This window comes from Leptonotus elevatus, chromosome 17 (genome assembly GCF_054856555.1).
Source record: "Leptonotus elevatus isolate MCC_2025b chromosome 17, RoL_Lele_1.0, whole genome shotgun sequence".
Classification (NCBI taxonomy): domain Eukaryota; kingdom Metazoa; phylum Chordata; class Actinopteri; order Syngnathiformes; family Syngnathidae; genus Leptonotus; species Leptonotus elevatus.
In genome coordinates this window covers 18,016,154-18,148,653 of record NC_141255.1, presented here as the reverse complement: position 1 = coordinate 18,148,653, position 132,500 = coordinate 18,016,154, and the positions used below count along the sequence as shown (strand labels likewise).

Sequence of the window (132,500 nt, the reverse complement as noted above, 5' to 3'; positions counted from 1 at the left end):
AGTAAACACAAATCCCTGGCAAACTCATGTTTTAATCATCATTGAAGGTGTTTAAGGGGGCAACTCTTTGGATTGTTTATTTGTATGCAGGACGAATTGAGTGGAAATAGGAAGAACATTTTTCTATAAAAAAAAAAGAAAAAGAAAGTCCTATGTGCATTTCTCAGCCCATTTCAAACCGTTTTGCATTTCCCAGTCCTCAGTGTTGAACTCTAACCCCTTGCAGCCGGAGGACTGCCAACAATCTGTCAAAGGCTTCAGGCTATACGGCCATGCGTATACCGCCCGCTACATGTTGGAGGCCTTCGGTCACTGGGACAAGCTATTTGGGATTTGCCTCTCGGCCTGTTCACACCAAAACAAGCTTTCCCTTACAACATTTCGCTCCCTCGTTCATTCTCCTTCATCCACCACACGTCCTTTACGATACATTCAATATGGTCACGGAGGGAGAATCTTGTCAATAAGAGCTCCCAGCCTTCAATGACTTTAATGCTTAAGATATCATTCACTGTCATTTGGAAGCTGTGAATCTTCAACATAACTGACCTACATACTACACTGGCAGTGCCCCGTAACCCAGGCTCCCCACAGTCGAGAGAAAGTGCGGGCCATCCCAGAGGCCTATTGGCTGAAAAAAGCTGGAATGCGTTGCAAAAGATTGCTAAATGTGTCGTCACTCGGGGCCATGGCGCTAATTCACGAGGCGCTCGGTTTTGCTCGTGTTCACATGTAAACATGGAGCTCAGGGCAGAGGCCCGGAATTTCTTTCTCTCTTGTGCCCACGCCCGCTATGTATTGTAAACTCCACTGCTATTTATTTATTTATTTAAGGAGAATACTTTTGGTGGAGAAGTTTGTGTACAATTCAAGTTCAATAAAGCTCACAGTCATCAACAATTGGCAGTATTTCCTTCACAAAGGAGATGTGGGGGAAAAAAATCGGACAAAATATCTGACGGAGAGTCTTATCCTATGTAGCCTGTCTACTTTAGGGCCACAGTATATTCATTCAATTTAGGACGGAAATTGAATATTTGTAGATTTTATTATTCTGCCAATATCCCATCGACTGATCGGACAAAAATTGGCTTTGCTTTAATAAAACAACGCATGTGAGGTACATTCCAACCAACAGACCGAACAATCATCCATCTATCCATTTAATTACAAAAAAAAAACTTTATGCAGCTCCTTTACCAAAACTGAATGGGGCATTTCCTGCCCTGCCTGATTAAATGATCAAGCCAAACAATAATGAAATATTTAAAAAATTGGGAGTTGCTTCTCCAGCCCTGTAGGTGGCGGTAACACGCCTCAAACTACTGATAAACACATTCAAGGAGAGGAAGGCATGTCTGCAAGTTTCATCCAACCAACCAAAAATTGAAAAGGCTCTTCCATCCCTTACATGTTTATGTAAAAATCTACTCTCTAAAAAAAAAGTTGGATCAAAAATAACACAAATATGGGTAAAACATGGACCGATCCTCTACTTGGGTCAATATGACTCAATTTTGAGTCAAGAAATGGGGCTTTTAGTGTAAAACAACCCATAAGTATTGGTCAGATCCTTTACTTGGGTCAAAAAATTGGGTAATTTTGTATAAACCAACCCAGAAAGTTGGGTGAAATTCACCTATAAAGTGGATCGGTCCAATTTGTATCCATAATTGGGTTACTTTTCACTCAACTGTTTTTAGAGTGTAGGCCTACAATTATCACATAATCCAGTTCTTACTTTACACAGTAATTTTTCATAGCATTCTTGGATTCGATGCTGATCATTGGGGCATTACAGTGACGTTCAGTAGTTCTGTGAATTACACCAAGCAGTGAAAGCATTTCCAGAGAAAGTCCAAAGTATCTGCTGCTCGTATTATTCAAAGTGCAGTGCAAACACAGGGACAGATACTTGGCGGGGTATTTTGCGTCTTGTCTGAAGAGAGACGTCGGGGCAAAAGAAGAAAAAAGAAGGGCTTGGTGTTGGTGTTGATGTCGGCGATGCTCTTTGAGACTTTGCTTCGGTGCTGTGTAGCGCTTTTGTGCGCCATTCGTTGCCTTTCAGGATGGAGCGGCGTTTCCCCAGAGACCCCTGACACTTGACTGGAATTCCCAGGAGGAAAATTCAGTCCTGAGGCAGAGAGCGATAGATGTTCACCGTGCCTTCCAGTACTAAACACTAGGGTTGGGCGGTAAAACGGTAATAAGGTATCCCGAGGTGTCCAAATATAGCAACGGTGTCACTGTCAATACAGTCATTAAGAAATAAAATAAAATGCAGCCTGCAGCGTATAATGACCTATTGTGATATCAAACTAAATTATTTGATAACACGACATTTGTAATTGTTTTCAAAATTACTAATACTATAACAACTAATATTACTATAACAGTTTAAAACTAGAAAAATTTCCGCGGAAATTTTGAATGGGCCTGCTGACTCGCGTGGAAACACGCAATACTTGGAGCAATAAAAATACAATTTAAACCATTGAAATCGGTCAAGAAATGTGGAAGTTAACCATAATCAACTAAAAGTATTACTGCCCCTTTAAGAAACATGCACATTCACGCACATACATTTGATTTTAACTAACATTGAAATGAGATGAACAGTTAAAAATTTAAACCATTGAAATCGGTCAAGAAATGTGGAAGTTAACCATAATCAACATCAACTAAAAGTATCTTACTGTCCCTTTAAGAAACATGCACATTCACGCACACACATTTGATTTTAACCAACATTGAAATGAGCTGAACAGTTTAAAATTTAAACCATTGAAATCGGTCAAGAAATGTGGAAGTTAACCATAATCAACTAAAAGTATTACTGCCCCTTTAAGAAACATGCACTTTCACGCACCAACAGACGTCACGCACCAACATTTCATTGATTTTGTATAGGATACGCACACTGCAAACAAAAGCCTCTCACGACTTAACGGTTGAAGATGCAGATTCCAGAAATGGCTCGTTAGAACGGCAAGGGTTTGGGGAACGCGAGCATGTTCTCAGTTTTTTAATCGGATGAAAAATGACCAAATGAGAGCAGGTTGAAAACTTATGATTGATCGAAAATGAAGAGGGGAAAAACGCCGAAATTAAGATGGAAAAAGAGGTGAAATAGTCAGACTTCTCCTCGCTCAAAGTGAAAATAAAGGTACTAAATGACACCTTAGCCAAATAAAAATAGGTTTGTCAGAAACTAGACACTTGTGGCTACAAAATGTGCGAATTTGATGTCTAGTGAGCAAAGATTGTGGCCATGGTGACGAGTTGAAGTGAAACTTGAAATAAATTTTTTCCCTGTCTACACTCTGATTCTTAATTGGTCCGCTCAAGCCCATGCAATACAAACCAATGTGATAAAGGCTATTTCACTCACTGTCTTTGAACCCGCACAGGGGGGAGAGCTTTCATTCCTTAAAAAATTTTTTGACACTGAACTAAAGATGGGAAAAATTCCAACAAAATGAGCTCAAATTCATATCGGTCGGTTAACGTATGCGCGTGCAGCGTGTCTTGGAAAAGGGTGCTTGATTGGAGTTGATCTCTTTCGGTTTCCCATTCATTCCTATGGGACTTTTTTTTGGGAGTTTTTTGGGAATAGCGTCGCCATGGTAACTGGGAATTCTTATAAAAATAATAGCGCAGCGAGTCAGATCGAGCCGCATCGTTTGATACCTCATTTGTGCCGGTGCGATCTACGGTACGGGCCGCATTTTTGCGGAAAATAATAAACCCTTTTTCCCTTTTTCTAGGATAGTAATATGTGCCTTCTGCTTTGCAGCAGGCCCATAATTAATAGTAAGCTCAGACGGAGCGAGGCAAAATGGCCAGTCATTACAGCTCGGTTAAGCGGTCCCTTAAAAAGAAAAAAGAAATGCAACTGCTACAATTTGGCAGCAAATGTCGATGTGGCCTGTATGCAAAATCTGCGTGAGGACTGTAACGGTACGAGATGGACTATACTCATCTGAGGAACGATATCCCCCGCTCACTGCTGCAAAGACGTAAGTTTGTCGCCGCGCCACAAAGCGATTTTATTTATAGAAAAGATCAGTAAGTGATTTTGTTTTTGTCCTTGGACACACATGAACCCGAGACCGCGGCACACAGGTGAGTGTATCTGTGCTTGCTCTTGGGGCCCAATAGGTGGTGGAGGCTGCGTGCTTATGTTTGTGTGTCGCGTAGATGTCGAATGTACACCCACAGCGGGGTCTATTAAAAGAGTCTAGTAAACCGGGAAACAGTTTCTAAGTGTGGAGGACCGTAGAAGTTTGTGCGCATCCGCAGGGTACAATGTATTCTACGTAATGCTATCTGAGCTTGGCTCTGCGGCGTAAAAGGAGCGCGTGCACATCAGCTACACATTTCAGCTAAAGATGTGCTGTCATGGAGTGACAGACATTCAAATGCGCTTCATCACACTAAAGATTATTACAAATGCAACCGGAGCACACAGTGAACAGATCTGTGACCATTAACTTCTAGACAGATTGGCTGTTAGCGCAAGATAAGTCTTTAAAAAAAAAAAAAAAGTCTAAAATTAGCAACGGTATTACCGTATATGGGGACGATAAAACAGTGTCAACATTTAAATACCGCCCAACCCTACTAAACACAGCTCAGAAACACAAAAGGAATCTGATTTGAGGGCATCATCACACCTATATTGCAGATACATCCCATTTGGGTATATTGGCATGAGTCGAGCACTTTCATTTTGATCCATGGGGCTGCTTCCTTCAAGACAGTTCCTCCATAGACAATGAGATGACTTCAGTTTCGCCAAAGCAGATTTTACATCGTTCTTAAAGTGTGACAGTAAAAACGAACATCATCACGACACGGAAGCGTTACCAAAGCAGCAGGCAAATATCGGCCCGCTCTCTTTTTTATGACTAGAGGATGTCACAAGCTTGAAGCATCCAGCTGCAACTGTCTACCAGACACTTATTACATTTTATATTAAAACTACTTCAGAGTATTGGAAAGTACTACTTATTTGTCTAGTATTTGGGTAGTGTGGGTTTCACTAAGGGTCCTGCATTGAAACTGTAAAACCCTCAAGTCAAAATTGTATTTTCTTACTTTGAATCTAGTCAAGACATTGATGCAATGAAAAGTTATGGGGGATTATGTACACTATACAAAACAAAGTTGCTATACTATACTACCATCTGTTGGCCAAAAATGTTCACTACAACACAAATACCAATCATTTTTAGATGAACAACAGTGCCACTAAGTGGTCATGTTGAGGCTCAGCGAGCCCTTGATTTGTATCCATTTTCTCTAGTGTGTTCACCAGCCAATCAGAGGACACTATTGGACAACGCACACTCACAGCTATGGACAATTTAGAGCAGGGGTGCTCAAGTTTGGTCCTCAAGAGCCCCTAACCAGCCTGTTTTCCATGTTTCCCTCTTGCAGCACAGCCAAATCTAATGATCAGCTAATCAGCAAGTTTTGCAGAAGCCTGATAAGGATCCTGATCATGACTCAGGTGTGTTAGTGGAGAGAAACATGGAAAACAGGCTGGATAGGGGCTCTCGAGGACCGAACTTGAGCACCCCTGATTTAGAGTCGTCAATGAACCACTATAAAGAAAAACCTCAATCGATTTATTAGTGGTAACTCTTCATCAACATTTTCTATAATTTAGTCCTCTCAGCTATTAAAACGTGAATATTAATGAGCTATGGATATTACAAAATATGACAAATGTGGTTACAGAACTGAATGTTGTCCTTTTGAGGTGAGTGTCTCTCCGAAGAAAGGCTGACGCACTAACATGCTCCAAGGATGGCGATGATCTTCTGTGAAGTGATTTCAGAAACAGCGAGGTGTGAAGAGGCCCACAGAGCCCGGCGGGGATATCAAACTAGGCGGCTGAGAGAAAAGAAGATGCTCTTCCTTGCAGGGAAGAACGGTAAGCAATCCTGCAATGTTCATCATATGGCTGTCAGCGGGATGGATTCCTTTAGTGATCATTTTTAAACCTAGGCTTCATCCCCGCAGAGCCTTTAGCGATGCTGTGTAATGATCCCTGATGATGATAATTTCAAAGGGCTGGAAATAGCGAGTTACACATCAGCAGAGGTTGAGGCTCCCTGTTGATGTCAAGCTATAAAATCAAAATTCAGGAAAAGGAAGAGCCGTTCATTGATTTGGTAGTTGTCAGGCTTCTGTGATCAACCAACTGCTGCACATTTTGAGAGGAGATATCAAAAGTATCTATTCCATTAAAGCCTCTTTATGATAGTTGGGATTTAGATTTAGAGTAAAAAAAAACTTGTTACCCTGGTTTTTGTTCAAATGAAATTACATTAAATAATAATTTGAAAAGCTGTCATAAAGTGTCAACTTCCTATATTTCTATCAAACTATTACACTACCATACATTTAGAAATTTATAAATGCAAGACAGAGAAGCACGATTAAGAAGAAAAGGCCTGCTTGACCCATTTTTTTTAGCCTGAGTACAAAATGGTGGTATAACACCTCCCCATCCAATTGTCAGCCTCCATTTAACAGCTTATTAAAAGGAAAAAGTGGCAGAGTAGGCCTTGCATGGCAACCAATGTTATTGTTGAGTTTAAAACTTTAGAGCAACAGACAGGCAGACAGACAGATGGATATATAGCTATATAGCATTGAGACGGGATTTAAATTAATTTCAATCTAATCTGAACAACAAAAAAAGAATAGCGTTGCTTGATGGTATGTGGTATATCAGGGCATACAGTCAACACCCAGTCGCCCACCCAGAAAAATGTATAATTGACCTTTCGCAAACCAACGGCCAAGCTCCTCCCCGCTCCATTGAAATCCATTGTAAAATCCATCCACAAAACCTCTGTGAGCAGCCATAAAACCCTACCCCAAAAAAATCTAACAATCTGTGGACCTCCAACAAGGAAAATGGTGAAGTGATGTGCACATGGATTGTGGAAATCGGACATGGGTATCCCAAGAGTACAGTTCTTTCCATTCCCTAAACCAAAATTACAGCTGGAGCGATGTCTTCAATGGATTAAGCAGTGTGGACGGCCTCATTCCCAGCTAAATGTCTCCAAAATCAACAAGTATTCCTACGTTTGCTCCAAGGTAAATTGGGATAGGCTAAAACCATAGCGCTAAACTAGCAACTGAATGAGCTAAACTTGTTGTCAAATACACAGAGGCAAGATCATCCACAAAACTGGAATCAAAATTATATTTAGGATTATTTTATATGATATATTATCAGGATATCATTATCAAGCCATTCTTCATCAAATTCGGCGAATGCTTCCCCGTTTTTGGCCTTGTAAAAATACAGTTTATCTTGATGATTGTTATTAATGTTAGCTGGGTAAAAGTTGACGTCCTAGTCGGTAGTTTTCGCTGACTCTCATACTGTAAGATCTGTGATGTTTCAACACTAAGTGAACATAGCATCCTAAAAGGCACTTCCAACTTAATTTGTTTTCATCTTTCAAGTAGCATTTTGTGTTAGAGTAAACAACTGTTCTGCTCCATACAAAGGGGAAAAACAATCAGTTTACTGGTATAATTATTAAAAATGGGAGTTATTTTGCAGGATTACAATTTCCACGCTGAGAGACGCTGTTGTTTTTCTACTGGATTTATCTTGAAAACTGTATGATTTAGTCTCGATAGTTGTGACGACTGCTTTTCTGCATATTTGAATATCATGAATATATCCTTCCACTTTGCCTCCATCTGGAATATATCGCACTTGTATTGCTCCAAAAACACTCAGTGACATGCTATGATATGTTTATTGCAATTGTACATAAGGCTGTCACACCCGGAAGCGTCAACTGAAGGGGGGGCGGGGCTTTTACGAAAGGTCAATTTCCTATAAAAGATGATGGCAAACAATTGTTTTCCCTATTAGACATAGCTAAGGCCTGAGTAAATGAAGCCTCCCCTCAATTCAATATTGTTTCTTGGCACCAAGATGCCAGCAGATGATGCCAAAGCAATATTTGTCTTTAGTTTTAATATTATTTAAAATTTAGTTTAATGTGTCTAGTTATCGTGAAAGATTGTTGAATTATACTGACTGTTGTTTCAATTGATGTGTATATTATGTTGGTTACCTTTGGGTACATGACGGGGGCAAAATAGCAGCCCGATTTTAATACGAGGTACTCACCAGTCAGTGTGTTGATCATCAACAATTAACAAAATCTTGGGTTTGCGGATAACAGGCTTAGGAGGCTGACTGCTTCCCGTTGGTGCTATCTCAGAAATCGCCGCTGCCGTCACCGCTGCAGCTGTTGTCTTGGCATGTGCAGCGGCAGCGACATTCTGCGCCATCTGGGCGCTCTTCACCACGCTGGAGAAAGAGCTGAGGAAGCCGCCCGTGCCGGCGGCCTGGCTCGGGGCTAAGCCCTGAGTCGGGGCCGGGATGCTCGGAGGCTGTCGCCGCTCCGTGGCCGGGGAGGCCGGGGAGGAGGTGGAGGATCCCGGCGGGGTCGGCCTCTGCAGATCCATCATGTAGCCGTTGGGGAGGTTGGCAACGAAGCTGCTGTCTGACAGGCGCCGGCGAAGGTAATTCATGGTCACTGCGGCTGGTACGGTGCTCAGGCCAAAGGAGGTGTGCTGGCAAAAAGTCCTACAAAACAGAGACTGACATTTAATTATACTGCATACTTGCATAGGCAATTAATCATCTTGTTAGACTGGTTTCTCAGCAATAAGCAATAATCTCGGGTCAATTTGACCCAAATGTTTAATGATGAAAACACATCTCAATAAACATTAACTGCATTAACTGCTTTTTTGCAAATATTTGAAATTACAATTAGTAACTATTTGTAATGGAAAATATGTCATGTCTTAAATGGGTCAATTTGACCCAGAATGTTTAATATTCAAAAACCAACCCAATAAACATAATAAACCAATTTTTCAAAAACATCTTGTTTTCATTGCAAATATGTCGAAACAAACCGTTTTTTGAAATTATTGTTTGTTGGTCTGTTGGTGACAAGTTTGATATTGAAAAGCTAACATTTGTTGTTTAACTTGAAAGTTGGGTCATTTTGACCCACAACAGACCAGGAGGGTTAATACGCACAGCCCAATTCATTGCCTTCACCTGTGCTAATGTCACATTTTACTTGACATTATGTGACAATTTTGTTTAATGATGTGCAATTTGAGCATTTATAAATAAAAGTTTGAAACTGCTGATTAACAAGATTATATATTGTAATTCTAAGGGCCACAGTATTGAAATCCCCTCTCAGAGCAGTTGTACGCCACTGCCCTTTACATTGCAAACAACAGGCAAAATAAGTACATTTTGAATATTGGTACACCTTTTGTATTGAATCACATTAGATGCTGATAAGCGCATGAATCTGTTCAAAATCACGCTCAAATTGGAAAGCAATAACATTGGCATTTAAAATGACATTTCAAAAATTGACTTTATTCACACTATTCTGTTCTGAGTCACGCAAATATCATTCAGGCCCGTGACCGTAATTCTTCATATATAAGAGCCTTACACCTAATAAATGACGAAAACGCGCCACAGTGGTGAGAATGAACGCCATTGGCCATTATGACTTTCTTGTTTTGCATGGGCTACCCTGTGTATGATGGGAGACAACTCTGCGCTAATGATGTGAAGTTGGGAGTGCAGATGTGCATATTTTTTGTTTGTGGAGCAGACAGAAGCCCGTGAGGGAGGAACTGTTGGGGATGAAAACAGTTACATAACATGTGCAAGCCAACGTAGCGGAGAGCAGCGAGAAAGCAGACGAGCCCCCAAAACCTGATTCCAAAGTAGCCCGATTCCACAGGAAATGACACTTGGATGAGAGGGAAGCACTAGGATTACTGCAAATGTTGACATTTCGCCAGACGAAAGGAACCCGGCGGCGCGCCAGTCGGGAGGGCGTCCCAGACGCCAGACAAAGGGAGCCCGGTGGCGCCGGTCAGGAGGGCGTCCCAGACGCCAGACGAGGGGAGCCCGGCGGCACCGGTCAGGAGGGCATCCTGGACGCCAGACGAGGGGAGCCCGGCGGCGCCGGTCAGGAGGGCGCCCTGGACGCCACATTGGAGCAGAAGGCGGCCGTGGCAGGAACCGCGCCGCCCAGGCACGGAAACCAAAAGGCGGCCGCAGGAGGTGCGCCGCCGGAAGCGGAGCAGAAGGCAGCTGCAGGACGTGCGCCGCCGGAAGGGGAGCAGAGGACGGCCGCAGGGCGTGCGCCGCCGGACAAGAAGCAGAGGACGGCCGCAGGGCGTGCGCTGCCGGACGAGGAGCAGAGGACGGCCGCAGGGCTTGCGCCGCCTGACAAGGAGCAGAGGACGGCAGCAGGAAGTGCGCCGCCTGGCCACAATCATGGACTTGAGGCCACCATGGAAGAGGCGAAGAGACTTCACACGGCAGAGGCGAGGACGCCCGGGGCTGCAGCGGCAGAGGCGAGGAGGCCCGGGGCTGCAGCGGCAGAGGCGAGGAGGCCCGGGGATGCAGCGGCAGAGGCGAGGAGGCCCGGGGCTGCAGCGGCAGAGGCGAGGAGGCCCGGGGCTGCAGCGGCAGAGGCGAGGAGGCCCGGGGCTGCAGCGGCAGAGGCGAGGAGGCCCGGGGCTGCAGCGGCAGAGGCGAGAAGGCCCGGGGCGGCAACGGCAGAGGCAAAAAGGCTCGAGACTGAGGCTGCTGTGGAGCCGGGACTGGGACTTGAGGCTGCCGTGGAGCCGGGACTGGGACCACATCAGCCTGCCGCCATTGGGGTTGGTGAACACAGGAGACACGAGGGACTGAGGATACAGGAACTAGAGACTCAAGACTTGAAGAAACCTGACGTGGTGAGGAAAATGGTGGGGAATGAAGTGGTGTAGGGACAGGTTTGAGACAATTACTTTTTTACAGACTTATTATGTGCTGAAAGAGATACGGGTTTTTGTGGCTTGGAAGACGTGGGGTGACGTGACTTGAAAAAGGGGGCTGACGTTTGTGAAGAGGATTTGTAACCTTTACTTGGACGCGCCCGCCGGCCACCACGCGGAGGTCCCGGATAGATGGCCAAACGGGTGCCCAAGTGAAGGTCACGTTGAACCGATGGTGTGGGGATGGGTTCCTCAAAAGAAAAATGGGTCAAGAAGTGAGAAGGACTAGAAAAAACAGGGAATTCAAAATCTGAATCAAAATCATCGGAGTCAGAGAGAAGATTAACCAAAACCGGGGCATCTTCGTATCAGAAAGGTCAGAATCGGTATCTAAAACGATAAGGCGGTAACTCATGTGACACACAAGGAGGACTATAGGACACGAGTGAGGGGGGCATAGACGAACGAGAGAGAAAATAGAACCTACAAGAAGAGGGAGGTGGTGGTCGGCAGGCTGAGGGCTAGCTGGGTGTCACCATGTGCTTCCCGCCGGGTCCTTTCTTGGTCGATTCATTCTGTCAGGATGTGGGAGCTTGAGGACCCAAATGCGGGAAGACAGAGCGAGGAGGCAGAGGTTCAGTCAAAAGAGGGATTTAATTCAACCAAAAACAAGGAGGTAAACGATGTACTGTCCAGAAACAAAAACAACAAACTCCAAGAAGGCAAACAATGCAAAACATGGGGGGGGATGGGGTACAACAAGGCAAAAAACTGGCAGCATAACGGGAGGAAAAAACAATGAATCGACGCAGACAGAGGTGAGACAGGAGTCTAAATACACACACACACACACGCACACACACACACACACACACACACACACACACACACACACACACACACACACACACACACACACACACACACACTAACGACACAACAAGACACACCTGGGGCAAGACACAAATGGCTGAGGGCACTGATTGGTTGACACGAGGAAGGGCAGGATTACACTTAACAAGACCAAGGGAGACACACAAGGAAAAACAGAACCCAAATATGACAGTAGCAACATACACAAGGTAGGCACTTGCTGGGACACACTAAAAATAAGGACGGAAAAAAGTCTCTTATCGCTTACACGCAAGCAAGTTTACATCTGAGCAATCAACTCCAACCAGTGCGAGAGAGAAGCTGGACCAAAAGAAAGCTTGTCTTGTCCATTTTAACTACCGCATCATTATAACCCGAGCAGCATGCATCCGTAATAACAGGTTTGTTCACTAATGACACGCAAGAGCAGAGCGTCGTGTCACCCCAAACTGTTGGATCCCTGCTGATGAACAGTGTGTGTATGCCTCATTCCTTATTTAAGAATCTTACCACAGATACAAAAACGAGACCCACTCCAGTCAATTTGCCGTTTGCATAATCAAAACAGCTGAGCTGTGTGACACTAATTACCAGAAGATAGGCGGCCATGTAAATTCATGTTCACTTGCAATATCAAAACTGATTTCAATCTTTAACCTCAACTTGCACAGCCTGAATATAAATGACCATCGTGCATATTTACTTTCACATGATTGGTGGCATTTTGTGACCTTTTCAATGGCAATTATTCAAGTTTAGATTTTTACAGCACACGAAAAGACAGCATAAAATGTGATAAAGCACCAGTAAGAGCTTTTATTGGGTGGTTTATGTTAATATACCAGCTCACTTCATTAATGGATTCCACTAATAATTGTGTCAGGCGGTGGAGTTTGGTGGAGGACCCAAACGCAAGGAAGCAGGGCAAGGAGGCAGAGGTGATGGACAAAAAAAAGGAATTTAATTATTCAAAACAAAAGCAAACTCCAAATGGCAGCAAAACAAAACGTAGGGAGGACAAAAAGGCAAAAAACTGGCAGCATAACGGGAGGAAAAAACAATGAATTGACGCAGACAGAGGGGAGACAGGAGACTAAATACACACACACACACTAATGACACAAGAAGACACACCTGGGGCAAGACACAAGTGGCTGAGGGCACTGATTGGTTGACACGAGGAAGGGCAGGATTACACTTAAGACCAAGGGAGACACACAAGGAAAAACAGAACCCAAACTTGACAAATTGAAGAAGAATTGATATATCTCAATCACTGAAGGACGGATTTCCCATTTGACTATCAGATTTTCTATGGTTTGGTTGAATATTTTGTTGTTTAAATAATTCTCTTTAATATGTCAGTTTTACAGTAAACTTCAACGGGGAATGAATAACAGTTTGAGCATGAACACTGCCACTTTTTTGGATCACTGCATGAGTGAGAACAGGTGCTCGGGAAAGCAGATTTTTCACCTATTGCGCGTAGCTCTGCAACGTGTCCCCTGCGATAATGGCGAGATAATGATTGTCTAGCCTTTCCTTTTAGCACCACCACTTGTTTTTTAAATGAATGCGTAATATTACTGAGGATACACTTCATTTTATATCAGCTTGTATTTAATTGGGTCAGGTTAGATGAAGAAATCACAATTATCTCATGTATTTTTTTATATGCAACGGTTTTAACAGTCCCACAGTCTTCAGTTATACATGTTTTGGTCTACTCTAGACTACCGTACACTAGCATGCTACAATGCTAAACTAACAAGCTAAACACTGTTACCATTCAAATGTTTCCTGAAATGTAACGGCTGAGTGGGAAACAAATACAGGTCCCTCCCTCAAATTGATAAGTATATTGTCTTAACAGAGCTTAACTTAATTTTTCCTCCTGTTTTGGAAATGCTAGTCTTCATTCAAGTCCGACTCCCAGCTGATTTTGAGCATGAGGTGGGCTCCAGCCAATCATCGATTAGCTAACTGGACAGTTTCCCCGCCAAAAGTCAGTGAGGCAAATATTCACTGAATATTATCTCCAGGCCCTTGCTGCAAATGGTCCTGAACATGGACGCCGTAATTCCACATTCAGTGGTAGGCAATAAATAACACGCTTAGAGGAATGAGCGTGTCTCCCCAGCGAGAGCAGGAGCAGCCCAACATGGCTTTTATTATTCATAATAGTCTGAGCTGGGCATTCAGGAGTAGAAGCAGCGGGCACAGAGGGGTGGCTGGATTCAAGAGAGGAAAAGCAAAGAGGAAAGACCACAAGGGTAGTGTCTGACCCACTTTGGGCACTTCAGCTAATTCCACAAACAACAACGGACTAGCCACTTGAAAACAGATGCTAAAGAATTATCTTGGATTTCTTCATCATCCACGTAGGCGGGAATCAAGACAACACTGGCCGACCGGGACCTCGAATGCCACTAACTAAACCACGGCGCGATTGCTTTTGTTATGTGCATCATTTTGAGAAACACATCCACCTGTGTCGACCTTGCACTAAAATATACTCTTGAAGAAGGGATTTCAAAATGGTCTGATTGATCCCCCAGCAGTGAAAATATGATTTTTTTGTCTAACATTAGGACAATGGATAATGTAACTGGCTGCTGTTAAATGAATCTGACCAAATCAGATTTCCATTAGTTCTTGCAAAGTTATTACTTGCCATGAGTACATTTTCACCATGGTGCTACGCTTCCGACCAAATGCAAACAGGTTAAGTAAGCCAAAATCCGATACAGAGGATGAGCATCAACTTCCTGCTGGTTTTATCGACCATAAAGCGTTCGCTTTGCCACCCGTGCGGCTCATAAAAGTGCTGGTTGCAAATGAGTCGTTAGGTGATAGTAGTCCGATGCGGTCGCTGGGCAACCTTGCCCCTCGTGTCATTTACAATCTTACACGCGACAGAAGCCGGCCTAAGTGACAACATTTGAGAGAACCGGGATGTCAACACATTGTGTATTTAACACCTTCTTGATGTGACTGAATGGATCAAAGTGTAGTATGTAACAAAACAGCATTTAGAGGTTTATTCGTTTTGAATCTACAGTTAGGTTTTCATTTTTTTTCTTTTTTTTTTCTAAAGAGCTCAGTATTGTTCATTCGGTAATGTCATCATCATTGCTCTTTTATTTATTTTTATTTTTATTTATTTTTTGTTGTATGTGTATGTGCGTGCGTGCGTGCGTGCGTGCGTGTGTGTATTTGTTAGCTCACCAAAAACCTATTAGAAAAAATCCCATACCGTTCACCTAAACCGAACACCGCCGTCAGGAGACCCGAGGAAACAAAGGAAAGTGAAATCCAGCACCGACCAGACACCACCCACTGGGCCACCCACCAGAATTCTTCCCCAACCCCAGAAACATCTAAATTCCAACAAATCCAAAAAAAATCAGGGAGACCTCAAGAGACCGAAGGAGAGACTGAGGAAAGGAAGGAAGGACAGACGAAGCCGAGTGAGATCCACAGACACCAGCCTCCACCGATTCAATGACCTGAGGAGGAAGCAAATTGTGTCTGAGTTTCGATAGATGCTGGTGTGGCGGATCTGGCATGCATGAAAATCTCCACCAAAGAGGGGAGCCGTCGACCCCTGCCAGGACAGAGCAAGCGCAACACCTCAGGGCCCCCCAGGCCGCGGCAGCGCCAAAGGACGACCCCCGGGCCCCACCAGGGCCACCGGCCGGAGAGCAAACCCAGGAGCAGGAGCGCCCCCTACCCCAACACGGCCCGCACCCCCGACCCAACGCAGCAGGACGGGGCACTGCAGGCCCGCCAGGCACCCCACTGGTCCACAACCCACGCACCCCCCACGACCCCCACCCACCCCCGCCATCCACCCCAACCCAGCCCCAACCGCCCCCAGGCCACCAAGCCCCCAGACACCCCCCCACCCCCAGCACCCACGCTCCGATCCACCCGCCTCCCAGGCATTTCACTGAGTGTATGTGGTGCATTAAAAAAATAAAATAAAATAGGGGGGGGGCGGCGGGGACACGGACAGGGGACCGCAGCACTGCTCTATAACGCGGTCCCCAACTGATGGTACCCCCACAAGCCCCCCCCCCCCAGTTGTGTGGTGCATTAAAATTGGAGGGGAGTTGTAGGGTGAAGACGGTATTTCCAACCTACCCCACACCCCCAAAGTGTGTTATGTGCCCTATATGTCTATAAAAGTGTATTGTGCAAACCTAGTGTAGTGAGTTAAGAGGAGCGACCAGCGGGCCGACCCCCCCCCCCCCCCCCCAGGCGGGGGCAGGAGGCGCACCCGCCCACCAAGCCCCCACCCACCCCACTGGGACCCCGGCGGGCATATTGGACCAGCCCGGCGGGGCGATAGGGCTCACCCCCCGGATACTGGGGCCCGCCCGAGGCGCCAGGACGCCCACCGGAGCGGGGCGGGCACAACACCAAACCCCAGCCACCCCCGCCGGCCCCCGGAGCACCGAGGCCCGGGCCATGGATGGAGCCCCCGGCCCAGGGGAGGGGAAGGAAGGCGTACCGGGGAGGGGGAAGGGAGGGGGGAAGGAGACGACAAGAAGGGCAGGGGGGAGCGGCAGGGCCGCAGAGAGAGGGGGAGAGGAAGAGGAAGGGTGACGATGGAGAAGGGACAGGGAGGCGGAGGACGGAGAGAGGCAGCAAGGGGGGGGAAGGGGGAGGGGAGAGGGAACCACGGGGCACCCCGGCGGCGCCGCCCTGGACACCAGGGAGAGCCCTGCAACGCAGCACCCCCCAAGAGACCCAGGGAACGGCCAGTTAGGTTTTCTCATGCATTATTAATAGGGGTGTTTAAAAAAATTATTCGGCAATATATCGCGATCTTACAGTGTGCACCTCTCGAATCGATTCGATATGTGGCCAAATCGATGTTAAAACATGAATTTTTTATGGACATGTTCAACAAAACGTCTTACTTAGGGTTAGGGTTCACACGATAAGCATGGAAGAATATATATATTAATGGACCATTAAGCCTTAATATTTTATTTCAATGCTGTTCAAACATTAAACAGATTGCAACAGATTAAGTGGCTCTCAGTTATAAGCCTGAAGTTTCAGATAAATAAATACATTTTCATACAAATCTTACAGTGTACATGTACAAATTTACTGATGAGTATTTTCTAAATTTTAGTTTAAAAAAAATCTCAGTAATCAATTTATAGATCTGTATTAGGATTAATCGGTATCGAATCGAATCGTGACCTATGAATCGTGATACGGATCGAATCAGCAGGTACTGGCAATTCACACCCCTAATTATTTATACCAATACTAAAAAACTGACAGAATTACAATGCCAAATCCTATATTTCTCTACAAGCAGCCATCTTTTTTCTAATATGACTGAGCATGTAAAAACTCACGTCGTCAACTTCTCGCCGTCGCTATTGTAGTTTTCATCCCGCAAGTTCTGAAGCAAAAAGTATCTTTTGGGAGATATTCTCGAAGCAATTTGGCTGCCGGAGGTCTCGTCTCAGAACTGAGAACTCTGACAACTGTGGTGACAGAACACTGGAGGCGCCGGAACACTGGCGAGCTGGTAAGACACAGCCGAGTCATCGGTCTGGGTGACCTCAGCGTGCTTCTCGCTGCAGTCGCCACAATAAGATGCGAGAAAAGCACTCTGGGACCGCAGCCGAGACGAAGACAGGTCTAATGACAACAAGCCTCGGTTAATTCAAAGGACAAGACGTTTACTGCACACTTGTCAAAACTGGAATCTGAAAAGATGGATCAGTGCTAGCCATTCTTTCATAAAATATGAAAAGTTCAAGTGATAAAACATTTGTTTGTATTACGGTTGTAATTTAATTTACTGACTTATGTCTATGACCCACTTGTTTGATAGAATTTTGGAGAGCTGTCATGGTGAACATTAAAAGACTGCATGTCAAAATGTTTAGTAAGTGAACAACTCTTACTGAAGTAGACAACTACTTTCTTAGTAGATCATGGTTCAACTATCTATCAACTGTTTCTGTCTCTGTTAGAAATGTTCCAAATATTAATAGTCATCATTATTATATTTGTATATTTTCCATATTCCACGTTAAGAATAGAGTGACGTCATTGTATTTACTTCTGTGATTCGTGCATTGCATTCTGGGTCCATTACTTGTTGTGCAGCGGTTACTGTGCAGTTGGACGCCGCCATGACAGAATGTGTTGCGGGCTGTGGTGATCGTGTGCGTCTTTGACCAAAAAAACACACATTGAACCATACATACATTCACACACACATAGATGATCAGACCATGCATACACAGGACTTCAGGATTACGAGCATCCATAGTTAGCCACAGTGCCTGCATCATAGCAGCCCATGCTTGTATGCCTGTATGCCTGTACACTAAAGTGCAACTACTGTAACCGCCTCTTGCTGATGTTCCTGGATTAAAGCTGCCAATCCACATCTTCGCTCCACTGTTCCTTTGTGTTCTGACCGACACCCCGAGGGCGAAAAGAGATACTATATTTGAATCAAACCTATACAGTCCAAACCTAGCCTCTCCAACAGTCTCCTTTATGTTATTTTATGGTCCTTTGAGTCTGAAATAAAGATTTTATTCTTATTATTATTATTATTATTATTATTATTATTATTATTATTATTATTATTATTATTATTATCATATAAGACACAAAAAAATGTCTGTATAATAATTTTTATATTGTTAGACTTTTGGCTTAGTGCCTGTAATATAGATGTATTTATTGATTGTGCTTAAAAAATAATTGAAAATTGAATCTCAATATTGAGGGCAATTAGATTTTTTTTAAATCATTAAGCCTTAAGACTCAACATTACCTATACTATACTAAATCATCAATTTATTCCACACAATTTCCTAAAAATCCATTAATCGACTATTAAAAACATCCTTCTCAGCAAAGGTAGCCCAACTCAGATTCATTTCTGTACAATGACTATCATGTTATTGATGAATCCCCCCCACATAAAGACACTTAGCGCATCGATCCAGAGCTCCATTTCAAGCTTAAGTCGTGTGCACATTTGTTGCGCAGCTTAACCAGAACAAAAAAAAGGTCAGCGTCTTAATGAAATGATCATTACAATGAAAAAGCAGTGTTGTTAGTGGCCTTCAGGCTGAGGAGGCAGACAAAGTAATTGAATGATAAACATTTGGATCAATAATTCAAGTCATTTAGTCAGCTGTGCCAGTGTCGCTATAATCAATATTCAGGGCTTTGTGCTTTTCACCTGATATGATTGACAGCTAATGACCCCCTCGGAGCAGATGTTTAGTTTATTTGGATTTTTTTGGTTTGACTGGTGGCGATGGAAAGAAATGTATGCAATTCGTAAGGGAAAGTGTTCAATTTCTCAAAGCCCTTTTACGAGGCTGCATCAAGCAAAAATGTGAAGGAGGACAAGTATACTATATTGGATCAATACACTGATACCAAATATTGATCGGTTATGACAGGAATAGCAACACTGACACTTGAAATATTGCTATAATGCGTCTACTTGATTTTTATTTTAAGCCTCTCCTCCTTTCTAGCGATTACCTGTGCTAAAGTTGGCGATTAAAGATAAAAGGGTTAAAGTACCACTGACACTAAATAGGAAATAGATGATCATCCATTAATCAATTGATTGCGTATTAATGAATTGTGCCTGGAAGCCAGTAAGGCAAAATGGAGTGCACTAATTGCGCTGTTGATTCCTGCTCGTTTGTTGCCTCTAGAAGTACAAAATGATGTCAAGCAATGAGAAGTCAACTTTTAGCACAGATTAGCATGCAAATGATGAACGCAGACACACATTTAATTGCCATGTGGGCATACTGTATCAAGCAAAAATCAAAGTACAATGGAGTTAAGTTCATCTTAAAGAAAAAGACGGCCTTTGAGTAAGCACTCATCTGATTGGCCGAAGTTTGCTGGCTGGCGCTTGTAAGGACATTTTCATTTATGTTCATGACACTTTATTGCGCAAAGTCAATTTTGTTGCTTATTGTGCTATATACTTCAAGTATATGACACATTAGCAATCATTTGTGCTACTTTAGCACGTAACATTGTCAAACGCAACCTTACGATGGCAACTTAGCTGAACATTGTAATAAGAAGTGAATGCTTAGCAAAACACTGCAGCTCTGCTTATATCTGGCTTTCATATGAAGCTTCAAAGTGGTCCTTGAGCTCTGGAACTTTGACAGTGGCTGAGAAACTCATGTGGGAGTAGTCATTTTGTGAATTCAACCTGGCTTGGTTAACCACAAATGTTCATAAATACACAGATACGTAACTAAATATTTACGAGGTTGTTTAATTTCACATTTGATGATAAAACAGGCACTCTATGACCATTTGTTTATTTTGATAGGGGAAGTGCTTCTCGACCCTGTTTGTGCATCATCAGTTTACCTCTACAGTATGATGCATTTCACAAGTATAAATTGTGATATAAATTACAAACTTACTCAGTGTTATGACTTGGAAATAAGATTACTTTGCCACATTTAATACGAGCATGACACATCAAACTTTACTGCACACGCTGCATCACTTGCTAAGTTTTTACTTTAAGTAAATGACATAACGGACTCCCCTTTGTAATTTGAGCAGCAGCCTGGAGGTTGTGCAGTTTGTCTTTCTTCCGCCTTAAAATGTGAAAAAGTGGGAGTCCAGGTCGCCATCACACACTAATTAATAGCTGCCAGCCCCCCGCCCTCCGCCCCTGGCGTGGCACCAGCACAGAGCGATGACTGCACGGGCTAAAGGCTGCTGAGGGAATCCCTGCGGAAAGCTGTCGTCCATCACCCCCAGCACGCCACGGCTGCCCCCGAAAACTAGCTTGACGCAGAATATAGCCCCTGCAACCTCCTGAATTTGGCTGTGGCTGCTGGGGAAACATGACAACGGTCCAGAAGGGAATGGTGTGTTTTATTGCTCCATTGTGTGAGAGGATGGGGCAGCTCGCGACAGGAACCTCCCTCGGTGCATTTGAATGGGAAAAAAAATAAAATAAAAATTACCTGAGAGGTTGACAGTGACGAAAGAGACCCTTCCTTCCGCTTCTTTTCCCCCCCTTCTATTTTAGGGACGCTGCTGCCTCTTTGCTATCCTCTCAGAAATTCCAAGTAACCTGGCCAAGTCCCCCACCTTCTCTCTCGCTCTCTCCTCCCTCGCAATGCACTCTGGGAAAGAGAAAAGGGATGCGTACATTACCGCAGTATCTCCTCAACGTTGATTGGACAGGAGGCAAATTGAGGGCGTGGTTAGTGAAACACAATCTGTTTGTTTTTTTAATAACATTAGACTTGTATGGGATTTGCTTGATTATAGTCAAATCGTTTATGAAATAGGATTTATTTTGTGTTTAGATTTTTATAACGCTTTTGACTCAGTGGAAAATCCCTTTATTATAAAAACTTTAGGTTATTTTGGTTTTGGGAAGAAATTTATAGACATTATTGGAATGCTTTATCAAGGGATTAATAGTTCAGTAGCCTTAGGTCATGGCACTTCCCCTAGGTTTGACATTAAGAGAGGAATCCGACAGGGTTGTGGGAGCTCACCATTACTGTTTATAATGGTTGCTGAAATGTTGTCTATTTTGATAAAAATCAGCAGAGTGAGAGGGCTAAAGGTAATGGAGAAGAAAATTGTGATAAGTTAATTAGCAGACGATGCGACTTTATTTTTGGAGAATGTGGATCAAGTTCCACTGGCTCTACAAATTACTGATGTTTTCTCAAAGGCTTCTGGTTTACAACTCAAAAAATGTGAGATTTTGCCATTACATGATTGCCAATTACAATATGTGTGTGATATGCAGGTAAAAAAAAGAAAGTCAAATATTTGGGGATTGTTATCTCTCAGGACAAAATGATGACAGAAAAAAATGAATATGTGAAACTGTGGACAAATGTAAATCTGTTTTAAACAGATGGCTTCAAAGAGATGTTTCCATTTTTGGAAGGGTTTTATTAACAAGATAGAGAGCCTATCAAGAGTCATCTATCCTGCATTTTCTTTACCAATTTTGACTAAAATGATTAAGATGATAAACACACACATACACGTTTTTGATTCATATGGAGAAACAGATGCCAGTACATAAGGAAAAATGACATGATTAAAGGGTATGAAGAAGGCGGTATAAATGCCATTGATTTTGATGTTATGAATGGAGTCTTGAAGTTAAAATGGCTGAAATCTTTTGTTACAAATCAGGAATCATTTTGGTTTATTGTTCCTAATGTAATTATTATTTTTTTAAGTGGGTGGTATCGAATATCTGTTGCGATGTGACTTTGAGTGTAGATTACTACCGGTTAAACTGTCTGATTTTCATCAACAAGTCCTTCTCTATTGGAAATGACAGTACTGCCATAATTTTACTCCTCACAATACCCCAATCTGGAATAATCGATACATAATGCTCAACAGGAAATCCATTTTTAAGGCAGAGTGGAATTCAAAAGGAATATGGGCTGTAGCGCACTTGTTAGACAAAAATGGGAAGCTGTTGTTACATGAAGACTTTCGTCAAAAATACCATATACAATGTAGTTTAACGGAATACACAAAGATAACGAATGCAATTCCAATCTTTTTAAGGGCGATGGTGAAAGAAGATATTCGATATTCTGAAGTTAATCAAAGTTTGAGACAATTGTGCATTGAGGGACTGGATGTTTGTGGTATAAGTGTAATAACAAGGTTATCAGGAAAATGCTCTTAGATGAATATTATCCTAATTCAATTAAGAAGTTGTTTATTTTTAAACAATTCCAATTCAAATTGGCTTTTGTGCCCTATGATTGTCTAGCAACCAGCTCAGGGTGTACGCCGTCACCACTTCTCGCTAAAAGTTGCCCTGATATGCCCCAACTCGCCCATGATCAAAATGAAGACAAGCACGATTGAAAATGCAAGGATGGATGCATTCAGTACCATAAAAAAGAATGACATGTAATTAATTCATCAACACAGCACATGTTCATAGAAAACTACAATAGAGCACATCGGACACTCCATTAGGTACACCTGCATTGTCTTTGTGCTGTCAAAACGAGACAAGTGCCACACTTGAAGATGCTTAATCCTTGCAGACATCTCAGTGGGTGTATTGCCGCTTCCCACCAGTCGCCACAGGCGGACATCAGACAGGAAGTAGCTGCTTAGGCTATTTAATGTCACTGCAGCTTATTGACTGTCACTGGGTGGGATGCCCACTGCATCCTGCAGGCTATATTTCCCACAGGACACTTCTGTCTTAACAGGCAGCCAAGACAAAACAAAGAAAAGACAGTGACATTTCATTTTCGTTTTGTAATCAATCTTTACTTTCTTAATAAAACCCTCACAATTAACCTACTTGCGTACGTACATGTGCTAGTTGCAGAGAAGCATAAGCGTTCATTTCAACTTGCGGGGTTGTTTTTCAGCCATATATCACCGTTCTTTTGGCTTTGGCTTGGACTCCACACTTGTCAAGCTGCCACTTGCTTGTGGTTATTTTTAAGAACGCGTGGGCAGTGGACTACAGAACACCCCAAAGTCCTGGAACGTTTTTTTTTTTTTAACAGTTTAAAACAAAAACTACAAGAGAGCAACAACATTTAGCACTTACTGAAACATGGCCGTCTTGCTAACAAATGGAAGCTCTATTAGTGGATCTTCTTGTAGGTGTTGATTCGAACATGGATTGATGAGAGAGCGCGATACAAAATCAATATTTTAGAGTAGTAACACTCTTGGTTATATTTATTCTTTATCACCACTAGAAGGAGCCCAGGTATTTTTTCAGTCCTGTTTTAAGTATGGTTTCATGCTTTTGTCAAAGTCAAGGGTCACATCCGTCTCGCAACATCATTTCATGGGACCCACGAAAGCAAATAATGTAGATCTATTTCATTTTCATTTCAATTTGTGTATTTTTTTTCTTTAATTTGCAAAAAATATAAACCAAAATTCTAAAATGTCTTCAATTTATAACCATGTATTTTCACCAAATACTTTTAAAGGTGCATTAAAAAGGTAATATTAAAGCTTTTTCTACATCATGCATGTTCCACCAATGCCCAGATGAGTATGAAGAGCCCTGACTGTTTTACTCTGACTGCATCTATCGGCTTGTATCTTCCCTTTAAAGTAGAGTGTGCGGACCCTCACACTCCACAGTTTCTTTAGAGAGAAGAGGGGCAGAGTTTTTCTTACCTCATTTGAAGTCATGTCTTCGTTTGTCAACTGTAGCTGTCACTTTAAGATCGTGCACGTACTCACACGTGCACCATGAATAAGCCTGACCCAGATGTTGCAGTTACGCTTTGGGCCAGAGGTGGCAGTCGCGAGTAAAAAAGTGACAAACGGCAAAACGATCCTTTAATTATTGAATGATGTAAATGCAATTGTACTCATTTGCTCCCAAAAACCTATACATACTTTCTATTTTAAATGTTTTAAGTGTCCCAAAGATGTATTTATACGTTTTTTAAATGTTTTTTCTTTATTCAGAGCAATAAAGATTATAAAGAAGGCTTTGATGCAGACTCTCAACTGCAAAGAATGGTTGAAGAAATGGTAGTTATTACACAAACGACCAGCAGGTGGCAGCAGACCAAAATAGATCAACCAGGGCCATGTTGAAAAAATTTACTCATTTACTCACATTTCTTAATAGATTTGTGAACAATTATGAAACTTTGCTATATTCTAGTGTTAATTGCTGCAAAACAGAAACAGATAGTAGTATCCTTTTTTTTCCTGATGAAAGAAGAGACTCTAATCTTTCCATGTTTTTATAGCAATATAACACAATATTCTGTGGGCCTTCCAAAATCAGTAAAAATCCAGTAAAACAGCCGGGAGTGGAGGGGATTGCTTCTGTGAAAATGGCTGCAAATTAATATTATGACACTGTGATTCAACATTTACTGTGTATGGTTTTATCATCAGATAGAAACCCGCGAATGCGTTTCATACCCAAGCTTAGTGGGTTGAAAATTTTAAACAAGGCCCATTTCCAGCTAATCCTTTCACACGTACATGTGCTAAATGTGTTGCAAACCACTTCAAAACATGAGCATGACAAATTGAAATGCAATCTGACAACAATCTACGTTGCTATGAATCCCCCTCCTCTGAGATGCAGCCGGTGAACACGACTCAGTGAATGTGTGTGTGTGTCTGTTTGGTGTATTGGGAGAACAGACAGCACGGTCACTACACGGTAGGTTGAACACATGCTCAAGAGTTCAGCCGAGGTTTAGTGCTTGTAGGATTGAGTGCTTTTATTTATGGTTTCTATCGATCAAGTGTTGCATTCCCATGAATAATGTCACATAATTACGGTACCTCTTCAGCCTCAGTTCTTCTTATCAATGGAGGAGTTGGAGCACACATGGGAGATGCCTTCAGGGGTTGTGATGTGCCTGCAAAATGCCAGAGACAGTTGAAGTGGCCATTTTTAGACCAAATCAGCTGCTTTGTCTGCGCTTGCAAAGGCATGTTGTCAGCATGCATAGCGTCTCTAAAATGTTTGTGTTGCACTGTTCTCTAGCTCAGGTTATCTGGTCAGGTTTTTTTTTTAAATAGTTCAATCAGGGACTCATTAAACTTTGGAGATAACTTTATCAGGTAGCCCAATGTGCTATTTCCCTGATAAATGGGATTTTTTTGTTTGGCTGTTAGATGTATGTATAATTGACTGCATTTTCCTACTTGTACATACACAGTATAAAGTATAAACTAAAATAATTGTTCCCCAAATAAAATAAATAAATAAATTAATTAATTAATTAATCAATAAATAAATAAATTGACAAATAATCAGGCGCTATTAACTTGCAATTATGTGTAATTTGGGGCTTCATGAGTGGTCCCATAGGTTAAAGAAATAAACTTGCTCATCGTAAATATGATTTTTCAGGATTACTGCAGCAAAACTTCACTGGATGAGTCTCACTTGTCTGCAGAGTCCAATATTGGCCACATGGGGGCATCAGTGTGCTGTGAGACTTTTTCCTGTTAAAACAACAAAAAGAAGATTAGTTGTTGATCGCTGTTACTATATTATTTGTGGATGGGGGGGGTGTATATATATATATATATATATATATATATATATATATATATATATATATATGTTTGTGGGTGGGTGTATACTGTACTTGCTTCTGGCTTGCTTTTTATTTTGCACACTTCCTTCCTTGGCTTAAAGCTGCTTTTCTCCCTTCCTTTGGTATCTGTCCAATACTGCTTGAAAATTATTATTTTTGACTCAAATTGACATATTCACCAAGCCACATATTTAAATGTGAACCTATAATCGGTTATTTGCTGAAAAGTGCCCAAAGTTTAATTTAAAAATATTGCTTTGGCGCCATCTGGAGGCATCCTGATGTCATGAAACTATGTTGCTGAGGGGAGGGGCTTCATCGAGTCAGACCCTATTCTTGTATAATAGAAAAAAATGCTTAGCTAACATCTTGTAGGCAATATGACCGTTTTAGGGTGGGTGTCAATTATTTGCCTATCCCATGTGAATAGAAGGTCTTTGCTGCACTTCTTTCCTATTTAGACAGGGCTTTGACACCATCTTATGGAATCTTAGGGCATTTCAGAGAGAGCAAAAACGTTTTTGATTTGTTTTTTGGGGTGGGTAAATGTGTAAACAGTGTAGTGGGAATATGCAGAGATGACTGTATATAGCTTTTGACCTAAATAAAATACATTAGGAAACAAATAATTGTGTTTTTCTAGCTACATTCATGTATACAAATGTTTCCTCCACTTAGGTAAGTGAATAATGTAGTGTATGGTATAGCATATAAGGAAGAGTAATGTGTGGAGCTATTTCAGCTCCAAACACCCAGATGTTGTTTGTGGGTAAATGCAGGTAAGGAGTTATGACAAAGCAACAAACCTTGTATAACACAACAGGCTAAACAAGGCATTTATGAGGAGGCAGAGTCACGGACAGAAGAGGAGAGCATAGATTTGATGCTTCGGTGCTGCAGGGAGAAAATAGAAACACTGTTGCTGATGGAGATGTTCAATTTTATAAATATGATTATGCAATAAGTAACAAAAACAAAAATATATATGGCTTTAACTTCAGCTACACTACTCTATGACTATTAAAGTATCCATGACTATTAAAAGGATACTTGATTATTTTAGGCATTTCAGCAGAAGGAAGTTAATATTTTGTCTCCAATTACTTTCATAACTTCATTATTTTTTAGGTACAAAACACATTTTCCACTTGCTGTCGACTGAAAATGACATCACAGGTGCTCGGGTAACAACCAATCATGTCTCAGTTTGTGAACGTCACATGACGAACCCAGAAAACAGGTGAGTTACCCGAGCTTTGACTCTGAGCACCATGTGATGTCATTTTCAGTCTACTTCTGTTTTTAAAGATATTAATTGGAGCCTAAAGTTAAAATTAATTCTAGACAAGATATAAATGGCTAAATGAGTCAAGTATCCCTTTAAAGTTTCTATGTATAACATTTTCTATTACTGCACTGCAAATGTTCATCCTGGTGTACAAATGTGCGCTTGTTGTTTCCCTTTAAAAGGGGGCAAGGCTCATTGCTGGGAATCTACGTCATTTCGCCGTTTTACACACGTCCGGATCAATGAGAGCGAGCGATCGTGCGTGCGTGCGCGCGCGTGCGTCGCTCTTCCAGGAAGGGATTATTTACGTGCGCGCCGCCGACACGTGAAAGGGAAACGCACGACAAGACAAAAGAAGTTTGTCTATTTTCCGGGCGGAGGAATGGAGCGTTGAGGCAGCAGCAGAAGAAGCAAAAGAGGCGGCGGCAGTTTTGCAACGGCGGGGCTTGCTTGACCACAACGTGTCCACGCCACCCACGACATATAGAAAGGATAAACACTTTTTGCAACAAGACAAAAAACAAAACGAGGGAGAAGTTCAAGAGGAGAAGTTCACGAAACGGGAGATCATGTCTGAATCCCCCACGGCTGCACCCAAGGTAACGACGCGCACCATCGTGAGAGTCCGTTGAGGGTCTCGCGTTTGTTGGGTTTGTTTTTGTTTTGGCCGCGCTCAACTGTTGCTCGCACACGCGTCGACTTCGCTTCATTGCATCTGCGCGTAAAGTCGTGACTGGCAACGATACGGCGAGCTGTGCACTCGCTTCACATCACAACCACCTTTTGACTTCTTTCCCAAAACAGAACATGAAATAAAAACTCAAAAAATGGATGGAATCCACGTGTTGCCCACGTTAAAAGCTGGACTCTATCAACGGTCCACGCGTGTTGCCCACGGCATCGTGACAGAGTAGGAAAAAACAACATAGGGCAGTTTTGTTTACTGTCATTTTATAATATCGAACCCGTCCGTGTATGGTCAAGGTTAACACGGGCGCTAATCCATTTTTGTCTGACTTCAGCCAACGTTGAAGCTTAAATGTCACTCAAAACCATTACAATATTTTTTGTCACTTACATAGGAAGCACTGCAAATATCGGTCTTTATCCATTTTAGGTCATTTATAGCTCAGTGTCCTCCTCAATAGTCTTCAAGAATCCGCACTGAAGTTCTACAAATTGTTTATAAATAATGCAAATACAGAAAGTGACCCTTTCTGAGGTGGGCAAGCCGGTGTAACGCGTGATTGGTTTGGGCCGAGTACAGCTATGGATAGGTGCTACATGGATAGCCAAGCAGGTAGCAAAAATGGGCTGAATGTCCACATGTACTTACTTTATTAAAAGACAAAAAAAAAAAAGTTCTCGGTGCTATCGCGCGTCACAATAAAGCGTAATTCTGCACACTACCACTCAGGTCCATGGCAAAAATACTCTGAAAGGCAAAACGTGACCCATTGGCATGGCAAAACAAAGGGGCAACACAATGTGGCGCGGTGCCATACTACGGATTGTTACACCGGTCTAGGCCTTTCCAACATGTCCATTAATACTATAACCTAAATGATAATGCACGTAAAGACAGCTTCCCGCCCCATTAAGTGTTTCTGTATGTGAGTAATGACAAGTCATTAGGGAGTATGATGTCATTGTGAGGAATAATTGTCTGACAGCCCACAGCCCAGTTCTGTCACAAGCTCGGTGACCCCAAAAGTCCCAGCTGCCTGAAAATGAAGACTTCCCCTTTTTTCATCCCCTTTTCGATAGAAAAGTTATGAATTGTCTGTAAAGGTCTGTTTGAATGTCTAGCATGAAAGAGGAAATGGAAGACTGAAAGATTGCTTCTTGGCTTCCACAGGAAATTCCTGCTACATTCAGTTGGTACGCACACAGACAAAAATAAATAAATTAATAAATAACGTGAGTGGGTGCTGACAGCAGGCGGAGGAAAGAAGCAACAAATGAGCTTCATTTCCTCTAAAAACATTGGCTTCTTGTTCTGCTCTCACTCCGAAACGGAAGCACACGCTGGATCAGCTTAAGTTTGAGCCAATGCGATGTTGCTTGATAGCCACATCTTTCCTACGTTGTGCAACAAAACAGTCAAAAGAGAAATATACACAATTTGTGACGTGTCTTCTTCACGGTGGTCTTGGTTGTCTTATCTACATGGGAAAATAACTGCAAGAAGAAGCGCTGATGACTTGTAAACATTTTGCTGAGAGCGTCCAGTTGAAGCGTTTGGAACAAAGCCTTTTCTATGACAAGACTTGGAGCGGCCCTGTCGTGTCATGACGACAACCTGAAGCAGTTCAAGACGAAGATGGAGAAGATGCCTGCTGTCACAATAGCAAGTGATGATAATGATAATGATGATGATGATGATGAAGGCTAATCATCCATGAATCCACTAAACATCCACAGCAATCTGTTGAATTTGACAAAAAAATTAGCGTTGTTTATCTTCATTGTGCCACAACATTAGGTACATTAGGAATGAGATCCAAAACAGCAGCTACTGCTTTTCCAATGATATTCCTCAGTTATGACATTACTATAGAGTTGTTATTGCAGTGTGGTCAATTCTAGTATTGTATTAGACGCCGACAGCCTGACATATGATTTCCGGGCAGGTGGCGTATAGGAGCCATGTCAGCCGTGTGGAGATACTTTAAGGTAAACACCAAACTTCACCAGCTGACCGACTGCTAATTATGCTCTGCAAATTGAATGGCCATTTTAGAACTTGAGGTCTTGGATTTCTTTGTACCCACTTGACAGTATTTGTACATTTTTGGACCCGCAGTGCATTACTTTTAGCGTAAAAGCATGTGTAGCATAACAAGCCCATCTATCAGTCATTGCCTTACTGACTGCTATGGTGGCTTCATGACATCAGGCAAGGCGAAGCAATCCTGTGTGTGTGGAAAGGGGTGGGTGGGTGCTGTTTGGGTTGAGGTCCGGTGGTGGGCTTGGCACGTTTCACGAGCTGTCATGTCTCTGTCTATTCATAGCAGGAGAGGCGTTCTTTCAGTCCTTCCTCGAACCCGCTGCCAAACTCCACTTCCTCCCCTGTCCATGCTCCCACCCCTGTCCATGCTGTCCATGCCCCCGCCGCCGCCAGGCCAGCCAGCCGAATGGAGGACAAGCCTGCCAGGCTGCCCGCGCACCTGCGTGAGTATCACACACACACACACACACACACACACACACCCCACACACACACACACCGGGAGGTGTCAAAGCAGATGTTAGCTGCAGACATGCTCGAAATGTCACCGGGTCAGAACTGATAGCGCTGGCTGACCCACAACAGTCTCGCACAGTTAATTTGTCACACGAAAACAACAACACAAAAAAAAGATTAGGAACTTGGAAAAAAAGGTGCATTCAGTTGTGGATTAAACCGCTGTTTCTCTAACTTTTACATGAAAATGGTGTAGTGGTGATGAAAGTGGTGACGATCTCCCCTGCTTGGCCATTATTGGCTGCAGGTGATCACGCTACATTGCTTGGCCTATCTGTGCTGAAAGGAATTTCACGGGCTCAGTAGTTGGCTTGTGACTGTTGCAATGGTACGTCATGTGATTGCTTTTTTTATTGTAATCCCTTTAGACTCTGCCGAGCCAAAAAAGAAAGTGATTGGACAATTATGTGCAATACTGAATGGACATGTATGATGTTCCACAGGGTTCATTTGTAGGGCCTCTGCTGTTTTCATTGAATCTGCTCCCCCTGGGATCGATTTTAGGAAAGCAGAGGTGTTTTTTTTAAGTGCTAAAACTAGGTTATGTAATTTGAAAAATGCAATTTTATGGACAGGGTATTGTCATCGCCATGAGTGACTGAGGTAGACAAACCTAAAAAGAATTGTCAATACGATGAACGAATTAAAAAATGACCAGCAGTATAACTCCCCCTTGTTAAATGCAGTTTAGATATTATCAGCATGTTTAATGCCCCATAGCTGAAGACTACATAAATGAATATAGTGATGATAGGAATTATGATTTCAATCCTGACATTAATTTATAGCATATGACAAGTCCATACGACCTTCAAGATGTTGATTTTATTAGCTTGTTAATGCTAACAGTGTATACTGTATAAATTTGTTCAAATGAATGGCTGGGACCAAGCGCTTCATTGTGGCTAATGCTTTTTTTTTTTTTTGCCATTGGAGATATTCAAGTTCCGTATTTATTGATAAGTGAACTGCAGGTAAACAATAGGAAAGCAGGTGCGCTTGGTGGGCTGCCAACAGAGAGTAAGCCCAACGCTCAATGAGTAACAAAATGTCCAAAACTGCCGTTAATGTTTAACTTCTTTTTTTTTTTTGAGCTGAGGACATTTGTCAGGGTGTTGACTGACATTGACAGGAAACTCTTCAGACATTGTTTTAGAAAAAAGGAAGAAGTGCTTTTGCTTCTCTTTCCTGTCACGTGAAAGAGATGGGTCACTTCCGCATGCTTTGGCGGAAGTTTGCCGTTGTCACATTTGAAACACGCTTCGTCACGTGGACTGTGCAGGAAATTAGCACTTCCGCTCATCCTTCCTATGCAAACATCCGTGTGGTGGGAAACCAGGCGACCGCGAGAGTGAAGGAAGAGAGGAGGGCTTAAAAAAACGACAGAGAGAGCAAGAATGAGGGAGGAAATTGCAGTGCGGGCAGAAATCCGCCTTTTCCATTTCCTGGAGAGGAAGTGGATTAGATGGGAGAGGGGGGAGGGGGTGTTAGTCACCAACTGTTCCCCACACTAAAGAATGCTAGTATAGCATTATGAACTCTGAAAAAAAAAATATTTCAAAATTCCCATCTAATGATGGGAAGTGACGTCCATGGCAACAAGACTGCCTGTTGCCTTAGTATGTGTGTGTACTCAATACATGCGTGTCTTTTTGTGTAAAGCGTGTGTAGGTGTAAGCTGTGAGTAACCGCATTACAGTACATGATTAAATGAATGCCCCTTTGCTATCTTTTTGTGTTGTAGATCACACGTTGGAGCTAATAAGTGTGTGTTTGTGCGTGTGTTTGTGAGGGGAAATTTCCTGCCCCTGGAAGCAGCTCTTGTCCTCAGGAATTTCCTGAGTGGGCAGACAGAGCTTCCTGAATAAATGTTGTTGTTGTTGTGTGTGTGTTTTAACTCGCTCGCTCGTCTCCTGTGAAAGGGAAACTGTTCTCACATGCCAGAGCGCGAGCTGAATGCAGTCCCCTTCTCTTCCTGCTCGCGACACACTCCGCATGGGAGGGGTGGGGGCCGGGTTCGGGGGGCCGAGTTCGTGGGGTGTGAGGGTTGACGCTGAATTTTCCATTGAACACCCTCGCACCACAATGTGATCTAGCCGATCTTTGCAACAAACAACAACAACAACAACAACAACAAAACACACACACACAAAAATAGCTTTTTGAATGAAAAGTGCACCGTGGCCTGTCCCATCCTTACCGGATAGCTGAAGAGATTTTTGTATTGCTGGTAAAGGGTGACAGTAAATAAGCAGACTGCGGTCACTTGTCATATTGCATGTGGTAAACATCAAGTGAACAGGATTTGCAGGAAGTTTCCTGACACTGGCAAGAAACTGCACCAAAGAAAAAATTGTAGAGTGCCACTCAAATGATCGAGTGTTTTGCTTGATTTATTTTCCATGACCTGAAAAAGGCTTTTTTTAAATAAGCAATAGACTTAATTAATAGGCAAATTGCATTTTTTTTTTTATGAGCTGGGGTAAATTAACAATCGTAACCATCCACTTTAAAAAAAAACCCACACAAAACACACTGGCATCTTTTTCTTCCTTCCCTACCTCAGTTATTTATTTATTTATTTATTCTTGCATCCTTCCTCAGCTTTTGCCATATTTCCTTTTTTCCTACCTTCCCTCTTTATGGACTTTCCTGCCATTCTTCCCCTCCCTCCCCTTTGCTTATCAGCTTTTCTTTTTGACCTCCTTCCTCTCTTTCTTTCCTCTTTCCTGCATCCTTACATCTTTCCTTCCTTTGCTGAAAGCTACTTTTCTGTTTTCTTTCCTTCCGTGCCAACCTAATACGGCTTTAGTATTGGCCTCTTGACATTATTGACTGTATTCACACATGCGGTACCTGTATGGAAGAATGCTAGTCAGTCAATTGAAGTGCTGCATATGAAATTGGAGGCTGGTGTAATTCATTCTTAATTCCGGCATCCCTAACAACTGCGTCAATCTTACACAAGTTGCGCCAAGCTAATAGTCTCACTAAAGTGTAGTTGGAATGACATCAAATAGGGCTGCACGATATTGTAAAAACATGTGATATGCGATATAGCTGCTGAATAGTGATATCGATATTATTGCAATATTTAACATGGAGGCCTACCTAAATAAATGACATTTTTATTATCTAATGAAATAATTAAATTTGTTCATGTTGCAAAATAAGCATACTCAATGTATTCTTAGTTAATTAATTGTAATTACCTCTCGATAATGTTCAACTATTGGATGGCGGTGCACATTGTAGTCAAATTTAGATAAAAGCATTAAATTCCATATGAAACTTATGGCATGTCTTTGCAATATGCATATTGTATTGGCCAATATGGCAATATTGATATTTTTTCCATATATTGTGCAGCCCTAACATCAAATGCGAAATTAAGTGCGTGAAAGATTTTGAGGAATAGCCGCACATTTGGACCTTCTTGCTGTTGTCGATGTTTGCGTTTCATGTGATTGTAGAAAATACTGACTGAGCTTTAACTGTGTGTAAAAGGGAGGCGAAAAAAGACAAAAGTAAGCCTATCAAGCATTGAAAAAAAGAAAAGTGAATAAGAGGAAGAGTTGCAAGAAGCCAACAAGAGCTGGCTTGCTCTTGTTTCTTGACAACAAACGATCAGGAACAGGTCGTGCTACTTCCTGGCCATAAAAGCTGCACGTGATTGATGATGTGTTTTATGTTTGTTTGGACTGGATGCAGTCCAGCTCTGCTGGATGGGGACATGCACATGCCTGCTGGCTTAGGAAGCAGAGGATGACGCTGTAAAAATGACAAGAGTGGCTGAGGGAAGAAGGGGGAAAGTAAAAGTGTGCGTCTGTCATTGGGACGGAACGAGTAGAGGGGATGTACGCCGGCCGGTGAGGAAATGAGCACATGTTCCTGAGTCAGGGTGTCGGAGGGTCACAGCTAGACCTCCTTATTTCGTCCTTCCGCCTTCTCGGTTCAGAAAGAAAAAGTCTCTCGTCTCCTGAGATAGCGACGCTAACGTCCGCCTACTTGTGGCAAACATTTACCAGTTTGAAGCAAAGTCCCAGCAGCTTGATTGATAGAGGCGTGTTTGTTTGTCTTTATTCAGCTGAAGCCGGTTGACTGTGTGACGGCCAAGGCACATACTGCACATGAAGTATAAGCGCGCGTATTTATGCAATGCTCCACTGACTAAAGCCAACGGGAGATACTTCCCATTCGGAAATGACAGCAAATTTGTGTCGGAATTTGAAATGTTTCAGAACAATCAAAGAAATGGGCAGTGATTATTTCACATACGAGTTGCACACTTTGATAATTTTATTATTCTACTTACTCTAATTACTCTGTGTCAGATGAGAGAACAACGGATGAAAAGCAACACGCTATTTTTCAGGCGAAAATTTGAAGGGATACTTGACTCATTGAACCATTTTTAGCAGTAAAAAGTTAATATTTATAATAGGAAGTAGGTAGTGACCAATTACGGCTCACCATGGGTTTGGTCAGCAAACTGAGCCATGATTGGTCATTACCTACTTCCTCAGCACAGGTGATGTCATCTTCAGTCAACAGCAAGTGGAATTTTTTTTTTTAAATGTATGAATTGTACATGAAAAATAATGAAGTTATCAAATAAATTCTGGGCAAAATATTACCTTTTTACTGCTGAAAATGGCTCAATGAGTCAAGTATCCCTTTCAGCTTCTCGGTAAGATGAACCTCATTAACCCGTCTGGCTGCCAGCGGAAAGTGGAGGGCTTCCGTACGCCGACAACGAAATGAGATAGCGGTGATCTCATCACGCCCGTTCATCCCCCGAGCGCTGAGGCGTTGCCTCGGCAACAAGCGCGCTTCTGCATCCGTATGCGTCGTCAGCGCGGGGGCCTGAGACACCACTGAGAGAAACTTGCGTGTGTCATCGCAAGGGGATGGGGAGCCCACGCTTTAGTCGAGGGTTTCACGTCCTGCTGCCATCGCACTTTGGTGAGTCAGTCAGTGGAAACATTATACGTGCATGTTCTTTAGTAGGGCTCGACCCCTTAATTGGTTAAAAATCAGGAAAAAAAGTCAGACCCTACTCCTGCGTATTGTTAACTTACTTGTAAAAAAATACTGGTGACAAGGCACCAGAAGTGGAAAATCAGAATACAACCTGTGGCGTAAGTCTCAATTCTTACATTTGCATGGATTTGCATGCATTCTGTGCAAGAAGTATTTTGTCCGTTAAAGCATCAACTGTCATCAAATTAAATTCAAATGACTTTGCATTCACTCATTCAGACCCTCTTCTGCATGCCCACCATTTTTCTATGGGTTAGGTCCCAGAATAGATACGACGATGCCCCCACTCTGGACTCCATCGCACGCTCCAGCCTCGTATTGGTTTCCTTTTCTGTTTGTCTTTCTCTTACCATTGGACGTCTTTTTTCCCCCTTCTTTTCCCTTTCATCAATCCACATCCATCTTTCTGACTTCACAAGCCTTCTACTGTTGCTCTTGAACCTTTGTGTGGTGAAACCAAGCTCGAGCTGGATTACTTCCTGCAAGCGTGTTGCGACGCATTATTTTGTGACTGCCCCATTTTTCCTCTTCTGCCCTCGCCTGTGCTCTCCTCGTACTTCCTCCTTTGGGCTCTGCGCAGATGGCCGAGACCGACATACCGGATCTAAGAGGGCTTTTTTGGCAGAGCCAACAGCGCCGCTAGCTCTTTGGCCTGCTGCGGCCTGACCTTGTGACCCGCTGCCGCCTACCGGGCTTTGCTGCTCAAGCAAGTTGCCATGAGAGACTCACATGCAGCTCACTTGGCAGTGGTCTTGAAAAATAAGCTCATTGAAACATTTTTTTCCCCCTCAATATTGTGATTTAATATGTGATTATTTTTCTCCAAGGTCTTCTTTTGATTTTTTTTTTAACAAACAAAAGCAATGAATTCATCTGTATTACAATTAACAATATTATATATAAAAGTTTTGGTCGATTATCATAATAATTATTTTTGTTTAGATATCTTTTTAAAATGTGTCCAAATCCTCAGAATTTCAGCTTGCCAAGAGTATATATTCTCTGATTGATGTTGTTCTCCATGAAAGCGGACTGATTATCTTTGTTTTGAACCAAAATAATACAATAGTTTTTATTTTGCAAAACAGTGATTTCTGCCCATGTTCCTCCCGTTACAGAGCAAACCAGTAACTGAATTTTTGTTAAATTACTAGAATAAGCTCCAGCATAATAGCGAATGTGTTTAGTGTCATTCATCAAAATGTTAGTTTCACATCTTGGGGTTGTTCAGCAAAAACGTTCAGAATTCAGTCGCAATCTAGATGTGCTTTCATGTCATATTGAAGACTCGCTGTGAAAACTGCGTTTGTGGTGGCTGGTCTGAGTGTTCCATTTACTGACGTGGACAACAGCTGTCTGACGCCCAGAAAGAGAGGGAGGGAGAAGTGCGAGATGACGAGATGAGAAGGTCAGCCTGAGTCACAATGCCAATCATTGAATTACACACAGGTCGAAAAAATGATGAGATGGCAGGAAAGGGTCTGGAATAAATGAGGGTGAAAAGAAGAAGAAAAAATTGTATCTTGCCTTGCAGACAATGTGAAGTGAGTACAAGACGGCAGAGGCTTACATGGTTTTGATATCCCCTCACCCTCACCTGCACCACCCCCACCGTGTGACTTTTTCCATGAGCTGGTCTCCTTTTTTTTCGAGCTTCTCCTCTTGGAATCTTTTCTTCCAACATCTTCTGTCTGTCTGAGTGACTTTTCTTCATCATTCCTGTAATCACTCCCTCCTTTTATCTCCACTTCCTCAATTTCCTCTTTACTGCCTTAGCCTCCTTCCTTCCTGCCCACCCCCTCCCCCCTGCCCCCGTCCCACTCACCCCTCCCCTTTATCCGGCCTTTCCACCTTCCTTCCTTCCTTCCTTCCTTCCGTTCACCCCCTCTTCCCCGCTGCGCTGACTTCACTCAGCCTTTTTTTTCTTTTTGTCAGCTTTGCTGCTTGTTCCCCTTTTTCCTAACTTGTGTGTTCCCCCCCACGCAGGTTTGCAGCCGGTCTTCTGGAGCAGAGAGGACGTGGCCCAGTGGCTGCGATGGGCCGAGAAGGAGTTTGCACTGCGGCCAATCACCAGCGGCTCCTTCCAGATGAACGGAAAAGCTCTGCTGCTGCTCACCAAGGAGGACTTCCGCTACCGCTTGCCTCACTCTGGTACCATTCCCCCCCACCCTACTCTCCTTTCTCGCTCTTTACAAATATAAATGGAGCACATATTTTCAAGTCATGGCTGGAAGATTAATCTAAATTTAAGCAGGATTTTGATTTTGGCTTCTCTTGATCTTTACAACAATTTGATGAATGGATGAGAAATAATTCATGTACAAAGTTCCCTACGTTGTGAAAGTACCCTGAATGCAACATGTTGCTCCATGCACTGCAAGCATGGAGCGTATGCCATTCTGCCATCCCTAAGCATCCTTTAATTCATGATATCCCTGGTGGAGTTTACTGTCATGACACTATGCTAATGCTAAAGTCAATGAAGGATCCCATTCAAATGCTAACAGGAAATTAGCATAGACTTCAGGAGTGATGTTCCTTCAAACAACGAAAATTCACACAAACGCATACACACAGGGAAGATAACACTACTCACAGGCACAAACTGAAAAATGAATAGAGCTGAAATGGAACTTTCTTCTATCTCTTTGTGAGTGTGTTTTCCATGCACACACGATCCCACACTGCCCCTAAAACGGCAACATGTGCAGGAACAGCCATTATTTCAGTATATTCTTACAAATTTAATTTCCCATTGTCCTATGAAATTATATTTCCAGTTCAGTTTTTAAGGATTCAAGGAATTTTCCTTTCTGCAAAAGTCAAGGATGCAAATATCTGTTTTTGTCATGCCAACACACATTTGCACATAATATGGCACAAAATACAATCCTTGAGGTCTCAGGTTCGCAGACTAAGTCTTGAGAGATTTGTGAAAAACATAAATATGATAAAGAGATAAGGGCCATGTAATGCTTAAGAATGAAAATTGCAAGAGGCTTGCATTTCATATGATATTTATGCTACAAGGTAATTTTGTACTTGACAAGTAATACAATAAAATGTTCAACCTGCAAGGATAAATGAGCATGAGACTATAGGTGGGTTTCCATCCACCTATTTTTATTTGAATTTTCAAGAATTGCGAAAAAGAAACTGAATGGAAATGCCAGAAGAAGAAAAAAAGGCCCAAAATTCGCATAAAGGTTTTTACGCTTGGAGGGGGTGGTTTTTGAAGCGTATTGAAAAAAGGAAAATGTGCATTTTGGCGATGGAAACAACAAGACCGGATATACGTCGCACGTTTTGACTGATACTACGTCACACGCATGTTTGTAGTCACAATAAATGGAGGATGATAAAGTAAGATATGTTTGGGGAGACGAAAAAACACGATTATTTTTTTATAATAAATTAAAGAAAAAAATAACATTAATGCAATTTTAGATGGCTTTATTAACATCAGCTGTCAATGTAACGACACACTTCACTTACATACGGGAGGGAAGCCAACAAGACAAACTACTTCCCTTCAGTCCGTCAAAACCAACATTCCCACCTGGAACTTCCCATTGTCCCAAAGTTCCGTCACTACAACGTCATCTCGCGGCGCATATTCGCAAAAGAAGAGCAGATGGGGGCTACAGGTGGCGAAGTGGTACCGTCACTTGCCTACGACGCAGATTGGCGTGGGTTTGCTTCCCCGCCTTGTAGACCGTGTTTGTATTTTGAAACATTTGGATGGAAACCTGACTTCTGATGATAGTTTTTATTGTTGAATAAACTCTTAAGTTTTAAAATGAATAACAAATTATTTTTTCAGCATGATTTCAATCTCAATCAAAAATAATCATGATGATGATTTTTTCCCATCATCGTCCAGCCCTAATTATCATACAATACGCCACTTTTAATACATTGGACTATTATGTCAAGAAACACATGTAAAGGTCAAATGAATATGGTGAAAATCAGGCCCAATAAAATTGTCAATACACGAACTTGTAAGATCAACAAACAATAAAGTCAGAGAGCAAGGCTGCAAAAGGGGGCTTGGAGGAAGTAGCGGACTGTTGATCAGGAAGTACCAACCTTAACTGTTGCCCCCGGCAACATTGGCAGCCGGGCGGGTTCAAGCAGAGAGCTGTTGGTTTGTTGTCCCCCCAAGCAGACTGCTGGATTTATTTTCAATATGAAAGCGGAATTGAGAATACAGTAGATGACGCGTGTTTGGTCACGTCAAAATTTTGATGCATACAGATAAAAGCTTCCACATTGAAATAAATGTTTTGCTTCATTTGATAAACATAAATTACACTTCCACTTCTTTTGGGTAATTTATGATTCCACTCTTTTTTTATGGAGTGAGATTCTGCCATGAAAATGTGATTTATTTATTTTCACAGCTTTTATCAATCATTTCCTGTTCCTTTGCTTCATATACTCTGCCACTGCCTTTTCAATGTTTCCCTAAACTAAAATATGAGGTTGTCTACAGATAAACCGATGAATGATTAGTGCTTTATTTTCCTTCAGCAGCAGGGCAGCTGCCATATTTGACTACAACACATGAGTTTTATTTGTTTAATGTTGCATTTCCCAAATGGCAAATTGACATTTGAAGGGATCCAAATCATCCTCAATCAGGAAGAAGCAATTTTACGGGCACTGCGCTTAAAAGTGAGAACTGAAAGTACTGCGTGTGTGTGTGTGCGTGCGTGCGCGCGTGTCCACCATAACTTCCTTTACAAGACTCATTTCCTTATGATGGTAAATGTATTTTTTTTCTTTTCTTTTTTTCCAGAGTTGTCAAACATTATGTGTATGTTCCTTCTTCTTTATGTGAAGTTATTTGTTAAGCTTGTTTGGATCCCATTTGTCCGCCGTCATAAGTAAACACAACACTGTTAATCATTGAGGGAACTTCTTGTTCCAGCTTTGTCCCGTACTGTATGGCCAATCAAAGGAAAGTGTCAGGCTTGTATGTCTCATTTAGTTTTGTCAACATCAATTGAATGCATGCGACTTGTGCCAGCTCAATTTGTCCCAATAAATCCTCAACTGCACCAACATAGGCTACTGTAGAAAAACTAAAAGCCGCTTTTCCCCCTTCAAGAGGGAGTAAGTTGTGATTTTTCCATTATTACTCAAGCTTGGCACTGCCTGGAAATGATAGACAAGTTGTCGTCTTCCTGAGAAATCTGCAATATTGACTTCCCCTTTTGTAGAATTCCATCTTGTACAGCGAGTGATTGTTATTTATTTATTTTTACTCCAGGTGACGTCTTATATGAGCTGCTTCAGCACACCCTGAAGCAGAGGAAGAGCCACGTTTTCTACCCCTCGGCCTACTTTGCGGGAAACTCCTTCCACCTGCCGCCCGAGAGCCCCGCGCAGCACCTGAAGCTCGAAGGTCAGTTGACATTCTGGCGCTCGCCCAAGATCCAATTTGAAACTCATCTGTCACTGATGCTGATTACTGATGCTGTTTTCCGTCACTGATGTGAAGCCAACAAAGTTAGCAATAAAAACTGACTTGGTCATTGTAAAACCTGTTCTACAAGGAAATGTTGCCGTATTTAAACATGCTACAGTCAAGTGTAAAGTCTTAATTTTAGCTGAGGTTTGCGTCTGGCTATTGTCGGAGAATACCTGCCAGGTTACTCATTTAAAGATGATGATTTATTGTAATGCATGGTGTGCACAAATAGAACAAATCAAATGTAACCTTGGCACTACAGAGGTATTTACAGTAAATGCAGCAAACGACATAAAACAATAATAGTGACACCTAGTGGTCAGTTGTCATCACACGACACACTCAGTAGACTCTGCAAGGCCATGTTTGACATTATTGTTGTTTGTGTATTGTGATTTTCCCCCCTCCCCCATCTTCTAAATTATTCAACTTCCATTCAGATCTGGACCTAATTGCAAATGTAATCCCATTTAACTCAGGTTTAACAATTCATCAAATTCAGATCTCAAAGTAACAGAAAACAATTGTCAAATAGTTTTGGGGAAAAAACAAACCAAACCAAACCTGTGCTTCATCTTGGTCTTTAGTTTTTGGAGAGTGGGGTAAGTAGTGCCATTTTTTACTTAGTGTCTTTTACGCAAGGGGATTACAGGAATGCCTCCAACTAAACATGTTCCTCTAGTTTAGGATGTTGTGCATCCCTGGGAGCAATCATTTTGAATCTTCAATAAACTGTTTAAGAAATATAGATAAGCTTTAGGAAAAAAAAGTAGTTTTGTGGCACAACTTGCCCCCAGTGCTGGGTAGGTTGTGCCATTAGTCAGAATTCAGTGGAGTAAATTATGCCATTGATAACGGAAGTAAAAAAGATTATTTGAATCTCACAAATGATAATGCTATATAAAATGAAGACAAATTCAATACAAAACTTTGCAGGTTTCAGAGGCCTTTTCATCTTTCATTCTTTTGCTTTTCCAATTCAGCCTTTTTATATTCTCTTTCTCCATCTTCTCACAATTTAGTCACAATTCTTGCTTTCTTTTTTTTTTTCTTCTTCTTCTTTTTTTTTTTACAATTCTGTTCTTTCTTTCTGTGTATTTTGGCAAGGGAAAAATAACTTGTGAAAACACATAACCCAAGTGAGCAGAACAACCAGATTTGTCACTTGGTGAGTGCTCGGGAGGGTAAGCCTGAGCCTATTTTTTTTCTTATCCCTATATTATTTTTATGGCCATCATGCAGATTTTTATCTCCTTTCCAACCTGATTTATGGTCTTCCCCTCCTTCCAATCCTGCTTTCCTTTTGTTTGTTGACAGGATGAATTTTGGTGCTTACTTCTCAAGTCACGTACCTCCCTTTTTTTTTTTTACCAGATGTGCAAAATGAATGTCCCTTCAAAAATATGTGGTCACATGACCGACTTCTTGTATGGGTTTCTAAATAACAGGGGTGGAACTACTTGCCCCTTGGCACAAATTACCTCTCTCTCCCCTATATGTCATTTATTCATCTATATATAGTCTTGACCAGTAGTTCTGGGTCCAATGCGAACCCCAGGCTTTCAGTGAGTCAGTCGCAGGGGTTCAGCAGAGGTCCAGACGCACATCTGTACACACACATGTACAATATGACTTGACCTGTCTAACGGAACATATGGTGTTCCACAGGGTTCAATTCTGGGGCCTCTGCTGTTTTCATTCTGTCTGTTGCCCCTGATTATATCTTAAGAAAACAGTGGGGGTTGTTTGAAAGTGCTCTATTGTTGAGTTGAGTGATTAGAGTCAGTGTCCTAACTGTATGATTTGCAATGCCAAGTTGAGCAATTCGAGTCCAGCACATCAAGCATAACATGGAAATGTAGAATACAAGAATACAAGACTTTCTGAATTCAAGGTGAAGAGAGCCAGATTGGATGAACAGCCGACTCTCCCTCTTAGTTTTGTCCACCAGCAAACCCGATACCTGTGTCTTGAATTCGGGGGGAAAAAACAAAATGTTTCAATAAATAATTGTTGGGTGAATGCACATGTCTGAAGCTGGTGTGGTTGCGTACTTCCAACAAGATTCAGAAGATGATGATTGGGATGATGTTGATAACAAAATAAGCAAAAACAAAAGCAGCACTCACTGCAATGTTGTGCACTTGTACACCACTGACCAAGCCAGTTTTTTTTGGCACATTTGATGCCTGGTGAAAAGAGAAACGAGTTTCCAGGCATAAACCTGTGATTACCCTCAGCCTAATGAAGGAACTCACGCAGACATGAATCATAATGTTGAGCAGTCGTAGTAATTATTTCGCATTGTTGTGACAATAAAGTTAAGAGTTGTGTGACAAATTGCACACCGCATCGACCTCAATGTCAGCGTTTACCCTGTTGTTGTCTTCCGTCACCACAGAAACGGTACGACGGGCGCCATGCGCCACAGAGCCCATCCCCCAGCACCCGCCGACCATTGAGCTGCGACACCGCTCCCGCTCGCCCCACCACCCGGCGCCGCCGCAACATTCTCCCCCCGCGCCAAACCACCAACGGGTCGCTGCCGAGGACCGCATCCAGCCCTTCACCCAGCTGCCAGACAGCAACCACCACTTGCCCGAGGACACGTACCCTCTACCCGTTTCCCCGGGCACCCCCAACGGACGCTGCGCGGCTGCCAAGGAGACGGCGTGCCTGGGCAGCCCAGGAGGCCAGGAGGTGGGCCCGCCGCGAGTCATCCAGCTCATGCCCGGCACCGTCATGAACCCTCTGTTCCCGAACACGAGCAGGAGTGGCGGCGGGACCAACTTGGACTTGGGGCATAGCCGCGCCGGGCATGCCGAGAATGGCCGCATGGTCAAAGTAGACAAGATGACGGCGGCCTACCAGCCCATGCAACATTATCTTCAGGAGGAGGCGCTCTACAGGAGTTACCTCATGCCCGTGTCTCCACCGGAGGACCACCAAATGCCCATGGGGCGGATAGCAGGTAATGGAATGTAAATGGGCGGACGCCGTCTGATTCATTTCTTAAAACCTTCCAGGAACTTCTAGTGAGGAAGTATTTTATAAATATTCCATGTTGGACACTTGCCATGGAATTGAACGAGGAAACATTTGTAAACTACACTTTATTTTGGGCTATTCCAGTAAACGATTATGAAAACTTATTGAAACCACCCCACCCCCCCCCCAAAAAAACCCACTTTAGTTCACATTTTAATGAACATACACAATTTTACAGTTTGTTTATCAATGTAAAATAGATGAGCATTCCCTCCAATGATATTCATATTGTATTTGATTAAAAATGTAATTTACAATTGAATGCTATTACAAGAGCACAGTCAAAAAATAATAATCGGTATCAGCCTGAAAGATCCATATCTGCCGGCCCAATTTTTTTTTCTATGTTCTTTTATCAAACACAAGCAATTAAATGTATCTATATTTAAGCATAGGCTACACAATGGCTTCAAAATTGTGACAATTCAAGGTCTCGCTCCTCTCAAAACACACCAAGTTTAAATATTTTTTAAAAACATAAAATAAAAAATTGCCATGTCACAGTCAGATTTAATTGGTTTGGATTATAAGGGGTCCTTGTAAAAATCCCAAAGGAACATGCAGATCATATTTTTTCTGATGTCATATTAAAATGTCCAAATTTGTGGGACAGAATTGTTTATTATTTTTTTGTGTGGTATTGTCCTGGCAGACTGCAGGCTGCTGTGGGACTACGTCTACCAGCTCCTGTCAGACAGCCGCTACGAGAACTACATCCGCTGGGAGGACCCGGAGAACAAAATCTTTCGCATCATGGACCCCAATGGCCTGGCCAGGCTGTGGGGCAACCACAAGGTAAAAGTGATGAGGAATTGGACTGTATGTGTCTGTTTTCTAACACTTTGCATTTCCATGACCTTACAGAACAGGACCAACATGACATATGAGAAGATGTCGCGAGCACTGAGACACTACTACAAACTCAACATAATCAGAAAAGAGCCCGGACAAAGACTTTTGTTCAGGTAAGGAGGATCCGCGCGCGCGTTCTGCACGCCTTTCTGGCAACCGTGACAACCACATAACAACAGATGCTTTCTTTGTTGGGCAGGTTCATGAAGACTCCAGATGAGATTGTGAACGGCCAGACGGACCGCCTGGAGCACCTGGAGTCCGACACATATGAACAAATTTACATCAAAGAGGAGTGCTGAGGAACTCTGGGAACTTTTACTACTGCAAAAGCCACCAATGCCTTTTACAAGCAGCTCGAACAATCAGCATCGAACCTCAAACGTCTCGGGCGATTGCTATTGGCAGTCACCAAGACAGAGATACGAAATATTTCCAAAAATGCCTTTGGTTCATTTACTGTAGTTTTAATTTGACTCATGGACAGCGCTGAATATATTTTTTGTCAACTGCAAAAGCAAGCCAATCACTTTGTGCTTCTTTTTTTTGTTGAGATCTTCATATGCATTGTGTGTGCGTGCGTGCGTGTATGTGTGTGTGTGTGCGCGTGTGTGTGCGTGCGCGTGTGTGTAGGATGATTTGACAATGGAATAAACATTTTGGATCAAACTGTTTTCTTTCCTTTTAGTGAGGTAGACTTGAAACGTTGAGTGGTGTAATTTACAGGATGCCCACTTGAGGACGCTAGTGTACAATTTAATGTGAAGCTGTTTTTAATACAGAACATAAACGCATACATGTTTGGGATAAAGTAAGAAAAATGCATTCAATTGTTGAAAAGTGCTAAACGATTGACGTTGAAATGCATGTTCCCCCCTTAACTGATTCTCACAACTGTTTAAGGTTGTTTCAAATATAACCATATCTAATGTCTTTATTAAAGCAATTATTTGCACAAGATTGACACCGGACCGTGACGTTGAGATCGGGGCGGGGAGACGCTTACGCGCGCTCATAAAAGTTAGTGCGCGCACAGTGGAGCTGTCAGACGCGGCAGAACCAACAAGAGGATTCCTTTGTGACGCACCAGAACCGAGGGGACCACGCACGCATCCAAAACCACTCGGGAAGTGTTCCAAAGACGCATGAGGATTTCTCCTACGCTAGTGGGATCTTTTCATCTGAGGAGAATCGAATGTTGGCGTTGGATGAGATGCCATCAGTGATGCGTTAAAGGACCAACAATCGGAGCTGATAATTGAAGCCGTTCCGAGCTTTTACGCACGTCTCCAGATTTGCAGCCCACCTGATGGTATAAAAGCGTGTCTTAATGCGTGGGAAGGGAGTGGGACACTTCCAGGTAAGAAACGTTCGTTCATCCATCAACATCGAATCAATACTGAAACAATTAGCAGCAAAATGAGCGTTTAACTGTCAAGCCACAGCGAGAAAACTCAATTATTCACTCATACCTGCAATTCATTAGTTGTGGGCAATGGACTTTCCCCCCCCCTCCCCCCCCCCCCCCCCGACAGATGAAGCAAACACCAGATTATTTATTTATGGCAAATCTCGCTCTCAAGTGTAGTTTGATTTGCATTGCAAGTGACAAGCTTACACTTTACTTGCTTCTACTCACAATGTAAAATAATTAATGCATAGCAAATGCAGCAGGTCTCGTATGGAAGAGCAGAAATTAAACAGCCTGCTCCACTGTGGACAAATGTCACCCTAAATAAAAGCGTATTCATAGTTGGGTTGAATAATCTTTCCTTGGGCTATTTATTTGTTAGGTGTTTCAGACTGATGGTGGCTGTAAATGTCACGACGTGGAAGTCCATTCAGTCCAATTGTGATTTACTGATCTCACCTCCAGTCCAGTGTTTGCTCGCCTGTAGCAAATAGGAATTCTCTGATGATGAAATGTAGTGGCGGAGGCGCGCCAGACTGCTGCAGCTGCTATACTTGGTGTCTGCCACACACATAATAGCCATGATAAATAACGAGAGAGAGAGAGAGAGAGAGAGAGAGAGAGAGAGAGAGAGAGAGAGAGAGAGAGAGAGAGAGAGAGAGAGAGAGAGAGAGAGAGAGAGAGAGAGAGAGAGAGAGAGAGAGAGAGAGAGAGAGAGAGAGAGAGAGAGGAAATAGGGACATGCATCCTATATAACTATAAAAGTGTATTAGTGAAGGTGCTTTAATTCTTTGCATCCAATCCAATTTTATTCTGTTGGCTATTAGTGAAGCTACTCTGAATGAAGAGCACATGAAAACCACTGTACTATTAATACTATTAATAATATAACTTTCACTTGATTGTTGATTGCTCTGACTTCATGCAGACCAATCTTTTGACTATACCCTGTGAAGAGAAAGCTTTTTTCTTAGCAATGAAATGTAGGCTACATGTAGTACTTCTCCCAGACTTCCTGCTGCAACTATATATTGTAGATGGTGGGAGAAAATAACGTGAAAACGTCACGGAGAAATCATTGTAGTTAAGTTAAGCAGCCTTAGTAAATGGCAACGTAAGGTGGCAGCCACGGGCTTAACTTCTCCCAACGGCGAGTAAGAGTCATGGGGTAGATGCCACAGACTTTCACACATCAGCGTCGTTTCCGGCCACTAATGGCCGCGTTCCAACACTTTTTTTGCTGATAAACTGTATGAACTGGTGTCTACAAATACGTGTCCTAGTCATGATTTTTACATTTTAGTACATGTTTGTTTAAAGCTTGATTTGGGGGCAAAAACTGTGTGCTTGGTGCCATCTTAAGTTTAAACAATGAGATAAACACAATTTGGCTGTTTGTTCTCTCATTACACAAAACGATACATACTACGTCACTTGTCCGCATGACGAAGTCGCCCCCACCACCCACCGGCTCATTCTCGTACACGCCTTCTTAAACGGGAAGACCGTTGCGTTTCCAAATGGGCAGAGGGTTGGGCGCGGTCTGTCTGTAATTGATAGCAGCAACCACAAAGAAGCTGTTTAAGGAGGCGCGTACGAGAATGAGCTGGTGGGTGACAGGGGCGACTACGTCATGCGGAACAACTGACGTAGTATGTATTGTCTCGTGTAATGAGGGGACAAATAGCCAAATTGAGTTTATCCCAATGTGATCCCTAAAGATGGCGCCAAACACACGGTTTTTGCCCCATATTTAAGCTTTCATGTAGACAGGATTTGACACCAGTTTATATAGTTTATCAGCAAAAAAAAGAAGTTTATTTAGTGTTGAGTTATCATTTAAGTACACAAGGTGTCATTCTATTTGTTTGATATGTTTAGTTTAACAGTAAACTTCAACTGGGAGTGGCAATAAACAGCTTGAAAACTCTTGGTGAAAAAAAAAAGTTTCTATCCAATGGCTGCTTGGTGTGAAGTGAGTCGAGTAGGTCAAACGACGGCTCATCTTGAAAATGACATCCTTTTTTTTTTTATGGCATTTTGGTTTGATAGGTTTGGAAACTACCCCTTACATCCATACAGAATGTGTGGGTAATTCCTAACTACAAATTTGAGGCAGTGTTCCAATCTTTTTATCCCATTTGGTGTCCGATTCTCAGAGAACTGGCAGTCCTGGCGAGCTCCAATTAGCTGGAAGCGCGGCATTAGTAACAGCTCCTTGACTTTGAATGATGACGGCTTGAGCGGCGCCGGCGGCTCAGTGCCTTGGGCGGGTCACGCTGGTCCTCCTCCAGCTGGACAACACCAGCCAATGTCACCTTTTTTGGCATGCCTTGCCAACCGCTCGTCATGTTTGCTTCGCCATCAATACAGGTGACGCCGGCGCGTTGTGGTCGGACACTCCAAGCCAACCGGACTGGAAAACGAAGCCTGGGAACAGCTGTGGCATGCAGCGCTCTTTACAATTTGTCCATTATGACCTCTGAAGGGCTGGAAAAAGTCTGCCATCTGGATGTTTACATTTGTGTTCATCCTACGGATAGTTATGTGTGGAAAAGACGAGGAAATTAGCAGTTGCTGCAATTCTGCGGCACTTTCAAAAGTCAATTCAATCATCTTTCTTAGTTTACACTCGCTTTGCAACCATTTTTCTGAATCAAGACCAGTCTAAACTGCTCATTTACAGTCTCAAATAAACCATCCAACATTTTACTTAAGATCAAATTTGCAGTAAGAGTATGAATGCCAGCTGTAAATTGCATGATGAAAACATGCACGCACGCGCGCGCACACACACACAAAGTTGACAGAGAAATGAGCCGTCGTTCAGCTGATTTTTCAACAGTGAACTTCATTCGCTTCACAACAAGCAGCAGCTTGGCAGATAGTGAACCATTCTTGAAAAATTAGTCTGTAAGCTGTTCATTGTCACTCCCAGTTGAAGTTGACAGTCAAACTAAATATGAAACATGAGTGTTACACCTTGTTTATTTAAAAAAAACAAATAGATTTGTGTTAGGAACCATCTTTGTTTATCTTAATGCTAACGAACAATGTCAAATGTAATAGACAGGCTAAAGAATAGCAACAGATATTTGAATACACACAGTAGAACACCACATATGTTCATAACATAAACGCTCACAGGCATATATTCTTGATCTTCTGCGAAAAATGAGTGTCTGACAGAGGAGTTTTAAATTTGCGCACACCAGCAGGAGCAGCACAATGTCCACTCATTTAGAGCAAAATGTGTTTTTGTCTTTTTCCCATTGCTTGAAATGAAGTGTACATGATTTGCAGCCAGTATAATAAATGATGTGTAGTAAACGAGCCTATTTATTCTGCCAGGACACACGCACGCACACTTTGATAGCGGTTGTTCAGCATCATCTCTAAGAACAAGAGTTGAATTTCGGTTTGCGATTGTCGCCCGCTGTGCATGTGTTTGATGCAAGAAGGGAAGCAAGGTCTCGGTCGCCCCCAACAATCCGCTCTCATCCACATTCCGTTTGATCTGGAGCGCGCTTCCATCTCCCTCGGTTTCATTCCGAGGAAAACTGAATTCACCAGCAGCTAAATAAACTTCAGCACAAAGTCCAACGACACTCTTGCGATCTTAAAAAAAAAGACAACATGACACGTGAGGGGAGGCAGGTTGACCTTGTATGTGAGCAGTGGAATGAGTTTTGGACGAGTGCTGAGAGCATATAAACAGGATTTTGAATCCCAGATGTTTTTTGGGGACTGGAAGGCTCACGGCTTCGCCCAAACTGCCACAGCCAGCAATGATTTGAAGAATTTATTTATTTTTTTTTAAGAAATGGGAATGCGTGTGAAGAGGAATGATGTGGCAGTGGAGTTTTCCTGCGTGACAGCTCCTCATTTATAAGACGCCTCGTGCATAAGAGATGGCCGATGTGAGGTGTAGAAGTCATCTTCTTCTTCTTTCTTCCTCCTTTTGCATTCAAATGAATCACTTGCAACTGCAGGAGTGACATCAGCGCAAGCAGTGTAGGATTATGGGATGGATACACAAAGAAGTTGGTTCATTCTGTAAACCTCCGTACGTGCAGTACATATATTTATTTAAAATGTATTTTAGGGCTGTCAAATGACTACATTTTTAAATCAGATTAATCACATTTTAGAATTTTGATTAATTATGATTAAATGTGGAATTAAATTGGCTTTTTTTATAAACATTTTTTGAGTGCCAAATTTAAAGAGCACCTGTTGTGTGTTAATTCTTTCGACATTTAATGTTATGAGGAAGTTTTTAACATTTTTTGATCCACTGCACCCGCTCATCCTCCTCTTTTTCTTATTTCTTATTGCATAATTTAAAATGGGGAAAAAATGACCCCAATAGTTTGACATGAACAAATATTCTGAATGTCATACACAAACATTTATTGAATGCTTTACTTTACTCAAATGTGTAAAAGACATGTCTGTGACATGCATTCGTTTTCCTAAATCAGCCAAAAAAACGCTCTGTTCAAAACAGCCTATTTTTGGGGTGTATCACTTTTATGTAAATAGCTACACCAGGCCACGCCTAGGCCATACCCTTCTCTCTAGAAGGGGCAGTGATTTCGGTCACGGTAGCCATGTGCTAATGTTGTGAATGGAAACAACTGGCCATGGGAGCAGAAGGAAAGAAAAATTCAGACCTGTCTTTTACACATTTGAGAACTATTTTAATATGTGGAAATGTGGCATAACGTTTTACCATAAGAAAAAGTAGCATAATGTTACTACAGAGACTATGTTGTAGCGTTAGTTTGTTATTGTTTAGGCAATGGTTATTTTGCAAATCTCCCGCAAACGTTATTTTGCCGTGATTGTCTCCGATTTACCGTGAATGCTTGTAGACATTTATAAGCGGTTATGAATAACACTAATGTGCACATTTAGGCCACTGCGTGGTCGCAACGTGCAAGCCGTCTCGTCGAGACCACTTAGCGGCCGGTAAGCATCACAAAGTCATGTCAACTTGGTGGCGATTTGCCAGTCACGGCAAATTAACCACCGCAGATTGTATCTTGACAAAACAATACGCAACCGCTTCATATTATCCAACCACCCTCTTGTAACGAATATTGCCCGTCACCCTCAATTTTTTCATTTTATTTGCCTTTTTAAACATTTCCCCCTGGGGAATGTGTGTGCATGTCTTAACTCTGTGTTTTCAGTTCAAAAGGGACTCTTTGAGTTTCCCTCCAGCAGGGTCTGGATTTCGTTTTATAACCCCCAGGAAACGCATATCACAGCTCCGACAGACCTGAAAGCCTGTCTGATAAGCAGTCCCTAGACCATCTTTTATGGTCTGGTCTTTCCACAGGAATTAGCCAAGTGTTTTTTTTTTAAACAAAACCCCTTGGAAGTTTTATGGTACATTGGTATATCGGTTATCCTCAAGAATCCTGTCGCTCCTAATTAATCTGAAGTCTACATAATTCGGGACATACACTGACTCTATGTACTGGACTGACATCAAGTGACTCCTGATGTTTATCTTTGTACACAACCTGTATGTCTATCTCAAATGAATGAGGTGTGTAATTTCTGTAGCCACCTAAGTTTAGCTAATTAGTAAGCTTAGCGGATTCAATAACTTTATGATCGCGGTAATGTTTGAAATGTGTTCAGAATGATAAGTAAAGCATCTGGCTTGTCAATTCTGAAGCTTGGTCTCAGTCGACTAAGCCTGCTTCATGCGCACGGAAGGGGCGGGACCACACTGCCGGCCCCCGTGGGACACAGTTTTAAAGCCAGCGCGCGAAGGAATCTTGTTCTCTTCTCCTGCTCTCTTCCCCTCTCCTTTGCCCTATGAACTGCTCAAGGACTCTCACTCTTTCCTGCAACTCTTCCGCCCTCTCTCCACCTCACGTCTGGCCCCATGAGCTCTTTTCCTGCAGCTCTTCTACCCTCTCTCCACCTTACGTCTGGCCCCATGAACTTTTCCTGATCATCACTAGAAACGTGGTCGCTGAGGGTGACCACGCGGCTTCTTCCTTTGAGCCCCGGACTTGAGCCACCACGCGCGCCCAAAGCACTCATTAGGCAAGTACTCGCAACCACCCTGCGCATCCCCAAGGCGCGCGTGTCTGTCCAGCCGTGAGCCCGAGGCGCCCCGCAGCGCCCACACCAACTGACTGCGGCATCTCAACTGCTCAAGCACATCACCAACAACCGGGAAGTGCGCCAGCCAAGGACCTGCCGCGACCTCCACGCCGCGCGTGCATCACCGACCAGCAGCCAGAGACTCCCGGGCAGCATTCCAGCTGGACGTGCGCCAGCCAAGGACCTGCCGCGGTCTCCACGCCGCGCGTGAACCTCGCCACCAGCCGGAGACCTGGTGCAGCATTCTAGCATTCAACCGAGGATCAACGCTTGAGTCTCTCTCTCTCTCTTCCGTGCGACTGAACCAGTCCGTGAGTGCGCTGTCATTGCAATCTGACCATATACTACTGGTGCAACGCTTTTATTCATACATAACATAAAATAATTGACAGGTCAAACGCTTCCATCTTTATCCCCTATCTACCTTTTTCATTCCCTTTTTATCTTAGTTACTTCGGTTGCATGTTTTCTTTTTATCTTTAATTCGCATTTTTATTCATTAATAATTTCATTAATATGTTAGGCTGTGACTGATATATATGTGTGTTTACTAAATAAATTTGTTGTTTAGAAATAACATTTTTGCAGAATCATTTGTGTTTACTGAGTGGATTAGTAATTCTCTTATGAAAGCAAATAACTCCATGATTAACTAAAGTAGCCACTTCAGATTATGAATACTTGATAATAGGATTTTTATCGTTTATTTTGCTCCTACAAACAAGCAAAGTCAACGTGGTGCCCCAGAGGTTGCTGAGGAAATTACAACTCCCCTCAGTACCGTCTAAATTTCTAATAAGCCATTACGGCAACCCAAATAATCGCTACACTCTGCTTTATCGTATCTGACCTCTTGTAACCAAAGACGGACATACGGGGCTGGCCCCGTAAATTTACCCCAAAGTTCCTGCGGTGGAAACGCAGCTATTGTTTTCCCTCTCCACGGAGCATTTGCGAGCAGGGAGAGAAAAAGAAAGAAGCAGCCAGCTTCTCGAATTTTAGTGGGCGTGACAAACCTTTACCAGAGGTGGTGCCGCAACCCGAGGGGGTTAGGTCGAATGCACTTCAGTGTCTTTTTGACGTCACAAAGTCACGGAAGTTTAATTTGCCCGTTTGAAGCACACATTTTAGAAAGTCGGAGAAAGCTTTTTTCATACCTGGTTGGATTGTAGACAGGCCGGGGATACATATTATTGATAGAAAACCCCACTAAAGTACATTTTCATACTATGGGACCTTTAATGCATGTAGTTACGTTTATTGCTCAAAAAGAACCTGTGCTACCTTTAACGTAACCATCCGCTGTCAGATAAACGATCATCTTCACTCAAAATTAGTGCGATTAATCTGCGTTAATAGTATACATGATTAATGCAGTATTTTTTAAACTTAATTAATTAGTTCATGTTTTAACCTTGACAGCACTATATGCTGCTTCTGACTGAATGCATTTTATTTTCTATTATGCATGTATTGTTTGTCATGTGTTTCTATTAAAAAAAAAAGATAAATGATATATTTCAATTAAATTTATAAGAACAACCTCTTTCATCAAAAACGGAACTTGCTGAAACGCACACAATCAGAATTGAACAACTACTGCCTTACATATATATATATATATATATATATATATATATATATATATGTATATATATATATATAGATATGACCCTTTAAGGCCACCTTGAAGTTCAAAAGGTGAAGTAACTTTTCGATAAGACAACGTCAAGTTTGCTCTACTGCAATACTGCATATATGCATGGTTTATATTTGATTTGATGTAATTATGTAACCAACCTTTATCTATGCGTCAGGTATTTATTTGCAATGCCGCAAAAAAAAAAGTTCAAAATAGCCGATATATTAAATTGGATAACTGTGATTGAATTACTACAATTCCATTACAAAGTTGTGTGAGTGACTTTTAATTTTTTACATTTGCATTTACAGGTTTCAGAATCCCTAAATGGAATTTGATGAGGTGTGTGCGTTACACCTGTCTGTGTGTACCCAGCTGGAAAAGCACTTTGATGTGAGCACCCCTGCAAAGAAGTCCTCGCTCATTAGAAGTTAACGAGGAATATTTGCTTTATTCTTCCCACTCGGAAGGAAATATATTTTTGAGGGCCTAGCTTGACAATCTTTATGTTTAAATATTAATCGGAGTGTGTTTGTGATGTGGAAAACATACAGCTTATGTATGTTTGCCCCTCTGGCGGGATTCTAAGCGTGTGTGATCCCGCTGAGCTGTGCAACTTGCTGGCTGTGCTCAGCCACCCCCCCCCCCCCGCAGGCCATTGGGGCGAGGGCGGTGGGGTCGCTAACCTAAAGACTTGATAGTGGCCGCCCGTGGCTTCCAGTATGACCACTCTCCCGCTCTTATCTGGAAAAGAAGCCATTTGAATTGTTTACACACGGAGCCCTTTCTGGCCATGTCGTGAGCGCAGCAATAAGGCGTATACCCAATCGGGCATTAGTAACAGGATGAGAGGACTGCAGAAAAAGAGAGCCGCAGGGGCCCCAGAGGAGCAGGAGTCAGGAAATATCCATAGCTGTCCTTTTCATTTCCAACCCGAGCTGCCATCTAGTTTACCGGCAGTTTTCCGTCCCCCTAAATTCAGCTACTTTTAATGACATCTTCACAAGGTGATGTGCCAACTCGAAGCGAACAAACTGGAACATTATGTAGGTTATTGAGCTGAAAATGACCCATCGAGAAAAATGTGTTCGCTATTAATCCTGAATCCTAATTAATCCCGCCACAGGGAAGGTGCCATGCTGACACTGAGGCAGAAATAAAACCGCAAGGACACACAACACATTTTCACACCGGATGACAATAAATGAGTCATTGTGTTATAGCAACGCTTGTGTAAAGTCAGTTAGCAGTTAGCAGGAGAACACAAATTGTGGAACTGTTCATCACACAATGGTGATGAATGTATTTTAACTAATTTGCTCCCAAAAACGTATAAATACATTCAATTTTAAATATTATAGTGCTCCCAAAAACGTATTTATATGTTTCTTTTTGTTTTGTTTTTATGTTAGGGCTTACAGAAGGCTTTGATGCAGCCTCTGAACTGAAGAGAAAGCTTAAAGCAATTGGTAGCTATTACAAAAATGGCCAGCAGGCGGCAGCAGAGTATAAGAGATCAACCAGGGCCATGTTGCAACAAAGCTCATTTAGCCACAGTTTTAAAACATCCATCCATCCATCCATCCATCCATCCATCCATCCATCCATCCATCCATCCATCATCTACCGCTTATCTGGGGTCAGGTCGCGGGGGCAGCAGCTTTAGCAGGGAAGCCCAGAAGCCCGCTCGCCTTCAAGCCCCACCTCCAGGCCTGGCTCCAGAGAGGGGCCCCGGTGACCCGCGTCCGGGCAAGGGAAACCACTAGGAAATCATTGGGGTCTTTTGAGCCATGCTTTGTCTGGTCCCTCACCTAGGACCTGTTTGCCATGGGTGACCCTACCAGGGGCATGCAGCCCCAGACAACATAGCTACCTAGGCTCATTGGCACACGCAAACCCCTCCATCACGATAAGGTGATGACTCACAGAGGAGAGTTTTAAAACAGATTTGTGAATAATGATGAAACTTAGCTATATTCTACTGCTAATTGCTGCAAAACGGAAACAGATAGAAATATGCTTTTTCTGATGAAAGAAGAGACTCTAATCTTCCTTTTGGTAGGTTCCATGTTTTTATATCAATAGAACACAATATTCTGTGGGCTTTGCAAAATCAGTCAAAATTCAGTAAAACAGACAACAACAGAAGGGGGTTGCTTTAGTGAAAATTAGTTAATGGCAAAAACACTTTTTTGGGCATCTATAAAGCTACACAATTCAGCGCAGAGCCAACTTAGTGTTGTCCAGTTTTGCTGGAGTGCCTGTAAAAGCCGCACGCTGGCATTTTAACATGATTTGAAGTCAACACGCGAGTCCCTGCAAAGATTTAGGGGACAGCTCACTGTGTATTGTTTTGACCCGTGCGGCTCGCATGAATAGCTAGTGAGCACAGTGGCTGAGTAAATGTCAGCTCCACTCAGCTTCTAATGAGACCAGAGACTAAGAAGAGCGCTGACACCATCATAGGCTCGGTGCTGAGAGGCTCATTTACATTCTGCCAGCCGACAGCCCGAGTTATGAAGGCGAGGTAGAGATGGGCTGCGAAAACACATTTGCTTCTGGCCTGCGGACGTTTTAGGTTTGCCTTTGTTAGACCTGCAGTGGTCAAAGCGGCGGCTTTGCGTATGGTTAAAGGGACGCTCATTGATATTCTTATATTGGCAACAGACACAAAAAAATATAAATAAGCTAACTTTGTTGGCTGTCATATTAGTGCCTTTCAACTGACTGTTTAACTACTACATGATAAGTGGTTGTTAAAAAAAAAAGTATACTCACCCCTGTTCAAATGCTGTTTTTTGTGACATAAAAAAGGGAACCAAGAAAAATCCATTCAAAACATTTGCTATCATTAACCTTCCCCTCCAACAAAAATATTTAAAAGGGGAAATATAAATAAATGACTGAAATGATATCTGGGATGTGGCTCTCTTCACAGTGAATGTTCTTCAAATGCTCTAGTAGGCTTTTCCCTTCATTTATTTTTTTTGCTTTCTAGCAGAACATTGACTGATATTTCAAACTGTTCATAGTTCCCTACTTTCTGAAGGTCCAACTGAATAAAAACAGCTCCAAAGCATGACACATCTTGCCTCACTGTAGATATGCAGATCTTTTGGTGAGCAGGGTTGTGTTTACAACAAAGAAACCTTTTGGAATGATGGTCAAAAGCGTCACCCTATACTTGTTCAGCTAGAATTATAGGGCCTTAGTCAAGAGGGAAAACATTTTGAACAGATCCAGCATTTAGCACAACAAAAAAAGTGTCAGTCTTCTGCTACAAAGCAAAAAAAAAAAAAAAAAGAAGAATAAAAATGAGGGGGAAAAAAGAAAGGGGAAACACATTAGAACACCCGAACTTTATTTGAGATTAATCAGAGGCACACTAACTACTGGCAGGTAAGTTTGAACCTCATTGGTTAAGTCTGAATGCAGCCACATCCTCAGTATAGGGTGTGCACACTTGTGCAACCACATTTCAGTTGATTATTTTTACTTCCCCTTTAAGAAAGATTAAAAAAAAAAAAATCGAATTCAGTCCTACATTAATGGTGGACATTTTGAAATTCTATACCACAGAGGGGTGTGTAGACTTTTCCTCATATACAATCCACTGTAGGCTCCACAAACATATGTTGGATTCCTGTCATTAGATCATTAGCTGACGGATGTGACTGCACGGACGGGCCATGCTATCTTTTATAGCACTTCGGCAGAGGACTTGCGAATATTTCATTTTCACTCTCTGTCAAGGGCGCTTGGCAAATCAGGTTCTGCGATCATCAACTTGAACGAGTTAAAGGCCGAGTCAGCAATTACGCTGCCAAGCTCAAGGTGCAGGCAGCTAATTACCAAAACCTCGAGTGAAGAAACGCTGGCATTGGGCAGAGCATCTCCTCCATCCATCGCAGTCGTCCGTGTGACTGTTAACGCCACAATTAAAAGATGCTTCTCAATGTGTGCCGCACTTGGTTCGACTTTTTAATATTGTTAGATTATTTCTATCTTTAGGTAGGGCTTCTTAGCTATCGAACAATTGCTCCGTACCAAAACAAAAGGGCACATCAATTGAGCCTTATTAGAGAACACTGGCCACATTATGTCCAAATATTCCTTTCAGGGAGGTAACAGCGCAAGTCTTCTCAAAGTGCACACTGCACAGTAATAAGGCATCATTCTGGAACACAATCATTTGTGGCCAAGCGGTTTGCATATAACATACTTCTAATTGTACTGTTCAACTTGTCGGTTTTTTCGGGGAGGGAAAGGGGCAGAATCAAGCATACTTCAAATTTTTTGTCTAAAGTTCAACTTTCTTGAGTTTTAAATTTTGGTTTGAAAATTAGCTAAAAAGTTTACCATTATCTGAACTTGAGGAGAACATTTTAAAGTGGTGGGAGAAAAGTTGATTATTGAAACCTGCTAGTTAGTTTGTAGGGTGACGTGGTATATACAAACGTCTTCTAATCTTAAGTAGGGGTGGGAATCGCAGTGTAACTCATATTTTGGTAGGGATAGTAACACAAGAAATCAATTGATAAGATAATCAATTAAAAATGGCATTAATGGGTTAACAAATAATATTAGTGTCAAGGTGTAAGGAATAGAAACCTCAACGAAAACACATGTAATATGCACAATTTCTTTATCCTCTACAAAATATTACTGAGCAGTTGTGACTGGTTCCTTTGTGTATTTGTCAGTGTGAATGATATTGCCCCTGGTGGCCAACGTGCACAAACCCCGAAAGGAGCAGCACAATGTCTGTTGAGCCGAACCAAAACTTTCTTTACATTCTATGCAATTATGAGATAAGTGTACAAAGTATAATATTATAGTGTTATCTTTCAACTTTAACTCAGTAAAACACAAGTCAGATTCCAGCAATAATGCAAACTAGTCTGTGGTTTTACCACTTAAACTTTTCATGTAACAATTAAAACGCAGACCAACCGAATTGAAGCAGTTTTTTTTTTTTCTGTATTAAAACAAAGTAAAAACAAGTGGTTGTTGTTGCGGCTGTCAAAATGAGGTTTGTCAAAGAAGTAAATGGAGAAAAGACCTGAAATCTCCACTCAGCAACTATTCAGCTCCGGAAGGCGTTTTGAAGGACGGCCATTTGACACTTGTTGATGTATTGTTGGCTTATGGAAGCTGATCCTGTTATCTACTTTGTGCAATGAGGCAGCAAAACCCTGCGCACACTGGCTTATACACACTTCCATCCATTTTGACTATAAAGGCAAGCGCAAGCAAGGTCTAAGGGTCACAGGGAAATGGAGCAGCTTTCCATGACCAGAGGAGAGGCCCTTTCTGGCTGGCACTTTTCAAACGCAGGAGCGCTGTTTCTTCCAGCTGAAGTGCTACCCGCTTCCACAATGCCACCTATTCCGCTCTTTGTGTAACCTCAAATTTACGACAATTATTTAACAGGCCGCTAAACCTTGGGGGATACAGGACCTTTATTGTCAACATTTCAAGGGACTGGGCGCTTGCAGTTTTAGCAAATACGAAGAGTCATATTTGCTGCAGAGCTTTTTAAGGGGAAACTCTGAGTGATAGTAATGAGCTCCAGGAGACAAGAGCGCAGTGGTTGGAGTCGGCATGCTGCCCAATTATCCGCCGGCACCTGTCGAAATGGCTGCCCGCGCGTGCCGTTCCAGCTCACCCTCGGTTCTCAACTGCACGTCCTCTGCCTTACTACAATGAGGGGGTGTCACTCTCTTCGTCCTGTTCCCATGAATGTATGTAGATTTTAGCTAAAGGAATCCTTAAGGAACACAAAGCAATATGCTGCTTTTTTTTTTTTTTTCAAAACTGCCTAAGGTGTGCTAACTTTCGTTTCCGTGCTTATTATGGAGCCTGTTGGACTGCACTGCATTATCCCGAGCGCCATTTTTCATTACCGTTGCCACCCCATTTGAGGTTTGAGTAATATTCCAGTATAAAATATTCCACACTCCATTTTATGAGCTCAATAACAAAGCCACAGCGCCGATTAACACTGAAAGGCTGTTGAACGAGAAGCTGCAATTGGATAACGTAAATGTCGACTTTTCAGAAAATGTCCATGGATGATGGCAGCAGTTTATATATTGTTCCACTGCAAGAGTTGCAAGGTCAAATACTACACCAAATTGCGATTCCTCAGGAAATAGTATAAAAGTTGTATCTCAGAAACAAAATTGCATCCATCTTCATTGGATATGGGCAAATTATGTTGGTTAAGTATACACTCATGAATACTTTATGTATGCACCAACAGGAGAGCCCATATCACGCCGATCTTGAAGTCACTGCATTGGCTCCCTGTTGCTTTTAGAATACATTTTAAAATCCTGGTCTTGACTTTCAGAGCTTTGCATGGACAGGCTCCATGCTACATTACTGGCCTAATCCAGCCATACACATGTGCACGGAGCCTGAGGTCTGCAATCCAGAACCTGCTCATGGTCCCTCGGACACGTTAAAAAATTCGAGGGGACAAATCTTTTAAAGCAGTAGCTCCATGTCTCTGCAATGAACTCCCTCTCCCTCTGCGTTTCCTTTTAAAAAACATTTAAAACCTTTCTTTTTTTAATCAGGTTTTCTAGAACTAATAGATTTTTTTTATTGCATTTTACTCTCTTTTTTGTTTTTGTTTTGTCTCACTGCTCTTATATTTATGTTGTATATACATACTATTTATATTTTACATGTTTTTCTATATCTACAGTATAAATATATGTTTTTGTTTTATGGCATTGTATTTTATATTGCTTTGTTCGAGGCTGTCCTCTTTTTGTGAAGCGCTTTGTGAATTCTGTCTGTGAAACGTGCTATAGAAATAAAGCTTATTTACTTACTATATTCAAATTGATAGTGCACCTAAATTTAGCCACACACATAGCCAAGCTAATATGCAATGTAATAAGCGACGTGAAAGGTAATAAAGTGTCTTTCCATGGCTCGGAAATGCAATAACATTGGAGCAAGCAATCAATTCTCAGGCATCACAATATTATATGATGCACTATTAAATCTGCATATTGCATACAGGCAAGAAAGTAATAGTAAGGTGAGCCATTAATACGGGCCAATAAAGTTAAATACCGTTTCTTTCCAAACAAGCCGGGACATTTGAGGTTGAACCCACAAATAATATTGAACAGAATCGGGACAAGTACTCATGCGTCATTTTCAGCACGCGGCATCTCATTATGCATTTAATTGGCATTTATACGCTGCTAATCGCAGCCTGAATCACCCGCAAAAGAGGAAGCATTTATTGTCATACATTACATTTCCTGGACAAAAGGCGGATGCACTGGGAAAAAAAATCCTTTGGATTTACTTAATTTGAATGCGTACATCGGTCCCACACAACCATTTTGTGTTTAGCTGACATGATTTTATCTCTTCCTCCTCGCTTGATTATTGCTTGTCACATCCAAACGTTTAAATTGTGTTCAGATTGTTTAAAAGATTCATGTTAATTTAACACATTTTTCATTTACTGCAACATCGATGTATTATGTGTGACCAAAGTGATTTCATCCCATCCACTGTAACTTTAACTTGATTTAATGTGTGTGCAAATTCAAAATCAATGTAGAAAAAATGCATAAAAAACACTAAATAGTCAGATGAAAGCAAACACATTTTTATTGAACTTTATTGAAAATGGCATTTTTCATACATTAAAGTGCAACATTGGAAAAAAAGACAAAGCTGCAGTGCCATAACTCGATTAATTAAAAATGTTCAACAATTAAATTGCTTCACAGTTGTAGTTCCAAAACAGGACAGAAAAGATCATTTGTACATAACACAACAATGAAAATGTTTGTTGCAGTGCCAAAATGGTATCAACATTATTTGTACACAAATGTCAACAATAACAATGGAAAAACTTAATTCAGTTGGAGAGGCCAAAATTGGACAGAAAATGCCATCAATAGTACACAATCTTCAACGATGAAAAAACGGCTTCACAGTTGCAGAGCCAAAACAGGAACGAAAATGGCCTTTTGTGCAACAATGCAATAAATACATTTTCAAACAGACAAAACAACAAACAGTTAATCATTAGCAGTGCAGCTTCTCTGCTCAAAGAGCCTGTTTTTCCATTTTTAAGTGAGACAGTTTACCTACATCCAGTTCTTTAACCGCTGCCGGAATGGTGAATTCTGTACCACTCGAAGCCAGGCACACACCACTTGCAGTATTTTTTCCACTTCTTCTTCTTGTCTTGTTTGGTAAACTATAGCGCCCCCCAAATTTCCGTTTGAAAGACAAAATATACATTACATTTGACAAAATCAATTAAATCATGTTCGTTCAACGCATAAGAAACACATACATTCAACATCCACCATAAACATTTTGACTTTAACTGATTAAATCATGTTGATTCACGGAACGTAAATGAATTGGGTAGCATCTACTAAATGTATTTTTGTAAATTCAAAGACCTGATATTTATAATTTTTTCAGTGTGGGGGCTAATGTGTTAATCTCTTAAATCCGCAGGCAATCTGGTTGAGCCATTTTAGCCAGGCCTGCGGATCCATTAGACCCGTCTCATTTGTGCATGGGGAGCGCTGCCAGCCCATTATTTGCAATATGCTCCGCTATATTTCCATGTCCTTTCATTTCAGCTACTTCGGCAAGAAAATGAAAAAAGTTGGGGATTCATTCCAATGAATCTCACATTTTTCTATTGTCTTTAATGACTAGTTGTGGTCTCTGACACCCTGAATGGTCATTAGCAATAGGTTGACTTTGGATAGCACACATGTGATTAAAGAAAGCAGCTCCAAAACACTCATACTTGGCTGAAGGGGGACGGCGCTCTGGATTTCCTTTTTCTCCCTCCACACAAACATACTTGGTTTTGATTTCTTGCTATTTATTTGATTGTTTTTGTCTCATCATGACTGTCCCGCCGTCTCCCTTTGATTGGTTGTCCCTTCTGCTGCCAAAGTGTTGTCTAATTCTCCCGACTGTTTACCTCCATTTAACTCCTCTCCCTGCTCACAAACACGGAGGTGGCGGCAGTTTCTCTTCCCACACCTTCAGATCAACTCTGTTTTCCTTGCTGCATCCCGCGAGAAGATCGAACTTGACGGTGGAAATATAGCCTCTGAGGAGGCTGCCCAACACCCTTGTCCTGCCTTTCCACTTCAGTCACGCCAAGTATGAATGTGACGGCTGAGGCAGAGCAGCCTTTTCATAGCGCTAATATCCGAAGCGGGCCCAGACGACCTCAATAAAAGCAATCTAATATCACAAATTAGCCTGTCACTTAGCCGGGATTATAACCCTGGTGGGGGCCACCGCTGAAATAACTTGAGCCTTGTTGCTCAGTCATGTAAAACAGACGAGAGGGATGCAATTGAATATTCAATCAAAGAAAACACAATGTCATTAAATGGATCCCCTCACTTTCGCAACCTCTTGTTGCAGCCACTTCGGCTCAGGAGCCTCGTGGGGGGAAAACTGTCATTGGTCGGCGTGATTGACAAGTGAGCGCAGATAAGAAGGACAGCAGGCGCGGATGATTTGCTCGTCGCATCGGCCGAGCTTGTCAGTCATGACAGTTGCTTGTATTGTACAACACAGACACTGATGTAAATACAATATTTGCACAAGTCAGTTCTGAACTGATCAGTTATGAACAAGCAGCAGGGTTGTTGCTCTTGCCACTGCCTTTAAACACTCACTTGTTTTTCTCTCGTGGTTTACACTTGGAAACACATTTAGCCACCTGCCGGTCCCTCAACAGGTCAGACTAAAAGTGTAGTTGAGTGCAGTTTGTCTATAGCCCAACTATGTTCACACTGCAGGCAAATCAGATTTTTCTAGCCCAAATTTGAAGTCTGAACGGCCAGGTCGTATATATCCTATGGATGACCAAACTGCCAAAATAAAAAAATAAATACATGACTAAATAAATAAATGAAAGTAAAAAAAAAAAAAAAACTGATGTAAAAAATATCATTCAAAAAATAAATAAATAATAATATTAATGGAAATAAAAACAACAATATATATATATATATATATATATATATATACTGTATATATAACCCTAAATAAATCAATAAAAGTACAAAAAAATAAAAAACAAGATTAAAAATATAAAACTAAACATACAAATAAATAAATGTCAAAATAAATACAAGAATGTATTGATTGATTGATTGCTTGATTGATTGGTTGGTTGATTGATTGGTTGGTTTATTGGTCCCCGTGGGGAAATTCCTTTTCACTAGACTGTAGATGGTAGACAATATACATGGCATATGACAGGGTGTCAGATTTGGATTGGTCAGCGGGGCCTGCTGTTTAGGGCGGCTATGGCTGCTGGTATCAGGCTTTTCCCAAATAAATAAATATAATTAAATATCTTTTTTTTTAAACGCTCTGCTCTAGCCTCTCACATTTATCTATTTCATGCTGCAGACGCTCTGTCAGGTCGAAATGTTATTCAAATGAGGGAATGGTCCTAAGCGTGTCTTGGGTTGGACTCCGCCGTTGCAAACTGCCTTTCATTGGTCGAGTGAGCGGGTCGGCGAATAAGAAGTCCATTGCTTGAGCTCTCCATGCAACTTGTTTTTCCTTGTTTGCCAACCCGCTCACTCTAGGCAGTTTACAACAGCGAAGTTTCCATTGATATTTATTTATTTTTATTATACATATTACATTTTTTGTAGTATATATCTGTTTTTATTTTCGCTTTCATTTCTTAGACATTTATTTATTTTTAATATCCTACCTACCGTATACGCGGGCGGGGGGAGTACTCGGGAGACGTACTTGAATCTTTTGAGTTTAATTTAATCCCATTTGAAACATGAAGCATAAAGTTGATATTTGTGGTGATATCTGTAATTTAGCCATGCAGACAGTTCACGACGTCATCTTTAGTAGACATCATCCATGAAAAGAGGAGATGGAAAAGGCTCGCCTGATTTTCAAAAAATATTATTTCTACCTCCTGCGGCATGGCTTCTCTGTAGATATGAGATGATAAAAAGATGAACCCTGACGACGGCCTTATAAAAGATGCCTCAATAGTTCCTGAGTTCAAATGAATGGGGCAATGCCCATTTTTGCCAAACCGCTGCTCCGATTGACCTAAAATTTGAGATGTAGTGTTGTGCCATCACTATCAACAAGTACACTAAGTTCCATTCAGGTCCAAATCTGCTTGGTTCAAATTCTCAGATTTTTTGGGTGGGTTATTTGGCATGGAACTGGCTGGCATGGCTGATTCTGAAGCAAAAACATCTGATGAATGAAAGAAATCAATGAAAACATACACTACCCATCATCGTAGCGTATTTGATTCACAATCAATTCCCCTTTCTTATATAGAGCAATCATCTGTGAGAAAGTTGAAAGACATTAACAATCACATGTGTGACATTTCAAGCAACTTTCAGTGAACTTTTCCGTTGAGCAGTTTTTTTGAAGAGGCGACGCACACACATTGACATTTCAACTTCCATTCTAAGCTCCTTAGCGATCCTTTAATTACTTGTGCAACTGCGACTGCCTGTTAGAAAATGTTCTCAGTGCAAAATTAAAGCAAGCACTGAGCACATACATTAGCTGTTATCTTCAAATCATCAATGAAACCGGACTTTGTCTCGCACTGAGGTGTTTTTCTGCTGTTGTGACAGTATACAGTAAATTGGCCCCTCTTTGTTTGTTTTTTATTTTGCTTTTTTTTAATTTAACCCCGCTTGTCTCTACAGCTCATGTCTTGGATCACTCTGTTTTTTTACTCTGAAGTTTACTCTGAAGCTGAAAAATATCCAGACAGAATGTCACAGTGTAGAAAGGAAACAAAGAATTCGTGTTGTCTCAAAAAGCATTTATGCCCATTTCCGGCGATGTTGTGTTCAGCTCAGGAATATGCATGCATGCATAAACTGTATGAGTGTACGTCCTTGTCAGAAGGAGCGGGCGGTAAGCATCAAACTTGGCATTTGGTGATGATAATTGGCTAACAGAGATAGCATAGCTTATGAGCTAATTACAGAACGTCATAATTGCCTGTCAACGCGTCTCGTGTTGTCGCCGTGGCACAGGGAGGTTTCACTGCACGCCTTAAAATAGATTTCCCTTGTGCCCCAACACCTCACGCTTCACCTTTTCTTCTCATCAACGCGTGTGACAGCCGGAGCTCGGCACCCCCTACAACCCCCCCCCCCCCCCCCCCCACACACACACTTATTGGATGCAGCAATCTGATATGGGAATTTTGGGCGTTGCGATCACACGGACTGAAAAGTTCACTCAGCCCTACAAAATATTATGAAGCACTACAACTATTGCCGTTTTTAAAATCGAAATATCCATAGCATTAAGACCTCAAACGTGGGGAAGATTCCAGGGAGACTTGTGTAAGATTGTCCCCACATGACAAACACAATGAAGCAACAATGTGAAGTGAGACTATTGCTCCCACAGGCTGCGAGACCACAGACTAAAAAAAATAAAATAAAAAAATCACACTAGATGGAGACAATGCCAATTGAACTGCAGTTACAGAGCCTGCTTGCTTACGTGGGACGTTAAAAAATGGAAATGTTTCAATCAAGTTTTCTCCAACAATCTTGATTTTCCTAAAGATTGCAAAGTATATAAAATAACATATATGGACTATGGCTCCTGGCTGACTGTTTCACAGCAGACTAAAAACAATTGCCCATTTATGTTGCATCCATCCATCTATTCATCCAACACTCCATTTATCAGAGGGACAAAGTGACAGCACAAAGAGTCTTTCTTTTTTACAGCGAGCTCTTTTGAACCTTGGTGCAGCTGGACTGATGTCCTTCACAGAAATGGTCATGAGAAGTTGACAACAGTATATTTCCGTGCTGTGGTTATCACATCTTGCTCTTCAAAAATCTGTCCTCCAAGGTGGCAGAGTTATACTTTTTCACTTTTATTTTGGAATATTTTGTACATTAACTTCAAGTTTAGCTGTATTTTTTTGTGACAAACAGCTGTCTTACGACTCGCTCAAGTCTTATAATTTCTGTAAAGATTTTAGGATTCCAGTGAAAACAAAGGTGGAGAGTGTTTGACTGCTGCGGTTTGGATGAGGGCGACCTCTCGGGTGGCGTCTCGCTGTTTTGTTTCGGAAGGTCGCCTTGGTGGTTAAACTCTCGGGCAGGGCACGCAGCGTCGGTGTCAGGTGACGGCTTCTCCGTCCAAATGGGATTGCAATAAATTTTCCTTTCATATGCGGCTCAGTGGATGGATGGGGGCACTGTCGCCGCACTACTTGATTGGTTCAGTTTAGCCACTTCTGTGTGGAGGTCCCAAAACATGCTTGACAGGCTAACTGAGAAAGGGAAATTATGGTTGTCTCTATGAGGAGTATATTTGTCATGACTCGCACCATTTACATAAAATGTTTTAACTAAAAATTCATGTAAAAAAAAAAAGCTGTGGCAGACAGCAGCTTCTGCATGAGTGTGCTAATTGTACTTCAAAACTACTGTTGCCCTGGCGTTCATTAAACAGCTGAAATTTGCAATGGTGACTGTTGCTATCCTTTTTCACGTAGAGCATATACCTGTAAAACTGGTCACGTAAAAATCTGCAAAAGGGGGGAAATAATAAACAGTGACATTTGGAATTTGGAGAGTGCACTTACGGGTGTACTTTCAGCAATTTATTGAACAGAATGAGGTGCCAAGCAAACCCATAGAATATATGCTAAATCTGTGTTCATAGGTTCTTCACAATATAATATCACCAACTACTGGCCTGGCATGCATATTACAATGTTTTGTTTTTTGCTGTCTGTAAGAACAGGGATCATTTTGGCTCTTTCAAAAATATTCTTCTCTCACATGATTATCAGAAGAGAAAATATCTCAACTCAAATGCCCAACTGCGAACTGTTAGAAAGTACAAAATGCTCGTCCTTGCAGCCGTCCATTCATTGATTTGCGACGATATGAACAGTCATCCAGAAATAATCCGATATGAACAGCAGATCACAAGTGAAGGCCCGAGGAGTGGAGTGAGCCTCTTTTGAGTCGGCGGTTGGCGAGTGTCGCTGGAGGCTGCTGTGTAATGATTTGATTAGCAAGCCATCAGAACAATGCACTAAAGCGTTGCTCCTTTTATAGACTGGAGGTCATGCTTGAGAAAGCGCCATGACAGCTGTCTAAGCTGGCGATCGCAGCCAGTCGACACAGATTTTGCAGCATCGGTCTACACGGAGGCGGGCGACAAAGCGCCGGCCGGGCCGTCGTCTGGAGTGACGGGGTAGAGCGCTTCTGTCCTCCTCTGTCAGATGGGAACATCTGTGTTTTGCCAAATGAGCCTGCATGTTTGTTCTCAGATGGAGCAAATCGGCTCCCCGCAGCCGTCCGAGGTGACAGTCTCAGTCACGCTCCGAGTAAAGAGTGAGATAGAAGACGGAAGGGAAGGAAGGGGAGGATAAATCCCTGTGTCGAATCTGGCTGCGGAAAGCGAGAAGGGAAAGTCCAGCTTTTTCGCCTTCTGCACCCGCCCTGCAATCTCGGGGATACTGCGGATTACCAACTTGCCTTGCGCATTTTCAGCGTTTCCATCTCTCCCCATTGAGAGGGAAAGCCAAAATTGAATCTTACACTTCTTAAAATGTTTACTGACTTGAGTCGAAAGCGCAAGAGGGTTTACTAGAAAAGCTGATTTGCAAGCAAGATATTTCCAGAAAGCGTGTCGTGCATGGGAGAAAATATCACAAAAAAAGAAGGGAGATCATTTGTAACACACTCGGTTTCATGAGTGGAGATGACACTCAGTCCATAGAAAGCAAAACTCGAAAACAAACCACTATTCACCAAAAAGATCTCCACCATTTGCAGAGGTTGGATGTAACGAGCAACTTTTCTTAATTACATTTACTCAAGTAACTTTTGGGATAAATTGCACTTGTCAGATTAGTTTTGATGCCACATACTTTTTACTTTTACTAGACCAGAATTTCTCAAACTTTACTTCTAACACTACACCAACTACCACCTCAAAAATTCTAACCCTTAAAATGTGGGTGCAAAGTGAGCCCAAGTGCTCATGTACAATGTGACCTACACACTGTTGAATGTACTCAGATGTGTCTTAAAACGTACCTTAATACTCATAAATATGTTGAAATACTCCTTAAAAGTAATCTAAATACGCTTAAATGTTCTCAAAATTCCCTAAAACCTAAAAACTCTATATCTACGAAACATTCAATAAACATTACCTAAATATACTCTTTAATCAATGGAGTCTTCCCTAAGTTAACTAAATACTAAATCTACTGGAATTCTCACCACAGGTTACTTGAATCTACTAAATAGTTGATCAAACATAGCTAACTATTCTTAAATCTGCAAAATACTTCCTAAAAGTTATCCAAATACTTGTAGATGTACTTACCTACATACCACTTTAGGTATGAGCCCGCATGACACCAGTGGCATTCGTACCACATTTTAAGAATCACTCTTATTGTTATTTCATCAACGGGCATTTATTGTCACTTGTGTGATCTATTTTGAATTGTATCACATGACTCTGTTTTAGCAATCCAACATAACTACAAGTGAAAGTTGACGTCATTTAACCAATCAAATGGAGGCTGGCAGTCATGCGCTGTCATCTGTGGGTGCCAACAATGTTGACATTGCAGCCTACAAGAACTCCACTTGATTTGAGTATCATGCAAGAGGTTGTCACTGTCTACATTTGCAAAATATTTTGCAAAGTATAGACAGTGGCATATGAATGCAAATGGCAGTTTGTCAGCTCTATTTTTTGCTGGTGAAAAGGTTGTTGGCATTCAAAAGGAGCCGTAAGGAAAAGCTATCTTCAATGTATGCACAGTACTGAAGCTCGTTTTTATCCATCTCACGGGGCGGCCATGTTGCCGCTTGCTGTCGACTGAAAATGACATCACAGCGCCCAAGGGCTCAGGGAACAACCAATCATGGCTACCCTGTTTTCTGGGTTTGATCATGTGATGTCCGCAAGCTGAGCTGACCTGACTTCTTTAAGAAAGAATCAATCAGAGGTTTTCATTGGTTACTCAGTACTTGAGTAGTTTGTTTCAGTGTATACATACAGTACTGACTAATTCAAGTAATTATACGGAGGACGACTTTTTACTTTTATATACAGTATTGTTCTAAAGTAACAGTTTGGGCTTGGGCTTAACACATCTCTGCTATTTGTGAAGTTCCTGAACATCCTAATAAATATCTATAATAAGATCTCTAAAATGCAAAAACATTGACCAAATGTGCATTCCAGCCGCGTCTTTTAAAATAGCTACAAATGACTTACATCATGGATAAACAAAATAATAATAATAAAAAAAAAAAAGCAAGGTAAAGGAATGAAATTTCCTCAGCCCTCACAAACATCTACTATTAATAGGCCAAGGTCAAAAGAGTCAGTTTCTGGCTAATGAAAAACGTCAGCGAAGGAAAATGTGTGACACAAATGGGACAACAACGAGAAAAGAGGTCACTCCTCCCAATTCGCTTTGTTCGTCCTAACCAAATCGCTTCAACTCACTTCATCCTTAATGGCACACACATTCTCATTAATGTTGTAGTCTTCAGTAGTGATTGTACCAGCTTTTCTCCTAATAACAGTGGGGATGTGTTTTTTTTATTCCACCAATGTCAAATGATATGACAACTAAGCGTTGTTCTTCTGCCTCAAGTCTGAGAGCAGACAAACATGAAAGAAGACGATGACAGTGTCGATCAGACACTGGAATGTTTTTTGCTTCATTCTGCATGAACCACATCACATCTCCGTCATGTTGAAAAGAAAGACGCCATCTACAACACAGCTAATCTGTGACAAAAGGATACAAGTCCAATCGCCACATAAATGTACCGGCACTACAGAAGCAGTAGCAATAATAATTTAAAAAGAGAAAAGAAGAAAAGTTATTCTCTATGGAGGTGACGATTTGCATTTGAGCGTTCCCTCACAATATAGTGCAAAGGGGAAAATGTGCTTCTGCTGGCAGCAAGAGGAATAAAACACTTATGATAATTACTCTTTTCATAGAATTTATTGCAGGTAATTTTATCATTTGGTTCCCTTTGTATTTTTGTCAATCAATTCACACATTATGCCTAATGGTATATATAAATGAATGGTGTTGTTTTCCTGTTATTTCATCCTGTTGGCAAACAACATCAAAACCCTCCAGTATCCATACATCCATTTTCCGTACCTCTTGTACAATTGAGTAAAAAGAAAAGGAACTCACAAAGCAATAAAGATGCTTTTTTTCAATACGAACATCAGCAGAACGGATTACTGTCATGTGTGTAATAACAAACATGTAGTTTAGCGAATTCATATTGATTGGCCTTGCAATGTATCCTATGTTCTGTTAGATCAGTGGTGGGCAAACTCGGTCCTCAAGGATGTCATGTCTGGGAAGATCTGGTTTTGGTTGAGGGTCCCGATTGGTCCTGAGTGGGTTCCAGCCCTTCCGCGGGTTGACCAATCCGGGCCCTCAGCCACTTGTGCCTGGCCCCAGGTGTGGCTAGTTACCCAATTAGTGTGGGTGTATTTAGTTCCCGGGTGGTGATCAGTCGGCGTGGGATCATTGCCGCTTGTCACGATCAACACCGGAGTTCTGTCTGTCATTTTGATTTTGTAGCTTTTCAGTTTGTTATTTAGTTAGCATTAACCAGTACCCTGGTTAGTGTTTTCTGTAAAAATAAAGCACGGCAGTTTCGCCCGCACTACTGCTGTGGTTCTCCTGCCTCCCTGCATTTTGGGTCCTCCACTTCACACGCCGACAGACACCACGCCGCTCCGTGACCACAACGTAACAAAGGGCCGGCGTCCTGCAGGTTTTGGAGGTTTCCCTGCTGCAAAGCAGCTGATTCCAATCAACAGGATCATTACCAAGCTTATGCAGAGCTTGCTGATGAGCTGATCATATATCAGCTGTGTTGCCCACCCCTGTTTTAGATGGACCAATTTAACTCAAGGAGATCAGTGAGTCATCAAAACTCAAATCAATTTCATAGTTGCGGGTGTGACGTTTATTTATTTTTATTTTTATTTTTATTAATTTTTTTATGGAATAGTTCTGTGCAGAGGACGTGAGATCGAGTCCGGGCTTCGGCCTTCCTGGGTGGTTAGCATGTTCTCCCCGTGCTTGCGTGGGTTTTCTCCAGGTACTCCGGTTTCCTCCCACATTCAAGAGACATGCATGACAGGTTAATCAAACACTCCAAATTGTCCATAGGTGTGAGTGTGGATGGTTGTTCGTCTCTGTGTGCCCTGTGATTGGCTGGCAACCAGTTCAGGGTGTACCCTGCCTACTGCCCGCAGCCAGCTGGGATAGGCTCCAGCGCCCCCCGCGACCTTTGTGAGGAGAAGCGGTTAAGAAAATGGATGGATGGATGGATAGTTCTGTGCAGCTGTCTTTTAAGAACACTAATATATCCTGTTTTTGGGTTCAAGCATCAAAGCGCTTAAAGCTCAAACAAATCCATAGTGAGTGGCTGATGCCACCAATGACAAAGCAAAACATTCAGGGACAATGTGAAGCCATTTGTACAACTGCAGCCTTACTGTTAAACGATGCGGCGGCGCGCAGGCCTGTACTTTGTCACCGATGACCATTTTTTCACACGCGCTCTCATTGACCGAACGCCAAGCTGCATAATACCGGCTATAAATCTGTACATGTGAAGGGGAATGTCAGCAGCCAACCTGCTGCAAAGTCGCTATCGGCTGTAGGTGGCCAATGGGAATCTATTTGTGCAAACACCATTATTATTATTATTATTGTTGTTGTTGTTGTTGTTGTTGTTGTTATTATTATTATTATTATTATCCAACTTTACATACGACTTTAATTAAGGGAAAGGTCTGCTCAGATAGCAGGGGCAGTAATGTGCACAGTATTGGGGTGTGAGGGAGAAGCGATACATTTTTAATCTCGGAAAAAATTAACTGCGGCCAACCTCTGGTAAATGTCGCTGTGCAGTCCCAATGACGGATATTTTGCCTTCCGCTTTGGAAAGCACTCCTATTCAGTACTATTTTGACACAGCCTTGGATCTGGCGTCCAGTGAGACGCATCAAAAATCAGGGCTCAATTACTGGTCCAAAATAACTGTAATTAGCTACAGTATGCAAATAACATGAGAATCCCTGAGAGGTTCAGACAATCTATACGTCAATGAGCACGACGAGATAAGAGGCAGGAGGCGGTAAGTAAGGCATAAACGCAGCTTGTAACTTTGCACGCTCGCACCATTTGATACCGAGCCTCTTCCAGTAATTACTGTGCTGTTGCTGTATCCCGTTTTTTTTGGAAACATGATCGCTGTCTTACACATGCCATGCCAGATGGTTTATGCGCAGCGAACCAACTACTACTCCACATTTTGGAGGACAAAGGTGCTGTTGCGAGTCGGATGAAGCCTTTTGAACACTTTACCTTCTGTTCATCTTTGTTTGGTCACCACAATTAATCGAATTTAATCCAAATGATTAATTTTTTTTGGCTTCTCGGGAGCATAAGGCCCCTGAATGCAGCAAGCGTTTGACGTATGTTTGCGTATGATCTTCTACCTTCTCTGATCGTCCTATAAGCTGTTTATTGACATCCCACTTGGAGTTTACTACAATTCTAAACACACATCAAAACAATTACACACATTGCATGTTTAAATATAAGAAACCGTTTGTTTTACACTCTAAAAATGGATTGTTAAAAAAAAAAAAACTTTACCAATCTTGTAGGTTAAGCTCATATTGGCTTGATTAACCAATAGATTGGTCAGACATTGACCATTCCGGGTGGTTACGGGCATACCAATTTTTGGGGTTAGCCAAACAATGAATGGAATTGGTTACAATAGAAAGCAAGTCTTGATAGATCACTTGAAAATATATTTATTGTATAAATTTATTGTGCAACCAGTTCAGCTGCCCGAAGCCAGCTGGGAGAGGTTCCAGCGGCCCCCGCGACCCTTGTGAGGACAAGCGGTTTCGAAAATGGATGGATGGATATCAATTTATTGTATTTTAAATGTATTTATTATGATTACAATATATTATAATATATCATAAATCATTAGGCCTGACAAGCTCAATCCTGGGCCGGCTCATACCAAAAGATATAAAAATGGGGCCCATTTGCCTCCCTGCTTGACACTCAGTATTATGGGTTGGAATTTGGGGGTTAAATCACCAAATGATTCCCGAGTGCTGCCGCTGCTGCTGCTCACTGCTCCCTCGGGGGATGGGTCAAATGCAGAGAATGTGTTTCACTCCACTTTTTTTCAGGATTCCCATGACCCGCGTGATTCCTGAAAAAAATGTCAGCCTCTAACACAGATTAACCAATATCTTAGTCAGAATGACCAATTTGTATCGGTTGGCCCAATCACCAATATATATTGGTTGAAAACATCTACCATTCTAGAGTGGTTGTTTTAACCAAAGGATCTGTCGAACACATAACTACCAGCTAGATTGGTCAAATTTAACCTTTTTTTTGGTCAATTTACCCAATCTGTTTTCAGGGTGTAGCTACATTGCCATCTTAAAAGGAACCCCGACAAGTAATGACAAGTTTGCTACATATTATTTATTTGGTTGTTATTAACATGTTACTAAAGAAACAACATGCGATTGGGAAAATCACCCTCCCTCATGCTGTGCTCTTGTCATTCACCAGACGCATTCAAGAGATTTGATCGTCCCTTTAGGAAAGCTACTGAGACTTGCTTTGCTTTCTTTATAGACGTTTCACATAGCTCGGCAGAGAGCCAGCCGACATTCTACGTCACTACGAACTGAATGCGTCCAAATAAAGTTTCTACAAAAGTATTAAACTGGAAATGATGTTTGAAAAATGAAGCTCATAGTTATGTTATTATCAACCAAATAAATAACAAAAGCAAACTTGTCATTACAGTCGGGGTTCCTTTTAAAAGTAGCGCTCATTAGAAAAACCAATTGATCGGCTAGCAAAAACTAGCATTAGCCATCATGAGAGGGTTTTATATTCAAACAAAACATATTCACAGACGAGCGTAACAATACTCACAGGTATACATTCTTACTAACGTGCGGGAAAACCCCCCACCAAATGCTTTTCACTAATGTTCGATACTTTCTTCTTCTACTCTTTATGAATGTCTCATCATTGCCCCTAAGAGGCCAAAACGTACACTGCAAAAATGTATTAAGTTTGAGTTATGGTATAAATGCAAATGTTTTAAATGAATGAGTGATTGTGTTTACTAATCATGATTTCAATTAGGGGTGTGAATTGCATAGTACCTGGCGATTTGATCCGTATCACAATTCATAGGTCACGATTCGATACCGATTAATCCCGATACAAATCTATAAATTGATTACTGCCCAAAAAAAATTAACTCAAATTTAGAAAAGACTAATCAATAAACTTGTACATGTACACTGTAAGATTTGTATGAACATTTATTTATTTATCTAAAACTTCAGGCTTATAACTGTGAGCCACTGTATTTAACAAACAATTTGTTGCAATCTGTTTCATGTTTGAACAGCATTGAACTAAAAATATTAAGGCTTAATGTTTCATTATTATAACATTTTTAAATGCTTAACGTGTGAACCCTTACCCTAAGTAAGACATTTTGTTGAATATTTCCATTTAAAAAAAATATGTTTAAACATCGATTCGGCCACATATTGAATTGATTCGAGAATTGCGCGCTGTAATATCGTGATATGTTGCCGAATTTTTTTCAACACCCCTAATTATAATATCAATCAAAATGATATTATTACTTAATACTATATATATTTATAATTATAATTATGAGTGCTAGTAAACAATGCTGAAGTAACTTTTTGGAAAATGTCCTGTGGGATACATCGTTAGTAGTATGTTAATGTATAGGTTATAGTTTTGGTGTTCTAGGTGTGAGTCACTGATTGTAATTTGATGATGAACAATTTTGCTATTTAGAGTCAATAAGGCACCATTTCCATTTTCCAGGATGAGTGAGCGACACGTGCAGGTTGGAAGCAAAGCGCTTTTACTCGTCATGGTGCTCGCCGTCAGCCTCTGGGACATGTCCGTGGGCTCCACAGGTGAGTGCACTTGCCATTTTCCTTCTCGACACATCACCGTGGAAAACATACAATCTCATTGGACTTAACAAACAACCATGTCTCAAATTGGAGAAAAGCTGCCTGTAACTTCTCCATGTAACAAATGTACGAACGCAACATTATGGTAATCCTAAATATAGTTTTGGTCGTCAAATCCTGGTGAAGTGGCTCTGAGTGTGTCCATTGTTAAACATTAATTTAAAAAGCATCACCGAGTCACACTATTGAGCAGGGTGACTTTGCCCTTAATGATTATAGAAGACAAGGGCACTTGAGAATATTTTCAATCAGTCTCACATATACTGAGATTAGACACAGCAGAGTTGCAAAATTGGGACTCATCTAAACGTAGTACCAACAAAAGGAACGTAGGCCCTATTTTGTTTAAAAAGTGTAAGCACACGTAACATTTTAACCACAAACAAAGACATAAAAACATTCATGGTGCATGCTTGAAGATTAGCAGGAAGCAATTCAGCCTCAGGGCTAGTCGTTGGTTTTCCTTTTTGGATGATGTGGTGCTCACATTACTATCATCCTGGCGGACTCCACTTACAGGGCTTTGACTGATTTGGTAATAATGAGACTGGATATGATCTACAAGTTATGTTTGGAGTGTAGAGGCCACCGCAGGAAGCGGCCTCCAATTATTACACTTTGTTTGCCTAATAGCAATTGCCTAAGTCTTTTTTTTTTTCATTGTGACTACTGTATATAACATTTCTGTTAGGTTTCCGGTACAACCGGAGAGTGGATCCCAGAATCACAGAACACAGAGGAAGGATGCGAGTGGTTTATTCACCAAAACACGTGAATACAAATACAAAGCGCTGGTCGAAAGCCATTACAAAAGGTTAACAAAAAGTGCTTGCAAATGCAAGTAGGGAAATTAACACAAACACAAAAATGCCCAAAGGCTACAAACCGCAAACACAAGAAATCAACACAAGTACTATAGCTATGAAAACGCACCATTCAAAGGTGAGAACAAAGGCTACGTTCACACTGCAGGCAAATGCGACCCAGATCGGATTTTTTTTGCCCAAATGCGACCTGTATCTGACTTTTTTTATGTCAGTCTGAACGGCTCAATTCCGATTTTTTCGTATCCGACATGGGTCACTTTTATATGTGGTTCTAGATCGGATACATATCCGAATTTTTGCAATGCGACCGCAGTCTGAACGGCCAGGTCACATATATCCGACCTTGTCGTCATCAAAAGTCCAAAATGCGCTCCGCGCGGGCGGGGGCGTTATAAGCTTGATTTATGCTTGACACATCCACGAGGTTGGCACGGCTCGGAAGACGTCACATACGTGAATCGGCAAAGTTGTTTCGAGATGGTAAAAATATGAGCCCCAACGACGGACTTGACAGAGGCCCTGACATGCTGAACCATACGTATTTACTTCCGCAACCACAGCATTGTGGGTGACGTTGTATATTCTTCTGCGCATGCGGGTCACAGCAGACTGAGGTCGCAAATAATAGGTAATGTGAACGCTTACTCCAAAAACTCTGATTTTTGAATTTCACGCAAAAGGAAGTGAGCATTAAGACCTGCAGTGTGAACGTAGCCACACAAAAAAACACTTACATGTACCCAAAACGAGAGCTTTAGAATTGAACTAGTAGCGAGAACCAAAAAACACTAGGATGTGGCTGTGGCTGTGGCTGTGGCTGTGGCTGTGGCTGTGGCTGTGGCTGTGGCTGTGGCTGTGGCTGTGGCTGTGGCTGTGGCTGTGGCTGTGGCTGTGGCTGTGGCTGTGGCTGTGAGCAAATGGAGTAACAATCCGACAGTGGAAGCTTGGAATCCCAGTCCTCTTATAGTCCTAATGGCTGATGCGAAACAGGTGGGCGCAAGGGGACACGCCTCCCTCGTTAACCAGGCACTGCAAGACATAGAAAAAAACACTAAGAGCCCAACAACATGACAATTTCAATCAGAGGTCATGAAGGTTGTGTTTTCTCTTATTTTCTGAAAGCTTGAAACTTGGCAGCTATGCTATTATTAGGCTAACTATTGGATGCAAAATTTACATTTGTGATTAAATCAGAAGACAGAATGGCAACTCAGTTAAAAAATAGTTGACAACTTCAACATCTAATTTTATCCCTTCTTTTAAACAACATCCCAAAAGACAGCTGCGCTACGTTAGCTTCACAGTTTAGCTGAACATTAGCTTGTTAAACTATAACTAAGTTCATTATTGTCAGTTATGGGTTGAACTGAAAAGACAATACATTAAATAGACAATACAGAGATGGATCTGGGAACTGTGATGTTACTGGGAAATTAAGACTTACACTCCCACCTCTAATGATGGGTATAAAGAAACTCTTCATTACTTCACCTCTTTAGTTAGCATCCAAGAATAAACACAAACAATGAGCAGATTTTAAATACACATTCATCTTCATCTTCATTCATGTTCAAAGACAAGGTCAAACATAAAACACACTTGAGGGAGCTTGTTGAGTTGTCGTCCATCTGCTCTGTTTACCAAGCGACTCGATGTGAACACATTTTGAACACACGAGTGGTGATTTACAAAACACAAAGAAATACCCCCCTTCAGTAATTTCAGCTAATTGTATTGAGTCCAATTCCACTAAATCCCTTCCTCATTAAAAGTGTTTTCAAGCTTTGTAAACCCGGCGAGATCAATTACGGCAAGTTGCTAACACTACAAGTGGAGGCCAAGCCACATGTTTGATCACTCCGTCGCCGCTACCACCGCACTGACAACACACGGCCGCGTGTAATTGGTGGCGTGCAGGCCTCGCTCCTACTGGACAGGATGTCCATTTGTGAGCATGATAGATATGCACCTCTCTTCCCTTTGTCAACCAATTAGGCGCTCGCCTTTGACTGGCAGGGATGCATACTCGAGGCGCTCATCATTTTAGCAGGAAGTGGATGCGAATAATCTCACATCCTATTTCTTTCTGATAACCATCGCGGCCCTCTAATTTCCCCAGTGCGTTGTGTCTGTGCCTGTAAACCTGTTGTAATTCAGGGCATGAAATCAGACCAGCGCAAATCCAAAACACGCCAAATTCATTTGTTCCCCGAGAATAAATAAATAAATAAATAAATGAAGATTTCCCCTTCTCGGAAAAATCAGTTCAATGCATCTCTAACTGAAATGCTTGGAAATGTATACATACATATGTAAAGGATGGGATTTTTACAACCAACATATTTGGATCTGTTGTTAATACCTCTGTCAAGAAGGTTTTGTTTATCTATTTGTGTGGATTGATACTACAACTGCAACTCAACTTCCTCCTACCCCTTTTGAACTCTTTTCTTTCTTCCTATTTTTGTTTTCTTTCTTGCTACAATTTATATTTTAGACTTGTAATGTGTTTTATTTGTGTTTATATGTTCAATAAAAAACCAAACTCATCACATTGTAACAGATTACAAAAAATAAATAAATAAATAAAATCTATAGTTTTAAATCAGCCCTTAAAGTCGAGCAACAGTCCACATAAAAAAAAAGTTTTTATAACAATTTAAATTGTTTGTCAAGCAAATCTACTTGAAACATGAAAAATGCCATATAAATACAATTCCAGTGCCATAAATTGAGAATACTGGAATAAAAACATTCATTTACAACAGGATACAAATAAAACAGAGGGATTTTAATTAAGCATGTGACAAATGTTTAAGCCTTGAAAGTGATCTGCGCTGTCGCACTGTTTTCATAAGAATCTGAATTCCACATTTCCTACCATTCTTTAATATCATCATAACATTTAATATAAACTTTGTCACCTCCAAAGCAACACTTAACAATATTTGTTCAATATTAGCATACATCTACATGCTTTTGTGAATTATTCATAGCACCATGCGATGTGAGTTGTAAATGGCACAACAGTCTTTATGATTCCATTATCATTCCCATCAGTCCCTGTGAACAATGCTAAATTCTCATCATTTGCAGTTTCCTCGCCTTCTCCTGGGACCAAACCGCACATACGCCCAGTATTGCCAGCCCCGCCTGCCTAAAAAGGAAAAAGTCCCACCACGTCTCAATGAAAGCAATCTGAGTTCAAGGGATTCACTGAGACATCTTCCTTCGTGAAAAAAACAAATACGTTCACAATGGGTATCGAGTTCACACTGTGGTATTTCTCGGGATCTGATCAAATGTTGAGTGAGTGTAGGTAAAAATAAAAATAAACGAGGTGAAAAATGAGTCATAGTGACTCAGTGAGGCATTTGAATTTCACTGTGACAGAAATTAAAGCTGAGGAATGCTTCATTTAGACTTCTAAATAAGAACACACTAAAAGAGGATGAGGAGAAACTCAAATCCTCACGTCAAAATGAATATTTTACATTGCCAGCACACAAGGCGTCCGTCTATTATGGACGCAATTTTTTAGCCTGCGGTGCTGTACTTGTGTAATAATGTGACTTGCTTACTGTTTGCATCATTACATCATGATATCAATAGTAAAGCTGCCTCTTTGTTGTTAGGTAGTTTTACCCTGTCTAGCAAGTATTCAAAGGTTTTCAACGATGAGCATGACAAGCCAAGCTCGCTAACTCTCCTCTACATCAAACTTGTGGCAGGTGGTCTTCCCAAAGTTGCAAAATGCTTATTCACGCTGTGCCCGCGAGGCGTGAAAGTTAAACGCACCCGGAGCAAGTCAAGCGGCTTAAATGTTTGCTCGACAAGTATTGCCAGGTGAAGGCACGCTGAGAGGTTCCTCATTGGATATGGGAGCTCCTCTTGGATTGCCCACTCAGCTTTTCTCCACTAATAGATGCAGAGAAAAGCATCTCATTCTGTATTTGGCAAACCCAGTTTGAAAGCCAGATGAAAATTCATGGACAATCCTTAAGAAATGCAAATGTTAAAGTACCCACACATTTTTTAGATTGTAAGAAGGCAATATTTAAGCAGACTTTATTAGAGGATGAAAAAAAAGTAGACCTATTTCCTGTCTGTCTCAGATAACATAGTATTTATTGATATAGAGTTGAGATAAATTATAAATTAATTAATTAAATTAATAAATTCAGCGCTTAAGAGGTAGTCCACACATATACAAGTTTAATGAGAACTTGTGATAAATCATGCACAGATCTGTATGCTCTTTTGTTGTAATCTGATTTATGACTTACTGACTTGTGTTCACATCACACTTGTTTGGTCAAATTTTGAGAAGTTGTTGTAATGAACACTTAAAAGACTGGAAGTCAAAATGTTCAGTAAGTTAACAACTCCAAATGAATTTTATCAATGATTTTGTTATACAGACTAAATGATTGCTTGTGTTTGCACGAATTTTTTTTTTTAAACAGGGCCTTGAAAAAATGATCATATATTAAACTGTCATCACAATATTGAATTAATTAAAAAAAAATCTTTCAGTCCTGTACGGATGTGTGTATTTATAAGTCCCCCCTATTTATTTTTTTAATGCACCACATACACTCACTGACATGCCTGGGAGGCGGGTGGATCGGAGCGTGGGGATATCATTTCCCTCTGCTCCGGTTCACCTGCTCCCAATTTTAATGCACCACACACACACACTTGTATATACATTGGGTGGGGTGACATTCAAGGTTTAGGGGTAGAGTTCGCCAGTCGGCGAGCTGGCGGACTCAGTAACAGGGGTTAGCTTTCACTAAGAACGCTGGAGTGACGACCGGGGCCTTTCCCCGCTGGGCCTGGGGTTCGGGGTTGCCGGCCGTCCTCCGGTGCCCCCATCTCCCCTTCTGCCCCCGGTGTTCCATCCCTCCACGCGGCGGGGGGTGGGGTGGGCGCGGGTGCCCTCTCCACTCCGCTGTCCGGCCCCTCTTCGGCGCCGATGCCTGGGTGCGGGGGGTCCCCGGGGGCTGAGGGTCGGGGGCCGGGGGGATGCCGGTTGGTCGGGTTGGGGACGGGGGGGGGGGGCGGCTTTGTTGGGGGGGTTGGGGGTGGCGGGGGGTGTCTGGTGGCCTGGGGGCGGCTGGGGCTGGGTTGGGGTGGATGGCGGGGGCGGGGGGGGGAGAGCGGGGGCTGTGGACCGGTGGGGTGCCTGGCGGGCCTGCAGTGCCCCGTCCTGCTGCGTTGGGTTGGGGGCGCGGGCCGTGTTGGGGTGGGGGGCGATCCCCCTCCTGGGTTTGCTCTCCGGCCGGTGGCCCTGGCAGGGCCCGGGGGTCGTCCTTTGGCGCTGTCGCGGCCTGGGGGGCCCTGAGGTGTTGCGCTTGCTCTGTCCTGGCAGGGGTCGACGGCTCCCCTCTTTGGTGGAGATTTTCATGCATGCCAGATCCACCACACCAGCATCTATCGAAACTCAGACGCAATCTGCTTCTTCCTCAGGTCAATGAATCGGTGGAGGCTGGTGTCTGTGGATCTCACTCTGCTTCGTTTGTCCTTCCTTCCTTTCCTCAGTCTCTCCTTTGGTCTCTTGAGGTCTCCCTGATTTTTTGGATTTGTTGGAATTTAGATGTTTCTGGGGTTGGTGAAGAACTCTGGTTGGTGGCCCGGTGGGTGGTGTCTGGTCAGTGCTGGATTTCACCTTCCTTTGTTTTCTTTGGTCCTTCCTCGGGTCTCCTGACGGCGGTGTTCGGTTTAGGTGAACGGTATGGGATTTTTTTAATAGGTTTTTGGTGAACTAACGAATACACACACACACGCACGCACGCACGCATGCACGCACATACACATACACATACACATACACATACTCACCCACATACAAAAAAAAAAAAAGTTCACCTAATATATTGCAGTGCTTCTCAATTATTTTTTGTTACGCCAACGCTAGAGGCAGCCATTTGATTGTTATGTAATCATGCAATAATGAAATAAAATAATAATAATAATAATCATAATAATAATAATAATAATTGTTAGAAAGGTTCGAAATATTTATAGTCATCGTTATTATATTTGTCTATTTTCCATATTCTATGTTAAAAATAGAGTGACGTCATTATATTTACTTCTGTGCCGATTTGATTGACAGCTCGTTGAGTACCTCTTCGAAGTTCGCTACGTAACTAATTAAGTGTCTTAAACACCATTTAACTACATAAATGTGTTCTCTTCTGTGTGTTAGACATTAGTAGATAAGTGCACTAACGTTTTGTGTTCTTATTTGCATGTTTTGTCCCACTTTGCACGTATTGTCTGCCGTCAGTTTGGGACATTATGCTCTCAATGCGCAGCGCCATTACGCAACGTCCACGGCTGTAGTCAGCCACAATAATGTTTAGTGATGTAGTTTCGTTACGTGCGTCATACTTTTGAGTTATTAGCTCATGTTTAGTATGTTGTACAACTTTTGTGTGTGTTGTTAGAAATCGTTTATTTGATTTCCTGCGTGTTCAAATAAAACTCAAAGTTAAGATCTCGTGAAGAAGTTTTCTGGACAGCTTTTTTTATTCAGAAATTTCCGAGCCACTTTGGATCCTTGCTCAATCAGCAGTGACCACAAAGTGTGCCTCTCGCTCTCTGCTCCTCCACACTTATACAAAAACAGTGATTAGGAAGAATACTCCCCCCCTGTCATCTTGTCCTGTCAGCAGAGTGAAATACACAACTTAGAATCCTACACCAGTTCCTATCTCAGTCCACTCCAGATGTGGGTAAACAATTGGATCCCCGGCACCTCCTTGCACCAGGAAATTTATGGACAGACCTCTGCTTGCACTTTCAAACATCCCCTCATTTAGATAAATCAGAAACCTTACTTTCCCAGGGAAGAGAACACAGACTATAGATTGACTAACATATGAATTAACTGTTGTCTTATTATTACACAGCTCTAACTAATATCAAAAACGGTTAAAATATAAATTGAAACAGAAAAACAATGTTAATAATCTAACAGTGTTTATAGTCATTCATGTGCACAGCTAACATAGTGCTTGTTCATGTGAATTAGTAATGTTGCAGCCCAGTTATTTAGCCAATCAGTGTGAGCTATTAAGCAATGCAATACTGTATTTGTGTTTATTAGGAGTATTCACACTCATACGCTGTATTGTTTTATGTTTATTGCAGAACCACACATTGAACTACACGTTCATTGAACCACACACATTCACGCTTCCACATGCTTTCACACACACAAACGCGCATAAAAGACCAGACCATGCATACACAGGACTTCAGGATTACAAGCATCCATAGTTCGCCACAGTGCCTGCATCATAGCAGCCCAAGCTTGTATGCCTGTATCCCTCTACACTAAAGTACAACTACTGTAACCGCCTCTTGCTGATGTTCCTGGATTAAAGCTGCCAATCCACATCTTCGCTCCACTGTTCCTTTGTGTTCTGACCGACACACCGAGTGCGAAAAGAGAAATACTTACTCTATTTGAATCAAACCTATACAGTCCAAACCTAGCCTCTCCAACAATAATAATAATATATTTATTCATAGTATGAATCATCTCCATGCATGCTAGTTTTGATTGCATCTCTCATTAGTCTCAAGTGCTTGTCCTGTCTCCTGTCTTCTAAGGGGTTAACATTTTTTCTGATGTTGGAGAATACATTGAGACGAGATCATCATTAGTTTTATCATATTGTATGAAAATTATTAAAAAAAAAAAAAGCTTAGGGAAGACTGTAAGCGAATACTATAAAGTTCCATTTAAAAGACCTACGAAACGCAGCAGACAATTAGGATGGCTTTCGGAATCTTCAGTTTATCGTGGCGGAAGTATCTGAAGAAGGACGCCTCATGAAAATGTCACAAGCAGTTAATAGAGGAAGGAGCCATTGAGGCTCTAAATAATTCAGACATTGGAGCGTGATCTGGAAATTGGCTCCAAGTTTTGCAGCGCTGCACTTTTGCCGTCCGCATATCAGGCTGCTGCTCGGGCAGAATTGCTTCTGTTCCATAGTTATTGACTAGATTAAAAAAAATTAATGAATACAATTATTTGTGCAACAATGATTGATCACATCAATTACAGTTACTTAAAGAGCTACAAAGGTCATAGAGTCAGACTGAGCTAAAGCAGCAGTTTGCTACTCATAATCAGGACTGGAAAAAACAAAAAACAAATATGTGTACATAAAACGCCTAATCTGGAAAAATTTGATTTTACTAGATTTTTTTTTTACGCAAAAATACGTACTTAAGCATTTAGTCTGCACTGTAAGTATAAAGTACGTTTGTCATCTCTGCTCATAATTAATGGGACCTTGTTAGCATAGCATTGGCCAAGCTGCTCACCCTCCGTATTTACAAACCAGCACACCATCCAAAGCCCTTTGAATGACTCCATTGACTTGATTGCATAATGTAGATTTAAAAGGCACAGATGAACTGCTCGACTTCTCCGCTAAAGGCCTGATCATCTGTCAGTCAGAAAGATGCGCAAGTATTACGGGAATAAGAGCTGCTCGCCATTTTTATTGAATGATGCGTACAAGAAAACGAGGCCTAGTACAAGAGGAGAGTCCTTAAAAGAAAATGGGTTGTCTCATTTACTGAGTATTAGCACTGAGAGAGATGAAAGAGGTGTTGTAAAGGCCCCAGAGAGTTTCTCTTATGGGACTCAATCCAAGGCCACGAGTGGAGGGTAATAACTACAGAGCGTAGGATTAAACACTGATTGTTCCTTCCCTCCTACTCCCTCCCCATTTTTTCCCCATCTCCATGTCATGTGTGTAGCAGCGCAGCATGTTCCCACGGGCACCTGCGAGGTGGTCGCCTTGCATCGCTGTTGCAACAAGAACAAAATCGAGGAGCGCTCGCAAACCGTCAAGTGCTCCTGCTTTCCGGGCCAAGTGGCCGGCACCACCAGAGCTGCCCCCTCCTGTGTAGATGGTAAGATTTGTCTACGCTTATATTTTGTTGTTGAGATGTGATCCTGAATATTATCCACAATAATCACGTGAATGCAATCTCAAGGACAAGAGCTATCAAATTATTTTACAATCAAGTATTCTATCAATTATCTTATCGATTCATTGAGCAACCACCAGCGCATTAGACACTATAATCTTAGTATGTCAGGTGCAGGTATTATTTCTGTCCACTTGGAGTTGCCTCCTCACATTCTACTGGTTTGGTGAGTGACATGGGTGTCAGAGAATGAGAGTGTTGAGTTGATTGGCTGTTTATCATGCATTTCTTATCTGACTGTCTATTCAATAATATAACTGGCTGACATTGATACATTGGTGACATTATGTTGGTAGGATTAACATTAGTCTGAACAAAACAATCCTTGCAAAGCTTTTAGGCTTAAATTTTGCTTCAACCACATTTTTTTTTGTAATTGACGTATTTGATTATTTGTTGCAGCTCTAGTTATTGTCATATGAAAGAGGCTAGTTTGCTTTTTTTCCCCTTTTTTATTTTTAAAGTTTTTATTTTTATCACCTGGTAGTTAGTTTGACTGACATTGGGGCCAGTACACTATGGCTCATCAAATGTAGCAGATAGAACTAGCGTAAAGAAAGAAAGAAATGCAATGCACAACTTAAAGGACTGATATCAGCTTTAATGGTTTACTTTAATGACAACTTGTGTCTCTTAACATGCTAATTTGTCCTACCTCAAACTCAGCACAAACGGCAAGTGACTTTGCTTTAGTTGAGCTTTCTTTCTAAAGTACTGGATCCAATCGTGTCTGACCTATTCCTTGACATTTTAGTATTGACATTTTCTGCAAATTAGAGCTGCGAGACACCGGCATCAGTTTAGCGCTCGACGGGTGTTCTCAGCAAAAGTGACCAGCACTTAACCTTTTAATTATTCCTTTTTTCTCCAAAATGGAATTACCTTTTACTGCGCTCTGTGTGAGACAGCCTCCTCCTGATAATTCATCACATGAGAGGACTTGCGCGGATTTGAATAATGCTTTGAAAATAGTGATTTGACTTCCTTACATTGTGAAAACAATTCAAAAGAATCAAAATTACTAACATATCCAAACCGCATTAGCTGTGTTTCTAAATCCAAATGGGCCAACTTGCAAACAAAAAATTTCAACTCAATGATCCACCGCTCATTACACAATGTGCATCTTGTTAATGAATGAGTTGAAGGTCAAAGCCATTCTTGGGCTTCTCTAACGGCCACAGTGAAAATAAATGAATCAACAACACACTTCCAGATGTTTCCAGTCATCATATTCACATCATTGAACATTAACTGACACACATGCAATGGGCTCTTTGTAGTTACCATTCGACAATGAACCCTTTTTTAATAGCCATCTGCCCTCCCGCCATTGAGCCTGTGTACATTTTCCACTATACAGCGCTGCTACGTAAGCTATAAAATGTGTGTGATACAAATTGATTTCAGTATCATTTCAGTGCAATTGACTCTATTGAGGTTGTGGTGTTATGTGCAGATTACAGCAACCATCATTATTCGCTAATGCTAAATGAAGGGGATGTGTAATATAGATAATGGCCTGTGTAATAGGCCACATCGCCACTGGACCAGCAGCTTCACACTGCGGCTGCACATCCTATTGGATTGTGTGATTGTTGCGAGCTGCGAGTAAGTTATTTATGTACAACCACGTTTCAAAGAGCAAAGCTGCAAAAACGGCATTTAATTTGTAGAGTAGACTGTGACGGAATCGTACTTTTCCGCAGGACAAAAGTTCATCTAAATAAATACTGGCTTATTTCAAACCATTGGTGAAGTATGTATAGAAGCGACAATCGTCATTTAAAAAAAGATACGTTGGATTTTTGGTTTAATGTCATCACTTGTTTCAGCATGGTTGTGTTTAAACACATTTCTTTCCAACAACTTTCCTGAAGCAAAATGGTCACCACAAAGTCACAAAGTATCCTCTTGGGCAGGCGTTCTTAAACCTTTTAAATATTGAGCGCTCCAAGTGCTATTGCTAGTCACTGTAACAATAAATAATAAATACATATAAATACCAAATATATGAAAAATGAAATAGAACTGAATGGATGCAAATGAGCCTATGTCTACCCGGTGTGGTGTGTTTACATGCATGAGTCCCATGTGATAGTGGTTCGTGTGCCATTGTTCTGATTTTGAATCTTGCCAAACTTTGCATGTTCTCAAAATGGGTATAATGTGAACATATCCAAATATCAATTATATCAATACCAATGTTGGCCTTGCTTTTGATCGATATCATTGTCATGAGATGGTTACTTGCAGTGATGTTTCTGTTCCTGTGCTGTATGCACTGCTACCTTACGCCTTGACATTTATCCTACAGAAATATGTCATTAGTAGTAGTAACGGTCATGCAAAGTCATTTTGATTTATTAATTTAATGATGTATCAACGTTAATTAGTAAAAAAATTAAATAAAATACCAGCGTAAATATCGGCCTGATATTCACCCTAAAACCCGCAAGCCTAAAACTGAAGTCAAGTCTAAGGTGTCTTGCAGCCTCCATTGTGGCGCAGAAGTGGTGGTGTCAAATGCACCCGTGCCTTGACGGCGAGGAATGCAAAGTCCTTCCTGATCTGAAGGGCTGGAGCTGTGCTACAGGGAACAAAATCAAAACCACAAAGGTAAGAATTTGGAGTCTGTTGAACGGCAATTCACTTGTCGAATGTGACCTTAGGCGCTTGGTCAAAGTCAACAAGCTTCTCTTGTGTTTCTGTGGGTTGAAAATGTTTGCAGGCGGGCCTCCGGGGGCGTCTAATCAATCGGCTGCCACGTCTTCTTAGCACTTTCAAGACACTTTGATCACCCAAACTGACCAATTACTCACTCAAATGAGCTGCTTTTAACGTTGTTACATGATCCTTCAGTGTGTTATGATGACCCATAGACTTGGCTTCTGCCTCTCTCCATGTACTTAATTATTTAAACTGTCCACACCACACCTGCCTGGAGCTGGAAGCCTGGAGCCTGGGGCTATTGATTCAGGGACTTGTCGGGACCTAAAAATGGCATATATATTTATTTTAGGCTTGTCACAGTGAATGCACAAACAAGATTTGCAATTGTACTGCACTGATGATCAAATCTGAATGATTTATTTATTTATTTATCTTGTTTTTTACATGGATGATGGGGAAGATTTCTGCAGATAGGGACCAACTTTGGTAACATCACATACTTCACCAGGTGAGAAATGTTATTGGCTCATTGACACCCCAGTAATATTTATAATGACACTTCACAGTTCCATTTTAAAAAGGTGTTAATACAGCAAGTGAGAAGAAACACTGCTATCAGATTTTCCTACCTTGTTACCTTGAATAATTCATTTAAAAATGCAAATATGATCAGGACATATATGCTACAATATCCATTGGATTAGTCGACCATATTTAACATCCAAAGTTGACTAATCGCTAATCGTGTGCTTTTTGACAACTCGTTTACCAATCAGCCAATAAAGAGGAATTTTGTCCGCTGCCATAGATGGGCTAAAGAGGAGCTCTGAAATATCTATATGTCCCTATCTATATTCCAATGTTTTGGTTTTACAGGTTAGGCTTAAAGGCAAATGAATCATGAATTAATATGAAATACTTTTTTTTATTTTTTTTTTACATTTGGCCCACAGACTATTGTGTTCTATTGCTATAAAAACATGGAACCTACCAAAAGAAAGATTAGGGTCTCTTCTTTCATCAGGAAAAAAGTATATTTCTATCCGTTTCTGCTTTGCAGCCATTAGCATTAGAATATAGCTAAGTTTCATCATTCACAAACCTGTTTAAAACAATGGGGGAAAAGAGCGTTTTTGCAACATGCCCCTGGTCGATCTCTTATACTCTGCTGCCACCTGCTGGCCGTTTTTGTACCATTGTATTAAGCGTCCTCTTCGGAACAGAGGCTGCATCAAAGCCTTCTGTATGCTCTAGCATAAAAAAATAAAACATTTAAAAACACATACGTTTTTTTATTTAAAACAGAACATTTATATGTTTTGGGGAGCAAATGAGTTAATCTACTCAATTAGAGTAGTAAACATACTAAATTGTCAACTTCACAAAATTCTACCAAGCAAGTGTGGCACAATCATATTCAAAGTCAGTCAGTCAGTCATGAATCAGATAATACAAATAATGCAAATTAATCTGTGGCTTTATCACTTCATCTTGTTTCATGTAAACACATTTACTGTATTTAGACACAATAAAATTCAATACAATAAATATAAATAAACTGACCAAAATGAAGCAGATCATTTTTCAAATGACAGACTTTGCAATTTGAAAATTGTATTCGATAACATTGTGTTGACAATCCCAATTCAATGAATTGTTCAGCACTAATCCTCATCCACCACCATCCGAACTTCAAGCTCTCAAACCTGCACGTTTGATAATTCTGTCATTACATTTAAAATCATTTGTTTCTATTTTTCTCGATGCCTGTCCATCATCTTAGTGAAACGGTCGTGTCAACAAAAAATGGTTATTCTGTCGACTGCATATCTGAATCGCTCACATCATCCATTAAATGTTTACAGACACATGATGGGGAGAGCGGTTTGGCAGCTTTCCCTTTTCTTGCTGATATTGCAGGTGTATTATGGTCTAATAAATCCAGCACATTATCATAAACCTATTAAACGACATAAACACACGCTGCACACCTGCTCTGTTAAATCTTGCAGCCAGCCCTACTACACGACACAGTGTGGAAAATAATCCTTTACTAGCACTTAAACTAGCACTTGTCAGACACCAATTAAGACCCTGCAAAGTGTTTTTCTCTCTGTATTTTTACTGTTTTCTAAACAATCACACAAGGACTGTCATAATCATTTGCACCCATCCTGACACAACGCCGCACAGCCACTACGGAAATATTAGCCTCTCATTTATATTATGCGCAAGATTTAACTCATTCACTGCCAATGATGGCTGTAGAAGTCAAAGATCCATTTTAACTGGGTGGGCGGTGAAAGAGTTTATGCTCGCTGGCCAGCTCCATGCTGCAACGGCCTACTTTTAGTTTCGAGCCATGGATCTGCTCCATTTTATGGAGGACCAAAAATGCCAAATAAATAAAAGTGAAAATAAAAACTGATACAAAATTTTCATTTAAAAATTAAAATACAAAAAAGTAAAAGTAATTTAAAGCTATATATAAATAAATTTGACTTAACATTAACTACTGAAAACTATGAAATATGAGTGCAAAAACTAAACTATTTTATATATCAGTTTTTCAAAATCAAGCATGAATTATTTTAATAAATGGCACTTCATTTATATAGCGCTTCTCCACCTTAAAATGTGCTTTACATTCAACGACTCATTCACCTACTGATGACGCAGCATCAGGAGCAACTGGGGTTTCAGTATCTTGTTCAAGGATACTTCAACATGGTCACAATGGCATGGGATCGAACCCACAACTTATGGGTTGGGAGCTGACCACTCTACCACTGAGCCACGCCGCCCCCAAGGTATAGGTATTTTTTTTAATTACATTTTATTAAATTAATTATGAATAAGTTATTTGATCATTAAAATATGATAAATATATTTTTTTCTACAAAAGACCTGCCTGATCTGTCCCCTTTAAATATGAAATGTGGCTCTTGCACACAAAATTTTGTGCAGCTCTGGTGCACGTATTTTATGTGTGGGTTATCTGTGTATCATCGGTCCGATGAACCAGTCAAGTCATTTCAAGCAAATGGTTGTGTAGGTTGCTATTCTGCGTAGAAACGGAAACAAGATATTCTCACTAGGCAGACCAAATACCCCCCCCCCCCACCCAAAAAAAAGCAAAACAAAAACATCCAAACGCAATGTTGTGCATAAATAACAAATCGGACAATGGCTTCTTGGAGTCGGTCAATTGTTCATGGCAGCTGACAGGTTTGAATCGATGGGGGTGGATCAATCACAAAAGGTTGCTCGGTTGCACGCTCCCCTCCCCTTGAATGTTCTTTTGCAGCGAGAGCAAAGGAGCTGCCAGTCAACTGACTTAGGCGGCATGACAGGCAATTTCATCTGCACAACTTCAAGTCAGAGGCGCACCGGTCCAACTTAGCAGCATCTTTATCCCAAGCGCCAAAAACATTCCCACCTTAGAAACAGGATCCGTTAAGTTCACCCCTGCTGATGCTGCTGATCCTCTTTAAATTCAAAACCAAAGCACAAAAGGAAAATGAGAATTCCAATCAGGTGGCTGTTTGTTTCACCTTCTACTCAGACGATGCTCTCTTCTTACTATAGTGCACATGAAAAAGTCAACTGCAAGAATATTAAATGGCCTCAAGAGTTAAATCATGTTTATTTTTCTCCTGCTTTGCCAACATTTTGTCAGGAAGCGTGGGCTGGGGTCTCACGGCTTCCTCTTGGATGTTGTTTTAGAAAAGTTGAATATTAACTCTGCATTGCTCCTCATGTTCTTTATCACGACTCATTCTGTAAACTTTCTGCTAGATCAGGGGTTCACTATTTCTTTAGGTCCACCAACATCATAATACTAAATACCAAGTGTACTGAAAGAATGCCAATAGATGTATGAAGTTGCCTACTAGAATCTGGGGTAGGGGGGATTGATTGGGGTTAGGACAAGTATGTTGAGAATGGGGCTCATGCTAATCCCTATGGTATATGATCATTTTATTTTTGTAGACATCTTGTCTTCTCATTGTTAACTTTTAATGTTTAATGAAAACATTTCATGTTTTCAATCGCAGGTGAATGAAAGCAGAAGAAGCTGATGCAATGAACTTTTCTGTAAATAGACTGCAGTGAATCCTTGGAAAAGCGAATCCCTCATGAACTGGATTGGACATCCAATCAGAAAAGTGGATTTAAATAAGAGGACTCATGAAAGAAGCCTTTGCAGACGACAGGATTTGTTCTCTTATACCATACTGCTTGTAGTGGATTACAATGGTGAACTTTGCCTAAATGTTGAATTCTTCGAGTCATTCGTCCTTGACAGGCTTCGTTTCTTCGGCTGGACGACGGCAAGCATCGTTGCTGACGAACACAGTAGCGTGATGAAAAAGATGTATTGTAGCTGAGTAGCACATATTCAGGGGGATTTTCAAACAAGTACACAACCACACTGACGCGTCTCTGGTTTGATGTCATTATGCAACATGTTTCCTTTCTACATTTTAAAGTAACTTGACAGAGGGAATTGCAAACAAATGCACATTGCCGCAGTAAAAGCTGCATCTGCAATCTTTAAAACCAGCAAGCAGAAAGTAATTTTTTGTCCATAGTATCTGGAAAATCAATTTTCTGGCGGTTCTTGCTATTTCTTCACCCTATATCAGATCCCGGGGTTCAAGTCTGTCTATCCAGACATTAAATAAAATCCACATGACCGTTTTCAACCCAATTATGACATTGTCTGAGTAAGTGATGACATCATTAATAAATTGTGGTTGTGTCATTGATGATTTGTCTTATTGAGTATTGATATTTGACATTGAGTTGAACATAACCTATAGATACAAGTCTTATTTATGGTTACTGTTGGTTAAAAAAGAATTGTAACTATTTATATTTACTAAAAATTATTTCAATGCCAAGTTCCATCCATTTTCTTAACCGCTAATTCCTCACCAGGGTCGCGGGGGGCACTGGAGCCTATCACATCTGGCTTCGGGCAGTTGGCGGGGTACACCCTGAACTGGTTGCCAGCCAATCACAGGGCACACAGAGACGAACAGCCATTCACACTAACAATCACACCTAGGGACAATTTTAGAGTGTTCAATTAACCTGCCATGCATGTCTTTGGAACGTGGGAGGAAACCAGAGTACCCGGAGAAAACCCACACAGGCATGGGGAGAACATGCAAACTTCACCTAGGAAGGCCGAAGCCCGGACTCAATCTCACGTCCTCTGCACTGGGAGGGGGATGTGCTAACCAGTCAGTTAATGCTAACATTCACCTTCAAAATCCAAATACCCACAAAAAAAAATCATAAGCAACCTTACAGTAAAAACATTTCAGTATGTCAATGTTTGCTCTCTATTAATAGGCAAAACTTCAAATAATCTTTCCAGCATCGTTAAGACTGACGCACTAAAACTAGAAATGTTGACAAAACAGCTATAAAAATTTTTATAAAAAGGGAAAAAAACAAATTCAATGGGGAGACATTTCAGGCCTCTATTTTCCCAAAATAATGATGCTATGTGTTTTAACCAATTAAACTAATTTATGATGAAACAAGAGAATTGGCGTGTCCATTTTAGAGTGCCTCATTGTGAGCCACGTGTATACGTCTATCGCACAGAGAAAGATGGAAGACGGAGGAGGAGGAAATTTGACCCCCCCCCCCCCCACCCCTCAAAAAGAGTCACTTGACAACCAGTGTATAGAGCTGGGCTTCGGTCTGGCATGTCCATGTAGAGTGCCTCATTGTCAGCCATGAGTGTGCACACATCACACAGAAAGGAGGAAGATAGAGTAGGAAATTTGAGAAAAAAACAAAAACTGTCTGATTTGATGGCCAGTGTGTATTGACTGTTTTAGAGTGCCTCATTGTAGCAGCGAAGAGAACGTGATTTTTCATGATTTGCAAAGCCTAATTTTTAGCCAATATTTTTTAGAATAAAAATTCTGTGAGTTTATTCAAAACAAACTTCTCTGCAGTGTGCTAAATTTGCAAGAGGTTTATATTCACTTTCAAGTCATTTTCATCACATATCCAATTTACGGCTATATTTGTTCCACTGAACCTAATTTTCTGCGGCGTTTGCCAATTGCTATATAAATGCTACATTTCAAAATAGCGCACACGCCCGCTTGTGAAATTGAAAGTCACATGCACAACTTTTAGACTCTTGACAGCGGCAGAAGAATCCCAGAGAATTATGCCTTTGACTTCAATCAGCTGCATTGCTGTCACGGCAAACACCACGAGCTTTGCCAGCTTGCCACCTCAGAGGGGACAGCCATGAGGTTTGCAGCTCTTCAGGAAGAAAAAACAAATTGTGCCGCTGCCGCCACCGCGATGGGAGTGAGTCGATTTAAAATGCACACACCGTCATCGCCGCTGCATCCGAGTTGCTCCAGAGGAAATTGTCCGCCTTCCACCATCCTGCCTGTGTCACATTGACCTCCTGTGAGCCCAATATTTTCTTTAAAAATGAATCAATCCTTTGAAAAATGACTTGATTTTTGGTTTGTCCCCAGAGGGCACATTGATCCTCCTGAAAAGCGCGCTCCGAAATAACTTGCTGATGAAGCGGTGAAAGGGCTTCATTTTGAAAACAAATGGCTTTCCAGCAGGTTGTTTTGCCTGCAGCTGCATCACATGTTGGGAGTGTGGGCTGTCTTCTTTTCAATCAAACGCTAAATTAACAGCAACCTCCATCAGTTCAAAAGCACACAAATTGTTATTAGTTGAGGTTGATGATTTATTTTACAACAATTCTGTAATCCTCCATCCCTCCTGGCTAGTTTGACTTCTCTTATTTTCACACAATCTTCCATGACAAAGACAACAATACCTTATCTACACTACTCAGAAAAGGTTACGGAGATTCAGCTTTCCAGGGTGAAATTAATCTGAAAACCCTTTACAGGTGAAATTTCGATAAAAGGACAAATTGCATCTAGAGGTTGAAGGCGACTATCACTGACCTGAGTAGTTTATATTAGGCTGTATTAATATCAGTATCATTACAGAACCTCAATTTAACGGATCTGGAATCAATGCACAGAAAAAGTTCAATATAACAGTGGACCTCTTACTCCAAATTACCGTTCCTCTGTATTAAGTAGAAATTGTATCAATATATCAAATGTTTATTATATAATTCCACTCATGTGCCTCTACAGACACTTTTGTTAAGACAGTACAGTGACATCAATATTTTTTTATTCCCTTTGAGTGACATGTTAATATTAGTCATAATTCTGCTGAAAAGTATAGTTCATATATTATTGTAGTACTAAAGGGACATGCAGTAATTACAATCTTTTTGAACTTGCAAATACAGTAAGCAGACATTTTCTTCGTGCCAATTGGCTGTATGTACAAAAAGTATTGTTGCACATGAGAAGCTTTGGTTCTCCGTTAATCTTGAAACATGTTGGCCTATTGCATGCGAGCAGCTCAAGAAAGTGGGAGTGTGTTCTAAATTACAGGGAACTTTGACATTTCATGAAAGACATCCAAATTTAGTAAAGGCAAGCAATTATGGCATTTTTTTTAATCCCCTGTGCAGTCAAAAGAATTTCCTCTCTTAACAAATGTTGTGTGATGCTATAATCTAATGAGGCTTTCGTGTTTGCAAAGTCTAGCAAGGGAGGGGAGCTCATCGATTCTCTGGGAAAAGAAATTTCATTACAGACACGCCATAGAGCTCCGTAGTTTAATTTCAGCATAATTTCAACATATTTCATTCAAATAGATACAGATTTTGTATTGATCTTATACGACTGCTGTATACATGACTGTCATGACCGTGGAGGATGTTATATTTGGTTATTGGGAATTTGATAAGCAACAGATATCCGAGAGGCACACTGACCATAGCGGAGCTGATCAAGCCCTTTTGGCGCGATCCGAGCGACATGTCTCTAATTAGCACACACATGGATTATTTGACACGTTGAGTTGTGACTGTAGTGAACCATTCGTCACCTTGCAGGCTTGAATTACGTGTACATCAAACAAATGGAGGACAGATTCAGACTGCTTGGACATATGACATTGGAGACCCTTTATCTCCATGCCATGCCTTACCATTTCCTTTTCTTCCTTCAACTAAACATCACAACACCCAGCGGGACTGCTCAATAAATAAAGGCTTGTAATTGCAGGATAACGTTACTGCCATTAAGCGGCTGATATGAAAACACAGTCCAATTCAATTGGGAGAGACAATAAAGCTCGTATTAAAGGTGCCCGGTGGTGGGTTACTGTAAACAAACTGAATTGCACTAATGCTGACTGTTCAATTAATTGTATTTGGTGTCATACATTTGCAAAGGTTTACTGTTGAAGTGTAAATAACATCGCCTGCAACCATTTTAAAATCAGTGTCTTGCTCAAAGGCATGCTAATTTTGCATGCATGTTTACGACAGACAACCCGTTCCAATTTCCATATTTTAAGTCTGCCTTCTGCTCCCTGAGCTAAATCTCGACACGCTGCTATTGACTTCAAAATAATAATAATAAATGACAGGGCTGCATATCACATCAAAAATGTGAACATGCAAGATAATAATAAAGGTCAAACAGAATTTAAAAAAATGCTCTGGGTCACATCACATTTTATTGGCGAGATGAAATATTGCACTTGAGGTGCTCTCAGGACAGCATAACATCTGTTTTTGTGTTTAGCACACAAAAAAAAGAGATAAAGCTCTACAAAAATTACAGTAAGTACTATATTAGTGAGCACCAGAGTAAGAAACAATGTAGAAGACAGAAATTTTATGTGTCCAAGTTTGGTCAAGTTAATTTTTTTATATGAATACTATTGGTCAGTTTGGCTATTTTTACAAATTAATAACCAACCTAAAGTGGTACAAGTGTCAGACACGTCAACTGTCTTCCTCATACTGTGGGAGCATTGCAGCATTTTATCGCCTAAATATTGAAAGTTGCAACAACAACAAAAAATCATTGATAGACAGTAACAAATGAAAATAAATTACTACATTTCACCAGGCCTGGTTAGGCAAGACTCAAAATATGTCACGCTTTCCTCTGTCAGCCACAAAGGTATTTTTGTAATTTGTGTGAAGATTACATCCCCCCTATTCAACTCAGCAATATTTTACAGTCGGAAATTTTCACGGCACACTTCCAAACAAAAATCTCACCAAAAGTATGAATACTGAAATAATGATGATCTCACACCAATTATTAGTAATTAGCCATAGTTATTTATTTCCTCAGTTTGAAATTTGGGCCTGTTTAGTGTAACACTCAGCTATTTATTTTGTTGTATCAATACCAATGGGTGGATACATAGGTTAATTTACTTGTACCATCTACCATTTAGTAGAAGAGCATTTAATTGTTCTTCCTGCCACTACATGTCTACAAAACACTTTTTGGACCGATTAAGGGAAATCGGGCCATTTCGCCACCGTTACAGTATGCACATTTTGAGGTGGTTCTGATATTTGGCAGTATAAAAGTCTGATAACTGATTAATCATTATTTAAGAAATAGATAATGAATACAATTAATTATTTTTTGGTGTCTTTATGTTTATAACAAAACAAAAAAAGATTTACGGGCAAAGAAAAATCGGACAGAAATTGGCTGTTTGTTTTGTTTTGTTTTTTAACTATTTTGGGGGGGATGTTTGAATGTGATCATCTTTGTTTTATCTTGTAATTTGATCATGTGGGAACACCCCCCAAAACATTTTTTAAAGATATTTTATTGATCAATTACATTGGCCAGCCGAGTAATTACACACACGATATACCTGGTTGGTAATCCCTGCTAAAAAATTAAGAGTTTGTCTTGGTCCACTCTTTGCAGCAGCTGTCACAGCCAAATTTTCCAAACTGAGTCGGACAAACATCTCAAGCACTTGCCTCATTAAAATATCTTCACACACATTCTTGTTGGGCGCCACATGAAATCCCAGGCTGACAACAAGATGGCCGCTTTAGTATGCTGGCGAGCTTGTGATTATTTTGTGCCCAGTTTGATGACACATTGCGTCTATCTGACTATGATGGCAGCGATTGTGAAAAGCAGATTAGAGGGTAAAAAGAACAATTTATCCCACATTAATTCTTCTCAAATCTTAGCTTTCAGTCAAGTGAACAGCTTTGCATTATGTTTTGGGAGGTTTAGCAACCGGCAGCAAAGCGTCACTCGCACAATGAACCCACAGGCATTATGCCGGCAAAAATCATTTCGCCCATCAAAGCCGTGTTGTCATTGTCCACCCCGCCGACACACATTTCTCATCCTATTGTGATGTATAAAGTTGAGCTGGAGCGGCTAAAAGAGAGAGCAAATGAGATGCCGCCGAGCATTCCATCTAGCGCCACAAAGCATCCACAACTACCTGGGAGACGTATAGAAGGGCTGCCAGATGCTAGATTACGCACAGGCTGTGTCATTTGCTTTGCTATTGTGCCGAGCCGGCGACAATTTGATTATCAGGCCAACCTGGGATGGATCGACTGAGATGAAAGAAAAGCTCTCACAATAAGCAAATAATATGAAAGAGGAAACAGGCTTTCCCATGAAAGACAGTCATTTGAATAACTGGCACATTTGTCAAGGCACATCACAAATGAACAAATGTCTTTTATTACTTTTGTTAGTCTTTTTGTTGCCTGACAGCGTCTTTATCGGATTGATCCAAACGCGGTGCAAAAATTGTGCCTGCGAGGTGACTAGCTTTTGTGCTTTGCTTCTTCTCATCCAATTGGGACAAATGAAGCACATTGCACCCACCTAACTTGAATACAATACAGCACAATAACGCAAATGAAAGTTGGCATGTAATTTTTTTTTTTTAATGCACGTGAACAACAGATCACTCAGCGAATCTTAATTTGTGGTGGATTTTTTTTAATTAAATGTACATTTTCTTCTTTCTGGACACTTTTCATGGTACATTAAGACATTTTGCATTTCAATAGAACACACTGGACACTTTATATATATTATATTATATACTATATTAGAGAACAAAAATGTACATTTTGTCTTCTGGTATCTCCACATATAATTATTAGTGGATTGATTTACTTACATGTTAAACTTTAACAATACAGTCTGCTGTGTAAGATAAGACAAGAATGACAACAAACCTGCCATATGAAGAAAAAAATGCTGCCTGTAATTCCAGCTTGGGAAATTCCAAGTAAACTGAAGGAAAATATAAACACAACACTTGTGTTTTTGTTCCCATTTTTTCATGAGGATTTAAGACTTTCTATGCACAAAAAAGGCCAGTTTTGCTCAAATGTTCACAAATCTGTATTAGTGAGCACTTCTCCTTTGCCGACATTATCCATCCATCTCACAGGTAAGGCATATCATTATGCATTATAAAGACAGCCTCATTATGGCAGCCACACCAAATTCTGACCGCTCCAAAACAGTAAAAAAAAAGAAAACTTTTTTTTTTCAAGTGGCCTTTTGTTGTGGGCAGCATAACCACCAAAATCATGGAGGTAAAAGCATTTGTTGCATGCATTGTATTTTTTTGTTCAAATACTATCCATCCATCCATTTTCTTAACCGCTTGTCCTCACAAGGGTCGCGAGGGGCGCTGGAGCCTATCCCAGCTGGCTTTGGGCAGTAGGCGGGGTACACCCTGAACTGGTTGCCAGCCATTCGAAGACATTTTCATTTTACACTTTTACACGCACGTTAATAATCCAACTACAGGTGACGTGTTGGGAAACGTCACGTATTTAGCACAAAGAGAAAAGCGACTGTTAAAAGGTATACGAGGAAGAAAAGCTATCCCCGGTGTAACCCCAAGTTTGCAGCAATAGACCCCGTTTCATCTAGGCTGTGCTTTTAACAAGATAAATCCTCTACTGACAGTGACCCGAGATGAAAGTAGGAGACACAAAGCCGAGGAGAGTTCAGGGAAAGTTCTCCGATGCCCCACCTACCCGCCCACTCAAACCCCCCTTGCAAACCCACAGCTGATGAGTGGAAAAGTTCTCCAGCCTCCATTCCAACTTTGTGGTTGATCCCACGTGCAGGCCTCGCTTGTACGCTGAAAGACGTCAGGAAAGACAGCTCTAATCTCTCAGATTCTCTTAATCTCGCTTTGACTTGAACTCTTCTTTTGTTTCTTAGGCCGCGGAATCTTCCACATCTCAATTCGGATGACACCCGGCTGCTTACTGTGTGTCTCTCTGTCTCAGTCTCAGTCTCTGCCCCCCGGCTATAGGTTCAACTGATGCCAGTTGCAGATTTGGTCAAATCCAAGAAATGAAAGTATCATCATATCACATTACAACAAATCTCAAACCAGCGGTGGGTCTCATCAAGGAATTGTTTTTACCAGTGTGATGCAATTAACAGCCTGCAGCGTCAAGATGGCGACGGAAGTGGCAATTTAGGCACTGATACGCCAAAAACATCTGGACACATTTGTTTCTGCTTGCATTTGCACTTTTAGTATTTGTACTAGTAAGGTGATCTAAGAGTTGTTGATTTCATAGTTCGGAGCTCAGAATCGTCGCAAGACACGAGTCCACGGCGCAATGTGTGTTTCCTAGTTCCTACATCACGAAAGCACCCTGAGTGTACTTTAAAGGGATACTTGACTCATCTAGGCATTTTCAGCAGTAAGAAGTTCATATTTGGTCTACAATTCATTTGATAACTTGATTATTTTTCAACCTTTAAAAATAAATTTTTCCACTTGCTGTCGACTGAAGATGACATCACAGGTGCTCAGGAAACAGGCAACAACCAGTCACAGCTCACCTGTTTTCTGGGTTTGCTTATGCGACATTAACAAACTGAGCCGTGATTGGTCATTAGTACCCGTTGCCCGAGCACGCGTGCTGTCATTTACAGTCGACAGCAAGTGGAAAAATGTATTTTTAAAGTTTGAAAAATAATCATGATTTTAAATGTATTTATAGTACATGAAAAATAATGAAGCTATCACATTAATTCTAGATGGAACATCTTCTTACAACTGAAAATTGTCAAGTATGGCTTTAACTTGATGGTGATGACCCATTTAGTACTGTAAAACAAAACACACAACAAAAACAATTATATACATCGTGTATATATATAAATACAAGACACACTGTTTTTGTTGGAGAGGCTAGGTTTGGACTGTATAGGTTTGATTCAAATAGAGTATTTCTCTTTTCGCCCTCGGGGTGTTGGTCAGAACACAAAGGAACAGTGGAGCGAAGATGTGGATTGGCAGCTTTAATCCAGGAACATCAGCAAGAGGCGGTTACAGTAGTTGCACTTTAGTGTAGAGGGATACAGGCATACAAGCTTGGGCTGCTATGATGCAGGCACTGTGGCTAACTATGGATGCTCGTAATCCTGAAGTCCTGTGTATGCATGGTCTGATCATCTATGTGTGTGTGAATGTATGTATGGTTCAATGTGTGCTTCTGCAATAAACAGAAAAACAATACAGCGTATAAGTGTGAATACTTGACTCCTAATAAACACAAATACAGTATTGCATTACTTAACAGCACACATTGATTGGCTAAATAACTGGGCTGCAACATTACCAATTTTACATGAACAAGCACTATGTTAGCTGTGCACATGAATGGGTATAAACACACATAAAAGTTGTACAACATACTAAACATGAGCAAATTACTCAAAAGTATGACGCACGTAACGAAATTACATCACTAAACATTATTGTGGCCGACTACGGCCGTGGACGTCGCGTAATGGCCCAAACTGACGGCAGACATTACGTGCAAAGTGGGACAAAACATGCAAATAAGTACACAAAACGTTAGTGCACTTCTCTACTAATGTCTAACACACAGAAGAGAACATATTTATGTAGTTAAATGGTGTTTAAGACACTTAATTAGTTACGTAGCGAACTTCAAAGAGGTACTCAACAAGCTGTCAATCAAATCGGCGTCGGAGCTTAATAAGGCACACAAGACACACGGTAGTGCGACAAATAAACACGATACAAATAAACTAAAACACTACTTAGTGTACTCACTTTTGGTCAAAGACGCACACGATCACCACAGCTCGCAACACATTCTGTCATGGTGGCGTCCAACTGCACAATAACCACTGCGCAACGAGTAATGGACCCAGAATGCAATGCGCGAATCACAGAAGTAAATATAATGACGTCACTCTATTCTTCACGTGGAATATGGAAAATAGACAAATATAATAATTAATATTTATTAATTTAATTAATATTTGGGACCTTTCTAACAGTTTTAGAAACATTCCCAATTCTAATGCTAGCTAAAATCCCGATTGATATGCTAATGGTAGTTTGCATCGAGTCCTGTGTAGGAACACATGCATAAAGGTAATATAATAATAATCAAAGGAATACATTCTTCCTAACTTGTGAAAAATGAGATATTAATAAAGCTGAATCGCACCTTTCTTCCTCTACTCTTATCTAAAAGTATGTCCTCATACATGCATGCACACGGCACCACACTGCCTGTAAGAGGCCAAGATGCGCAAAGCAAGAACAGTCCTTTTTTATTTGTATTGTTTTTTTCCCCATTGCTTTATTTTTAGTATATTATTATTTGACCATTACTAATGTATTTTGGGGTTGTTTTATCCAGTTATATTTCAAGTTGACTTTTGGTTGTTGAATAATAAGTTTTGAAATCAATGAATAATTGTGTTTGCAAATGTTGATTTAAAAAAAATAATAATAATAATAATAATTGGGATTTTTTTTTTATCCTAATGGCCCAGTCCTTTAGGAAACTTTATAAATATAGCAGATCTCAAACGGTCCTTTCCAATGTGACTGCCAAAAACGCACGCGCTTGCATCCAGGCTGAGCTTCTTGATGCCCTTGGCAAACACGGCAATATTCAGAGGACGGATTGCTTTGACTCGCACAGTCAGTCGGATCTTTGGAAGACTTGGTGCGCGAGTGCTTTGTGTGATCCGAGCGTCGGTGCCAGGCAACAGGAAGATTCCGAGGCTCTCACAGATGGCGTTTTGAGCCGCTGGCGCTCTGGAGTCAGTGAGTTTCTCTCAGGTCTGACCGCTGTCTATATTTTGAGTGAAGGCTGAGCAAGACGTCATTACAGGGAACAGCACGCGTTTCAGAGCACCTGGCTTTAATTGTCTGGTGTCGGATGGGGTTGAGATATCAGGGCTTGCTGCTTTTCAAGGACAATTGTTCCATGATGTGACTTTCAGGATGTTAGAAACAAGGAAAGGCAATGACAGTAAAACACAAGGAAGGAGGAGATTCCCTTATGCCTTTATCATACATGCTGCCACATCATGGGACACAGAGTCAAGAGGGTTCAATAAGTATGGCGGCACCTCACGGTAACCAATTATTCACAGGCTCCTGAGCCTTCATTTCTATGCGGCAGCTTTGATATTCCATGATGAATTACCATGACCAAAATGAGAACGGAAGAAAGGTGGGGGGCTTGCAATAAAGCGAGAGACTAAGAGAGAACATTCCAGGAGAATTCTGTGCCTCAACTCCCTCGGGGTGATCCGTGTGTTGGTGGAGCACCGTATTTTGCTGGCGAACGTTTCGCCTTCTCTTCTTCCGCCCACGGCAGGCTCCCGAAACCAATCAAGTCCCCGCGGAGGAGTTCCTTCATACAGCCAGAGCGCGTGTGCTCGTGTCTTGCACACCTCCTCTTAATTAAACAGTGGCAGTCAGTGAAAACATTGTTTGACAGAGGCTGAGGAAATGAGCTTTGTCTGTGCACAACGGGGGCATGCAAATCTCACAGGAGGTGACGACTGTTAAGACTAAACAAGCGCTTACTTGCTGTCAAGATTAGTTGGTTGGTTCCATTGATTGGATTGTAATTTAACATATTTTTATATAGAGCCAGTATTCTGTATAGAGTGGATATAGAAGGCCTGCACACCCCTGCTCATATGCCAGGTTTGTGTAATATAAAAAAAATTAAACCAACATACATTAGTTCCAAACTTTCCACCATTGTTGTGGGTTACAGTATATTACCAACAAATACCAGTTACAAGTACTGTTAGCCAATTAAAAGCAAAAAAACAAAAACAAATACAAAATCAGGAAAAGCCTACTAGAACATCTGAACTTTATTTGGGGTTAATCCGATGCAACATTAGTTTGAATGTAATACTGTAGGTCATTTCTGAACATTGTCCCGTCCTTAGTTATGAAAGGGTGTGCACACTTATGCAACCACATTCTCTCAGTTGTTTACTTTTCCTTTCCATCTCAGAAAGATTTTTATTTTTTTTTCCTCAAACGAGTTGTACATATAGGTCACATTAAAGGTGGGAAATGGTTACATAACCTGGCATTTGGACAGGGGTGTGTAGACTTTTTATATCCACTGTACATGATCATTCGGAGCAGAAATGTCATTTTCCAAAGAACATTTTTGCATAAAGCATCTGGAAAAGACTACAATGAGTTGCGCTAATAGTGAATCTTAATCAAACTCACACACGCACACATATTTTATTTCTTGTTATTTTTGTGAGTAGAGATTTTGTGTGCTTTGCGAGATGGCCTCAAATCCCAACAAAAGTTGTCTCAATGCCAAAGCCTAATACACTTCCAATGAACCTTTTACAGCACTGAAGTAAAAACAACCCTGTAACAAGAAAAAAAAAGCATGAAACACAGCTGGATAGAACACAAAGGCTCGCTGAAGGCTGGCAAACGAGGCTACGACATCAACAATTTTGTTAAAAATACACAAACAAAAATAAAATAAGGTAATTACAACATGATGCAAATATTGGTGATTTTTTTTGTTGTTCTTCTTATTTATGCTACTTCTTAAAAATGATGAGAATTTTGTAACACGCACACAGCGGCCAAGCTGCATCATTTAATGATCCACAAATGGATGACAACAATCGTGAGCACAAATTTTGCCAATTGCTTTCATTGTAAACTTGACCAATTAGCATGGAGTCTCTGTGTTGCACTTGCAGTGGCGCAAGCAAAAGCTTTGACAATCCAAGAAGGCCAAAAATTGTTTGGCATACTGTCCAATTAGTGGACTTGAAAGTGCTGCTCACAATGTTGTGCTGCACTAATGAACACATGAAGCTCATTTGTGGAAGGCTCGGAGAAGTTAGCGTCGCTAAGGTTTTATGACGAGTGCTCAGACAACAGACCCCAGCGGGTAGGTTATTACCAGTATTGCTATTTCCACAATTACATCTTGTATTATTATTATTATTTTGGATTTTTACTTACCCCTTTAACCTCTTCTGGTAGATTTTTACCACCATTGTTGCAAATGTGATTTATGCTCCCAAAGCGATAATGAACCTAAAACAACTAAGTAAAAACACATTTTACTTTTATAAAACTAATGTATAACTACCTATAATTTTAGTGAGAATTCCCATAATTTTTATTCATACAGAGGAAGGATGTTTAAACAGTTGTTTGGGAATTGTATTTTTTTTTTTACGTTTATAATTACTTACCTTTTTTTTCCACTGAAGAAATAGTCACCACATAAAATAACAAAAACTAATTCTAAAACTAATACAATTAATACTAAAGCTAAACGTTTTAGAAAAAATTTAGCTAGAATTAATTGATTAATCAACAACTAATCAATTATCAAATTGACAACTATTTTAATACACGAGCAATTGTTTCATCCATCCATCCATCCATCCAATCACAGGGCACACAGAGACAAACAACCACTCACAATCACACCTAGGGACAATTTAGAGTGTTCAATCAACCTGCCAAATATATCTTTGGAATGTGGGAGGAAACCGGAGTACCCGGAGAAAACCCAGAGAACATGCAAACTCCATCCAGGAAAGCCGAAGCCCGGACTCGATTTCACGCACTCTGCACTGGGAGGCGAATGTGCGCCACCCAATTGTTTAGATTGCAAAAAAAATTCAAAATCCTCCAATTTCAGCCTCTCAACTAATAACAGGACAAGCTGCAAAACAACCCAAGAAATTAAGATTTATGTCTGAGCAGATAAAAAAAAAAAGGAGCCTACCTGGATAAAAGCACAGTACAGGATTCATATTGGCTGCGCTTTCACTCACTGGCGTGCGGTCAAAGACGAGGGGAATTTCCTACCGACGCTGCCTTTGCAGGGCTCGGCTCTTTTCCCGCTGGCTTAGTAGGCAACTTTTCATGCTCAAATCAAACTGACTATGCTAATGTCGGAAATTTGCGTGGTAGTTACTAATAGCCATCACGATCTAGGTTGTTCTTTACGAAGTGATTGTGAATGCATCGCGGAAGTGGGGTGGGAGCGTATGGAGTTTAAATCATGCCAAAACCTCACAAACACACAAAACGTGATCTACGCACACAAAACATCATTCACAAACTAATGCATTTTGTTCTACAGACACAAAGAAGCATATCTTCATCCATCCATCCATTTTCTTAACCACTTGTCCTCATAAGGGTCAATACACCCTGAACTGGTTGCCAGCCAATCGCAGGGCACACATAGACAAACAACCATCCACATTCACAATCACACCTATGGGCAATTTGGAGTGCTCAATTAACCTGCCATGCATGTCTTTGGAATGTGGGAGGAACCCTGAGAAATCCCACGCAAGCACGGGGAGAACCTGCAAACTCCACCCAGGAAGGCCGAAGCCCAGACTTGATCTCACGTCCTCTGCACTGGGAGGCGGACGTGCTAACCAGTCATCCACCGTGCCGCAGCTTATCTTCAATTGCAAAAAAAAATCTTTCAAGTGCAAAATAAAATCCTTCACGTACATAAAAAGCAATTCTACAACTACAGAAAACAGTCACGTGACTTTTGGCACCGAGCAGATCTACGTGCCCAAACTCCAAGATTCACATACGCATTGACAGTAAACTTTACATCAGTGGGCGCCGTTGAATCAGTGCCGACCGTAAATAGAGAGAGTTTGGCCAACTTGTTTCAGAACTACTACGCTGTGATTGGTCAAATGCTGGTCACATGACATATGGATGCCTTTTTTTTCTTCTTTTTTTTGCATCCACTCACACAAACACGCACACATACAAACATGGTGTCCCAGGCGGGGAAGCGAACCTACCTGCATCGTAGGTAAGTGACGGTACCACTCCGTCACCTGGAGCCCTGACATATAGATGCCTTGTTGTTACCCTGCCGCTGCGATTACATAATGTATTGCAATAGGAGTTTCCAAAGCCGTGAGTATTTCTATTGTTGTTGTCACTTACATATTGCAGTTATGCCTTGTTGCTCAGCATGGCGTTGGTCACAATCACAACGACAAGGCAGTAGCATAAGAGTTAGGGTTAAATAAAGTAAGTAAAATAACACAGTTTGATGTAGGTGGGACTGCACAATGCAGCTTTCTACCTCGTCAAATGAGTGGAGTGCAGAATATTAGTGCCAAAAGTCACGTGACTGCTGTCCATAGTTGTATAATTGCTTTTTACGTACGCGAAGGATTTTTTTGCACTTGAAGGATATTTTTTCATACTTGAAAGATTTTAGTTTGCGCTTGAAATATATTTTTTTGTAATTGAAGATATGCTTCTTTGTGTGTGTAAAACAAAATGCATTAGTTTGTTAATGACGTTTTGTGTGTGTAGATCACGTTTTGTGTGCGTGGATCACGTTTTGTGTGTTTGCAGGGTTTTGGCATGATTTGAACTCCATAGGAGCGCTAATTGAAAAACTTTACGGTACTGTATCAAGAAAAAATATGTAAAATAGATTAATTACCTAATCACTATACATCCTTCACACAGCCACTGCAAACAGAAATGTATTTCAATCCAACTCCAGGCTACTATGCACTAGTCCTTTTGGGAAATGTGGTCTTCATTCAAGGCAAAACACTACCGGTTTTGTCCATATGGTGGCCCATAATCAACGAAAACTGAATGCTGCTAAGCCTTGCCTTAATTGTTAAGTCTTTTTTGTAAATTACTCAACAATACTAATTAAACAGTTATAAAACAGTGATTGGGGGGAATGTTTTGTAATACATGTTAGAATAATATTGTATCCAATTAATCAATTTAATTATAGAGTGTAATATAATAATCAAAATGCAAAACTATCATAGCCCTGATGACAGCAGTATGCTGTGTGCAACCATCTTAAACCGTTGAAGGGACAACAAAATATTAAGCTAACAAACAAGTCAGGATGTTACATTTCATGTAACATGCCCACTGCCCAAACCGAATTTCAAGACTTTCATACATCTTATTGTTTTGCTTCCACTTTTATTTTGTCCTATCGTGAAATTAAATCTCAAAGTAAGGGCATGTTGGATGGACCAATTCATTTCAAGGCAGTGAAATCTGTTTACGCTTTTCTTTTTCTCAAGCTCTATCACCTTGTATACAGCTTTAGCTTTTCAATTCTGGTTTATTCTTCAACAAAGGTCACAGACTAAAATATAAGATATTACACACATGAATGATCAAACTTGCATCTTATGGCAAATGAAGACAGGCCTGAAAACAAACCATAAAATAGTGAGAAAGCAAATGAGAGCCGACTGATGGTAAAATGTCATTTCTACGAAGAAAATTATGTCATGTTTTTGTCTGCATCGGGCCTCCTGAGAGTCGCGGTGTACCCTCACCTGATTGTTTTTCACCTTGTTTATGGCTGGCCCGGCCTCCTTCTCCCAGCCTGGATGGACCTGTCTCATTACGTCCATCTCAACCAGTCACTCAGCTGAAATCTGGAGTGGGGGGGGGCATGCGTAAAAGGTGCAGGGTAGGTTATCCAAGGACAGGTACGGAAAGACGATACGAAATAAATGAATTTGGTATGGCGACACGGTGTAAATCCATCCAGACAAGAGACGAGAAATAGTGCGGAAATCACAGGTGGCATGTCAATTCATCTGAAGCGGGACAGGCAGGGGAAGGGCAAAGTAACATCTGACAAAGTGAAATCAAGACTGATGCCTTGCTAGAGAGCAAACTGTTTTGACAGCGTAAGTAAGTAACCCCATTTGTGCCGCTCCACGGCCGAAATATGGCTCGTGTTGAGTTTAAAAAGCTTGGCAGCGGAAGTCCGAGACAACGGAGGAGCGGGGAGGTGCAATTCGAGGGCCCGTGCCCTCCGTAGCCGTGCCCCCTGAGGCTGGCTGAGGGAAACTACACAGCGTGTCTTGCAAACGCTTGGAAAATGCACAAGTAATCCAGTGAAGGGGAAAAGGCACAACAAAAGCCCCCAAAGCTAAACCAGACAAACGCAAGCTCGCTCTCCTTCAAGGCCACCCAAAAAAAAAAATCCCCCCAAAAATCAGTTTGTCTTCTGTTAGGAAATAATCTGAAAGAGCCAACTTCATATAGCGTCTACTTTTTACTCATGTCATGTGGTTTTCATCTGGATTAGTCCACTTCATCCTCAAGGCTAAAACGTTTTGCTAGATTTCTCTACTTTATACTTAAGGATTGCTTTAGTATTAGCTATGTAACGAAAACCAATATGAATCATTCAAAAATAGCCACTCATCAAGTGAGCAAAAGTATCGGGGTAAGATCTGGTGATTGACTCTGTCCTTTGTTGTATTATCAGTTGAGCTTCTGATCTTGTTGCAAAATGAGGCTTGTCCCGATGAGTTGAGATGCCCATTTTGCCAGTCGAACACCCTTGTAATATTTCCCCTTCACACACATATGGAGGCATGATGTCAACAGTGTGACACCACATCAGTGTAGTCCTGACCTTTATCAACGAGCAAGTGTTTATCAACACGTAACACGTGCAGGACGGACGTTGATGATCTGACAGAGGCGACGCGGGTTATCTCCCTCAAAATAATACCACCGACCGCCTTCACTTGATCGCATCATTAGACACTGCTCCATTTGTCCTTAGTGCCGCCTGACTCCATGCGTCATGTCCACGTTGTTTTTGGACGGCGCCGTGCATCAGCTGCCGTTTCCGGGCCCGCAGATCATTGATCCGTCCTTTGGGTTCCTCGGAGGCCTTCGCTCAGCCCCGACACACCTGCGATTAGCTCGTCACTCTCCACATTTCTGGAGCAGAACTAATCAGGCTGCGGAGGACAGTTGAAACCGCCCGCCCGCCCGCCCGCCCGCCCGCCCGCCCGCCTCTTTACATGCGTGACTCGTCTTTTCAATGTAAGCAAGAGATTAACGCGGTCCCAGTATCCATCCAGAATTTATTTTAAAAATTTCAAATGTACTTTTGGGGATCATCTGTTTTGCAATCGATCACGGAGAGTTGAATAATAAGTCATTCAATGATAATTATTCAGCAATAAACCTGTTTAGACAGGTGCAAACATGTAGCTAGATAGCATGGAGGAAAATGGTCTTCTTCCTTTGATTTTTCTGTCTAATCACACAAAATTAAATTGAATAGACTGCTTGGGAGGGGGGGGGGGGGGCTTGAACACCGAAATCTGGTCATGATAAACTTGCTTTGATACTGGCTACTGCAATGCGCATATATAGACAGTGGAGCCGATTAATCAGCCGGACGATTTAATCTGCCGATAATAGTTCTTATAAAATAGGCAAAAATGTATAGTTATTTTTTTTAACACAATAATACATTACAAGAAACAACAAAGATAATGATTTTCAAACGTTCCCCCCCAAAAGTAAATTAAACAATCAAACACTAGGGCACAAATTATTGTAAAACAGTCAAATGTTGTGGCTGTAATTCATATCTTTATTGTTGTAAGTATTAGTGATCAAAAGTATTCATTATTTTTAATTAATCTGCAGATTATTTAGTTATCTAGACTTTTATTCTGCCAAATATCAGAATTGTCATCGGGCCCTACGCAAAACATTCAAATACAGTTTTCCCACTAGAATGGTTGAAAATGCTATTAACCGATCCCAAAAAAACATATTTGTATAATGTTTAAAACAAAAAAAATAAAATAAAAGTAAACTAGCACTGTATACCTTTGTAAAAACATACATTGATGGATTGTAAAGAATTGAAAATCTTGTCTATCATGATTCATTCATTGTGATGTGTAGCTTCTTGGAGTGTGCAAGCCTTGGCCACCAGGGGGCAGTAGAATATAGACATATATGTCTATACATTGAGGCGACGGTCACAACATCTCAGTCAGCTGTAGTGGTATTTTTTTGGTCTTTTGTTTTTTTGTGACAATATTCACGTGCGAGTATTGTAATATTGTCTGGCTAGCCCATCTTTGTATCATGTGTTAGCATTAATCTAAGTAGCTTTTCCTAGAGCAAACCTACGTGATTGTTTGAAATACAAAATTCTTTGTTGCATGTTTAATTTGACAATAAATCTCAATTAAGAGTAGCAACAAACACAATTTAAAATAATTGTTTAATTTATTTAGCATATGGAGAAAATGTGAAGCAATACAACAGCCTTTTGTCTTATAGAGAAACTTTTGTTTTGATGATAGCAACAGCAGCTGTTATAATTATGTATGTGTCACACTGACACTGAAGCAATCTGGGTTGCATATATAAATTCAAAATTCACCTCCTTGCTGGCTTGGCTCCTAATGCATTTTATGCCATGCAAACATTTTCTTTTGGAATCAATTCATATATGGCTGAATGAAATATTAACTGAATTTAAATATTTTACAACAAATAATGAGCGCTTTTGACCTCTGTATTTAAATTTAATTTAGCACATGCACAATTGATTAGCTGCATTTCTCCCTTGTCTGTCTTGGAAAGTCTCGTGGTGATTTTTAAAAAAAAAGTGAGAGTGATGATGACTGGCCTCCCGTAATCGATGGACATATGTGAGAAATCAGAAGGCAGAGTGCTCCTAAAGTCTTTGGGGGGATCCATGTAAATAAAGACTTTCTACAAATGTGATGGCTTTTCCATCAGAACATTTAATCATATTTAGATTGTTGCGAAACAAACAATAAGGCCAAGCGTGAAGCGTCTGACAGCCCCATCAGCGCTTGAAGGTCGACCACATTGCCAAATGCCGTCTCCATCGTTCGATTTGTCTACATTATTTGCCTTTGCTCAGAAAAGTCATTTGGCTGCTGCTTGTCATCCTCAGTCCCAGCTGATATCAAAGCGGACATGCGGCCACCGGTCGAGCGCTTATCATCCACAACCACGATCAAGTTCAATGCATTATGCAAGAAAATGGAAAATTTAAGCAAAGCTAATATAGTTGCCACGATAAAAACAAACATTTTTCCTTCCACCGTCATTGTGACAGGTGACACCGTGGCAGGTAATTCTTGATTCCGCGGCAAAAGCCAGAAAGCTATAATAGGGACCGCTGACAATGAGATAAAGAATAAAAAAGTTCAGACATCTGGCTGCAATACACACACACGCGCGCACACACAAAAAAGATCATTGACTGAATAAATTCAGGTCAAATACTCAACTGTGCACAAAAATGCAGTCCAGCGGAGAAAGTGACAAAAATATTCTTGTTTGTTATGTATATTTATGATGACAAAGCAAATATATGCAAATTCCTCAACTTCTTCTTTGTGATGATTAATGCAACATCTCTAGCTTGTCCGTCTTGAGCCTTTTGCAGCTAAATAAACTGCATTAGGCAAACTAAGCCCGAGTCATCACTTTTACACAACATCTTGCACAAAATGAGGTAATCCTTCACAATAAACTAAGAGTTTGTTTTGATTCTTATTTGATTCTTAGTTGGAAAGTATGACTGTGCCGTATTTTGATGCAGCACATAAAGTTATTTGGAAATGAACATATTACATAATACTCAAACTGCTTCAGATCAATTTAAATTACACAAGGAGAAGTCATTTGCTTTTCAAATCAATTCATTTTAACTCTTCCTGTGTTTGGTCAGGCAAGTGTTTCATTACAGGTGCTCTCTACCAGTTTCCCATGCGCATTCATGAAACCCTTCTTTACTGAAAATGGAAACAAATATATATATGTATATATATATATATATATATATTTTTTTTTTCAATTCAACTCAACTCTAGATTTGTACAGCATTTTCAAACAACCTCCACTGTATTCTTAAGATGGAAGCCAATGAAAACAGCAGAGGCCCCAGAATGAAACCCTGTGGAACACCATTCATTCTGTTATATACACGTGAATTCATATTGCATATATTCGTACCACCACTTTACTTTCTTTGCTTGACGTAGTTAATATGAAGTCACAAGTCGACTACTGAGCTGCAGCACAGATGCCAAGCAACGTAGCGTGATCACCTGCAGCCAATGACGGCCAAGCGGGGCATATCATCTCAAATCATTTGAGTCGGGTGTATGTCTTGACCTCCACCAAAGCCCTGAGACTGACTCAACTCCAATCCAGGTTAAGAACCACACATCTAAAACATTCAATGAAGCTCTTTCCTCGTTCGTTCCATCACGAAAATGACCTTGCAACAATGTGAACGTCAAGTCAGGATCACGTTTGTGGCAAACAAACAGCAACGCATGCAAATGGATGTCCATCCATCCATTTTCTTAACCGCTTGTCCTCACAAGGGTCCCGGGGGCGCTGGAGCCTATCCCAGCTGCCTACGAGCAGTAGGCCGGGTACACCCTGAACTGGTTGCCAGCCAATCGATGACAATCGATGTATTAGTATAAAATTGATGCTTCTGAGAACTGAAAAAAACAGGGCGGGGGGTTGGGGTGGTGGGGTAATGCTAAACCATTTTAGCATCTCGGTAAACATTGTTAGAGCACTTTTAGCGCAATGAGAACGAACGGCAAACGAACGGCAAAGGAGTGCAAAATAACTCAATAATGAGGTTTAATCAAAGTTTGAATGTCAAATTTCTAATTACTGTATTATGTTTGCCACTTCCCTTCTTGGGAAGGAATAATAACACTCATATTGCTTTATTAAATCCCATATTTGACTTGGCACTGGCGCAAACAACGATGAGAACACAAATCAGGGAAAGCTCAACTATGTTGAATATTTAACCGTTTTTTACTTACTGTAAAGGTTGACATATTCTCTTTTATGATGCTGGATTGTCCTTTTGAAAAACTATGTAATTGTTTTTTCGCCTTGATTGATAATTTTTTTTTTTTTTTATGTTTTACAAACAAGCAATAAATTATTCAGTATTACAATAAACAATTTAAGATTTAATTCAATTAATTCTTCTTCACCACTGCATTACTCTTGTAGAAATATTAAACTTAACATTTTTAAAATTCAGTGATTGTTATGTTTTGATTTTCAGCTGTTTCTGATTTCTCCCTTGCAGTTGCTGGGGAAACAGCTGGAGGGCGGATCCTGCCGACACACCTGCTGCCCATTATGTCATCAGGCCGAAATAAAAGCCTGGCAGCAACAGAGAGGAGTGTTGGGTTATTGTAGTGATGGCAAAATGAAGCTTCATGAAGCATTTGTGATATTTTTTGACTCCTCTAGATGGTGCTCTTGGTTTAAAGATAAAGGCAAGTGCAATGAAAATGGATTACATTTGCATTGCATCTTTGAATCATGAGTGCCATCATGAGGAGTCAAAAAATATCGCAAATGCTTCATGAAGCTTCATTTTGCCATCACTAGGTTATTGCTCCGTGACGCTACTCACCATACCTGACGTTTTGATACTGCTACCTTTCTAGCGGCAATCTTTCTTGGTGTTGTGGACACCACTAGTAATTAGACTAGTAGTGTTTTTCTTTAATCAACTTTGTATGCTACACTCCTCTCTGTTTTAACTAAGGAATATTGACATTGATATTGAAAGTGACGATGTAATTTGTACATTTGGATTAATTGTTTTTGCTGAAATTATTTCCTGACAAGCCCCGGTGAAGGTAAAATCGTATTTTTCGCCGATACCACAGTCAGCCATGCGAGGGGGAGAGATTATGTAACTGACTGATGACACTGGGGTGGGGGGGGGGGGGGGGTTGGGTATTGCTGCTGGTGGTGGGGTTTGTTATAAAGCAGAAGTGTGAATATCATCTGAATAACAAATCTCAACAAGTTCAAGCGGACACCGTTCCGCCTGTCCTAAACTCATTTCCATCTCAATCGGCGTGACCTCGGGCCTCACATTTCTAATCCATGGCTTCGGAATGCAAAAATAGACGTGATGGAGTGGGAGGGGGGGATTGGGTGGATGAAGTTGTATGAGAACTACTGCAGGAGACACAAGCGTAGATTAGTTTGCTTTTAAAGGGATGCACGCACGAGGAATTTATTCAGGATGTCTGGACTGTCTGTCGCATTTGCTGTCATGACATTAAATGCAAGCGCCCTTTTGAAGAAAAAAAAAGATTGTAAGCAAATGTAAGTGCAGTTCAGGTGTGTGTATGTACTGTATTGCTCCTCTGCGCTGCTCACATGCCAACCTCCGACCTCAAGAGGTCAGCCATGCGGGAATCCTGTGCTTCCGGTCTGTCAAATCTAGCATCCACTCAAGCGTGCTGCAGCAAGCGGCAGGGGAAAAGAGCAACGCACGTTCAAACTACAAAAGCTCCCCAAAAGCATCAGCGTTATTTGCAATCCCAAGCCAAGGTTCTCCCCCTCCTGGCAGCCGTTTACTGGGGTTAAACTGATACTCTCCAACGAGGCCAGGCAAGGCGAGGGGGCCCCAACTGGCGGGAAGCAACCAGAGTTTCAGGGGATGCAATTAATCTCGCTCAAAATTCCCCTTTTAGCTGTGAGTAGAAATGAGCCGTTAAACCTGGGAGGCAGAGGAGGCAGATCATTTGTCCCACAAACAACCATGTAACAATATTGATTAGGATGCAAAACATACAGCACCGCTCAAACATTTTTCTAGCGTAAATCATAATTAGGGCCCCACCAATATGATTTTTTTTAAAGCCGATGTCGATTCCAATATTTGTCAGAAGGAAATTCTGATAACCGATTCATCAGCCAATTACTTGAAAAAATATATACAACAAATAAACCTCTTTTTCTGGTCCCAAAATGAATTACAGGCAGTACATTTGACTGTTTTACGATACTTTGTCCTTTAGTGTTTGACTAACTTCACAACAGAGTGAACAATCAGCAAAGATCATCTGATTTTTTGTGTGCCTATTTTGAGAGTGAGAGGAGTTTGAATGCTGCTGTCTTTAATTTGTGTTGTAATACGTAAAAAAATATTTAAAAAACTGGCAAAAATAACCAACAAAAAAATAAATCCAATTTGAAAAGAGCTGGCCGATTAATCGGTCAGGTCCTAATATAATCAAGGCTGACAGTCCAATATCCTAACTTGGACAGTTTCTGCTAACCAGCACCGTTTTGTGTTTGCTTGTTTTTTTGACAAAATTTAAAATAAATACTAAAATGATCTGATCTGGTGGGGGGGTTCAACCTCCGACTGAAGTGAACCATCACAAAAAACATTACAGCTGCTGACGCTGCATTGAAAACGATGAATGTATTGTACTGTATTGTTTTTTATTGAACCGGAAAAACATGGCGTGATTGTCAAGGAAGAAGGGCATAAATCTGCATAAGTGGAGTATAAATGATCACAGGCCTATGTGACTATGACTCCAAATGAAGAAGCCAACGTGTCGCCATTAACGTCATCATCAACATAAAGATGTTTGTTTTACTTCATTTTTGTCCCAAGCGGCACGCTGATATCCTTGCTCGCTAGCAGTCGCCTCTTGCCGCTATAATATTATGTTGTCGTTTCCCCTCATGCCAAATAGCATCACTGTTACTTGTGCAGCAGCCCAATGCCCCTACAGGGATCAATACACTTTTATAGCATCCAATGTTGTGTTTGGATAATTGATTCAGCACAGCAGAAGTGGCGGGAAGAGGCTCGGGTTGCTCCGGCATTATGACTGGGAATCTGCGATAAAGGGCCAAGCCGAAGCCTCCACTCACATGAAGTTGTGCCCTCGGCTGAGCCACGTATGACTTGCAAATGAAAATGAGCGCGGGACGGTTTCAGCCATGAATAGGACATTTTGTATCATGAGCGTTAAGAATCCATTTGAGAGGGACGGAAGAGGTGATTTCAATGCAAAAAGAGCCTTCGGCCTTTTATCATCAACCTAAACGTTCATCATTTCACTGTCAGTGTTGTTGATGTTACATCTCAGGCCTTCTAGTGACTTCATAACACGAAATGTATTGATTCCTTTCACCTTTTTAAGAAACAAGATATAGGATATCACACAGTCAGTTTGCAATTCCAGTTTTTTTTTCTTCTCTTTTTTGTTAGATTCCACGGGGGAGTCTACACAAGGAAATAAAATATTTTGGGGGTTTAAATTCAGATTTTGAGACATTTGTGCAGTTGCAATTGCAAATTGTTCAGAGATGGATTATCTAAGGGTACAGACACAAATATTTGGTCTTAAAATATGCAAGATGTGACGATATACCTGACCTCATACCATGATAAATATCCCCAACCAAACTTCATGTATAACTGAAGGTTACGGTGTTCCACATGGCTCAATTCTGGGGCCAATTCTGGGGATCATTAGATCTGCTGACCCTGGCTTCCATCTTAAGAAAACAGCAGTGGTTCTTTGAAAGTGCTTTGTAAATATTGTAAATATATTTTTATAACTAAAAACTGCAAGATGTTCTCTTCTCCACTTGTAGCTTTTTGAGATCTTGCGAGGTAAAGGGCGTTATAAATAAAATGCATTATTATAAGTATTGTTATATTGAGATAAATTGAGTGATGGGAATCCCTAACATGCATGATTTTCAACGCCAAGTTGAGCAATTCTAATCCAGCAGAGTTAAAGGATCACTTCCTTCATCTTAATGGAGATGGAGAATACAAACAAGCGTTTTCGGAATTGTGGTGTGTGTGTGCGTACGTGTGTGTGTGCGTGCGTGCGTGCGTGTGTGTGTGGGGGGGGGGGGAGTGGGTGTGTGCGTGTGAGCGCGCGTGCATGTTTGTGTGTGTGTGTACATTTTACGACGCCTGGATTCTGCTGCCAATAATTGTGGATCAATTCTGGAGATATTCCCGTGTGAGGGACATGCGTGCTGAATTGTTTGTGTCCCTTTAAACACCATATGTTGCAATTTATTCGTCATGTTAATTAACCTTAACCTGTTCTTGGATCTCTGTGAAATCTTCGACAGATGTCAGTACTACTACCTATTGGCGGTCGGGTTCACCTATACTTTGTTGTGGAATCTATCTATCTATCCATTTGCTGAAAAACTCTTATTTGTGGAATTTTACTATATTTTTGGAGCTCCCTTTGTAACACTTTGACAGATGGCACCAAGGCCCTGGAAAGTAGTAAGATGATTTTTTTTACAGATTGTTGACCAATCTAATGTGTTGAAAATGGCTTGCTCTCTTGCATGATGTAATATTAATGGTTGAAGGTTTTTGGGCTCTCCTGAAAAATAGCCATTTTGGAGGTACACAGTTTCAGCCCGACACCAGTGATATGGTACTATTTGGGCTATTTTCTGACAAATCTAAAGTCCGGAAAGTAGGTCAAATATTGTTTCAATTGCCTATTCATGTTTGCGGCAGTAAAAACAGCCCCACATAATAAAACACAGTTAATTAAAACCTTGGATAAACTACCTTAACAACTACAGTGTACTGTAGTCTTAAAATATTAAATGCAAACATTCTATTTATAGTCATTCCAATTGTCTAGCTGTGATTTGTCCTGCACACATTATACCCAACAAATGTTACATTCTTTATTTATTTTTTACTTTTACTAGACCTTGAACCACCTGATGTGTACGTGGCAACAGCCGGGTGCATTACTTTCCATGACAAGATCAATGGGCCGGGCCAGACGAGGCAAACGGTGGAGGCCGAGTCCAGCCGGAGACGCCTGCTGTTGAAAGGAGACCCGATCCCGACAAACGTATTCCTGTCAACATCGCACCCACGTCTGTTAAATTCAGGCACGAAGAGGCCAGAGTTAAACTCCATCCGTCTGCACTGAAGAAGAGACGTGACAGGGGCCTAATGCAGGTCTGGGACCGTCACGCAGGGCCGGGACAAGCTGTGACATGTCTTTCCTCTTCTAGATGTATTCATTTTTATTTTTAATTATTCCTGCATGGGTGATTAAAGCCAAGCTAGCCTCACAGGCCATGACATGAAGTTTTACACAATTTTATGAAATGACCTTCTTTCATTACACGAAAGGGACAAAACATATGCAAACTCAAGCGACACCACAAAACTGAATTGGGGTTGTTGCAACTTTGGCAGATTTATTTGCTTATTTTTGAAAGCCGCTGTTGGGCAGAAAGTGTTCATTCTCTGACTACAACACAGCTGTCATGTTATTTTTCAGACTGCTAATTATTCGCCAAGTACAGTCACTGTCTCCTGAGGCTCTCTGTTTTGCAAAGTTGAAATGACGCAGTCCCAAATTGCCTAATTAGTTCAAATATGATCCAGTATCTCAAGCAACTAAGTTTTAAGATCCGGTTTAACATAGAAAAAAAAAAAAAACTTTCCCTGTGCAGTATTCCTCCAAAAGCAATCCAGGTTAGAAGAATGGCATTAATACATCATGTCTCTTTTCAACAAATGATATGCTGACAAATCATGTACACAATGCCAATGCATTTACATAGAAATGAAAGCCGCAACTGATGCATTAGGGGGGAATATGTTAGGTTAATGACTGTACAGCAATGAATGCTGATGTTTTTAGGACAGTGAGATTGCTGATAAACGGCATCAAACTAAATAGTGAGCTCTTGTGGAACTTTTTTGGCCAAGGTCAAGACATACACTCCAATCCAATGATTCATGATGATACATTTATGGTGTTCCACAGGGTTCAATTCTGGGGGCCCTGCTATCTTCATTGGCTGCAAACTTAAGAAAACGGAGCTGCATGTTTTCAAGTGCCCTATAGATGGAGTTGATTGATGGGAGTCAGCGTCCTAACTGCATAGTTTGCAATTTCAAGTTGAGCAATTCTAGTCCAGCACAACTAGCAAAACTAAATGATCACTTCCTTAAGTTGTATAGTGATGTGGAATACAAGTAGACAAGGCTTTCTGAATTCAGGTGAAGAGAGCCAGATTGAACGAAAAGGATTCTCTCCTTGTTAATTTTGTTCACCAGTAAACTACAGTTTGTCTTAAATTTGTGTTGGAAATTTTTTATAATAAGTTATCACATGAATAAGCACTTTACTATTTGCTGCAATTTAAAAGCTACACACACACACACCAGATGCAGAGCAAAAGGCGGTACTAAACTCTATGAGTTTAGTACCGCCTTTTGCCTTTTGCTCTGCCTTCTAAACTTTGTGAATAAATATGCAGAACAAAGAAGTGGGAGCCAGGAAGTCCTTTGGTGCTGAGAGCATGCACTTCCTCCTTTCTGTAGGAAGACAAACTTGGGCGTGGTCCTTGAATCCTTTCTCATGGAGTTGCATGATTTGAGGATTATTTGAGAATAACCCTGACAATTTGAAAACATCATATTTGATTTTTTAATAAAATAATAATAATAATAAAAAAAGGGATTGGTGAATGCACATGGGAAACTGGTGGAGTTCAGGACCTAGTTTAAGAAGCACCACTATATTAAATCAGTTTACAGTAGAGTAGAGATGGCATAAGAACTTCCAATCTGTACTGAAGTCGATTTAGAGATCAACTGCACTTTGAACAATTCTCATATATACTGTACAGCATGGCTCATGATTTGATTGGCTCTTTCAAAGGATTTCCCGCCTACTCCCCATCAATTGCACCTTCCATCACTTTGTTTAATGTTGGTCTCGCATCTATTGTTGTTGCTTTCTGTACAGTTCCAAAGCGTCGAGTTTTCCTCGAGAAATGAAATACACGCCGCAACAGTATGACTAAAGTGTGGGCTGTGTCGTCACGTCAGTAAAAAGGGATCAAACCGCACGGCCCACACACTTGCAATCACGCACATTCGCTTCAGCTCGCCAAAGGCGGCTCGACTCGTTATGAGGACCAAATTGGCAGAGTGAGGATGAACATTATTCCGCATTCAGATCTAAGACCACTTCAGGTGATGCAGCCATTGGTATGCTCAAGCTCAGAAGAGAAAATAGCAGGCAGGGATGCAAAATGTGACAACAACTGTAAGACGAATGTGCTAACCGCTCAGCCATCCATTTTTAAAACAAAATTTTAAATCAACAAGGATAATGTGCGAGAATGTTTTGGTGATATTCCATCTGGTCCACTCACATTTATAGACTGCTGACTCATCGATAAAGTCTCTAGTCGCATCTTTCTTTTGTTTCACTTTTGCTGTAAACCCTCCACGGGACCTTCACATGGCCACCAAAGGCAATCGTTAAGAGCCAGTTTTGTTTTTGTTTTTTTGCTCTCCATTAAGGTCTAATATATCAGCTGTGCAGTCAATTGTACTTGACAGGCAGCTTCTTGAACTTGAACTCGGCCACCCGGTAACAGATAACGCGGCCTGTTTGTTCAATTTCCTCCCCCGAAATGCTATCGCTCCACAGTGAGTTATTATAAATCACTGCGGATGCGTTCATCATGTAACTTGTCAGGGCGGCGGCGGCGAATCTAAAATGGACAGTAAGGACAGAAACAAGAGGACAAAAAGGACGAGCAATAACTTTAGCAAGAGTCTACACCTTGTTTTTTGATGATCCTGTTCACTTCAATATGACAGGTGTTTTGGATTTTGATGACATTATCCAAATCACTTGTACCACATTCCACGCGTATGTCATCATGTGTCTGCCTAAAAATGTCAGCATTTCAGCCTACAAGATCTCCATTTGGTATTTGAGAAAGATACAGGGGGTTGGCTGCTTAGTTGTCTCCATGGAATAAAGCCAGCAAGTCAAACACAACCAGCTAGATGAAGTTCATGTAGCACTCAACGAACTTCTGACAAAATAAATAAAATAAAAAATCACTGGTGAAAACAGGCTTCTGACCTCTACTGTATATTGGGAATTTTGGCTTACCTGAAGATTAAGATGCAAGTTGGCAGAACTCTGAAGGAATGAACGAGCCCGTCCAGACCTCAGCATCGATGAAAATAAATATGTATAATCAATATTTGACTTGTTCTGTTTAATTTGACTTATATGATGACAGTTTTTGGATCCTTTACCCATCTCCGGTCATAGAAAAAGCTCAAGCTCCCATCACCACATGACACCCATTAAAAGGTCAATGAGCTTTAATGCAGCAGTAATGAAGACATAACCGCGTACCTGCCTACTGGATGTAATGATATGTTCATTTTTAGCAACACTACAGGGAACAAGCACATCCCTCGACTATCATATTAGACATGAGGAGAAAAATGACAAATAAGGTAAGTGAAGCTAGTTTGGCTGTTAAGTGATCATGTTGCAGTGTGAGTGCGACCTGTCCATCACGGCAGGCCCGGAGTGAGCGAGACGCCGATTTGTCTTGACATGTTAAGTGCAGGCTCGATCCGATTACAGTCATTAAGGGAGAGTTTGTCTCACCACACCAAAGTCTGGCATTTGTTAGCCCAAAAGAAAGAAAGAAAAGACTGTGACCTTGACGTAGTCAATCCTAAAACTGTTGAAAAGCTTTATCGCAAAGAGGAAAACGTAAACGGCTTTTCACTTGTATGGTGCTTTTTAACCTATGAAGGCACTCAAAGTGACAGTCGCTGACACCGACTGTTGGCACAGCATCACGAGCGACTGGGGTTTCCGTAACTTGCTCAAGGACACTTCTTAATCATATTGACGCCATCAACACATACGTGACCTTTTTATACATGGGCAAATGTGATTGGACGGTTGTCCTGTCAGTCATGTCCATAAGAGGCCACTTCAACAAGTACTTTTCAAATGTGACATTTACACATTTACACTGACACATATTACAAAATAATAGTACTTGTTAAATAGTAGCCATGTCATACAGATACTAATTTCAGTCACAAATTGCAGCCATGAACACAGACAAACAAATATTATGTGGCAGGTATGTCTTTAAACCTTTGACAACGGCGTCAGTGAATATTATTCTCACCATCAAGATAGGCAATCCTTGCCAAAGTGTAAATGGTAGAAAAGGTAAAGGGGGGCGGCGTGGCTCAGTGGTCGTCTCCCAATCCAGTGGTTGTGGGTTCAATCCCATGCCATTGTGACCATGTTGAAGTATCCTTGAGCAAGATACTGAAACCCCAGTTGCTCCTGATGCTGCGTCATCAGTAGGTGAATGGGTAGTCGAATGTAAAGTGCTATATAAATGAAGGACCTTTTCTACGTAAAAAACATCAAATGACAACGAGCCAAAGTCCTATGCCTTTCAATGAGCGGAGAGCGTTTCGCAGAGGAAAAATGCTGCATTCGAGGAAAGTGGGAAATCAGAATCTGCTCACTCAGATTGCATCAGTTCCAAGCTCAAAGCGTTCGAGGCAAATGTAAATACAAGATATAAGTTCACGTGACACAACGTGATTTCGAAGGACTGCGTTAACCAGAACAACAAACAATTTATCGGAATCGGCCAAATTTGCCGTTTACTTTAGCCTCAAATGGTTTGATGGCGGAACTGAGATACTCCAAATGGGATAAATCCGACCTCAAACGCTCATCGAATGTAGCATAAGACTGCTATTTTTGCAAGGGAGGTTACACATGCTCTAGATTTCTAAACAAGATAGAACTAAATATTACAATATAGCCCTATCTTCTAAGGTGATGTTCACACACAGCCGTTTTAGGACCAATCAGCTCTGTATGTCAGGAAATAATTATTTGACTTTTGGATTCGTTTGTTTGCTTTGTTCAAGTAATTTGGAACATTTATTGACATAATACTCACCTCACTAGAATAATAAATATATTGGTACTTGAATCATAATAATTTACAAATAAAATACATAAAATAATTGTTTTAAATATTTGTGACCTTTTGGGGTCCACACCTCTGCAAGTTGACATTCACTAAGGAGCCATCGATTATTTTCCCACATTACTCATGTTTGCAGTATTAAAAAAAAGAGAGACAGACAGACAGAGAGAGAGAGTTCACACAAACAGCTTGCTAGGAAAACAAACTTTATTCACATGGAACATTAGACGCAATGCAATGAAGGGTAAAATGTGAGCAAGGCACAAACGTTGGGAATAAACAACATTGGCGTGAATAAGCTCAGACATGATTTATTGCACAGTTGCACATTTGTCAGTTTTTACCAAGAAACAAAGCAGTTATACTTAAATTATTCACACACTATAATAACAGAGGTTGAGGTGCAGATGAGAAGAATATTTTGTTCAAAGGGAATTTTTCAGTCGGATGGAAAATGTCAGTTCAAGTAAGGAAAGTAAAATTCCACCTTGAATTATTTTGTGGACTAGTGAGTCCTTTTGCCTTGGCTCGCTTCAGGGATCCTGTTTGTAGTGCAATGTTTTTCTAGCTCCTGGACATGTCTCATTCCACCACAGTAACAACCAAATAAATAAATAAATAGTTGTTGTTGTTGTTGTTGTTTTTGTTGTTGTTGTGTGTGCGTGTGCATGTGTGCGTGCGTGCGTGCGTACGTGCGGCAAAGGAGATGCCTTCAAACGGCACATGCAATGTCTCCTCTGTCCGTCTGTACATTTCTGCAAGGCTTCTTTCTTGAGTTTGTACCGAGTCTGCGGGCAACTGCAATAATTAGACTGCCAGCACAAGTGTCGAGTCACACTGTATTCTTCTCTGCTGTAATGCAATTAACGGGTTCATACCCACCAATCGCAATGTGAGGAGGAGGTTCAACACCTAATTAAATCGTGCAATGTCAAACCAACACTCATATATATCAATATGAAAAGGTTCATACTCTCAAAAATCGTGTCAACATGAACGATTTCCGAATCAATTCAAATGAGTTACTTGTACTTTTGCCGAAAAAAACAAAAAAACACATCACAGTCCAAACTGTGAAAATCAAATGTAATCAAAAATGGTAAATGGAGTGCAGCGCTTTATCTCCACCATACGTTGTCCAAAGCGTTTTGTTGGAAAATGGATCTTTAGTGGACATCAGCATCATCTTACAGAAAGGTTTTCCTTTTTAGTTTAAAAGAACTTACTCTTCTTAAATCCATGTGTGCTGTCGACTCGTAGGTCCAGCATCAAAGTTTGCAAACCTTCACACTGTTGAGGGCCTTCATTCAGATTCAAAGCCCAAACCTCAGAACTTCAAAGCAGACATACAAACCACTAGCACACCGTGCTGGCATGTTAAACAGATGTGACTTTTTTAATGAATGAATAGCTGTCCGTGTCACTATCACATGATGGCGTTTTGTTTTCGTGTCAATGAAGAAGATATGCTGATAGGTTACTTCTCTCAGGCAGTCAGGACTAATATTGCCATGATGGAACAAACACATTCACAAAAGTACCCACAATGCAATAGCTACATTTCCCCTCAAATCTCCCATCATGTTGTATCATCGCACCTTTTCCTTAGTCACTTCCTGTTGATGCCACTTGATACTACCCACCCCCAAGCCGGATGTCATTCTCGGCTTTTCCGCCCTTGCCGGCTTTGGAAGCCATCCGAGGGTAAACAACACGTTCAGTTGGCGCGAGTCGCCCAAGTACAGTTGAGGCCGCCCTGTGAGCGGCAGCTGCCTTGTCTTCTCCTTGGTCACTGGTGTGAACACTAGATGCTCCTCTTGCAAGGCAACATTGCGGCGCTAACATGCTGGAATCCAAAACTTGTTGTTTCGAGACATGGAAAGCCACAAGAATAGAAATAATTGGAGCATGATGGTGCAAATGCAATTGAGCCATAGTAGGTGAAATTGGAAGGAAATATGGTTGGTTTCCTCTTTTGCAACTACACCAGCTTGCTCTCTTCTGGGAAGACTTTCTACATGATGTGTTATGTACTTTATCAGCTCCTTCCCAATTAGCCTCAGTAGGCTGTTATTGTGCATTTGAAACTCAAAATGTGCATAAAGTGAAAAAAATATGTATTTAATAAGTCTGTTGGATGTTTTTAAATATCTTTTATGAACCACTTCCCCCAAACTAGCCCTGAATAAATAAAATGAACAAATAAATGTAATTAAATCGGCCTTGGTAGACTGTTATTGAATATTTGACAATCAAAATGTGCATTTCTTTCTCTACCTGACACACACAGTTGCAATAGAAAAGGGTCTCAAAAGGCTGTTATTGTCCATTTTAAATGCCCATAAAGTGTTTTCCAATGCATTTTTATGGTCTTGGTTTTCCACACACTTTCCCCCTAAACTTGGAAAAAGTTATTAATCCTACTATGGAGACCGGGGCTAATTGTATCACTTTTTATACATATATAAACAAAATGTATACCAGAAGAAAGACCAACATCTTAGGTATATTTTTTGTATTCATGTCAGTTTCATTCTTTGTGCCAGTGCAGAGTTATAAGCCATGAAATAGAGGGAGTGAACATGTGACATGTTGCCCCACCAATGGGTAAGTTGTCACACTATATGCGGTAAGATGTCACACTAGATTTTGCAACTAATAAAATAAAACAAGGACAAAATGATAAATGTTCTCCTGTTTTTGTGTGTGTGTGTGTGTTTTAGTGTTATTTACAGCTAAAAAAATTGTTTGTCATTGATCTTGAAAATTTACTATAGTCATCGAGCAAACTTTACCATAAAATATTATGAAATAGATTAAAGTCCTTAGGAACTGCTGCCATGTATAAAGCATTTCGGTTAATGGATGGATGGTTCATCATGAAACTTAAACCGGTCCTGACGTGGGCATACTGTAGTTCCAACAACTGGAAAATCAATTTTTAAACAATGGAACAAAACCTGGCAAACGAATCCTCACTTTTCAGACTCATCATCTGAAGGATCATTTTGGCATACGTAAACAGAGTTGCCAGAGGTGCATTTTTTATTGGCCCGTTCTTTGCATTTGTGACAACAAACCCCAAAATAACTGAGACAAGTTGCGCCAAACTACAATGTTGGCTAATAACTTGCTCTAGTTTAAAGTTAGCTTAAAAAAGAGCAGTGACTGAGGCATGACAAGATACCTGAATCTCTCCCCTGACGAGTCCACAAGATTTGCTGCTAGAAATTTGACTATCTATAACACCTGTTTCAAAATATATGAAGTTTAAAATGTTTACTGTGGGTTGTACAAAACAGATAACTGGCCCTCATCTCAGCTGACAATGTGCTATTCTCTTCTCAGACAGTACACAACCCCTGACCATTTATACGAAGAAAACTAGAATTCCACTTTTTCGTGCGCCCTCTGATGGAGAAGAAAATTGCAATGTGTTAACTTACCCCTGATACAACGAGCCCCGGTCTCCCCTGTCTTTGCGGTCAATTTGACCCCATTCAATGTCGCTCAATATGATTGACACATATTGCATGACACACTTTGTACTGTAGAGCTTTCGTTTCACATTACCAAGCCCAAAGTTCTAATAAATAAACTTCAATTACATTAACTTGCCTCAATCTGCTGTTATTGTTTGGAACTTACAAAGTCCATAATAGGCTTTTATTTTGAAATAATTTTATAGATCTTGCACTGACCACTTCAAACTAAATAGCATTAACATAAATTTGTCTCAATCAGCTGTTGCTGTGCATTTGAAATTGGCAATCTACATAATGTGCTTTGATGAAATGCTAAAGTTCACAGTAAAATGGAAGTTATTACAACAAAACTGTTTCGCGAGCTACTTTAACATTATGCATCTTGAACATTAATGTTGCACTTAAGTATAGGAAAATGAAAAAAATATAAATGTATTGCACACTAAAGTCTTATAAGTTAAATGCAACTGAAGTGTACTTGCAATGGTTTCACCACTAAAGGGAAACTTTGGGAATCAGTGCCAGATCCATCAAGATTGTTCAATATGCCGAATTCCAAATGTTAATGTGTACAGTTCACTATACAGATATACAGTCTGAGTGAGTGCCCAGCCCGGTGACATTTGAACCCCACGTCCTGGCATGAAAGACGCAACCTGCCACTGGATGAATCCTGCGTAACCTCGGCTCACAGACAGGACACGTCTGCCGGCAGCGGGAGAGGTCGGAGGCGGTTTTGGTTTTCTCTTGAGCAAAAAGTCATGCTGAATTCATTGCCAGCGCACGGTCACGAGTCAGCGTATGCTGATGCGAGCTGACGTTAAGTGAAAAGCTGGAGGTTTTAAGGTAGAAAGAAAACGATGGCAAACACGAAGGCAGGCAGGCAGCTGAGCCTAAAGTGAACTCGGACGACGCTTCTGATACACACTTCAGATTTCACTTTGCTTAACTAGGAGCTACCATCATTCATACACCTCGGGGCGGATTTAAGAAAGTTGGGGCCCTAGGCAAAGGTAGGCATGGGGCCCTTTCGAATGAGAAGACTGATACATATATTTTATATAGGGATGTTCTGTTGAGTAGTCACAGATACTGATACCAGATACGATACACGAGTACATAAAAATTCCCTACCCCCAAAAAGACCGATCATTTTAAAGGGAGACCTATAAATCCCAATATAGTACTTTTCCTTAAAATCGCATGACATCATTTTGTAACTCTCACAGCACATCCCTGTTTCATTCTGAAACAAACACGCACAACACTGTGTAAGGCTCCTTTTTCAGTGGTATACTCAAGTGCTAATGTAGAAATTTGAGGATTTTGTCTGCTCCGCTGTACCTCTGAGGCAAATACTGCACTCTCTACTCCACTATTGTACAGTGCACAGCATAAATGAGTACACCCCCTTTGAAAAATAACACTTTGAACAATGTCAATTAACACAAAAACAATTTCCAAAATGATGACAAGACTAAATTTATATAACATCTGTTTGACTTATAACATGAAAGTAAGGTAAATAATATGAATTAGTGAACAGAATTTTCAGTTTTACTCAAACAAGGGTGTTGCAAAAATGAGTACACCCTACAGAACGTCTCTGGAGCAAAGCCCAAATTTTAGACTCCAAGCGTCTACAGGTGAGTCTCATTATCCATTACACAGGTATCAAAAAGACAGTTGATTATAAATGGGTGTTACTTAAAGAAAACACTTTCCCATTTGTTTTTGTATTCATTGAGATATTGTTTAAAATGTTACTTTTCAAAGGGGATGTACTCTTTTTTTTTTTTACGCTGAGCACTGTACATTATGTTGCTGGATACATATTAACCCTTCCACCTCAGCGAAAACCATATACCCCGCAAAATGATGATTTAAAGTGAAAAATGCATCATGTCGAGCCTAAAAACAGACTGGCTGCAACTCACAGGAGTAACAAGTGATGCTACAAAATATATGAACATTGTTTAAACTGTCCAACAGCACATGAATTCATTTAAAATGAGCTTAAAAATGTCATGGAGTCAGGGTAGTTACGTACATGTCCTAAATGTTCGAAAAATGGCAACCGTCATGCGGGGTGGTAAGCTGCAACGATAACGGGCCCTCTCCCAAGTTCAATGAGGCGAAGTAATACTTATCAATACAGGGGAAATGTCACCAGCTGAACAGTTACTCACTACTTTTGCGTCCCCAACAGGCGTCGATCTTGTTGTTGCTGCTGCAGGCTGTATGTTGCCGTAGACGCAGTGAAAATATTTGTCATTTTTTGTAACTTGGCAATAAACGTTTTGCTTTCCTCATTCTTTTTGGCCCCACTGGGATAACTTTGTTAAATTTTTTACATTTCTTCTCAGTCTCGCTAACTGCTGTCACTTCACGCCCCTCCGCTCTGTTTTTGTGCATGCACATGCGCACTTAGCGCAGTAAGATGGACTGATCCATTAGTGGAAATTGAGGGGGGGTCCCCAAGAGACATACGATACAAGAAGCCTTCTGCTGGCATTTTAGCAAAATGATTTGGATCAAAAAGATAATTAATGTGCGTAAATAAGTAAAAACTATATTGCCTATTAGTGTATGAAGAATTATATGGGGCCCTCTTGTAAAGTGAGGCTCTAGGCAAGTGCCTAGGTTTGCCTATTAGTAAGTCCGCCTCTGCATACACCTCAAAAACAGTTGTTCCAAAAATAACCCAATTATGGATCAAAAAGGCACTGGCTCACACTCACCTTTTGGGTTATTAATATAACCCAAGAAGTTGGGTCAGATGATTTACCTACAAAAAGGGCTGGGTCAAAAAGAAGATTAAAAATTGGACTGACTGCATAAACGCGGGTCAATTTGTCCCCTTTTGACCCATAAATGTGTTCTTTTTGACTGAAACTTTCAGGTGATTTTCATTACCTTATCATATTCATTGGTGGGACAAAATATTTTATAATTACTTTAATATAGTAATAATTTCATATCATCAGAAGCCTACCTCAGTATCACATCCAACTTAATGACATAATTCAAAATCCCTTATAAATCACTTCAACTAGTGGCATATAACTGCAGTAGATTTTTTACAAAAAATGTATATAAAAATTGTACTTAATTTGCTAGAGTCCTGTTTGAGTTGTACAAGTCCACATACCAAAAATACAGGCACAATTCATGGGCACAAAGCACTACTTTTCTCAAAATGTAGTTCCTCAACATAGTATAATAATAATATGGCACCAAAGTCAAGCTTTTATGGCTTTGGCCTGAGTACAAACAACAAATAGGTGAGAGGATAGAAAAAGATACAGCGACTCACAGTACCAACGTTTTAAACCTTCAAACTTTTGTGGTTATATAATGATATGCTGAAAATATATAACTTGTTTGGAAGATGCTCCAGTCAGTCTACTAAAAAGACCAAAATGAATCACATAATAAATTTTGACTCCTACTCACTCACAATTTCAAGTCTGACTACAAATAGCAGCCTACTTTTTTACAGGTCAATCTGAACCCTCCATCAAAATGAACAAATATTTTAGAAACTACTTAAACTTCATCTTTCCCTAATTACCTCTATGGAACTTCCTCGTTTGTGGAGCATGTCAGTCCCTATAAATAGCATCCCAGTGGTGCTAGGGCAAGGAAAACTCGAGGTAAGGTAAGAGTGCCCTCTATGTGCAGTTTTTGCACCTTGCTGGAAAACGTCCTGCAAAACAAATAAACAAGCTCTCCAATTAAAGAGCAGAGGTCAGCAGCCTCCAAAGTTGTAATCGTGAATTTATGACTAAGGTCCCCACTCCAGAAGACAACAGATGAAAGACAGAGAGCCGATCTGTGCCGTCTAACTGGTTTCGAGCTCAGATGCTTTACAAGCATTTTTTCTTCTTCTGCTAATTCCGGATGACGGTACAATCAGCAGTCACGCTCACGTGGGCCAAATGAGAAGCGCTCCGTTTGAAGTCCTGTTCAGTTAATAAGTCCATTACAGAGCATAAAACCCGCAATTAGATGGAAAATCTGCAGTTAGAGTAAAAAAAAAAAAGAAAAAAAGAAAAATGAAAATCCCTGATGTTTCGCCATGCACTGCAAGACAACCATATTAGTCCATCACCTGCACTGAAGTAATTAAGAGTCCAAATCAAATGACGCCGTGTACATCACTGATTTGCATGCGCACCGTGTACACCAGCACTTGTAATTATGTTGGCAGAAAATGAGATTAAACAGGCTAATTAGGTTTTTGATGATATATATATATAGATGGCAGGCAGGACAAAAGGAATCTTTAAAAATAAATCAATCGAATTCGGATTGAAGGGGGGGGGGATCTACACACCCCTGTCCACATGCCAGCTTTTTTGTGATATCAAAAGTAGACTACCACAATAAATCATTTCAAAACTTGTCCCTTCATTAATTTGACGTACAACCTCAATTGAAAGGGAATTCATTAGAAATGATAAATACCATGGTTGCACAAGTTTGTACAATGATATGTAGTAATTATTCATTTTATTGGGTGTTCTATAAAAATGTCTTCATAAACACATGCAA

The 132,500-nt window shown here is 41.0% G+C and overlaps 3 protein-coding genes across 9 annotated transcripts in view; 2 read left to right on the top strand and 1 right to left on the bottom strand.

Annotated features, from left to right (window-relative positions):
* The window catches only part of syn3 (synapsin III), an 89,104-nt gene extending 68,190 nt beyond the window's left edge, over positions 1–20,914 (bottom strand). For 2 of the 3 annotated variants that reach the window (XM_086058473.1, XM_086058476.1), the window contains exons 1-2: positions 20,760–20,914; positions 8,177–8,638 (exon numbers count right to left, since the gene is read on the bottom strand). In XM_086058473.1, the coding sequence (XP_085914599.1) occupies positions 8,177–8,583 (407 nt within the window). In that variant the 5' untranslated portion in view covers positions 8,584–8,638; positions 20,760–20,914. Of the gene's footprint in view, positions 1–8,176; positions 8,639–11,350; positions 11,456–20,759 lie in introns of all 3 variants that reach the window. The other variant, XM_086058474.1, reaches the window with a different exon arrangement.
* A 6,457-nt stretch (positions 20,915–27,371) lies between these two features.
* etv6 (ETS variant transcription factor 6) lies at positions 27,372–45,467 on the top strand. Of its 4 annotated transcripts, none has more exons than XM_086059985.1 (9): positions 27,372–27,737; positions 29,772–29,814; positions 30,156–30,312; positions 37,415–37,579; positions 40,707–40,841; positions 43,309–43,878; positions 44,608–44,750; positions 44,820–44,920; positions 45,007–45,467. In XM_086059985.1, the coding sequence occupies exons 2-9, from the start codon at positions 29,788–29,790 to the stop codon at positions 45,107–45,109; spliced, it is 1,401 nt and encodes a 466-aa protein (XP_085916111.1). In that variant the 5' UTR covers positions 27,372–27,737; positions 29,772–29,787; the 3' UTR covers positions 45,110–45,467. The 4 variants fall into 4 exon arrangements, with proteins under 4 accessions (XP_085916111.1, XP_085916109.1, XP_085916110.1 ...); XM_086059983.1 differs by having other exon boundaries at positions 30,153–30,312; XM_086059984.1 differs by lacking the exon at positions 29,772–29,814.
* Positions 45,468–45,851: 384 nt separating this feature from the next.
* Positions 45,852–93,468, top strand: LOC147160269 (chemokine-like protein TAFA-2). Of its 2 annotated transcripts, none has more exons than XM_086060279.1 (6): positions 45,852–46,167; positions 76,023–76,117; positions 85,795–85,947; positions 88,520–88,644; positions 89,159–89,206; positions 92,757–93,468. In XM_086060279.1, the coding sequence occupies exons 2-5, from the start codon at positions 76,024–76,026 to the stop codon at positions 89,186–89,188; spliced, it is 402 nt and encodes a 133-aa protein (XP_085916405.1). In that variant the 5' UTR covers positions 45,852–46,167; position 76,023; the 3' UTR covers positions 89,189–89,206; positions 92,757–93,468. The 2 variants fall into 2 exon arrangements, with proteins under 2 accessions (XP_085916405.1, XP_085916404.1); XM_086060278.1 differs by having other exon boundaries at positions 85,792–85,947.
* The last annotated feature ends 39,032 nt before the right edge of the window (positions 93,469–132,500 follow it).

Coding starts and splice junctions, on each gene's coding strand:
- etv6 (XM_086059982.1), top strand. CDS start 27,708: ATGTCTGAATCCCCCACGGCTGCACCCAAG. Junction 27,738..30,152: donor CCCCCACGGCTGCACCCAAG/GTAACGACGCGC, acceptor GTCTATTCATAG/CAGGAGAGGCGTTCTTTCAG. Junction 44,921..45,006: donor GGACAAAGACTTTTGTTCAG/GTAAGGAGGATC, acceptor TTTGTTGGGCAG/GTTCATGAAGACTCCAGATG.
- LOC147160269 (XM_086060278.1), top strand. CDS start 76,024: ATGAGTGAGCGACACGTGCAGGTTGGAAGCAAAGCGCTTTTACTCGTC. Junction 85,948..88,519: donor TGCCCCCTCCTGTGTAGATG/GTAAGATTTGTC, acceptor GGTGTCTTGCAG/CCTCCATTGTGGCGCAGAAG. Junction 88,645..89,158: donor ACAAAATCAAAACCACAAAG/GTAAGAATTTGG, acceptor ATGATGGGGAAG/ATTTCTGCAGATAGGGACCA.